Source organism: Cryptomeria japonica, chromosome 1 (assembly GCF_030272615.1).
Source record: "Cryptomeria japonica chromosome 1, Sugi_1.0, whole genome shotgun sequence".
Taxonomy (NCBI): domain Eukaryota; kingdom Viridiplantae; phylum Streptophyta; class Pinopsida; order Cupressales; family Cupressaceae; genus Cryptomeria; species Cryptomeria japonica.
Genome location: NC_081405.1, coordinates 18671854 through 18816032, shown reverse-complemented (window position 1 = coordinate 18816032; position 144179 = coordinate 18671854). Strand labels below are relative to the sequence as shown.

The 144179-nt window shown below is 36.7% G+C and overlaps 2 protein-coding genes across 4 annotated transcripts; one reads left to right on the top strand and one right to left on the bottom strand.

Moving 5' to 3' along the window:
• Positions 1-30499: 30499 nt before the first annotated feature.
• LOC131068218 (E3 ubiquitin-protein ligase RGLG3) lies at positions 30500-116399 on the bottom strand. Of its 3 annotated transcripts, none has more exons than XM_058003411.1 (12): positions 116058-116399; positions 105807-106008; positions 75944-76028; positions 75692-75832; positions 75421-75534; positions 32255-32352; positions 31941-32020; positions 31747-31852; positions 31496-31623; positions 31223-31385; positions 31028-31084; positions 30500-30912 (listed from the first exon to the last, which is right to left on the bottom strand). In XM_058003411.1, the coding sequence occupies exons 2-12, from the start codon at positions 105954-105956 to the stop codon at positions 30826-30828; spliced, it is 1209 nt and encodes a 402-aa protein (XP_057859394.1). In that variant the 5' UTR covers positions 105957-106008; positions 116058-116399; the 3' UTR covers positions 30500-30825. The 3 variants fall into 3 exon arrangements, with proteins under 3 accessions (XP_057859394.1, XP_057859395.1, XP_057859396.1); XM_058003412.2 differs by having other exon boundaries at positions 116049-116344; XM_058003413.2 differs by having other exon boundaries at positions 116173-116344.
• Positions 116400-118585: 2186 nt separating this feature from the next.
• Positions 118586-119308, top strand: LOC131068202 (uncharacterized). The gene has a single exon (XM_058003382.2). The coding sequence runs from the start codon at positions 118586-118588 to the stop codon at positions 119306-119308; it is 723 nt and encodes a 240-aa protein (XP_057859365.1).
• Positions 119309-144179: the final 24871 nt, after the last annotated feature.

The window sequence follows — 144179 nt, the reverse complement described above, 5'->3', positions numbered from 1 at the left end:
CAGGAGGTTCCAAGAATGAGTGTGATGAGTCAATGTAGGCCTAGTAGAGTCAGTTTCTTCCTAGGTTTGCATTTTGTAAATAAGTAGTGGTTTGAGTAGGTAGTTGACCATCTTGATGGTCAAAAGTGTCAAAACTTGATATAAGAATTAGGGAGGGTTAAATTAGTCTTATAAATTATTTAAAAGTCATGAGTGATGACTTAGAATAGGTCTCATAGGTTGAGAAGGCCAAAAATGCAAAAAGTGCAAAGTTGCAAAAAGTTGTCATGACAATTTTTGGGTCATGACAACTTTTGTCCTAAATTGATTAGTGATAGAGTTAGGGATTGTCCAACACTATAGAATGACTCCACACATGGGGAATACTATAAAAACCCTCTCTTGCATGGTTACCAAGGTTGGACTATTTTTTTTGTAAGATCAACATTCTAAAACTACCCATTTCCGGACTGTTTGTCATCATTTTGGCTTTATTTGCTCATTTTGTGAATACAAATGGATTGAGGTCATTGATCTAGTAATTGATTGAGTATCTTTGGAGTGTTTCAAAGAATTTGTTTTCATTTCAACCGTTGTAGATAAGTTGTATTAGTGTTTACTTGGTTTTGTTTGCAAACAACTAGTTTTGGCTTGTACATAGCATTTTTATGTAAAATGGTTGCCCCATGAATTCCATCTATGCTACCATCACGGCCTATTGGGACATGGAGGGAAACCACTTGTACATTGTACATATTCAAGGACAAGTGCTGGAGATGACATTTAATAGGACTGTCACCTTGTTCTAGGCAAGTCCAGGAGCAACCCGACTAGAGGAGACAGGGTGAATTTGGAGTGCAAAGTGTAGGGGTGGATGCAAGATCACAAATTAACCTTTTTGGAGCTGTCCAAGTTGTCCATAAAAAGTTTCCTATGCAAGGAGAATCCTTGACAAGGCCATTTGATGCCCAAACACCAACTTGACCAGTCACTGTCGGTTAGAAGGCCTAAAAACCCTTGAAAACCTTCATTTTTTGGGTTAGGGCATTGTACGGTGGGATAAGGAACCAAAACCACAAACATCACTTAAGGTTAGGTGATATTTGAAGAAAATCCAAACTTCTATGGGGTCTTTTGGACCATTTTCTCTCAATCCCTAGAAAACCGAATTTTGGAGGCCTAATAGGGCTAATTCCTTGTAGCCCTTTTCTAGGCAAAATGGTGAAATCAGTAAGAAGTGAAATGGTTGCCAACCTCAAATGGACCCAAAAAATATTCAAAGCATGTTAGAAACCACCTCCACACCTTTGCATCAACTCACAACAGTAGGAGGTCAATTTGACAAGTTGAAGCCAAGACAACCATAATGAGTACATGGGAAGCATTGTGAATCGGTAGGGTTCCTAGCTAAAACACTTGAAGAAAACACCTTGAAATGGATGAGAAGAAATTCCTAGAAGAGATTGGGAAGGACTTGGAGGTCTAGAGTGCAACTAGGCCTGGAGAGTTGGTGGAATTGAGCAACCCCAACTAGGTGAAGTGTTAGCAAACTAGGTAAACCCCATCAAATTGGTATCAGAGCCTATAAGATTTGGGATAGGTGAGTAGATGTCCTTAGTGGAACCTGTAGGAGAGAACAACATGGTGACCAATGCAGAGTTGGCAAAGAAAGTGGATGATCAGGAGGAAGAAAATAGACTCCTGAAGGAGAAGTTGCTAGAATTGGAGAGTAAGCTTGGTGAGATTGAAACCAAGGTAGATGAAGTGTTGGTAAAGGTTGAAGGAGCAGAAAGGAAGGGTAAAGAAGTGTCAAAGATTGACAAAGTACCTTAACCTGACCCTATCCTATAACAAGAACCTTTCCTGAAGGCATTGAAGGCCTTGAGTGGTAAATCACTAGAAGGATTGCCATTATTCACTGGTAAGATGAAGGCAAAAGTGGTCCTAGAATGGATAGAAGGCACGAAGAACCATTTTCAATGTGAAGGCATAACTGAAGCCCAAAGAGTCAAGGTAGCCAAGTCAAGGATGAGAGGAGTTGCTCTCACATGGTGGAAATTTGTGCAAGATGAGAGGAAGAAAATGGGCAAAGCACCCATCTCTTCCGGAAAGGGATGTTAGTCAAAATCAAAGAAGTCTATCTCCCTATTGACTATGAAGTGAAAATTAATAGGAAGAGACAAAACTTAAGACAAAAGGACCTTGATGTCAGTAGTTATACAGAGGAGTTTCACAAACTTATCCTTAGATCTCATGCGGTGGAAGAAGAGAGTCTCAAGGTTGCTAGGTACCTAAATGGTCTACCATGGAACATCCAAGAAGAAATAAGTCTAATGAGCCCAAAAATAGTCCATCAAACCTATCAACTTGCCCTTAAGGTGGAAGAAAAACTGAAAAGAAGACATGACTCAAGTAGCAATAGGGGTATAGGTAGAGGAAAAGACAATAGAGGCCATAGGAGAGGCTTTGGAGGAAGAAGTTTTGAACAAAGGACACAAGGTGAGTCTAAACTCAATGAGCAGCAAGAGAGTGGCACTAATAAAGGAGGATTCAATAGAGGAAGGGGATCAAACAACGGTTTTAGAGGAAGATCTAGTGGCCAAGGTAGAGGTTCCTCATATTTTGCAACAATGAAGTGTTACCATTGCAACCAAATTGGTCATCCAGCATATAGGTGTTCAGAGAAGGGATCATCATCACAAGGTGGTGAAAGGAGAGTGAGCTATCTTCAAGAAGAGTTTTCAAGCAGCAAGACTTTAGAGGTTGCCTTAGAATCAGAGGTAGGTGACAACTTGATGACAAGGATAACTTTGATCAAAGAACTAGTCAGAGAAGAGCCAAGCCAAAGAAGGTCCTTATTTAGATCAAATGCAAGATTATGGACAAAGTTTTCAAAGTGATCACTAATTCAGGGTCAACAGACAACATTGTGTTAGAAGAGGCAGTGAGTAAGCTCAAATTGCAAAGGATACCTCACAACAACCCTTATAGAGTCACTTGGTTGAACAAAGGCCAGCATGTCCTAGTCAATGAGCAAGCATGGGTGGATTTTACCATTGGGAGGTATAAGGACAAGGTGTTATATGATGTCCTACCCATGGATGATGTATAAGGAAAAGAGGGCAGCAGGTCCTAATTTTCTTTTGGTGAGTGAAAATAAATTATTGAAGACACTTGAGGAAGGTGAAGGCATAGGATTTGCACTGGTAATGAAGCCTAAAGAGGAAGACAAGAAAGAGCATCCAGTTTTGCCAATAGAGGTGCAAGATTTGTTGAAAAAATTCAAAGGCATAGTAAGTGATGGACAACCAGCCAATAGCCCTTGTGTTATCCCTACCGTGTTAGCCCCAAGGAAAGGTGGTACTTGGAGATTATGTATTGATTCTAGAGCTATAAATAGGATCACCATCAGATATAGGTTCCCAATTCCTAGAATAGAAGACCTAATGGATTGTTTAGGAGAAGCCAAGTACTTTACCAAGATTGACCTTAAAAGTGGATACCACCAAATTAGGATTAAGGAGGGTGATGAGTGGGAAACTGCATTCAAGACTATAGAAGGTCTTTATGAGTGGCTTGTAATGCCATTTGGTTTATCCAATGCTCCAAGAACCTTCATGAGACTTGTGAATGAGGTGATGAAGGGCTTCATAGGTAAATTTGTGGTGGTATACCTAGATGATATTCTCATTTTCAGTAAGGATAGGGCAGATCATATAAGTCATTTGCAAGATGTATTACAGAGATTGTATGATGAATTTGTTAAGAAGGAGTTGGTTTAACTTGGGTTTTTTTTATCTCAAGGAAACCTCAAGATGGATCCCAGCAAGGTTGAAGCCATTGTAAATTGGCCTCCTCCTAAGACAACAACAGAGGTGAGAAGCTTCCATGGACTAGCTCAATACTACAGGAAGTTCATTAGGCAATTCAGTGCTATATGTGCACCAATGTTAGACACCATTAGAGGTGGAATAAAGGAAAAGTTTCAGTGGGGTGAACAAGAAAACAAAGGTTTTGAAATCTTGAAGGAGAAGATAGCTACTCAATCGGTGCTAGTGTTGCCTAGTTTTGAGAAACTTTTCATAGTGGAATGTGATGCAAGCAAGTTGTAGTATATGTTGTCCAAAGCCAAGAAGAAAGACCAATAGCTTTCCATAGTGAGAAGCTAAGTGATTCCAAGAGGAAATACTCCTCTTATGATCTAGAGTTAAATGCTTTAGTGCAGGCTTTGAGGAAGTGGAGACACTATCTCCTTCCTAAGGAATTTGTAGTCTATACGGACAACCAAGCCTTGAGTTTTCTCAACTCACAAGACAAAATTAGTCACAAACACATGAAATGGGTGGAGTACATGAAAGCCTAGACATTCACAATCAAGCACAAGAAAGGACAGTTAAACTAGGTTGTTGATGCATTAAGCAGGAGACTTTTGACAGTCCAAGAAATCCAATTGAGGAGCATAGGTGTTGACATTTTTAGAGACTTGTACCCAGAGGATGAAGACTTCTCAAATGCCTACAAGGTGTGTAAGGAGTATCAAAATCACTTCCATAGTGAGTATTCTGATTTTACTTTGCAAAATGGACTATTGTTTAGAGGTGGGCAACTTTGTGTGCCTAGAGGTTCAATGAGAGAAAATATCATACAAGAAAAGCATAATGGCAGCCTTAGTGGACATTTTGGAGTCAATAAGACTCAAGAGTTGGTTCAGAGGTACTACTATTGGCCAAGGATGAATCAAGATGTGAAAAAGTATGTGGAGACTTGCATAGTTTGCCAAAAGGCCAAAGGTACTTCTTCAAATGTTAGTTTATACGAACCTCTTCCCATACCAAATAGACCTTGGGAGTGCATTAGTATAGACTTTGTAGTAGGTTTACCAAGGACAAAGAAGGGATTTGACAACATTTATGTCATTGTGGACAAATTTAGTAAGATGGCTTACTTTGTGCCTTGAAAGACTACTCATGATGCATGCCAAATAGATCATTTGTTCTTTAAGGAAGTAGTAAGGATACATGGTTTACCGATGAGCATTGTTTCAAATAGGGACTCAAAGTTCATGAGTCATTTTTGGAAGACACTTTGGCAAAATCTTGGCACCAACCTCTCTTTTGGATTAGCCTACCATCCACAAGAAGATGGGCAGACCGAAGTGGTAAATAGGAGCTTAGGGAACTTATTAAGGTGCCTTACCAAAGAATATGGGATGACATGGGATCAAGTACTCTCACAGGCTGAATATGCATACAATGACACCATAAATAGGACTACTGGCAAGAGCCCTTTTTAAGTGGTCTATGGTGTGCACCCAAGAGGTATTTTGGAGTTGAGAGACTTAGGTAGTGTAGCAAAATCAAATAAAAAGTTGATGAAAGAAGGAAGAACCTCCAATTTCAAGTGGGAGATCTTGTCATGGTGCACCTAAACAAAGAAAGGCTACAACAAGGAGTGCCTAACAAGTTGCGAATGAGAAGGTTGTGTCCATGTGCCATTCTAGCCAAGTACGGAGAAAACACATACAAGGTGGACCTACCTAGTGACATAGGATTGTCACCGATTTTCAACATAGCAGACTTAGTTGCCTACAAGGGATCAATTCAAGATTCAGATTGTAGTCACTCAAAGGTATCAAATGATGTGAACAACCTTCAATTACCAGCAAGACCAATTCCAAAGGCCGAGAAGGTGTTAAGTTCAAGGATCACCAAGAAGACAAGGCATCAAATATATTGGGAGCACCTAATCAAGTGGCAGGGTATGAATGATGTTGAAGCTACATGGGTGCTTGAGACAGAGTTTAAGAAGCTAGGCATTGATCAGAATTTGATTCCCAAGGAGGTGACATGATTTTCTTTTGTTTGGGACAATGGTGCAAGAGCACCTAGGACTTAGGCTTAGAGATTTTTCTCATTTTGTCTTGTACTGACCCTAGCCAAGAGGTAGTGAATAAGGACTCCAAGAGGGTCCAAGAGTGAGTGTGATGAGTCAATGTAGGCCTAGTAGAGTTAGTTTCTTCCTAGGTTTGCATTTTGTGCATAAGTAGTGGTTTGAGTAGGTAGTTGACCATCTTGATGGTCAAAAGTGTCAAAACTTGGTATAAGCATTAGGGAGGGTTAAATTAGTCTTAGAAATGCTTTAAAATTCATGAGTCATGACTTAGAATAGGTCTCATAGGTTGAGAAGGCCAAAAATGCAAAAAGTGCAAAGTTGCAAAAAGTTGTCATGACAACTTTTGTCCTAAATTGATTAGCGATGGAGTTAGGGATTGTAGAATGCCCTAGAAAGAATCCACATGTGGGGAATACTATAAAAACCCTCTCTTGCATGGTTACCAAGGTTGGAGTATTGTTTTTGTAAGATCAACATTCTGAAACTACCCATTTTCGGATTGTTTGTCATCATTTTGGCTTTATTTGCTCATTTTGTGAATACAAATGGATTGAATCCATTGATCTAGTAATGGACTGAGTATCTTTGGAGTGTTTCAAAGAATTTTTTTTATTTCAAGCTTTGTAGATAAGTTGTATTAGTGTTTGCTTGGTTTTGTTTGCAAACAACCAGTTTTGGCTTGTACATAGCAGTTTTATATAAAATGGTTGCCCCATGAATTCCATCTGTGCTGACATCACGACCTGTTAGAACATGGAGGGAAACCACTTGTACAATGTACATATGTAGGGACAAGTGCTAGAGATTATATTTAATATGACTATCACCTTGTTCTAGGTGAGTCCAGGAGCAACCCGACTTGAGGAGACAGGGTGAATTTGGAGTGCAAAGAGTAGGGGTGGATGCAAGATCATAAATTAACCTTTTGGAGGGGTCCAAGTTTTCCATATAGAGTTTCTTATGCAAGTAGAAGCCTTGAAAAGGCCATTTGATGCCCAAACACCAACTTGACCTGTCACTGTCAATTAGAAGGCCTAGAAACCCTTTAAAACCCTCATTTTTGGGGTTAGGGCATTGTACGATGGGATAAGGAACCAAAACCACAAAAATCACTTGAGGTTAGGTGATTATTTTAATAAAATCCAAACTTTATATGGGGTCTTTAACACCATTTTCTCTCAAGCCCTAGAAAACTGAATTTTGGAGGCCTAATAGGACTAATTCCTTGTAGCCCTTTTCTAGGCAAAATGGTGAAATCGGTAAGAAGGGAAATCATTGCAAACCTCAAATGGACCCAAAAACTATTCAAAGCATGGTATAAGACACCTCCACACCTCTGCATCAACTCACAATAGTAGGAGGTCAATTTGACAAGTTGAAGCCAAGACAACCATAATGAGCACATGGGAAGCATTGTGAATTGGTAGGGTTCCTAGCTAAAACACTTGAAGAAAACACCTTGAAATTAATGAGAATCAAGCCCTAGAAGAGATTGAGAAGGACTTGGAATTCTAGAGTACAACTAGGCCTGGAGAGTTGGTGGAATTGAGCAACCCCAACTAGGTGAAGTGTTAGCAAACTAGGTGAACCCCATCACCTAGAAATGGAGGGCTAGGATTAAGGGGTGGAGGGATAAATATTAGGGATTTGGTTAAAGGTAAATTAAGAGATGAATGGAAAGTGTCATGGAGGGAAAAAACTAATGAATTAATTAAATAAATAAAGATTTATTTAATTAATAGAAGAGGTGGGACCAGTTAAATAAATAAAATATTTATTTAATTAGGCTAGGACAATTTTAGGTGTCTACATACGCACACACATATATGTATGTATATGTATGCACACGTGCACACACACACACACACACACACACACACACACACACACACACACACACACACACACACACACACACACACACACACACACACACACACACGCATACATACATACCCACACACACACACACACACACACAAACACATGCACACATACACATATATATACATACACACATACCTCTCTACTTCTAAATCATACTTGCGCTGGAGTCTCCTTTGCATCTATCAAATGATGGTAAAAAAATCAATTTTACATTATCTTTTGGGGGGTCAAATGAATTCATTTAGAAGTTTTATTTTTTTAAGTATTTACCCCTTATTATAAGCTTTCCAAATAGTATATTATTAATATATTTAATTTTCATTAATATATTTTTATTTTATTTCTTATGAATGTAGAGTTTTCACCGAACACGAACTTCTTTGTTCAATGCTTATGGAAAAATAGTAAACGTCACCCAAAAAATTCTGAAAAATATTTACGCACTAGGTATTGAAGTCCTCTTTCCAACAACAAAAAATAAATTGATTTTCATTACATATACAACAAGTTATGTAATATCAAATGGACATATGTCAAAATTACAATTAACTCGACTTTAAATCTTAATAAAATATGAAATATTTAGATAATGTTACAAAACCAATTGAAAACACTAGATATGGATGTTACAAAACAGATTCGAAACAATCACGTTCGTATCTATTATAGAAAAAAAGTTATGCTATACAGAGTGAATATCACTCTTTAAAAATGTTATTTTTTGAAAAAAAACTAGTTTTCGAGGGAGATAAAAAAAAATGGAAGTAAAGCAATTCCAAAAATTATCAAAAAAATATTTTAAGAATCTACATACAAAATGACACAAATCACTAGTTCACATCATCTACAAATTCCTTACGGTTTAGAAGTAATAGGTGTCTGAATCATGCACATGCAATTCCACACTACATACGTGCCTTCACTTAAAGATTATTGGATAATTCCTTCACCTTCTTGTAATTTTGTCTGCTCGGCATGCCCTATCACCCTTTCTTTTGTGCTTTTCCCAACTCTGTTGACTGTTGACTCATTGACACCTGTGTGAATTGCTAGCATCCCATGAATATGCAGTTTGAAGGTGGTCATTGGAGCATTATGCCTACAATTGATAGAGTTCGTAATGCCTCATGTAATGTGCACCAATGTTGTTTTGGCTTCCATACTTGATATCTTTCTCTTCTAGCTTCATTTTACACTCTCTAGCACTCAAATGAATTTCTCTAACTTTCCAACAACTCTCTATGCTCTCTAATCACATTCTCCAACATTCTTTTGAAGCTCTCTTGGTTCTCTTAGTTTCTTTGTGCTTGAGACTTTGTTATTACAACTCTGTGCTCTGAGGAGATTTTAGACTTCCTTCTCTCCTACAGGCTCTTCGCTTGTGGGTGTGGAAGGGAATTTTAATTTCTCTTACATTTATCATTTTAGCATATCTATTATCTTCTTATTTTGTATCTTGTTTTATTATCTCTCTATCAATCTATTTGGTTGTTCATGGAGGTATAAACACAAAAATAGGGGTTTGACTATTGTAGACATCTAAAACAAAACCCCAACATTTTCCTTTCTCGCCTGTGTGCAGGTTACTAGAGGAGTCATTCTACTGGAGGCTTCAATCGTGGACCCATTGTGAGGATTATCATCCCCTTTATTGTCTTTTTTATTTCTTAGTTGTAGTTGGTTTAATTCATGTTCACCACATATTCCATCTAAAAAATACCCATCCAGTTGCATTGCATTTTTTGTACGAAAATTTATACTATGTTCATATGGGATGCCAGTGCATCAAGTTGTTGTCCACGACTCACATGTGCGTTCTTAGATAGAGAGTTAGTGAAGGTCATCAAAAAAACTTGTGACATATCTGGTGTTATCTATTGACAATTTACAACCCTTGTGCTTTGTGCTTATCTTGAGTGGAGAGGCTGATTAGTGAATCTCAGAGAGGTTGTTATCCACCTATCAGACTGGTTCATTTTTCATCCTCTTCGTATACATATGTATATGTATATGTATATGTATATGTATATGTATGTGTATATATATCTATACATATATGTATGTATGTATGTATGTATATATATATATATATATATATATGTATGTATGTATGTATATACATACATACATATATACATACATATACATACACATACACATACACATACACATACACATACATGTGTGTGTGTGCGCGCGTGTGTGTGTGCATGTATGTATGTATGTATACACACACACACACACACACACATATTGTATATATACATATGTGTGTGTGTGTGTACATATACATACATATATATGTATATATACATATACATGCATATATAAATATATATGTATACACACATACATACATACATGTACATATATATATAAATACACACACACATATACATATGTATTTAGATATATACATTTATGTATGTATATATACACATATATGTATAGTATGTGGAATAAATTTGAATATACTATTAAAAAATAAACCATCTTACAATTTATGATCCTCTATAGGTAGAGGAATTCCCACAATTTCATCTTTTAGAATCCTCACAACAACAAAATAGGATATTCAAATTAGAGTCATTGGATATTTTTACCCTCAATTTACAAGTCATCTCTGCCACAATGAGATGCAACTAGCAAATATTATCACTGTCCATAAACGTTGCTCAGTTGACCTTGGCAAAAACCATCTACTTCCATCTCCATTGTGGTGATAACTTTGTACAACAAAAGTTCTTACAACAATTGAAAGCATTGCAACATTACTAATGGGTTGTGCAACATCAAGGATTTTATACCTAGGGTCTAATAGGAGCTTGGATACTACCTCCTCCATACCAACATATGGAGACTTATCCACCACGTTCACCAATTGTCACATGTGTGTCACCCATAAATGAAGTTCTAGACTAGGGATCTCTCTCTGTAGTGATATTTCCTAAACATTTATTCTCCGCCCACATAAAATTTCATCAACATTTCTTCTTCTTCCTTCTTTGAACCCCACATTGATACCTCCATCACCATCCACCTCTCTCCACTTCCATATACCACTATCGGACAAGGAAACCATTTTTACTCTCCACATCCCCACACAATCAAATCTCTTTCCATAAAAACATGTTTCCCACTTTGACACATCATACTTTTCCCCCGCATCCTAATTGATTACATTGTTTGGGCAACAAGGAGAATGGAGTAGCAATAAATATGCAGTGCAAAATAGTAATCATTTCATCCTCCCATATCTCTCATGCTATCACACATACCTCCAATCTATGTCAAAAGTGTCTGACTCACCTGGGCCCTTATCAAGCCTAAATGGTTTATTTTAATTAATAGAATATAGTGTAAATATTAAAAATAGATTGTCAAACTATTTAGTCCACAAATCATCAATTAAGTTGATACTTGTGAAGTCTAGGCATAGTTTATTCATAGCTTCTACCTCTTAATTTTTCTCCATATTGATACTCTCTTAAATATGCATTTCCAAATCATTTAAAAGCATTTGTTTCCCATCTAATATTTTCCATCCCTATTTACAAAATCTGTACAAGAAATGTGAGTCATAAACTAGTTGAAATTGCCATGAAAACGATCAAAAACACAAAATAAAACAAAACTCAAGATTAGGCTTGAAAAGAGATCAAAATGTCATAAAAAATCATTACAAACCAAATATGATGATCTCCTCGTGTAGATTTGCCTAGTACAATTGGATTCAATGTGTGTTCACTCAAAACTTAGGTAGTGTAACGATGCTCTTAGGATTCAGATTCATGAGATGAGGACAATGCCTAAGTGTTGGTAGTGTGAATGAGGGGAGAATGCAATGGAGGGCTAGGATTGATTTTTAGAGGTCAAGGGTGGAGGATTATATGGTTCTCTCAAGGTATGAGAGGTTTCCAAGTGGAAACATGGTAGAGATTGAGAGGAGATGGTGGTTGGGAAGATTATCGTTGGGATATGGTCAAGAACTTGCCATGAAGGAATTTATTTTCTATACAATTCAAGTTTATGCAAGCACAAAGAGTAAATGGATTTTCAATTCCTTGATATGACCTTTTGGGACAAAACCCATGTGGGTTTCCTTCCAAAAAGGAGAAAGCCTTTAAGGTTGATTAGGCAAGTGGTGAGCCATTTATGGCAAAGAGTTGACACTAAGGGGTCAGGAATGTACAAATGACTAAGATAAATTAAGTGAGATTAAGAATATGATTAGAGGGTAAGTGGTAAATGTAGGAGGATGCAATGTTTGGAGAGAGAAAGAGGGGAGAAATTGAAAATTAATTTTACTTCCACTTGGAGGAAAATAAATTAAGGAATTTATTTAATTTAATAGATGGAAGGGGTTTAAATATATAGTGGACTAGGCAAATTAATTGGATTAATTACCTTAGGAGATAGGTAAGAAAATAGAGGAATAAGATAATTAATTAAATAATAATAAGTTATTTAATTAATAATGATAGTGAGAATAGACGAATAATAGGGATAAATCGATCAAATGACAATAGTCAATTTTTTAGGTATCTACAGAAACAAGGATATATTAGAATTTTAAACATTGCTCTCATGTACCAATCATCTCAAAGTCCCAAAGCATTTTAATATCTGATTTGCATTGTGCTTAGTATTGATTTTATTGATGTTTTGGTAGCTTTCTTTAATTTTAATTTACATAAGTTTTTCATGAAATTTTTTCTTGCATATTTTGTTATATTTGATTTTTCTCAATGTATTTTTTCATTTTCACTTAATGGTTTTACCACCTTCTATCACATTGTATAATTATCATTCTCATGTATATGCACAATCTTACAACATTTGACAACATTTGCATGATTATTTTGTTTGATATGTTAAGTCTAGATTTTCAAGCTTGGCTCTATTACATGTATTATCACAAACTGGTCCAAATCAATTGCCTTCTTAAATGACTTAATAAATCAATGACCATTATTGCATACTTCAATAGCTTTTATGAGTTCAAGAAACAGAGTATTTTTTTCAAATTTCCAAATCTTGTTGATTTCTTATTGCTCCAACCTACCTTCCCACATTCCCTCCTCATTTTAGTGTTGTTTAGGCCTCATTAATAGTTATTGAATGAAATGTCACCCTTTTTTTATTTCAATTTTTAAACACAATAGTCTCACCCATTAGCATTAGCAAGATGAAATATTGAGAGCAATACATGTTGGCGGTTAGACTAGCCACTTCCACTTTTTAGCGAGATAATCAAATACTGGAAATTAAACAGCTACTTGACAGTATAACCAGCCAATAACAAAGTGAAGAAGACTGAGATTAAGCAAATGACAATCACTCTACCACTTTTCAGTGGGAGGACTAGGAATACCGAAACTATCACTCAATCACTTTTTCATAGGAGGACTAGAGATAATAAAACTATCACTCAACCACTTATTCCACGAGAGGACAGGAGTACAATATGAAATAGAGATAAGAAGTGAAGCCAACCTCTTTCACTTATGCAGTGGGCAATACAAGAAATTATAATGCAGTGTGAAATGGACTGTTTTAGTACTATTGAATACATCCTTACAATGGACAACTCTGCAAGATATTGTTAGTACATTAAAGCTCCAATCTCAATAGATATAAGAAGGTACTCCAAGAAGCTACAAACAAGAAAATTGGAAAATACAAGACAAAATGAACACTTTACCAAATCTAATATAGCATATCAACATTACCAAAAATCAGACCAGTAGCATTGTGAAGTCCATATCTCCTTCAAAACACCTCCAAATGGCTCCAAATCAGTGGCGAATGAGAGCTAGGAAGGGGACGCCCAAGTTATAACCAACGGACTAAGCCAAAAAATGTTGAAACTTAAATGCACACTTCCTAATGTCGCTTCAGCAAGGTATGACCTGCCTGGAGCGGGGTGATATGCCTTAAAAATCATATTCTTCACTATAAATCATGAAGCTCAACAAGAAAGAACACCTAGCACAGAGGAATCCAATGAGCCATCACCCACAACGATCAACAATTAGACAGAGAGATGTGAATGAATAACCGCTACAACCATGACACAATCCAACAACATGAAAAAACACTCCAACACTTACAAAACTGAAAATACAACAATAAAATCCATCTCAATCTATCCCTCTGAATGAGAAATAGTCTCTCCAATCAAATAGGTTCTATCTCTCAAGCATGAAACTGGCACAAACTAGGAAGCTCTCAACTTTGAAGCACAAGTCTGACACAAATTTGGTAGCACTTCGTTACAAAATATTCATGGATCCAAAACAAGAGCCCAACACTCTTATTTATAACCTAGGAGCCTCCAAATTCAAATTCACATTCCCTCCAAATGGACGCCAACCCCAAATGCACGATCATTTGGTATTAATTTAAAATTTGCATTTCTTCCCCCTTACTTCCCAAGTCGACCTTCACAAGGTATCAAAATACTTCATAAAAATGTCAATTAAAATAAATTGGGGCATCCAAGATGAATAAGTGAAATATATTACAAAATTAATTTATTTCTCTCTAAGGTATCCAACATGCCTTAACTAACATTCTACTTAATAAAACATTTTTCCTTAACAACGAATCACTCAACATAAGCTCTAACTTGCCAAAAATAGCTCCAAGAATGCTGGAAAACCATATGCTCAAACTGACCTGCTAGAAATAGCCATCTAAATTGTCCTGCTGAAACCCTACTAAAAATAACACTTCCTAAAAATAATAAGTGTGTCCAAATGCATTTTAACCACATTTTGAGTAGTCGTCACAACTTACTAAAAATAGTAAATCCTGAAAAGTCTTCAAATCCAGTTGCATGTCACATCATCGTGAAACTCTCAGAAAACCCAAAAAAATGAGTTGTCCTCGCCCCTACTTGCTAAAAATAGTAAGTGTACCAAACTCCACTGATTTCTATGCATGCACCATCATTGTGAATCTTTCTAAAAACCCAGAAGGGATCCAGAATCAAAATTGTAAAACTTCAACATGCAAGCCACCAAAATTGTCAAAACATCCTCCTAGAAAATAGGAAACCCTAATTTTGCCTCTGACTAACCAACGTGTCTCGGAATTGGCCAACAGTCCCCAAAACAAACTAGAGTGGAAAATGGGACATTACATTGAATCCTTATACACTTTGTTCTTGTGTTTGACATTGGTTTTGATGATCTTTTGCTATAAGTTTGGAGTCTTTTTGCATATTTTTGTCAAGTCTCGCATCTCAAACATATTTAAGCTATATAGCTTTGATTTGTGGTTTGTTGTAGGCATGTTATTTGTCAATCTTATATTTTATAATTTTGTAACATATTTAGAATCATAATTTGTAAAAGCGTTTTTAATATTTCACATCAATTAGCACTTACAATCTCAGTGTTATTTTCTTAAGCTCTTGTAACCTATTTACTCTAATTATTGATAGCATTATTTGTAAGATTATACCAATAACCTTATTTTCAAACTTAATGTTGCTTAGAAAATTTTGAAGGTTTTTTAAGCCAAGATGCAATACTTTACATTTGGTTTTGATACAAAAACATAAAAAAAGTAAAATTAAATGTTTGGGAGCATTTTTCCATCATTCTAGGAATTTCAAAATTAGGTGTTTAGTATGTTATTTGAACAAGATTTTTATTGATACATTGCAATGAAATGTACACACATAACTTTCATTAGTTATAATAACATTTTTAATATAGTGTCTTTGATCCTACTTTTTGGGGATCTAAGCATATTACCTTCCACATCTCTTTTGCTATTTTTTCTAGATAATTGTTATACAATTAGAAACAAATATTTTCACACCAACCAAAAATTGAATTTCAAAGTTCCTAACACCTCTTCTTAATGTCTAACTTGTGACAATCGTCCACTATATTTAGCACCATTATTATTTATAGTTCTAATAGTGGGAGAGAAATAACTTCATGTGGGAATCGAAGTAATTCTTCAAAATCTTCTTTTTTCTTTCTAATAGAGAAATGAGGTTCCAACATCTTTGGTTATTCTATTAGTGTTGCTAGATTTTTCTAATATTCTACGGTCTTACAAAAGAGAAATGAAAGCACTATGTCCAAGCAAAAAATCATCAACATCTTCTTCTTTCTTTCCAATAGAGAAATGAGGTTCCAACATCTTTGGATTCTCTATCAGTGTTATTAGATTCTTCTAATATTCTAGGAAGACTTACAAAAAAATTTCCATGAGTTCCTAGTTAGTTTTCATCTTCCTATTGATTACTATCCGAAACTACTAAAATTTGCAATAGGCTCTTAACACCAAGCTGGTAGGGCCTGAGCTTTGATATTATTGGAAAGACTCTTGCCAATATGCTATGCAAAACTTTCATTTTTCCTCAATATTTTAGGGAAGGACATTATGCCAAATAGTTCACATACATTCTTATTTGAAGAGTTTCAATTGAAGTATTTTGTGAAAGTTTATGATTGTCTTTGAATCACAAATTTTTACATTAAACTCAATTTGGCATTCATGTATGGAATATTTGTTGATAATGTAAGCAAAATTTCTACTAAGAAATGTCTTATGACGGTCCATTTGATTCAACTGTAGTAAAGGGAAGACTACAAAGCAAACAAAAATGAACTATTGACCTAAAAAATAAGAAATGATTGCCCTTGATGAGAGTTGGGATATGCATCCAACATCAGTGATCTCTCTAGTTTGTCCAACAAAACTTGCAATAACCAATACCTTCGTGCAAGCTTCACAACTTAGACACCAAACCAAAAATCAAATTATTGACTTCCCCCAATAGTTTGGGATGTTTCACATGAAAACCAGTGACATGTTATCGCCAAGCTGAAGGTTCCACCATGTCATAGACAAACAATACAAACCCCCACGTTGACCAAAATTAATCTCTCAACAACACCAATGCTTTTTCCTAGCAGCATATTCATTTGCACCCAACATAATGAGCTTATTCACACAAAGTCTAGAAGGAAGATTCCATCACCCAACACAAGAAGGAATAAAGACAACCCTCCAATTATCAATTAAGGAGCTAAACTTTTATCTTCAAAAAATATTAAAGAAGGAATAGAGAAGCTTGCAATGGGTAAAGCTTGAGAGGTAGATGGTCTATAGGCAAAATACTTAACAATGGGGTTTGGAGGTCCTCACATTAAAATAATATTCAATGGGGTGATTCAAAATGGGTTTCCAACAAATTGGATGACCAGCGTTGTCATCCCCTTGCTCAAAAGTAGCAACATCAACAACCGTTCAAATTACTGCATTATAATTATCAATCCTCTTTTTGGTAATTTTTTTGGGAGCATGATAGAAACATTGATCAGTGTTTAGGTTGAAAAAGAGGGAAAGAGGGTGAAAGGGCAAGCGAGCTTCAAGCCAAAGCATTCTACCATCAACCATTGCATTACACTTAAACACTTGATCAAGAAGGTTTGGTATAAAGAGAGAGGGGAGGTTTGTTGCTGCTTTGTTGACTACAAGAAATCTTTTGATATAGTACATAGAAGCAAATTATGGAGTAGAATGAAAGAATTGGAAATACAGGGTTGCCATCCATAGGTTGTATGACCAAGTCTAGGCCAAAATTTGAACCAAACATAGATTTTCATAATGTTTTCGATGTAATATTGGGGTCAAGTAGGGATGTCCATTATCCCCTACTTTATTTGGGATATACATTGACAAATTAGAGGAGTGGATAGACAAGTTTGGTGGTGGGGGGTTTTACTTGACCGATTATGTTATAAAGTTACTTCTTTATGTTGATAATCTTATTTTAATGGGAAAAACAACACAAGATTTGAGGGAACACTTAAAATCTCTAGAGCTATTTTATCATGAGTTGGGGATGCAGGTGAACACTAGAAAAACTAAGGTCATGATTTTTCCCTTGAAGAGAAAGAAGGTTCATAGAGAATTTGTTTTTCAAGGCAATCCCTTAGAGGTGGTCAATGAATATAAGTACCTTGGCCTTGATTTCCACAACAAACTTAGTTGGGAAACATGTAGAGCAAAAAGGATACAAGGGCGATGGAAAGCTTTATATTGATTGCAAAATAGATGCAAAAGAGTTGAGCTATGGGGCTAGAAGACTAAGAAAACTCCTTTGGGGCTTCTAGTGGTTCCAGTGGTACTATATGGATGTGAAGTATGGGGTAATAGCACTTAAGCAAAAAAGTGGAGACAGATAGAGAGATTGTATTAACATTTACTCACAAATGGCCTCAAGATTAAATCAACTATTCCATATGAGATTGGCTTGGCAGAAGTCAAGGTTTTCCCTGTTGAAGCATCATCTATGTTCTGGTTGTTAAGCTATCTAAGAAGACTAGATAACATGGAGATTCATCATCTGTTGTCATAGTTTTTGAAATGACTTCTCCTGCTCCTATTTTTGCCTCTGCAATTCGATCGTTGCATGGGTGTGTTGTCTCTGCTCTGTTTGGGTGTGGCGACCCTCCTTCATCCTCATTGGCTATGATACCTCCTCCTTTGGGTGCTGGCTTCTCTGGGGACTCGGCTGTCACTACTTGTGTGTTGCCTCCTCCAGTGTGTGTTGATCTTTGTGACTCCCCTATTCCTTCAGTGGTCTTACCGCTTGTTGGGGGTGGTTCGGGTGCTCCCCATGTGGGTGCTTCCCTTTCGGAGGATGGTTTGTGTCCCCCTTTCTTGGATTCCCTTCCAAGGAGTGTTGTTGTTGCTGACTCTTTAGCTCACAGTGATGGTTCTCAACCGACTGCTACTAGTGCTAAGGTTCCACACAGGCCTTCATTAGCTGGCAAGCGTAGCTTTTCTCGTGTGGCCAAATCTACTACCCAACCCTCGAAGGGAGTTCGTCCTCTTCCCTATGCCAAATCATCCCCTGTGGTGGTTTGTGGGCAAGATGTTATGGACAACATTGGGTTCTACCAATGTTGTGCTTTAGTTTATAGATTCTCTGGGCTCTGGCCTTCACTTCCTGACCTCCATCGTTGTGTGAGTGACTCTTTGAGGCCTTTGGTAGCTCATAATATTGAGATTCTTCCTTGTGCTAAAGGCTTTTTTATTTCTTCTTTTACTTCTTCGTCTGTTAGATATTTGATTTTGGGCAAGTTGTGGGCTTGGGGAGTTCACTCCTTCTCTATTAAGCCTTGGACAACTTTTTTCAACCCTCTCACTGAACCGCTTAATGTGCGTACTATTGGGAAAATGGTGTTGTACACCTTGCATAATAATGTTTTATTGTTGTATTATTTTATTATTTTATGAGGTGGACATGGAATTATATTGTAATATCATATTGCATTGTTGCACCTAGGAGCACCTAGATGGACGTGCAACATGTAGAGATTCCCTTGAACTATTCTTGTAACCACTTGATAAGTTGTCTTGATACGTTGGTATTATTATATTGTATTTATTTAATATTGGGGAATGTAATTGTGATGAAGTACCCAATATTAAATGTGGGTCAAAAGTAGGTAGGAAAAATATTATATTTTATTGTCACATAGTTTTGGGCACATAGTTTTGATGTAATACCACTTGGTGGTTTTGTGGGAGCTTGTATTTATAAAAGCAACCACAAGGGTAGTTGTTTGGGTTGGTCAGTTAGCCAGGTTAGCATTTGTGAAGGAAGCATGGCATGGGATGTGTGGATTCAGGCTTGGTCACATGGAGTGATTGTTGATGGTTGAGTTTTCAAAAGTTTTCCATAGTTATATTGTAATGGACGCATTGTTGAATAATACATGGTGGATGATGCTTTTGGAGGCTAGGTTTTTCCCTCATGAGGGTTTTCTCAAGATATATCTTGTGTCACATTTTCATGGGTATGTTGTTTATTCTTTGCATGTGGACTCTATGTGTTGATTTGATTAAGATATATAATGGGTTGTGTGGAAATTGTCATAAAGAAGGCTGTAAGTTTCCTTTCAAGTGGTATCAAAGCTATTGGTTTAATGGTGTTTATAACCCTAGTTGGAATCCATGAATGCATAAAACAATGAAAAGACAAGGCAAGATATATGATTTTGCAGGTTGTGATTGCATATCTATGTTATTTGGGTTTGTTGTTATGATGGGTTGTTTGCAGATTTGGGGTTGGAAGAATTTTGGTTAATCTAGAGCATTATTGAAAAATACTTTGAATGAGGGTTTTGGGGGTGAGCTTTCACAAATGGCCCCGTGGAACAAAATGAACTTCATGGATAGATTTAAGTTGGTTGGGAGACCAAAAATGATATATAATTTGCCCTATTTCGGAGTCGAAGGCCCAGGTTTTTTAAAAAAAATTAGACGGTACGGTCGTACAACCGTACTGCCTGCAAAAATGGTCTCAGAAATTAAAATAAAAAATTTCTCGTCGATATAAATATATTATAACCTGTAAAATCAAAAATCAAAAAATAAAATAAAAAATATTTTTTATTAATTTATGTTGGGGGGTGAGGCGTACCCCATCCCGCACCTCGTGTGTTGTAGGTCAACACCGGACCTGTCGGCGCTGACAAGGTTGTAACCCTGACAGCATCGCTAGGGTCAAACTGCCCTACCACCGATGGCCAGGAGCCCCCACCAATGGTGGGTACCGGCAATGCCAACCCACCGCCAATGGCCCCACGCCCTTTGGGCGTTAAAAACAAAAAATTTAAACCGCCAATTTAAATAAATAAAAAAAACAATATAATAAAAAAACCCTCCATTGAATTTTTTTTTATGGGTGACAATAATATTATTAATTGCCACATTTCTGTGTTGGAAGATGTGTGTAGGGCCCGACCAGTGGGTCCCCCCCAGAATATATTTTTTATAAAATTTTGGAGATTTGATTTATTCAAATGTTTTTGGACTTTGGGAAATTGATTAATTTTTAAGTCCATGTATTCATCATATAGTGAAATTGGATGTTTTCTTCCAGCTGGCATAGATTTCGCCCGGGGAGTTCATTTTTTGACTTTTTATACTCATTGGAGAGGTGATTTTGAGCGCTACCGTTTGGTGTAGGTTTGGTTCAATGACTTTGTTGTTGTGACATTTTTTGGGATTCTGGAAGCTTGATATTCTCCTTGATGCGGTTTTGGTCATATCTTTTGCATATGAAATCAGTTTTTTGATTTCGAATAGGCGTTGGAGAGGGTGTTCAATGTACTTCAGTTTGGTGTTGTTATTGTATCAGTTTGATGGGTATGGACAGGTTTACAAGTGTGTTTCAGAGTTGGACTTTGATGGCTACAGGTGCACAAGTTGTTCTTGGTTCGAGGACATGATTGGACTCCGTTTGAGACATTGGAGTTTTATGTGGGTGATAGTTGGATGCAAGCAATGATTATGGTGTCATGGGTATGCAAGTACAAGTTTTGCATTAACATGACATAATCATGATTGTGGTGATTTGGTTTGATATTAGGAGGTTGTTCTTATCTCCTTGATGCTTGTTTAGTTCCTTTGACTATGGTACTAGTTTGTGGACATGTTTGGCAAATCATATCAGATGGTGATTTGGTGTTTGAGTCATGGTTGTCTACATGGATTGTTTTATTTGATATCTCAGTTTGTAGTTTACTAGTGTGATGATGATTTTGCATGTTCAATGATTGGATCTATGAGTTATGGGATTGGTAGGTTTGAGCTCACCTATTTAGTTGCAGTGGGATGGCTCGGTTGTGGACTGTCTATATCCACTAGGTTTGATTCATTATGGTGCATACTCCTTTGTTGACCTTGTTTGTGGTCATTTGTGTACTGGTATGGTTGTTTTGAGATGAGAGGATGGATGATGTTATAGTGCTTGGATAGTTGGTATGGGACTTGTAGTGTGTATTTGATCACAATGTTATGATAGATTTGTTATTTATTTGATTACACTTTCGGTGGGATCTTTTGACAGTGATGAGTTGGCGGTGTAGGATTTATTCCTGATTGGTGGTTTGTCGGTGGTGGTTGTATCTTCTTGATATGGAGTTCATGGTTTATTTGTTACTATTGACATTTCAGTTGATGTGTGTAGACTTGAATGTTCTTCATTTAGGAGATGGTTTATCACAATTCTATAGAGAGCTCGGTATCACGGTTCAATGGGAGCTTGTAGCAGTGATGTGTATTCACCATGTTGGTCGGTGGATGATCTTCTTTGTGTTCATATGTTGGAGGATGCCTTAGATCCTGTTGCTGCAAAAGGGTTCTCTTGCATTTTTTGGTACACTGTTAGGAGATTTTTGCATCTTGAGGACTCACAAAGTTCTTGGTATAGATGTGGTTTTATGCTTTCATTTGACATGTTTATCCTTGTTGTTTGGATGGATTATATTATGTCACGGTACACTCTTGATGCGCATTTAGAGTTTTGACATGATATGGTTATTTGATATGTTCATATGGAGTATGCTATATTTTTTAGATGGATTAGATCATGTTGTCATGTTTATGTCCCTGATTCAACTGTTGGAATTTTGACATTGATCTTAGTTATTCTCTTTGTATTGGGTACATGATCATTTGCTTGATACATCATGATATTGTTGTGTTGTGTTTGGAGTTTGGCATGGATTGATCGGTTACAGGTACTCATGGATACTTGGAGGATGTCGCTGATGTTAGTAGTTTCTTGTGATTAGAGACATTTGTTGAGGCAGTTTGTTGTTTCAGTTGGAAGGTCGAGGAGCATTCACCTGGTATGGATTTGAGAGGAGATTGTTCTTAAATGAGTCTTGATGACTTGGATATCTTGGATGAGCATTCTCATTCCCTACTCTTGGTCTACTCGACAGTTTACTACTTCAGAGGTATTGCCCATTGTTTCCTTTCAAGTGTATTATGTTATGCTTATCTTTCATAGATATGGATCTTGAGCTACATGAAGTTTGTTAGTTCTAGAGGGTTCATTTGAGAGATGTATGACGTTGATTATCTCCTTGTGCTTTTGAGTTATTATTATGATGGTGGCAGACATTGATATTAGTTTGGGAGAGGGTTTATTGGGTGTATTCCCTTGGGATTGGGAATGGGTATTAATTTGATCTTCTTGGTTATGAGAGGCTTACATCCATGTTGATTACATGTTATATATGTTGGTTTGGTCCAAGGGACTGGACGACGTTTGGGTGTTGTTATACTTTTCATGTAGGGTTTTATGGAGGAGATCATACTTGACACAATTAGCATTTAGAGGTGTGTGTAGGACATACTACAGGATTTGATTTGCAGTGTTTCTCTCTTTGTTTTGGTTATCTTCCTGGATGTTCGTATTCACATTACATTGGCTAGACGTTGTTTGGAGCTATGTGTTCACTGGTTTTGTGTTCATGTGTTGTCATGTGGGAGATGACATAGAGGTTCCTTTATCTCTTTCTTTTGTTGGTGTGGAGAACATGGGAGAATGTTGGAGACATGGTGTGAGAGTGGTACTTGTAGGTTATTGGTTTACATGGTGTTCATATTGATGTGGATGTTCTTGATACTACATGGTTACACTTCTATGATATGTTGTCAGTGGATTCATTTCTGATATTGACATTACCTATGCAATGGGAGTTTCATGGTGTACATACGTGGCAGGTATTGCACTTGGGGCTTATGGTTGCATGTTACAGGTTGCATATGTTGATGAGATGTTATTCACTTGGTTTGTATGCCTTGGAGGCATGTATAGTTGATGTGTTAGCACTTGTTGTGGGTGTTATTCAAGCTATGTAAACAATTACCTTTGCATTGGATATCTTTGGATTAGTGTTTGTGTTCGGATATCAGTTGGTGCAGGACTTATCATTTGTTGCGACAAATTGTGTATCTTTCTCTTGGATGGCCTTTTCATTTCCAGTGGCAACGACATGATGGAGGGTGGGAGCATTCATGTATGAAATGGTGGTCACTTTGTTTCTTTTTGCAGGCATCTTGATGGAGCACTTGGATTCCATGATGGTATATGTGCATGGAGAGATCAGTCTCTTGTTCATGTGACAAATTACTTCTTGGCCCTTATGCATTGTATACAACAAGTGGGAGAATGTTGAGAAAATGGTGTTGTTGTAACCTTGGAAATAATGTTTTATTGTTATATTATTTTATTGTTTTGTGAGGTGGACATGGAATTATATTGTAATATCATTGTATTGTTGCACCTAGGAGCACCTAGATGGACGTGCAACATGTAGAGACTCCCTTGGAATATTCTTATAACCACTTGATGAGTTGTATTTATGTGTTGGTATTATTATATTATATTTATTTAAAAGGGGAATGTAATTGTGATGAAGTACCCAATATTAAATGTGGGTCAAGGCTAGGTAGGAAAAATATTATATTTTATTGTCACATGGTTTTGATATAATACCACTTTGTGGTTTTGTGGGAACTTGTGTTTATAAAAGCAACCACAAAGGTAGTTGTTTGGGTTGGTCAGTTAGCTAGGTTAGCATTTGTGAAGGAAGCATGGCATGGGATGTGTGGATTCATGCTTGCTCACATGGAGTGCTTGTCGATGGCTTATTATGGCTGGGTTTTCAAAAGCTTTCCATAGTTGTATTGTAATGGACACATTGTTGAATAATACATGGTGGATGATGCTTTTGGAGGCTGGGTTTTTCCCTCATGAGGATTTTCCCAGGATATATCTTGTGTCACATTTTCATGTGTATGTTGTCTATTCTTTGCATGTGACTATGTGTGTTGATTTGATTAAGATCTATAATGGGTTATGTGGAAATTGTCATAAAAATGGCTACAAGTTTCCTTTCACGTCTAGTTTGGGTTCGCCTTCTGAATCTCCCTCTTCATTTTTGGGACCTTTCTTGCTATGAGGCTATTGGTAACTCTTTAGGCCATTTCTTAAAGGTGGATGATGCCACATCTTCTATGGGCCACACTACCTTTGCCCACATCCTAGTTGATATTGACATCTCTTTGCCTATCCTGGGAGATGTGGTTCTTATGGTTGGAGATCGACCTTGGACACAATTGTTAGATTTTGAGGGTCTTCCCTTCCACTGTCGAAAATGTTTCTCTACGGGCCATCTTGCTTTGGACTGCTCTATCTCACGCCACAAAGGTGTTACTACTTGGTGAAAGGATACTACTGTTGATCACTAGACCATCTATGCTACTGAATTTGATTTGGATGGTTCCTCTCAGGACAATGAGGTGCCTTCCACTACTAATGTTGATGTTGATTCCACCGTATTGGCTCCTCATGTCCTAACGGATCCAGTTGCCTTTGATTTGCAGCTTCGCTCTACACCTACTGGTCTTGCTTCGGATTCTCTACAATGGCCTTTTGTTCTGCGAATAACTCATGTTCTGCAGCAGTTAGTTGTTGTCTAGCAGTAGCCTATTGTTGGCTTTACTGATGCTTTACAAGCGAGATCCTTACCGCTTGGTCATTCTCTTGATGGCCCTAATAACAATATCACCTAGACTGTTGTTTGTTGTAGGTGGAAGGGGAAGTCCTCCCTACCCCCCAAAGGATAGGGTATCCACACCCCTCCTTGAGTTGGGGTTGTGTTGTTGAAGGTTGGAAAAGTTTCCTTTGTTCGACCTTGTTAGTCCCGAACTTGCTCCGATGTCTTGCTTTTTTTGCCTGTGGGCTTTTCTTTTTGATAGTCTATGACTATGTTAAGGGTCAGCACCCTAGTTAATGCTACTTTTTTAATTAAAAACATGGAGATCCATCGCTAGCCAAAAATGACTGTTGGAGAGAAATCAGATAGAAGGAAGAGAACATGGATGAAACAAAACATCAAATGGATGAACAAGTGGGATATTAGCATAAGTGAATGTCTAAATAACAATGGGAAAATGAAAAAGTATGTGCAAGGAAAATTCAAAGAAAGCATGTGGAAAGGGCCGCTTGGGAGGAAAAAGGAATGGAAATAAAATGGAAAGAAAAAATGTTAATCGTGTTAATCCTATGAGGATCCAGTTAATACTGAGAGGGGATGAATCAGTATTAACACCAACTGACACTAAAAACCCAAAAACAAACTTATATCATATCTGAAACCATTTAACAAATATCCCAACTTCTTTAATCAGATCTAACAACCTCTGATCAGATTTGGTCAACACAATAATCAAATCATTTATCACAACCATCAATACTTTCACCACTTAAGCAATCATATCAATTTGATCATATACCAACTTAACAACCCTATCAATCAGATCAAATACTTTTTCTAACCATTTCTTATCAGTATCGATAACCTCTGATAAACTTCTGACAAAATAACATAACCAATGTCTTAGAAATAATGCATGAAATGAAACATAAACAATATCATCACATGAAAAGCATTCCACACGTGAACACCATGATTTTTGATGTGGATACCCAAATGGGAAAAACCACGGTGGGAGTTGGTACCCACAATAATTTGTGCTCTTTTGAAGTACGCTCTATTAGGAGCTTACAATACGCTCGATTAGGAGCAGACCTTGTTAGGAGTCACCCGATTAAGGGATTTGCCTAGCAGCCCAGTTAGGAGCTTGATGACCTGCTAGGATCAACCTTGTGAGAGGATTTAACACTCTTTTGAGACCTACCCTGTTAGGGGACTTAAAAGTTTCAGGCCTGTTAGGACCTACCCAATTAAGGGATTTAACCTGTTGCAACTGTTGTAATGATCTGTTACTTGCACTTCTCTGCTTGCTTGATCAGATCTAGTTATGCACAACACTCTGCAACTCTTAAGCAGATCACACACTTCACTTGGACAACCCAACACATTCTCTATGACCACCGACACAATGAACATCAACTATGTCATCCTAAATAGCCATCTCAACTAGGTCGGTCACTAAACCCTAAATTACATCATGAATTACAATACAGATCATAAGAGATCAATATATTGATCATTACATCAAATTACAATGCAATATCAACAGTTGGTTGATCATAACTCATCACAAAAATCCGATTTGTACCAAAGTCAAACTCTTAGAACATTTTGCTAAGGACTTTGCATATTCCCAAGAAATTCCTCCATTATTCGCGCCAAAACACAATTCAAATCATTCACATGGGTTGTGTCGTGTTACCACCTTCATGTACACTCATCGTCGATCACCGACATAACAAAAATCATTATCAGTTTAATAATTTCTTCACCAGTCCTTAAACCCTACTAAAACCTTAGCAAAACTTCATCAGAAATTTGAAACATGCCTTTTAGTAATCATCACAAGATGCAGTTTCGGTCATATACTCCTTTCCATGATACAAGCTCACATTCTAAACCACAAATCACCAAACATCACCGATCACCCGATTCAATCAAAATATCTCTTCTTTATTGGTTAAAGTCCTATTTCACAAACTTTAGTTCACTGTCGGTAAACCAAATCACCTAGATGACAAACCAAAACAGCAGGAACAACAAACATTAGTTCAGATCAGTTGCCATCAACGGCAACACAAATAACTGATCATGTCATCTAACCACAAAATCTCAGTCTTTTATCCTCTACCGGTTCAGTCATCCACATTCAACTACATCACCTGCATCATCTCATCTGCATTAGTTATGCCAAATGCCAACAAATCGCTTAGAAAAGAACTAGTTCGCACCAACTTAGATGTGAAACCAGAAGATGGATGATACCTAAAGAGGAGTGGGCAAATAGAAGGTGTAGTTATTGCACTCAAGAAGTGGCAGACACAAAATGACATTACATCATGGAGTGTTTAGCTTACAAGGATATCTAAATCAATTATATTGAGACACTAAAAGTGAACAACTTGGCTAATTTGTTTGAAGAAGAGAAGATAATAAGAGTTGTAGATTTTTTGGTCAAGATACATAGTAGAAGATCCAAGATGTAGAAGGAAAGGGAGATTTAGGCATGGTGTTTTAGGTTGTGCAAGCATTTCTTTGCTAGCTACCTGTGGGTCTCATAGGCTACTTGGCCTCGTGGACGTGATTAAAAACATTCAATTGATTCATTCAAGAGTGCAAAGGTAACTTAGAAGAGACTCGCGTCAACCTTCACAAGTTACATATCACCAACCCTAGCTTGCAACCAAGGTAATTTTGGTACCTTGAATAATATTTCAACCTTGTGGACACGATTAAAAACATTCAATTCATTCATTCAAGAGTGCAAAGGTAACTTAGAAGAGACTCGCATCAACCTTCATAAGTTACATATCACCAACCCTAGCTTGCAACCCAAGGTATTTTTGGTACCTTGAAGAATATTTTAACATAATGTTGGAAATATGAAATAGTGATTGTCTAACGTGCAGTCTAAACCCCCTTGTATGGACAGCTAAGCTTACCAACAAGTGGTAAGATTAAATCATTTCTCTAATGAGGTAATGTTTAGCAATAGCATGGGGTTCCTTGAGATATATATGAGCTACCAACCCAAAATATTATATCTAGAAGATTCAATGTCAAAAGCTCCCTTTTTCTTTCAAATTGTAAATTTGTTCAAATTTCTTAGAAGAACGATTTCAAATACCTAAATTTATCTACAAATCTAGAAAGATAAATAGATTTAGTTCTATTTATTACTTCTTCAAACATTCAACCCGTAGTTAATCTCTGAATGAAATCACTCATAATGAAACAAGGGTTTTCATCCTCGCTCAAAATCTCCAACTCACCATTGATCCCTAGTTGAAATTGCATTGCCATCCGAATTTTCATTTGTTACAAAGTCCATTGGGTTTTTTGTCCCTCTGATGAGAAACCTAGCCACATACACAAATCTCCTAAAGTAAGCAATACCCAAAGTAAATTCCTTGCTCAACCTCCTTTTATAACTTTTCACTAATTTTTCTCACAAGTAATTATAAAATCACTTAAAAATATTAATTTTTTTTAACTCTTGAAAGTGACTTCTTTATTTTGTTTTACTCTAGAGATATCCTCGTGACCTAGCCTATCGCCTAACTTGTCTTACCTTGGACTTACTTATTGCCAAGTTAGGGCCAGGAAGGGGTGAGTTGAGGTGAGATTAGTCCTCTAAGAATACACGTAGTTGCTCGCAAGCCACGTGCATCGAGCGAACCCAAGACCAATGGGGAGCAAACCCACGACCCAAGCCAACTCTGCTAATTGTGTAGGTTCCTCTTGAAAGTGACTTTATAATATTTATTTTATTTTATTTTTGAGCCAAATAAATCACTTAATTAAATATAATTAATTAAATACAAGTTTGAAAACATTAATTTAGACAATTCAATTTAATCTAAAGCAGAGTAGGTGGTCTACTGCAAACACTACAAAAGGGAAAAACATTAAACAAAAAATTCTTTATGATGATTGGTGGTCCATTATGACAAGAAATTGCTGATTTTCAATAAATTAATTATTTATTAATAAATTTATAATTTGATTGCTGATTTTATTTTAAAAATCCGATTTTAATTAGTTTTTCTCTTTTTATTTCATTTTTTTGTCTGTAGGTATATGTGCACCTTCATTTCACTTCTTGTGAATGTCATTAGACATTTTTATACATACTCTCCTAATCTTGGAGAGATTTAAGAGACATTTGACAACATGCTTGAAAATATGAAGCAAGCAATTTGTAACAAGAATTCTGATTTGAGCAACACATTAAGCCCAAAATGATGTGGTGAAACACCCCACTCCATGTGGCAGTCTTCAATCTAAATCCCAAATGCTATGCACCAAAAACTAGTAGGTTGCCTCTTTGAGATGACAAAGAGGTGAAAGAAGATTTAATGAAGTCCCTTCAAAAGATATATTCGTTGAGTCAAGTTTACTTCACACATAATGGCTTGCATTTCCTGATCTCATGGTCCAACATTCAACAAACCATAGGGAAGATGGATAGAACTACATTAGCTCAAACTAATCCTATTGGATGGTGGACATGGCATGACAAAGATACACTAGAGTTGAGGGTGTTTGCTATTCACCTCCTTTCACAAGTTGCTAGTTCCTCCAATGCAAAGAGGAATTGATCCACATACAACTTCATTCATTGTATCAAGAGGAATAAGGTGACCTCTAGGTGTGCAAAGACATTGGTTATCTTGCATAATGCTTTGCGACTCCACAATTGTCTAACTTTAAAGTATCAACAAACTCCAACTTTATGATGAAATGTTGATCATGAGGGCACAACCCAAATTGATGAGGAGACACGGTGAGGACCAATTGGGGTTCCATGAGATGAGGCAAACCCTTGTCGTGGTAGTGACTCAAAGTAAACTCTAATTTTGATGCAATGTTGGGAGATGCCAACTAGAGGCAACCTCATAGTTCCTATCATCATGTTTTAGTGACTCATTTTTACATTTGTAGTGCAAACTTGTAGCCTTTGGGCATTTTGGTGTATTACTATTTTTTAATTTTATATCATATGCACATTGACAATAAATTATGGAAGTAATTAAATATTAGTTTTTTCCACTCATGTATATATCAATATATCAATATGATTAATGGCCTTATCATTGTTATCAATATTATCACATGACTATTTGAAATTTACCTATATTTTTAAATTTCCAGTATTTTTTAATGTACTCGTCCCCTTTGCTGTCCCTGCCATCCCCAAAAATGGCCTCAAAAAAATCTGTCCCCAAAACACATCCCCACACCATGACATCCCCCTAACACATTGGACCCCTTCAAAACACATTATAATAAAATAGACCCAACCCAACAAATTAAAAAAAAAAAAAAGCTACATGATGCATTAAATCTGATATATCTTTAAGTGCTTCAAACAAAAAATAATTTGTAGAATACGGCAAAACTAAATAGAAATGAATCAAGGAAAATAACTTGTAATGTACATGTTTTACACATACTCTACATGAAGATGAAAGTTTACGATTTATCACAATGTAAATACAAAACAGAACAATAAAGTCGTGCTATGATGACCTTGGGCATTCAAGGTGTCACACATGCTTAAGTTGTTTGAGGAAACAATCTCTTCACAAAAGTGAGTCTAATTGCCACAGAAATAATCATCTGACGTGGGATCCACATGTCTGTTGTCGTAGGATGCTGTCTCATCAATCTTACCACCAAATTCCCTGAGAAGTAATGTGGCACTTTCCCAAAGTTCACCATCACTTTAAACCGAATACAGCCTCAAACGTGTGCTTATTGGTGTCCGACATATAGGACATGTGGACAGATTCTCACTACAACTTCTACATGTCTGTCAAAAAAGCAGATGCCACATGAATCAAATACGAAGTGAAGGATATCTGTTATAAATTCCTAATTCCATGTCATGTATCAACTAAAAAAGTGGTTTTGAATTCAAGGAATACCGTATGTCCACAACCAAAAGCCATGTCTCTGGGATTTGTCAAGCAAACTGGGCAAGCCTGAAGTATACATATATTAGATTTTTCAACCAAAACTAAAACATAAGAATATTTTTCAAGTAGGAATGTTTTTAATACATAAAACTTCGCATCCCAATACAGAAATCATGGAGTGTGCCCAACAAACAAATCCCCTACCTGCTCCTGGCTTTCTAAGTTAGATGGTCCATGTGGAGTGCCTTGAGGAGTGTGAAACTGAATACCAGTGGAGTGCGGATATGTTTGCATAGCAGTGTCATGTTGAATTACTGGGAGTGGAGGCGGCAATGGAAATACTTCTGGAGCCTTACCCACAGGACGACTGTACAAAGAGACATCAAATAATTTTGAGAAGTGATCCATTCAACCATTAAGAAAAAAATGTCTATTCCTAAAACAAGCAGATCTATAACATACAGAACTAATACATACCCCAAAAGCTGAAGCTCTTGTGTTGCCTTGTATTGAAATGGAATCTCCATAAGTGCAGCTAGTGCAAATGATGCCTCTTTCTCAGATGTAGACATATTTTTAAACATGATACTTGTGAAGTTCACAAACTGTGAAATGAAAGCTATTACAAAATTAAAGCCTGATATAAAGGGGAACTAAATGATTATCAACTCTTTCTTTATGTTATGTGCTCATCAGGAAAAGAAAAGTATTTTTTATATGAATATTACCTGAAAATTGTCAAATACTCGACTAGGGATATTATCATCAAATTGCTGCATTGCTTCCCATGGTCCATCTCCAACTCCAACTAACACTATTGATAAAGGAAATTTACTGCAAAAATGGGAAGTGGAACCTCATATTGAAATGCTAACATGAATGCACTTGTCATTGAAAGTTTTGCGTAATTTTCTTGTTATACCTCGCAGCAACTATAGCATCAATTGTTTTTTGTTCTTGTGGACTGAAGGACCCACTTTGTGTATCACTACTCCTTGTCACCTGTAAAAACAGAAGGGGAAAAGTATTGTAGAAGGATGCTCTTTTCAAAATGAACATGGGTTAGACAATAAACTCAAGGTTAGGCGATATTTAAATACATAGAAACAAATAACAGATATAATAACTTTGACAATTAAGTTAAGACTAGCACAATTCTTCAGTGTTTTATCAAATATATCATTTCTACCCAAACCGAAGAAAAGTTTGAAATTCCAAACCGCATAAGCTTATAACCTGCCCATCAGCAATGATGACAAGAACATGATATTGTCCACCACTCTTCTCCACAATCCCCATCGCAATATCAATAATTGGCGCAAAGGATGTTGGTCCTGCAAAAAGGAAGATCATGGAGGTATGCAAAGAATTAGATCAAAACTCTTTACAAAACCATACACAAATATATATTATTCTTCAGTTTCTTATATACAAGGCACACCTTAAGCCAAAACCCATTAGTCCATACAAAAATAAAAAAGAATTTCCATAGTGCACATGTGCCAAATAGATGAACATATATTGTAACACTTATCCATTACATCAGTGACTGATATTCATGGATCTCTATTTCCCTTGCAGTTGGTCAAATAGGACTATTTAAATATAGTCCCAGTCGAGACATTGAAACCATACTTCCTGTTGGATATTGTTGGTCATTGCTGCTACTAGGATATGTTGTTGTCATTGATGTCAACATGTTCCTGTATGTTGCTCCGATGATTGCAGATGGGGAAGATCTTATGATCAGGTAGGTTGTTTTGTTTTGCTGATCACTGTTTTGCAGAGCTCGGTATATCCTCCGATATATTCCGATGTGATTAGATCTTGTGCTAAGTTTTTGGGATATTGTTTGAGATGGTCTTGTGTATCTTCATTTCAAATGGATCGTGATTTGGTGCTCTGCAAGTTATCTTTCTTCATGACAGGTGTCGATTGGTTGTGTTCTTGAGCTTTCAAATGTTGACGGATGAAGATTTGATAAGTGGTGTTGGTGCAACTGTTCCAGACGATTCTAACGTGTTTGCTGGTGTTTCCTAGTCGTGTCTTATTTGTTTTGGTGATCCGCATTGATCGTTGTGCGATTTTTTGATGGTTTCTATGAACTGGTGATGATTTTCGTGTTATGCAGTTTTCCTGGTGGTGTAGCATGTTGTGGTTGATCTTGACGTGATTTCCGATGGAGTTGAGTGTTTGGGAATTTGTTTTAGGACCATGTTATGCTATGTAAATCATCATATTGGTCCGATGATCGATGTTTGTATCGTGTGATGTAATTTTGTTATTGAGGGTTAAGGGTTTAGCCGACCTTATTATCAAGGTTGATGATTTGTATATATAGGTGATATTGTCATGCGTCGATGTTGTATTTGCATTATCAGAGAGAGGTTTATGTGCGAACAAATGATTCATCCTTTGGTGTTGTGATTGAAGAGAGTTTGGTATTGCAAGGCAAACATCTGTGTTTAACTAGAACTATAATCACGCATTTGGAGATGTTATTCTTTCAGTTCATTTCTTCCAGATTGTAGTCTGAATCTTGTTGTAAGTCAGTGAGACTTCATTGGGGGTTGTAGCCTTCCGGGCCATTATCTTTTGAGCAGTGAGCTCTAGGCAGTGTGTCTAAATGCATGTGCATTACCCATTGTAAAAATTTCACATACTGCTGCAGATTATCATCTTACTGTGGGTAGGTTCCTACCATGGTTTTTCCCTTAACCGGGTTTTCCACGTCAAAATCCTAGTGTTGTGAGTTGTGCTTTCAATTTGCTTATCTATCTTATATTGCAGTTTATCGGATCTATGTTTTGTGATTAAGTTCTATATTCCGGTGAAGACTGATTCACCCCCTCACCTGCCCCCTCTCAGTCTTCCTTCTTGGCTGTTGCTAATACTTCCATGCCAACTTTGTGACTATTTTTATTGCCTCTTTCAAAAACTAGATCATTTGCATTCTCGCTTGCACCGCATCTCCCCTAATTGTTATCATATTTCTGCTGTGAAGCATCCAACCATAGTTTGAAAACTCAGACTTGGCAAAAAACTCAGCAGACCAATAAATTTTGACTAGGAATCTAGAGTTAGCAAAACCTTGGCATATTAAAAAATACATAATGATAAATTCATAAGATAAACTTAGATGACAGGCAAAATGCCCTAGTACCAGATTGTGGGAAAAACTCGCAATATATTGAGAGATCTCAGTTCTCACTATCCCACTTGATATTTTGGCAAAAATAATGGTGACTGATATTTTACCAAAATTTCAGCCAATATATCACAACATTTTCCCATTTTCAAAATATTCCACTTTAATCCAAGTTTATCCACTCCATTCCAATTTTATCTGATTTTTCCAACATAAAAGGCAGGAAACTGCAATTGTTTCTCATTTAAACTGCAACCGGTCTAATATTTTCTACAACAGGTGAATATCTGCATTTAGGTTTTCCTGAGTCGGTTTTTGCCATTTAGAGCTTAATACTTTTGGTAACAAGTTATCATTAAAGGAGTCCACGAGGATCCAAAGGTATTTGTCAACAACTATTCACTCAAGACAAAAGATATCCGGGTATATCTTTTAAATTTTTAACGACTAATTTTTTATTTTGATAAAAAAAAATATTGGTTAAAACCCTAACCCTAAATCCTGAAACTTTTTCAGGATTAGATATTTTTAAATGGTATGCATTATGCTGTATTTTTTTTAAATTATTATATAAATTATAAAAACTTAAAGCTTTTAAGGAGAAACCATAACCTTAAACACTGGTTGAATTTCAATAGTATGCTATATATTTATTTTAATAATAAATCAAAGTTTAAATATTGGAATTATTAAATAAAACTTAAAATGTTTTTTTATATTTTTTATGGCCAAAGCTTGAACCTAAACCATTAATTTTTGTAGGATTTGGGTTTTTTCTTTTTTTGATATTAATAATAAGCTTACATAAAACGTTTACAAAAAATGGCAAAGCCACATTGCTACCAAACAATCCAAACATTCGAGACCTTAAATAGTAGTAAACCATAATAATTCAAACAACTATTTATGATTCTCCACCCCTGTGCCTACATAAAGCATACTACCCTATTTCTGCTATGAGTAATAGCCATACATACAAAAAAAGACAACCTCAACACCCAGCTCACAATCGACACTTCTATTGATTTGAAGATTCACCCGGTAGCCTTCCTCTGCTTAACTAGTAGTCTTCTTTCCTAAAAACCTGTTTCTTTTTGCTCTTCTTCTTTTCCACAACCTCCTAATCCTGGAGTGCAAATTCCATGTTCCTTAGATACTCTTTGATATGGCTCCAGCCTTCCTGAGCTTCAACTCTTCAAACCTCAGGATCATCATCTGCTCCCCATACCAAAAATGGCCTAAGAGGGGGTTCGAACTCAACAACATGTATCCATTCACCACTCTTGGTGATGAATCCTTCACCCGGACGAGCCATGGCAAGGAAAGTGTTCAACCCCTCTTTCCATTCCTCTCTCACACACTCCCTCATAACCCACTTCACATCTTCCTTCGATCCCAACTCCAAACACCGAGCCAAAAAGAAAGAAGCCACATCCCTATTTGTGCGAAATCTGAAAGTGGACTTCATGTAGGCCTCACCAAGAAACATATCCACCATCCTCAAGAACTAAGGGTCTTCTATCTTGAAAATATTTCCCATTCTTTCCTCTGTGATGATTCCTTTGAATGCCCCTTGCTGCTTCGACATGCTCGATGAAGATTTGCCTCCATCATGGCCCGGATCTACAATTTGTTATCTCTCAAACACCCTGTTTAAACTAGTGCACAAAACAAGAAAACTCTGCTCAGAGAGAGGAAATTAACAAATGAAAGAGGCCTCGGATTTTTAAAACCAGTCCCTCAACACCTCTATCACAACTTTGTCAAACGATTTGAAAGTTTTGACAACCTTAGCAGTGACGACATCCTTGACTACTAAAAAAGCTTCGTTCGCACCACTCTGTTTTGGGTGAAGAAAACTGCCCACACAACTTACTGACAAGTCTCGTGGGTTGTGAGACATTGCATACTCTCTCTGTGCAAAACGTCATATCTCACCTGTCCCAACATATTGTCTTATCGGTCATAAACCCTATCTTTGGGGGTGGTCTAAAATTTGAAAATTTGAATCCAACTCAACATCGCCACATTAGAAAGAGCCTCATCTCACTCAGCACGGAGAGTAGCCGCCTTATCTAAATCTTGGATATTTGCCCCCCAGAAACACAAGCCCTTCTCTCTCTCCACCCCCCAATTTGACAATTCATCTACCTCCACATTCCCTTCCCTCCTAATATGTGAGATTTTAAAATTTTGAAAAAGGTTTAATTTGGAAAAGATAAGGCGAATGAACTTATTCAATTTCCAATTTTGTGCCTCCCCTTTGGCAATTGCATTTACAATAATTTGTGAGTCACCTTCAAGGTGCACATTCTGAGTTGATAGTCGTAACGCCAAATTAACAGCCAAAACCATTGCCTACGCTTCAGCTTCATTATTTGTTCCATCATCCAATCTTTGAGCTCCTACCACTAAAATCTTACCCGACTCATCTCTAGCAATGCAACTAGCACTTGAAAGCCTCGGATTACCCCTTGACACCCCATCAAAATTAATTTTAGTCCAACCATGCTTTGGTTTCTGCCATTTGGATTCCTCTGCTTTGTTAGAAATAGGATCAGCCCTATAAGGCCCAAGGGTTTGGGGGTTTTAATAGTATGCTATATTTGAATTTTATTTCAATAATAAACAAAATTTGAAATGTCATTTTATTATGTTTTTATGGCCAAACAAAACTTTAGGGTACAGGGTTAAGTTTTTGTTTTTACTCGCTTATTTTGTATTATGTTATGTAGCTTAGGGACAGGAATTTAAAATATTTTAATTTTGTAAGCCCTATTCCTAATTGTTAACTCAAACTCTGAATTTTTGCAAGTTTACAATTAGGTTTAGGGCTTTTTGTAAGTCTGAGTCTGCAAACTATGCTTACAAGTTTTCCTGTAAGTTTTTGTCTACAATATCAACATTAGTTTCGAAAGTCTTCCCTAATGTTACTTGATGCTTACTTGTTTTCCTTGTCATCTAGACAATCACTTTTATTTTGGGGGGTATGATGCAGTTAATGTACAATACCTATTAATGTTTCAATAATACAGTTTATCTGACTACATATTAATTTTTTATTGCTTCAGGTGGTTATAAGAGTTAGTTGATCGTTCTATTCCTCCTAACAAATATCAGGTCCTTTAAATAGATTTTGTATCATCAAGGAAAGTAATATGATCTAAATATATCAACTCTAAACCTTGGCTAACCATCTCAGGTCTACTTCTGTAATAACTTCATGTGCAAATAAACATGTACTTTTACTCCTTTGTGTGGTATGCATGTAATGTCCCTTTATAGGACATTTCTTATTTTCTCCTTAAAACAATATTACAAGTTCTAAATTGATAATTGAATTTATATTTATAAGTATAACTTAAATAAAAATCATGAATTTTATTATAATATTCAAATAATTTTGAAAATAATCTTGATTTTCTGCTACGTTTCTTCCAATTTGCAGTTATTTCCTTAGATGTTTAACTCTGATCTCTGGTCAAGTTATGGGCTTCCATCCAATAACTTGATAGGAGAAGTTAAGGGTTTTTTCATCCTTAATCTCTTGATTTCCCTTGGTTTTCGTACTCATTGGCTGCAGAATTTATTTGCAAAGTCACTTCATATTTCTTTCCATTGATTCATGTCTTCTTCTAATGGAATGATCTCCCATATATATCCAATACTCACCACTCTTTGAATGCCTCTTGATATTTATTAAAATTAAACTTTAATAATAATTTTACTTTCCTATTTCTTAACCCACCCTTGAGGAAATCGCACCATGTTGACCCATTTGTGGGTTTTAAGAAATTGCCGCCCCTTCTATTAAGTTCACTTAGGACTGAAAACATTCATTTCTGGTAGAACATTTATAAAATCCATTCCCTATTTGGCAACAATTGTATTGCAAAGATCCAATTTTGGTTGGCCCAACATTTGCACAATGTCATGGCTATCTCTTTGAGTCAAAGGAAAGGGATGAGCTTCCCATATATTAAGCTGAGGATTAGAAGCATGACACACATCTATGACCTTAAATGCAATGTCATTTTCTGAAATAATATTATATTCTTTTGGTCTTCTCTTGAGGTCCTCACAAGCTGTAACTAATCCAATTAGAGAGTTCCCGAAATTTCAAAAAGTTCTTTCATTTCATTTTCACCATGGATACAAGGTAATGAATACAAACTCTTGATTGTCATTGTTGACATCCAAAATGATAGCAAAATGTTGCACCTCCGTTACCATGAATTATGGGAGTATTGTGAATAGCAGGACCCCACTTCTTTGTGCCAAGCCAATTTTGTATCTAAGTAAAGGGATCTAGGTGTCCTTCACTGCAGGTTATATGTTTCACTTCAATTAGCATCAAGCTCCCTGAGGTGACTATATCCATTTTAACTTCAAGTGTTGTGGGATGACAACAAGGTTAATGCATCCATTGTTTTTCAATGTACATGTTGGTCTTTCCAAGAGGAAAACCAAAAGTCTCATTCTTGTGACTACAAACTAACCCATCAACAAGCTCATTGGTCTTGTAACAAGGGAGTTCAAATGTCCCCGGGTCAACTTCCATGTTGTCGGTATGCATCATCATGGAGTTTTCTTGTTAAACTTGCAATTCCTCCTCATGGGGGTCAATCTTAGATGAATCATTCCTCATAACAACATAACTAATATCTTGCACATCATCATCATGTGGTCCAATCATTTCCATACCTTGCAAATCATTTTTACAGGAATCAATTACTTCCATACCTAAAAAATTGGACGGATGTTTCTTGGACATTGTTTGCAATTATTGACACATCTTCGACATATAATATTGGCTCTTCTTCTTTGGTTTTAGCAACTTCTTGTGATTCTGATTCTAAATTTTCTTCTGCTGTAATTAATCTTGGATCTTGCTCCTTGATCTCCTCCTTGGCCATTTTTTTATGTATTCATATAAATCTCTTTTGTTGGAATAATGGTTCCCAAGTGCCTCCAAGTACTCATCAAGGGGAATACTAGCTTTGAAATTTTCTGACAACTTCAGTGCTTGTCAATAATTTTGGGGGCCTTGAGCTTGTACAATAATTCTTGAATAGGATCCATGTCCTCTATCTTTCGTAGCCCTTCAAATCTCTTTGATTAAAATGCATCCATTATTTTAGCTTTACCACGCAGGCTAGCAGGATTGCTGCTCTAATACCATTTGTAATGTCCCTTTCTAGGGTAATTTCTTAGTTTTTCCTTAAAACAATATTACAAGTTCTAAATTGATAATTGAATTTATATCTATAAATATGACTTATGTAAAAATCATGAATCTTATTATGATATTCATATAATTCTTAAAATAATCTTATCTTGATTTTTCTGCTATGTTTCTTCTTCCAATTTGTAGCTATTTCCTTAAATATTCAACTCTAATTTCTAGTCAAGTTATTCATCCAATAACTTGATATCAGAAATTAAGGGGTTTTGTCCTTAAATCTCTTAATTTCCTTGGAGGGTTTTCGTCCTCTTCGGCTGTGGTATTCATTTGTAAAGTCACTTTATATTTTCTTCCCATTGATTCACGTCTTCTTCTCATGGAATGATCTCTTATATATATCTTATTTGTCCAAGAGTCACCACTCTTTCAATGTCTCTTGATATTTATTAAAATTAAACTTTGATTATAAATTTACTTTACTATTTCTTAACCCTTCCTTGATGAAATCACACCATGTTGGCCCAATTGTGGGTTTTTAATAAAATTCCACATTAAGTGCCCAATGAATAAGGACAATTCCTTGGTTTTATTATTGGTTTACTATCATTTCTAGGCAGGGGCATTGCAATGTGTTATTAATTATGTTCATTATTTCTAGTGTTCATTTTATTAGACAAGACAGTAAATAATTGACAACTTTCTTCACTCATTTACTTTCCAACTTTGACTCTTGCCTCAACCAGCCTTTGCTTCTTTGTTAATGGGTCCAAGTAATCTACCCTTCTTGTTTGAGACCTCACGATTGCCATTACTTCATCCTCATCAGCTACATCAATCATATTGATGTCTGGCTTGCTTCAAACAGTTGCCATCTCCATGATCATCAAGTCTACACAATTGGTAGGGAAGTTTGGAAGTGCTGTGATTGGTAGAGCAATCTATTGCGAAATAGCCCCACTTATTGCACTTCTAACACTATATAATTAGTTGAACTTGACCATTGTACTATATTCATCTTCTAGCTCTAATAACATTCTCACATCTATTGTCTCTTTGGTTTAGATATCCATCAGGTGATGTATTTGTAGATGTGTTCTAGGAGTTGTTTAGAGCTGATAGCTCTCCTTGAGCAAATAATACTTGGGCACTTTTATATTTTGGATTGTATGGGGAATCCTTAATTGAATGACCTAGGACTTTACATATCCCATACAAGATTTGCTTGGGACTATTAGATTTAACGAGACCTATTCTATCGTCAGAGCACCAAAAATCACTCCCTTTTTGTATGTCCTTTAGAGCTTCATCATTCTCATCATATCTCTGCAAAAATCTTGCAAAGATCCCACTTCAATAATCACTTGAATTAGAACCATCTTCACTTTTCCTCAAGTATGAGGATTTCTTGATTTCACTCTGTATTTCCATCACACAATTCTATGCATCCTTGTATGATACGGGAAGTACTATTTTCATCTTGTTTCACCAAAAAATGTACCAACCCTTGTGATGAACCATCATCTCTTTAACCCATTGGCTAGTTCCTTGTCCAATCTACTCAATAATTGTTTGAGGCTAGTGTCATACACTCATACATTTTCATACTTACCATATGTCAATTGTTATACATTTTGGCAACAATCTTATCATAATCCCTCAATACTTTCAACTCTTGTTTAAATGCCTTCTTAGTCTACCCCAAGTAGCTTTCTCAACATCTAGAATATCGATAGACCAATCAATCATCACTATTTGTGGTGTCGCTAGAAAATATCTCACAATAGCATTGGTCTATCTACACATTTTGGTCCATATGGTAATACAAATCCTATGTGCCTTAGAGGGTCTTCAAAATCATCTCCATTGAACTTCATCAATTCTTCCTTTCAACATTCAAACTGATCAAAGGAATCATCATTGCTTGATGTGACTACAATATCTAGAACTTTCTGAAGGAGTTTTGGTAGAGACATTCCTTTGCTCTTTAAGAACTCTTGAACACATTCAAACCCTTGACCCTTCCAAGGACTTCAATGATCTAGACACTACTAATACTAATACCACCTTCAAGTTCTCTTTTTCCCACTCTAACCTGTCTTGGTGTTTTAGGCTTGAGTTCATCAATCAGCAAATCTTCAATGCCTAAGAGATTTCTTTCATGCACTGACTGCCCTTCATTTGCTGAAAAACCCTTGGACTCAGTTTCACCACAAAGGCTTCCCTCATCTACAAGAGGCTTAGTAAGTTCCGAAGATTTGGTTGTTTCTTCCTCCAACTGAACTTGATCAACGAAAGATCAATGCACCTATCTTCAAGAAGAGGGAGTTACCTAATGTTTGCCCCATTTTTAACTTTGTGATGTCCCCTTGTTGAAATAGGATTTATTAATAAATAATAATAAATTTAAAATATAAAAGAATAAAAATAAAATTTAATATAATTAAAATCAAGTTTAATGAATGGTCAAAAGGCATGAAATGAAAAATTGTGACTTCCTCAAACATGAGATATAAAAGGGAGAGAAGAGAACTTCATTTGGGGGAAAAGGGATGAAGGAAGAAAGAAACAAAGGAATCATGGAAGCAATTTATAGGAAGAAGATAAGGAAGTGACTCTTTCGAAGTGGCAGAAATGATGAAGGGTTGTGACTCTTTTGAAGGGTGGTAATTGTGAAAGGTAGTGATCATTATGAAGAGGTGTGACTCTCCCTCACATTGGAGGATATGAAGGGGAGAAGTTTTCATTTGAGAAGGAAGGATCCATGAAATAGAACAAAATATCTTAAGCAGTAAAAGCAGAATTAGAAGCAGACCAAAATCAGAATTATAAGAAAATCTGGAAGAATGATATGAACATTTATCAAAGAGAAGAGAACACAAATACAAATCTGCAAACACTAATCAAGCAGGCATCAAAGGAAAAGAAGAGGAAACATTAAATCAATAACCAGAGAATCAGACCTGATGGAATAGAAAGGATTCACACACACACACACATATATCTGAGTATTAGGCAGCAGATCAGATTGATATAAACAGCAGACCTGTGCATTTACAAGATGCTTGGGCAAAAATATAGGAATACCCCAACCGAGGACATTACAAACTTCACCGAATTTTAAAACTTTCCTTGATGGTCAAACTGGCAGGCATCACTAGGTCATTTATATTCTCAAAATGTCGATGTCTCATGTTTTCCACATTAGTGACCATAGCCATTCACCTCAGAAAATGTCACAAATTGATCAAGTTGTTTGTGTGCCATTTTTAATGTAGCCCATGCATTCTTTAAATTGTTATCAAGAAGACACAATTGTATGGTGTGGTAATTCGCAGAAATAATTAAATTTGAAGATCCATTTGACCTGGAACAAAATTGTTTTACAGGCATAATCATATCTCCACGACACACAGTGTGGCAAATTTTGAAATTCCTCTCCGTTTGGGAGATAATAAAACAACCATTTTTCTGCAAACGGTTTGCAAAAATGATTAAATTTGAAGTTCCATTGAAGCTAAAACAAAATAAACTCAGAGAGGAGTTTGTGGGACCATTCTGTGCAGCATGGTAAGTTTCAAGCAAACTATGATTCTAGTTAAAAGAGAATAAATTAACTAAATGAGTTGAAGTGCCCCTTTGTTTCCCACTGAATATGTGGAGGATTTGTATTCACTCACCACTGAATAAGTGGAAGAGTTTATTTTCATTTCCAAAATTGCACATGCACTCCACTGAATAAGTGGTATTGGCTGGCTTGCCGCATAGTGCTTTACTTTCAATTGCTGCAATTTAATTTGATATGTAGATCCTTTCACCATACATTCTCACCTTGCTCATCATGATAACTGGTTGATTAGAAAGTGAAAAGGATATTGCATGGTAATCTCACTTTCCGTTGATGTGATTTTTAAAAAAAATCTACGTAGTTAAAAAGTTACTAGACGAAGGGTTTTCATCCACTAATCAGCTGCGGAAATAAGGGGGCTTTCATCAGCCAGTCTACAATGAAAGATGAACAAAATATCCAACATGTTTGAAGGAATGACTTGTGAAAATAGGCATGCATCCCTTGGCAAAAGGCCTTGTTTGTATAGCCTCTTGAATGCCTGAACTTCCCTCCAAAAAGGTGACTTTTCAAATTCATAAATGGCTCCCTTAGCACCCAGCTTTCCCTCCAAAAGAAACCTTTTCAGTTTCCTTTTCACAATGCCATTTTAGAAACTAAAACTTTATTGCATATCACAAGGGCCCCATATCCTAGGCACCCACTTTAATAACACTCAAGTGCTCACTTTATGACAACTTGCAAATAAACACACTTAAATATTATATAGTCATTTCCCTATGTTACTTCCCTAAGCCCACAAGAAATGGAAAATGGGCTTACAAAACATCCTAAAAGCTTGTTGGAGAAGGGGATATGACAATCGATGAAAGGACTTTATAAAATTGGACAATTCATTTTCAGATGTAATACAAACCGCACAAAAGTCAAGTTATAATTCCAGAAAAGACACCTGACTACAAAAGATTTCAAAATTAATGAAGATACATCTCAAAATAATATCAAAAAAATATTTCATTTGCAGTCTATGAATACTTCTTGTGCTACTAAATGTTACAAAGGACCATCCTCGTGTTTCATATGAGGTTAAAGAAGACTATGAAAAAATCAAAAACACTAATGAAGGGTTAGAAAAAGAGAACAAAATGTGGACCCCACAAAACAACAAGAAAAGAAAAACATTAGACAATGCAAAAAAGGAAAAAAATAAATCAAATAATAAAGTCCAAAAATTATATATCTTTATTGTATGGCCTAACATTTCACTTCCTACCATAGAATATACCACCATTGTCGACCAGTCCACTATCGTTGTACAATCTACCACTATCGTCGTCAAGTCCACCATCATCATACGATCTACCACTATTGGGTCCAACATCACCATACAATCTACCACCATCAAGCCCACTATCACCATATGGTCTACCACTGTTGGGTCCACCATCATCATACGGTCTGCCATCAACACCATTAGGTTCATCATCACCATACAATTTATCATCATCGTACATCCAACATTAACTTGTCCTCACTATATGGTCCATCCAACAAAGGGTTTTCTTCATCATATGGTCCCTCCAACCAACTTTCTTCATCGTACAACTTCTTCAAACAATTATTACCATACAGATACTCCAATTTTCTCATGATCCCTTGTCATGCCCTGTTGAAATAAGAGAATATGTTCTTTCACCTTCTATTGTACAATCTAGTGTCATGGATACTAACCAATCCATGTCTATGTATCATGTGGAAATAATCAATTACTCTTCTGCTACATTTTTTCACCCTTCTGCAATTGGCTCTTCCTCACAATATGACTTTGGTAACAACAAACCCTTCCAATAGGTTGGAAAATTGAAAGTACATTAATGGCATGTGGGGATATTGGAAAAAGAATCTTTGATTTGGATAATATTGCAATGCCTACAATCCCATTTGGGTTAAGTGATGGACTTAGTGAAGCATTTCCTACTTCATAGTGCAGTCAAATTGGGGTCCTTGTCTATTTTGCCCCAACTACATTTCCTTATATTGTATGGTCATTGATAATGCATTCTCCTTATATTGGCATGTGTTTTGAATATGTTGGTTGTACTTATGCTCCATGTGTAATAATTTTCCTACTTGATTCTCAGCTATTGGCAAGCATTAGCATAAAGGTTTTCTTTCTATTAGAATTTAAAAAGATGAATGACCCAGAATAACTGGTGCAAACGAATAGAAATAAAATTGCGAATGTAGATGATACAAGATCAAAATAACAACACAAAGTTAGTCTCCAAAAGAGAAATGCAAATGCAGCAAAAGCAAAATATCATTAGGAGAATGCAAGAGCAAAAAGATGCAGAATGCAATTACAATGCAATAAAATGGAATACAAAGACTAGCTAGGAGTGAGTATATATAGGAAATGAGAGAGGGGAGAGGTAGCAAATATGACCGATGGGAAGAGGCCACCACAATAGCCTAAAAAAGGCAAGTGTAACTCCCATGGAAAAAGGTTGACACCTTGCACCCACTCACACTAATACTCACTGAATTAATCCTAAGCAAGCTTAATTAAAAGTATAGGAAAAACCTAGGAATAGGAAAATAAATAACCAACTAGGAAATAAAAACCTACACTAACACTTTCATCTACAATGTAGTCATAAGTTTAGAAAATCATCACAAGTTTGGAAAGTCTTACCTAATGTTACTCGACATTTGTTTTCTTTGTTGTCTAGAAGACTACATATTATTTTTTATTGCAATATTTAGTTATAATGGTCAATTAAGTCATTAGAATAGTGTTTAGGAACTTTCCTTATTCTCTTCAGTTGTCTTTTGCTTTTCTTAGTTGTCAATCTTATCCTTATCGGATAAATCTTTGTAAACACTTATTTAAGGAGTCTTTCACTCCTTTGATTAAGCATGAATATATTGAATATCTTGATCATTACTTTTCGTAATATGATATCAAAGCTTGAGTTTTGACAACCTCGAGATCGGTGAATACAAGTTTGTGTTTACTTTTCTTTTGTTGCAGAAAAATTACCAAAAGGGTGCATACAGATTTGTATGGTATCGTACAGATTACACAAGAAAAGAAATTTGCAGATTCCCTTCTTGAAGATTTTGATGAATTTTTTACAAATTTGTGGGTCATTTCTGCTCCCTATCATGCAAGGATTTCTGAAAAATCAAGGGCATATTTTCAATCAAAATCATGTGCCTTTTTTAATCTGCAACTAGCGAATTTTTTTGTGTCAAAATCACACAATGAGATTTGACTGGGTTTTTTTCATGCCGCAACAAATTTTCGGTGCCTGTTTACACAAATTTTTCATTAAACATTGTGAGCTTTTGTCTAGAAAATCATGGCTGTTTTTGTGGAGAGTCCCAACTGGAAGAAATAGCATGGCTAGTGTTCAATTTTTTGCAGCGCAATGAGTTTTTTTCTCCATTTTTTAAATGTGCAGACACTCTAAGCTCTTTGAAATGAATCACACCTTACACCTTTGAAAATATTTACAGTAAAACAAATAAAAAAAAAGAAAGTAAACTTAAACAGTTTCTCCCACGTGCCTTATGAGTATTGCACAATTCGCATGCATGTTTAGTGTGACAGAAGCTAGCGAGTGTCATGAAATTTGGCCTTACACCTAATAGATGCTTTTTTGTAAAAGGTTCTAAGGACTCCAAAAAAAGGAGATATCTGGAATATAGGCTATTTTTTCATTTCCTCTGTGTTTGCTGTGTTGAATGGAAATGGGCATTTTATCGAAGTCACATGTGACAATTATACAACAATTACGATCTTGGGGCAATTAATGATAAACAAAAACTGAACCAAGGTTACAAAAAAAATTCTGTCTATCATATGGACCATTCAGAATGGTGAGAAGCTTGGTTGATGCGCAATTGGTATATCTGTATTTACTTCAACAAACCCACTTCATGCATCACAACTTGTGGGCACATGGAAAAAACTAGGAATCTTGTTGCAAAGTTCAAAAATGAATCTGTGAGTTCCATCAAGGATCAAGCCCAATGCATAAATTTTGCTTGGTCTATTTTGAATGCCTTCATTTTGTTGATTCTACTACTGCAGTTATTTGAGATGGGAAAGAAAGGACTTTATTTGCTTAAGGGTGAACATCCATTTAATTTTAAACTTTAATTCTAAATGCTCAATTTTATGGATATAATCTGATTTGTTTGTCTCTAGACAATTTCATTCTTTCCTCTTAATATTTTGATAATTGATACTATAATGTAATAAATTACAACTTTACACAACCGCTGGTTGCTATTGCCATTGCTAACCCAACAAGCTGTTATGTCAGAATGACATGCCATGCCTTCATACATACACAATCTTACATAATCTTATTGCCATTGCATTATGTTGAAGGAGTTGATTCACATTGTACTTATATGCACGAAATTCAACCATATATTCATTTGCTAAGTTCAAAACAAAAAAGACTTGAACTAGGCATCCACCAAACTGCAGCCCTTGACACACATCTAAACACATTTACTATAAAAGGGTATGCATGCAGCAAATGAAAATTGCCTGTGAGTAATAAAAGAGCAAGCTTTTCCTCTTATGAAAGCACATTATTGAGAATAAAAAATGCAATAATTGAAGACATTTTTTTGCCTTCTCTATTTATACAGCTACTTAATTGGCATCTGTGTGAGAGGGCATTACTGGCTAATGCAGGAGCATCCAAGGTGTCAAAGCAATCTTGCATCACCCAAAAAAAAAATTGTTCTTATTTCAATAAGGGCTAAAATGGCGAGGTTGCTATTTTTAGCAAGTTTCCATTTGTGCACATATGAACCTGAAAACTTACCCCAAGGAGTGAAAATGAAATATGAAGTGAATTGAGAAAGAATCATCTCAATATCCTATGGCATTCAAGAGATATTAAAGATTTTGTTCTAGGAAATTTCTCCAATATAGTTTCAAATTCAAATTTGAGGCCCTTATAAGCCTCGTACAGGTCCAAAGGTTGGACAAGTTGGCGTCATATATCTCTTCATGAACTTTCCAACAATATATAATGATTGAAGATCCAATGGTTGGATCGAAAGTTATGGCTCCTGGAAGTTTTTCTACTGAAATCCAAATTTCCAATTTCCAATAAAATATCTTCTTGAGCAAGAAGATAGACGGTTAGACTTTTGGCACCCAAAATGCAAGTTACACTTTTCGAAACATTCTAGGGCAGATATACTTTCCAGGATAAAGAAGGCAAACAAGGGTTACAAAAGATAGTTCAGTAGTGCAGATTGTGGCTCCAGCATGCAGATTTTTCTTGATAGAATTAGATTTCTTGTAATAAGAAAGCCCGTGTGACGGAAGCCTATAATTTCTAAGTATTGTAATTCATTTTCATGAAAGTAATAGAAATTGGTTGTTTCTCTCTTGTATGTCTAGTTATCTCTGTTATTGTTCCATGCGTTTGTGTTGGGTGGAGTAGCCCTTCATCACTGGCATTCATACATAACTGATTTGTTCTTGTATGATGGAAATTATTTCAATTTATCTAATAGCTTTCTCATCTTACTTCCTTGGGTTCAATAAAATATACTAGTATAACTACAACCTTGGTCATAATATCCTTACAATGTCCCATAATATTTCAATTTTTCCCATTGGTCAACTCTGGCCAACAATACTTATTTAGAACAGGAGTGCATGTGCTATTAGTAGTGGAGGTTGCCACTCCATGGGTGCAATAATGTTTCTTTGCAATAAGAGTACCTAAGTGGTATCTGGGGATTGGCAGGCTTGTACAGTTTTATTTGCCCATGTGGTGCTTCCTATTTAGTGCCAACACTTGCATACCTTATTCTACTCTGCTCTAATAGCATCATTAGATGGAGGGGACAGTTTTAGGTGTAGTCATCTGTCTATTTGGAACCTACCTTGTTTAATTAGCCTAGAGACACCAATATTTTTGTTTAAAAAAGGGATCATGGCGGTAGTTTAAACCAGTGTCAACATTAGCTGACTTTCTAGGATCCACATTAAATTGTATATGTCAACATAGTTCAAGTCTGTGATTCTGTCCACTTGTTGTTTTGGATAGAAAACTAGTGAGCTGTATTGCAGACAAAACTGCTCGTATATAGTTGTGATTTTTGCAAAATGATTTCCAACTTTTGTTCTTTTCTCTTCCACCTTTCCAAAACATGTTGAAGTTTGAAATTTGGCCAAGTAATGAATAAGTTATAATTGTTTAAAGGATGTGATGTTTCATTAAGACCTGCAAACTGGAGATTATTAATTCAATTAAATGTTGTATTATTTGAATTAATGTCAGTTATGACTTTGTCTTTGAGATATATCATAGTGAGATGATGAGGTCATTTTGTGCTATAAGCATTGATTATCATTGGTTTACATTCATAAGTGCATTTCTTGGATTGACTTACATTCTCTTCCATAATATATGAAGTTCGATGGACATGTGCATTAGACATAAGTTGCATGAGCATATAGGAATGCTAGCTTGTCAGTAATTCGCATAGTGCACTAGATTCCATCATGTAAGTTGCTACCTATTGATAGATCCATGGTGATGGGTCAAGCTTCTCTAGTGGACTACCACAAGGAAGCTTAATGCTTCATTATAGGGTGGATATAGCTTTGAGCTTTGATGATGCTCTCTCTCTCTCTCTCTCTCTCTCTCTCTCTCTCTCTCTTGATGTCTATTACTATTAAGGTTTCTTTGTCTACAATAGCCACCAAGAGATGCACTTTTATCATTCTAGAACTTCAAAGGTATAGTAGATGGGGTTGATTGCTCTCTAGGTGAAAGGCACTTACGTAGTCTTATTAGACAAAATCTCACAAAACATCCCTTTTGGGAATTCTATCTTGGTGGCCTTACAGCTTGCAATCTGTATGCCATGGCTGCCTTGCCTCTTTGTTGGTATCACCTTTATATTCTTTCATCTTTCAAAGTATATCTCTTCTCAAAGCTTGAACTAATCCTAATAGACTATCATTGCTTGTAACTAAATCATTGTCCTCATCACATCTTCATCTAGAGTGTGAGGACATGGCTTTCACTTTCAATGTCCATCTCCTTAATGTATGCATCATCGTACAATGAAGGTGGCACCACCTTCACCTTCTTTCACAATGAGAGTATCAATCCCAATGAAACATCATTTCTTTAGCCCATACACTTTCATGTTTTGTTTGTTGAGTGTTATATATTTCAGTAGCAACTTGATTATCATCTCAAAGAAGTCTAAAGCTTTTCACTAAGGCCTTTCACAACTTCTCCCACGAACATCTTTCTATGAATGGTGCATCTACAAACCAATCATCATTGCCCTAAGTGTGGTTGGGAATGATTGCAACAAATGGCATTCATCAGTTCAGATACCAGACATCCAAATAGTAATGGATGTCTTGCAATGGCACGCTAGATCCTTAGATCTATTGCCAGTGAATCTCAACAACTTTTGTTTTTCTGACAGTTGTATTTGAGCCAAGTTATCTTGTCAACCAGTTGGAAAGTTAACATCTTGCTCCAAAAAATTCAGTTGCATTACAAATTATCAGCAATTGTTTGTTAGACTTTTGTGGCTTCATAACAATTTTAGTAGATTGTAGGTCACGGTTCAATGACCTACAATCCATGAATAAACTATTATAGGTATTTGGAAAATATCATGAGGAACTAACAACATTGATAAGGGAAATTGAAAAAGGGAATTATGATTGTAAGGACACCAAAATTCTTGATTGGTATCAAAAATTACTTAATGAGTTCAAAGATCAGGTTTCATTTGAAGAATCCTTGAGGTTACTTGAAATAGAGCATCCTAACAAAAAAGACCTTTATGACTACATAAGCAAAACAAGAACAAATGATAGTGTTGATCTTTCAGGTGTGACAACAAAGGAAGATAAGCATTCCAGCAATTTCAGACCTGAATATGAAAGACGTGCCTCAATGCAAAGTATATATGAAGTGAAATTTCAGAATGCAGAACAGGATGGTGTCATAGCTGAAAATGCTAATGAAGTTGAATTTTCCGGTGCATCCACAAAAGAAGAAGAGTACAGGAGTATATTTGAAAGCGATGACTTAGAAACAGTTAAGTGCACAAACTTCTTTAATGATTTAGAGCTTGATGAATTATTTAAGTCAGCATTTGATGTTGTGCAACTTGACAATAACCACAATTCCAAAATTGAAGGTATGAAGTTTCTTGATGATTCTTTGCTTGGTCATAGTTCTTTCATGCCATATGTTCAAGAAGTTTGTATTAAAGTGATATTGTAATATTTCTATGATGGTCATTTAGTTCGTTAGTTTAGGTAATTTCCTTTTCGTAGTTAATTCATATTCAGAATGTTTCTTTTGTCTTTCATTTCTATTTTAGAAACTTTGCATGTAATCTCTATATATGGAGCTTTCGTCTCCTTCGTAATTATTCAATATCAAACAATCAATTACAATTTCATGGTATCAAAAGCAGAGGTAATTGTTTGGTGAAGTTTTTAATAAAATTCTTTCCAAAAGTTTTTTTACGATAATTTATGAAAAATCATGGTGTTCTTACCTAAAATATTTTTAGAAGTTTTTAGTTCAGGTTTTTAATAAAAATCAGTGTTCCACGGGGACGCCCCCCCCCCCCCCAAAAAACCCACATCCCCTGTAGGGGGACGTTTTCGAGACTAAGGGACTGGGGGGAAACGTCCCTCCACAACACCACCACTTCCACCACCTCCATCACTTCTGATAGGGACACCACTAGGTCGCTTGCTATGTGTCGCATGCCATTACATACTGATTGCAACCTTTAACTTCATGAAAACTAGTTGGCCTTTCATGGGGGCTCGCATAGATGTTATATTGCAGGCTGTGCCTTGAAGATTTCAATTCACCTCTATTTTTATATCAGCACCGCCTCCCCACCTCCGCTCTACCGCCGTCCCCTTGCCATCCCCAAATTTAGGCCCTTGGTCCCCCCATCCCGAAACCTATCCCCTTGTCCACTAGCCAAGAAACTCCATGGAACACTGAAAAAAATTGAAGGATATTTTTTAATAAAAATCGAAGAATATTTATGGAGGAATCGCAAAAGGTTTTTTCAAGGGTTTCTCCAAAAAAAAAAAAATTGTGGAGGGTTTGCACCATTTTTTTCCATAAAAACCAAGGGTTTAGCATGATTTTTTCCTATAAATAGTGGTCATAGGGTTTTACCATTTTCAACAAAACGAAATTTTTTGTCGATTTTTTCACAAATTTTGTGTGTGATCTCAACATTGCATTGAGGGTTTGCCAATTTTTCCACAAAATCATGGTGTTGTCTTGCAGCAGCTTTTTTTACGATTTTTGTACAAAATCATATATTCAGTTTTTTTGCCAATTTTTTATCAACAAAAATTGAAGTTTTTTGAGAAGTTGATCTTTGCTTCTATGTCTCTGGGCAAAGTGAGGGATGGCTTCATTACCCAACATCATGTTGGAAGACACTCAGAGGTAAACAGATTTTGGTAAACTTGGTCAAATGATGTTCTACAGGAAGTGGTTGGCTGCTCAAAAAATCCAACTAGGGAGGGTCTCACCAGCAAGCTCATGTTGTAGAGCATTCAGAGAAGGGTGCAGCCTTCTATGCATTCATGGCCAAATGACTTGCAAATTATGTCAAGTCTTTTGTAGGGTAGTGTTGGTGTCTTTTTTATCATCTACCAAACATTAGAATAAGATATCCAAAGGTATTCTATCCTCTCTTGAAAAATCACTACTAATTCCAAGGTCTATAGGTGCGAACAAGCGACTTTAGTGGGATAGCTACTTGGGTAGTGTATGCTAAATATCTTTCAAGCTTCTGAACTTAGATGAATTTGTCAATTTCAGGTTCCCTCTTTTTCGGATTTTTTGAGATTTAGACTTTCAAAAAGGGGAAACGGGAATAGGGTTAAGAAAGCTGATCTAAACCTATGAAATCAGGAGACGCTATTAACTAGGTGTTCTCGAGAAACCACACTTTGCTTCGCCACACTAAGGACAACTACACAAAGCAGGTGCAATCTTCAATGGGTTGTGCTTATGATCAAAGTTTTGGCATGCACAAGGGATAGGCTCAGACTAACTTTGCACAGTGAAATGGACATCATCCATTCACCAAAAGTATGAGCAGAGAAACACCGTTAATTAATACTTATCAAATCCTTCATTCAACTCTAACAACTTGAAGGAAAATCTAAACTAATTTCTAACTAATGTGTTGAGGAAATTGAAACCATGCTAATCACTCAAATAACAAAGATTACAAAGCCTGAAGAGAAAGTGCACATGCAATGTATTATTTGAAAAATGACCTTCACGCAACAATATATCAAAAAACCTCACACTCTCCAAATGAGAGGAGGTAGCCTTATATAATTTTCCAGAAAATAATGCACGACCGAGATCAAATAGTGATCAAGGGCCCAGATTGAAAGTTATAAACCCTAATTAGGGTTTCTCAAAACTCTATCAGTTCAGACAAACAAAAGAGTGACATGTGGCACAGTTGTTGCTATCACTGAGGTGAGTGTCCAGTTTCCCTTTTTGCAGACTCAATGTATCTGGACACAATGAGTCGAACCTCTTCCATAGTGACACTTGGCAAGTTACTAATCTGGAAGTCGATGACGTCCACATCATCAGTACACGTGGCGAGGATGCACTCCTACTCAACAGCCTAGGCAAGAAAGTTTTCGCCAATGAGGAGAAAACTCGCAATTCTTGAGAAATCCCCTTTATCAATCATTCCCAAGGCTTTGAAAAAGCTTGACTGAAATCTAGCTCTCAGGTTCTTTGCCTGCAGGTGTTTTTCTCGTATGCCCTACCTTTGCCAAATTTATTATGCCACACGAAACACTTAAAATTTTTCTACATTTTTCTCAATTTCAAAACACTCAGTCTCAGATTTCTTCAGGACCTCAATCCTGGTGACCAAAGCACAATACCAAGTGTTAAAATCATGTTTTTCCCCAGCCTGGATGACACCTGCACCTATCAAGTCTTGTCGTGACAGACCTCAGATAATCCTCAATTGCGGACATATTTTGTCTTGGATTTCCTCAATATCCTCCCAATTTGCAGCCAAGTCCTGAATTCTGCTGACCAATGAAGAAGCCGACTCATGTGCCGATACCAAATTTTCCACAAGTATGTTAGCACGTGCTGAAGCATCTTAAGTCCGTTCCTTAACTTGCTTGAATGTGCCCTTCATGTCCTCATAATCTTTCATCGACTCCTATGGAAGAGGTTGCAAAGAGGTAACTGGTATCTCATGATTAAGTGGCTTAGTTAGATGGAGAACATATTTTCTCCATTGCTGATTCTCTTCGTCAACCTTAATTCTTTTCTCCTTTTCTTTGGCTAGTCTTGCCTTGAGGGCATTACAAGAATCATCAAAATATTGGATCTCTTGAGCCTGAGTAGGCTTACCCAAATCTATTGTAGTGATCTTATAATCTTCTCGAGCAACATCACTCTGAGTCTTTCCTTCCTTCGGTACAGCTATCTGAACCGTTCTGAACCCTACACTATCCCTCTGAATCAAAGAGGAATTTCTGGCTGGCTTAGGTGGTTTAATCACAACTAGTTCTTTCACCTTCGCCAAAAATGTTGCAATATTCTCTTCTAAGTGGGTCTCATCAAGAACCTTAACCCTTATCCTTTCTCTCAACCAATCAAGAATGGTTGATTGCTCCATAGTATTTTTATCAAATCCACCATCTATTTCTCCAGATCCAGTAACTATACCATCAAGAAAAACCGTTGGAGGCTCAGATTCTTCAACCTCTATAGCTCTAGTAAAAACTTGTTCCTTGGCTGGATTTTGGACAGCCTCTCTCATTATCTCTTCAACCAAAGGAGAAAGCACTCTTACTTCATTATCCCCTATATCTATGTCCATCTCCTATTCTTCAATTGTATTATGGTCAGGCACAGCAAATGCGGCACCAAAATGGAATGACCTTCATTTGATTCACGTCTTTCCCCAACAATTTTCTTTCCTTTGGCCTTTCCAGAACTTCCAGCAGGTTCTTTTCTCTTCTGAGACCCAACATTTTCTGGATTCTAAGCATTGCCTGAAGAAATACCATGGTTGGAAGACATAGTCATCCATTCCCATCAAATCATAGGTCAAGGCAACACCTTTAGACTTTAGCTACTTTGTCTTCTCAGATGTCCACCACTTGGAGTATTTGACCACTATCTTCATAAGGTCTGCCAAATCTGATCTTTCCTCGTCTACCCAATCAATCAAGGCAAGTGGCTCATTTCTTATCTTTTTGAAACCCGGTTGTTCAAGTTCGGGACTGTCTTCTACTTGATCAACGACCCTGAATACTTTCGTTGTTCTTACCATACTTAGGGGAATTCTTGACCAAAATCTTCTTCTGATTTCGAAACTATCGGCTGCATTAGCCCAATAATCCTCCAAATCAGTTCCGTGTTCAAATATAATTCCTTCTACCTTTTTCATCTTACAGAATGGATCGCGGTTCCTTCTTGCCTTGTATCGGTAGAAGGGGTACCATGCCGGCTCTTTCTCCACAGTGGCAGCAGCTTGTGCTCATGGACATATCTCCAATCCATTTCCAATAGTGAGAGAAGATGTTCCTGCCTTCTTTTGCTTCTCTCTCTAAACCGTCATGAAGTTCTCCGGTTGCCTCACAACTTCCAGCAACACAACTCGGTTGGTGGGATAAATTGGGAGCTTGTAGGGAGATCCAGAAAATCCCTGAATTCGGATATAGGTGAATCTTGGGTATTCGATATACCAATACCCGAATTATCCAATACCCGAATTTGCTTATGAAGTCCTTAGACTCTTGAGAGAGTCTGTGATGTAATCCACCTTGCAGTGTTCGTGTGATATGCATCAAAAATGCATCATTCACCCTCTTGAAATGTATTTTTTCTTCCATATGCAACTGGGGGTAGCAATTGTAAACAGGAAACCGATTCTCCTTGTTTCCCACCTCTCCTCTGCAAGTGAGGCCTCTGTATCTATAAGTTCTAGCAAGGGAATAGAACAAATATGAACTCATGTAGAAGATTCTATCTCCCTCCAAATTTCTCAGCTGCTTGTCCAAGTTGTTGCTTATCATCTGAGCACAGTCAATCATCTTGACTCCATTCATTATCTCATTTATGAAGTAATACATCCAAGGCTCAAATGGAGCTCCTTGGGGATTACCCATTATTCGGTTCAATAAGACAATCGTGTCTCCAATATCCTCTTTGAAATATGCCCTCGCCAAGTTCTTCTTTGACAGCTTAGAGGCGCCCTTTCTTGGTTTGTCCAACCATGAATGATTGATGATGGCCTCGTACTCCTCCATGTGGTTTTGATACATTTGAGTGGCCTCATCCTTGGTCACATATACGGCAATGTGATATTCCGAGATTCTAAATGCTTCCCTTATGGCTACATCACTGATATTAGCCAACACTCTTCCGTTTGGTGCTATAACATCTCTACTGTCAGGGTTATAGTGCCTAGCACACTCAACTACCAACTCTGTGCACTACATAGTAGGGGGAAAGCCAGCAGCATGCACGATGCCACTCTTCATCATCTTATGTGCGGTCACAGTAGGCACAAGGTTGTCCAAGCCGAACATCCTTTTCTTAAACTCCCTCAGATTGATATGTTTGAGGTTAGTATCACTGAAATTCTTCCATTTCAAGTTCATCCTTGATTCAGGAGGAGCATCCTTGTCTACTTGAAACTTCATCGTGACTGAAATCTGAGAAAACACATGAAGCCTAAGTTAGAAATCAGAAATTCAACTTAAAATTTGAGGTTTTGAGTGACTAAGTGGTTAATTTTTACTTCATTTTTCATACTTAGTCGCGAAAATGGAGTTTTCACATGTAGGAATTTCGAAAATAATACTAAAACTCCATACTCTAAATTCTGATTTTAATCCAGAAACCAGGTCCTTCAATCAAATCAATCTTATCCAAACTTGCTTTGAAAGGCGAGAAATAAGAAAGAAGGTATGAATATCTAATCTTAATATGATCCTTCTTGAATAAATCTGCTAAAATCATTCCCAACGAACTCAGAAAATTAACGAATTTGCCCACAAAATGAAATTTCACCTCCAACCAACTGAGAAGAATGAGAGAAAGAACTCAGAATCAGATTGAAAAAAACTCAGAAATTTAGATGAATTCGCTTCCTATCAATCCGATTCCTTCGAAATCTGCGTGTGATGTTAAAGGGGAAGGTTGGAACTACGTGCCAACACTCAGAACTTTATCAGAATTATGTCCAACCTGCAAAAAGCTTCTGAAAATGTCTTCAAATCTGCAAGATAACTCCCTCAACCTGCTCTCAACACTTAGAAGTTCGAACTCTTGTGTGTGTTTGTTAACGTGTATTTTGTACACAATCATACACAGAATAAAATACCCAAGGGTACCTTATCCTCTCTTGAATAAAGTCTCTGATTGCTGAAGATATCGCAAAAAAGGATCAATCAAGGTGACTCCAATGTTCTTTTATGTAGGGTCTCTACGTGTGGATAAGCTCTTTGTGGTATGATGTGATTTGCTGGAATCACAAGGGGACTTACATTTGATGCCTGAACTTCTGATTTGCTTTGAATATTGCTGGAACACAGGATTTCACTAGCTTTGATTTGAAAAAAAGAAAAAAGATGAGGGCGAGGAAAGGATCTAATCCTAACACTAAGAATGTAAGAGCAATGAATGATCTTTGATGAAATTCTAACTAAGTCTTGTTTTGACATCATAGGAACATCTCCACAAGGTTAGTGCGATCTTCGAAGGAAAGCTTTATGATGTTCAAATCATCACTGCAGGCATAGACACCATCAGGTTGATGCATATCGATGAAGAAGCGACAATTGAAGTTAAGCTTAAGCTGAATGATTCCAGTTGACTACGCAAGGCAAGTCTGCAATCAACAAACTGCTAGTAGTATGGATATACGAATTTCACCATCAATCAAGCACATTTCTTCCACTCATCTAATCATAAAATCAAACATGAGAAGTATAAAGACCATGCAAATTGTCAAATCGACCCATAAATTTCACCATTTCTTCAATGAAGTTACAAGTCTTTTACAACAACATCTTGGCAACAATCTTTGCCTTCTCTCTCTACTCTACTCTAATTGCTATTCTCTCTCTATCTTCTAACTGCTCCCAACTATTCCTAACTATTCTAACTATTTCCTCCCTATTGCTAATTGCCTTTACAAAATGAAATGCCAGGGCTTATATAGTGCCCACAATACAATTCGATGGCTAAGATCAATTCGAGATCGATGGCGAAGATTTTACAATGAAAACCCTAATTAGGGTTTGTTACAACCATTACATAACATTTAATGCTCGACCAATGAAATAATTGTATTGCTTGGACACATGTCCTCTCTAGAAAATTCGACCAATGAATAGCCGGGGTAGGTACATCGGAGTTTGTGCCACCTTCCATGAGTTAGGTACATTGAATCTGGACATGCTGAGGTGGACCACACTGACTGGAGAAGTGATGACTGGGATGCCACCTTGTCCGACACTTGTAACTTGGTAGATATTCAACTTAATGTTGTTGAGAAGCTAGCTTTAATTAATTCATCTGGAACTATTTGCTTCCTCAACGAACCCTTGTTCTAACTTCTTGTGTCCTTGATTTGCACGATGATGATGTACCTCGCCTTGGAATGCTGGATTGGAAGAGGTCGCCCTTGATGACGTTAGTCCAAAGAAGGCCGTCCTTGTCGATGCTAGACTGGATCGAAGAAGGTCATCCTTGTCCTTGCTTGATCGTCCTTGATCTGGCTTGATTTTCCTTGAGGAGAGTCTTCCAACTTGTAGATCTTTCGAGCTTGGAGTCGCCATCTTGATACCTACACAACATTTCAAAATTAGTAAGATATCTTGAAATCTAAAAATTAAACTTTAAAAGGAAGATTCAAGATTTTAATTAGAAAACTTCATGATAAATCTTGAGTTATCATTTCCTAATTTAGGATTTTCAAAGCAAAATTTAAATCTTCAAAAATGGTGCTAAGGTGATTACGCCATACCTCCACTTGAGAATTAATTCTAGAAAAAGATGCAAAAATAAGGTGAATTCGCTAGGCAAAGTGTAGATCAAAGCTCTCTTTAGCAAAATGCGCCTCCTTTAGCTTGGAAAAGAACTCCATCTTCCACTAGCCTCTTCAAGATCTGGAAATTCGCCTTCAAATGTCTTCAAAAATCTGGAAATTATCCTCCCATCTAGCAAGAAATACGCCTCTCCAATGGCCTTCAAGATGAATCTCGCCTTCCTTAGTCTCCACATTTGGTAGAAATTCGCTCCACACAAGCTAGATTTCGCCCCTCCTTCCTTGCTCCTCCAAATCGCATTTGAAATGATGAGTGAATGATGGATTAAAATCGCTCAACACACCTCTCTTATATAGGCGCTCACCATTTCATTATCCATAGGCCGACTTGGTAAAATAGAACCAAAAATAAACAAGAATTAAATAAAAGGAGAGGCCGACTTGAAAAATAACATTAAATAATACCCCAAGCGCTCCCATTTTATTTTATTTTTTTAAAATAATAATAATTAATTTTAAATGCCTTTATAATTAAAAAATTCGATTTTTTAGGCTCAAATTTAATTATTAAATACCAACGCACATTTATTAAATGCAAATTTAATTAAAATATTTCAAGGATTTGGCGAATTTGGCATTTAATACAATTTGAAGGATATTGGCGCCTAAGCATGATGAAAATATCACTTTGTTAAGAATCTCGCCTTGGTCCCTGGGAGAGGGACAGGAGCGAATTTTGCATTTGTGCCCAAAATTGTCGATTCTTGGAGTCAATTCCTTGTTCATCGTCCTTCGAAAGACATTTTTGACTTTGCATATCCTTGCCTTGACGTGGTTTTGGAAGGGAATGGTTGATTCCATGAAAATCGCCTTGGTCCTTGAGTGAAGGACAAGAGCGCCTTAGCCATTTTTGTCAAGTCTTGTGGTCTTTGCAACTTCGTCCTTCCTTGTAGCGCTTTAAACATCATCGCCATCTTGTGCCTTGGCCTGGGTTCATCCAAATTTGGAGGAAAAGACTTGATGATGTGTTTTTCGCCCTGGTCCCTGGGTGAGGGACAGGAGCGATTTTGCATTTATAAGCTCACTTGTGTTTTGCTAGCTTCGAAAATTATCTTCAACGGATCGATTGCGTCTTCCTTCATGCCTTTGATGTCTCAATTTGTCCAAACAAGGTCAGGAATGACTCCACTAAGCTTTTTCGCTCTGGACCCTTGGTGAGGGACATGAGCGATTCGCCTTGGACCCTTGGAGAGGGACAGGAGCACTTTTCGCTCTGGATCCTCAGTGAAGGACACGAGCGAAATTTGACTTTTTGAACTCTCTATCAGGATAATTTTCATGGAATATAACATTTAAGTATAAGTTTCTTATACTTTAAGTTATATTCCATATATACTTTCAGGATGTTTGAGAGTGGTTTCAGACCTCCAGGAGTTATATTGCAAAATCTAGTTTTTGGAGGTTTTTTCAGTTTCCAGACTTAGTCAGGATCAGGACATTCCAGACTTAGCCAAAATTCAGGATCAGGACTTTCAGACTTAGCCAAATTTCAGGATCAGGACATCACTCAAGCCGGACTTGCTTATCCAATTGATCTCCCCGACAACACTCAAAATGCAAAGGCTAACTAACAAAACCCTAAAAGACCAAAAAAACAAACCCTAAAAAGCAAAAAAACATGGGTCCCCATTTGCAATGGGGCGATGTGTGAAAACGTCACAACAGTGTTGAAATGAAAATGAGAATGGCCTATTTATATTTAGAGTTGGAATTTGTAATTAGAAACACACGATTGCGTTCTAAAATATGTTTCCATTCTCATTTCAGCCTTACCCGCTTTCTAAAGATGTTTCTATTTTCATTTATAGTTGCATAGTCATCATCCTTGAGTTCAAATTCTTCCAAATGCAAGTTTCTATTTTGAATTCTAGTCTCAAAATCGACTCACTCTACAAGATTCATCTCACAAGAAACTTTCTATTTTCAATTCTAACTTCAAATTGTCTAAGATCTTGCTGACATCACTCAGAATATTCTATTTTTTAAACTTGGTCAGCAATCTTTGACTTGTCTTGACCTCCATTATGAGCAGGGCGGACTTTGTGAAGGTTATGCACTTCATACCTTGATCAAGGGCAGACTTCCTTGATACCATGTTATTCTCATTCACTTGAGCGGACTTCATGAAGTTTGATTCTGTTTGCACTTGAGGTAGGGCGGACTTCAAAACCTTTCCTAACAGCTCCAAGGTGGACTTTGCCACATTCATGACCCTTCTCTTTGGGCGGGGTTGAGGAGATTCGTGCACCATTCTTGTTATTGCTTCACACCACAAGGCAGACTTTGTTGGACTTATTTCAACCTTTATCAAAGATAAGGCGGACTTTTGAGTGTTGGGAACCATCATTTATCACCTTGGGCAGACTTTACTTGATGTTCACACACCACTTTACTTGGGCAGACTTTCTGGAGTTTATGACCTTCTCCATCATCCACAACGCGGACTTTGTAGATGTATGGTCCTTTGGAGGGCAGACTTTCTCCATCTTAGGTGCTGCTGATTGCAAAGTAGGGCGGACTTTTGTGAGTCTCCCTCATGGGGCGGACTTTTGTGAAACCATGGAGGGCGGACTTTGAGACTTCCTTGCACCTTCTCCATCATCCATAGGGCGGACTTTGCAGATGTATGGTCCTTTGGAGGACGGACTTTCTCCATCTTAGGTGCTGCTGATTGCAAAGTAGGGCGGAATTTTTAAGATCTTGAGATACCATTGCACTTGTACCTTGGGCGGACTTTTGGAGTTCATAATACTTATACTTCACCTTGGAGATTGGGCGGACTTTGAGAAGGTTTTGGAAACCTTGGAGGGCGGAGTTTGAGAAGGTCATGACCATGCTTCCCTTCCATTAGGGCGGACTTTTGGAGTTCCTGTCATAACATTCACCACCAAACATGATTAGCCAGACTTAGGGAAATACTTGGAAAACTTCAAAATTTGATAACTTCATCAATTTTAGCCAGATTAACATGATATTTGAAATCCATACTCAGGTAACCCATCTGAAGCGCCATGACCCCTAAAATGTAGGAACTTAGCTTTTTGGGTCAAAACTTGAAAATTTTCAATCGCAATTGATGCAGGGCAGTGGTACCAATGCAAACCCTAGATCCCCACTCCGAAAAAGAAAAAAGCAGACATCCATAAAAAATAGGGAAAACTTTCTAAAAATAGTCATCCCAGGGATCAAGCTAAAAATGCCAAAAACGAAACTTCCTAAAAAATAGGAAAAAGCAAACTTTCCAAACATTGAAAGTTGTCCAAATTCGTTCAAATCAATTGCGTTCTTCGTCCTTTGGCGTTTCTGGGCACTTTGACAATGTCTACACTCTATTATCACTTGGTTTGCAAAAACTATCTTTCAACCCTTAGGACTCAAACCATTCAAAACTTGACAAAACTGAGCAAAATTGAAGCGGAAGGTCACGAGACACTAACAAAAACCCTAGAAAGCAAGAAAGGAGAGGGTCCCCATTCTCAATGGGGTGATGTGTGAAAAAGGTCACAACAGGTAGTTAGTAGAATGACCATTAAGAGAGAGTATTAAAGTAATATTGTAATATTTCTATAATGGTCATTTAGTTCATTAGTTTTGGTAATTTCCTTTCCATAGTTAATTCATATTTAGAATGTTTCTTTTATGTCTTTCGTTTCTGTTTTAGAAACTCTGCTTGTAATCTCTATATAAGGAGCTTTCATCTCCTTTGTAATTATTCAATATCAAACAATCAATTATCATTTCAGTTTGAAAGGAAACACAAAAAGAGGAATCCGATCTTGAAAGTCAAGTTACTCCTACAAAAGAGGATATTTTGGAATCTTGGTTATGTGATGTGCAAAGTTACCTTGCAAGATGGGAACAAAGAGTTGCACAAACAAAAAATCAACTTTGGTCGCAAATGCAAAAGAGATACAAGTCCTCACAAAACTTGACATCACACATAAAATCAGAGAAATCCAAAAAACATAGAGGATGAAATTTCTTTTACAGACTTACAGATTGTCAAAGATACATTGGAAAGACCTGTTATCACAAAAGCTTGCACCCTTGCTGAGCTATGAACTCAGCAACCTTGTGAAACATGGAAACAACCCCGAAGTGTGGGACCTTGCACAAGGGGTTGAATCTCCGGAGAAGGCCGGCTTCCTTCTCTATCTAGGTGCAGGTGTTGAACCAACTCAACACTTCAAAGCTAATTCCTAAGCCTACCCTAACAACTTGCAAAGGAAAAGAGAAGAGAGAAATTGCTTGAAAACAAAGGGAGGTGATGCACCAAGAAGAGATAGTTCCTCTTCCTACTGAAATGACACAAGTAATTAACTGAAACACCCTCAAGATGCACTACTTTCAGTTATATGAGTAACCCCAATGCATAGATGAAGGTTAGAATCCACTAAATGCCAAGAGGGGAGAAGGATTCCCACAAGTCACACTCAGAAAACCAGTTAACACAGCATATATGAAGGGAAAGAGCCACAACATGCACCTATGATGAAGGTAAGAAAGCATACACAACATACATAGGTTGAAAGAAGGCAAGAATAGCGTTCCTCAATTAATCATAAGGCCAAACGCCAATCTTACAGTTGCAGAAATGCAAAGATTACAAGTCTTCAAGAGAAGAGGAGAGCATAAGAAAACTCAAGGCAACAAGGAGAGGACCCCTTACAATGAGGCTTAACAGCCTTATATAGAAAAAATGGGTTACAATGGTGATCATGACCCCTGCATGTCAGTCTGGAGGTGTAGGGAAGTGCATGCACTTGAATTGTACATGCAAGCAACCTAACCATACCCACAAAGAGCAATCCTGAGAAGGTGGATTGACTAACCTTTCAAGGTCAGGCATGACATAAGTCACCCAGCATGGCCCCGTACCTCCCTTGATGGAAATTTTGCCAAAAACATTAAATGCACCCCTGTGGCTCCACAAAAAGTGCATATGTCACCAAAACTGTCGGAGCATTTAAAGCCTTGAGTGTCGATCACGCCATCCGAAAGTGTTGCAAGTCAGAAGTAGTTTGAAAAATTTCGGAGACCGGGGTCTCCATAGTTGGGCAAAGAACTTCGGAACCTAGGGGTTCCGGAGTTCCGAGGTAGAAGACTTAGGAACTTCAGAGACCGGGGTCTCCGTAGTTGGGGAACTTCGGAGACCGGGGTCTCCATAGTTGGGCAAGGAACTTCGGAACCTGGGGGTTCTGGAGTTCCAGGGTAGAAGACTTAGGAACTTCGGAGACCGGGGTCTCCGTAGTTGGGCTAGGAACTTCGGAACCTGGGGGTTCCGGAGTTCCAAGGTAGAAGACTCAGGAACTTCGGAGACCAGGGTCTCCGTAGTTGGGGAACTTCAGAGACCGGGGTCTCCGTAGTTGGGCAAGGAACTTCGGAACCTAGGGGTTTCGGAGTTCCGGGGTAGAAGACTTAGGAACTTCGGAGACCGGGGTCTCCGTAGTTGGGCAAGGAACTTCGGAACCTAGGGGTTCCGGAGTTCCGAGGTAGAAGACTTAGGAACTTCGGAGACCGGGGTCTCCGTAGTTGGGCAAGGAACTTCGGAACCTGGGGATTCCGGAGTTCCGTGGTAGGAAAGAAAGAGGCTAAGGCAAAGAAACTCGGAACCTCGGGTTCCGGAGTTTCAGGAAGAGAAAGAGAGGGCCAAGGAACTTCCGACAAGGCAACACTTCCAACCATGATTTCACTGCTTTTCTCCTTGATCAACTGGGCAGCGCTGGTCCATGGAACATATCTCTGATCGGTTCTCACTGATGGACCAAGGGTGTCATAAAATGACAAGAAGACCAAAGACGGAATATTTGCATTTAATCAAAGATAAGAGAGAATGCCATCAACTTTGCAGAAGAATCCTTCAATGCGTATAAAGGAAAAGAAGATGAGATCGATCAACTCAACCTAGACTATGTCTAGCTCATTTTTCTCTCTACAAAGCTGAAAATCAGTCCATTGCTGCAGCTGTGTCGAAGCAACAAAAATATGAAGCAAGAACTAAAACGATCAAGTTGATGATTGAGTGAGTTGCTAAGCTTCAAGAAGAAGAAAATTTTGACTCAAACTTCTCTTGGAAGCATGAACAAGAATGCAGAAGTGATGGAATACTACAAAATGATTTCAGCATTCATCTTACCACAAAAATACATCATGTTGATGGCATTCAGGAAAATCATCAAGGATGTGAACTCACAAATCTATAGGTGCAATTTACTCATGATGAGTTATCTTTTGATAATTCACCTTTTGTGTTGACTGTTGAGACACTTCATGATTCAAGAAACACAATTGGTGACAATAGTAGGATATGGCACCCAAGTGATTGTTTGGGATACCCAAGACTTAAATCAAAGTGGAAGAGAAAATAGAGTAAAATGATATATTCCAAATTAGCTGCTTCTCTTCCAATTTCCCTTCTATAAGCACTTTTGGAACTTTCTAAAAATTATAATTTAAAATCACCTTTTAATAATAATCCTTTAGCTCTATAAAAGTGACTTTATTTTATTATTTATTTTTTCGAGCACTTAAGTCACTTAGAATTCAACTTTATAAATAATTAATACAAGTTATCTTTCATTTCACCCTTTGACAACTTAAATATTAATTATTTTCTGCACATCTGCCCAAAGCTGTGAAAAAAAATTAAAAATAGCCTGAAAGCTAATTCTAATTTCGCCAAAAAATTCTAAAACTCACTGAAAATCCAACTTAACGATAATTGATACTTTCCAAAAATAGAATACTTCTCAAATAGGTGTGAAAAGATCCCAGAATGTCGAAACTACTCCCGAAAAAGAACCAACAAATTCAACTTCATCACCTGAACATGCAATGCCACCATCTGAAATCCATTCTGAAAAGGCTGGCACTCTCCAAGAAAGTTGGAGCTTCAAAATATTTTGGAAAGGCTATGACATGCAGACACTACATCCTTGTCCTAGCATTTTGGCTTAATCACTTTCAATAGATTTTCTTCAATGCCTCGAATATTGCTCTTGTATGCCTCTCTCTTCTTCCATAAAGAAATCTTTGCACCCAATCTCAAAATTGAAAACCTAGACTTCCCTCATATGGAAGGGGATTTGTTGAAACAACCTACTAGTCAGACTCTTCTGTGAGAGCTTTCAACATAACTTAATCACTAAGGTCAACACTTCCTTGTTCAAGAAGCAAAAATTGCCTAGCAACTTAAACCCCCGCACTTCTATCATGAGTGGTAGACTATCCCTCAAATTTGATTGGATTCTTTGATTTCTTTGATCAGAATTGAGATTATGGCTCAAGTGTGTTCTACAGAATTTTTGGAATAGGTTGCTTCCCCCAGCCTTCTTTGCTCTTGTAGTTCCACCAATCCAACATATTGTCTGGTTTCACAGTCTAACCCTTGACCACACTACTGTCTTCTCCCACCTTTTTCAAGCCTACCAGCATTAATCTCGTGGGGTACAATGTCAGACTTCACTTCAGTTCTCTTTCTTTTGACAGTGACTTTCTTCATTCTTGTGTAATATCTGTTGTTTATGTGCTTTGTGGTCTCTTTCCGCACAAATATTTTGTAAGATTATATAATGTACTCCAAGTAGTCTAGGTAGATTATCCAACAATCAATCAACTTCATTGGTTGGAGCCCATTTAACTCAAACAAATTTTGCAAGTACTTGATTTCTATTTGATTCTTCCCAGGCATGCTCTTGAACCAAAAGTTTCCACAAGTGCCTAAGGTCTTGGGTGAATTGATCTTCTCTTTGTCAGTGTGTGTCAGGTTATCAAATTGCTAGCCCATTTATAATTATTGCCAGCTATGGTTCTCTTGAACTTGCCTTCACAAAGGCAATGGCGTCAGATCACAACTACTTAAATTCTACACATCAATGCAACAGTACAAAAATAAGAATAGCAGTTCATACCAGAATCGATTAAAATATTTCAATTGGTGTTTTATTCAAGGTAGCGTTCAGTTACAAAGAAACTAGTTTAGGAAGTACAGTACATAAACAAGCATGCCTCCCTGACCATGGGGGTTCTCTTTAATGAGCCATTGATTGTCAGTCAGAAAATGACTTACTGGTTAATTGTTTATAACCATTTGCTAAATAACTATCTTTAGCTGACAATTAAATTACAAAACAAGTCAACCCCACAAGTATTAACATCATATAATAATATACTGTTTACAATGTATCTAGCTGAGGTATGTTTTCTACAGAAATAAAAAGTAGAAGTCAATCGTCAAAGAGTTAGTAGAAGGAGGGCAACGTCAAGGAAACAAAGACCTGACAAGTGTCTCATGCAACAGGTGCAAAGAACATATTGATCCAAAAACATAAAATAGAAACAGTGGATCACACCTATGGTTATACTAAGTTATATCCAGACAAATTTTTACTTATATATTGTGTCTAATGATAAGAAGAATGTGCATCAGATGTCAGTTAGGTGGATTTAATATAAATGAATAGGTTTGAAGGCAGCTTCACATTCATCTTATCAAAAACTAACTAGCATAATAAAATTGCAAGACCTTACTATTGACGTGTATTTTGTACACAATCATACACAGAATAAAATACCCAAGGGTACCTTATCCTCTCTTGAATAAAGTCTCTGATTGCTGAAGATGTCCCAAAAGGATCAATCAGGGGGACTCCAATGTTCTTTTATGTAGGGTCTCTACGTGTGGATAAGCACCAGTGGTCGTTGTGATTGCTGTTTCATCAAGGGGACTTGCGTATCCGAATTGCAGGAACAAGATTTCCTAATACTAATGAATTCCAAAAAAGATCAAAAGGGTAAGGCTTGCAAGAGATAAACTCTAATCTAATCCTAAGAATGACTCAATGTAGGCTAGACTTGGCAAGATTCTACCAACTTCAGTATTGCCAAGGAATTACAACTTTACTGAAACTGATGCGATCTTCTAAGGTGAATAATGATTTTCAAATCATCAAGAATCATAGACACTACCATGAAGGTACATATCAATGACTCAATAATGAATGAAGGTTTATGCAATCCAAATATTTCCAGTCGACCACACAAGGCGTCCTTACAATCAGTAAGAAGCTAGTGGTTTGGAGTATGAATCTCACCAAAGATCAAGCCCAACACTTAGTCCTTCAAATTTAAACACTACTTTGACTGAGAATGATTCAAGAGAATAAACAACCATGAAGATAACCACGAGAATTGCAATAAAACACCATAACTTCAATATTTTATTGATCTCAAAGCCATCATAAACAACAATTGTTTGAAATTCCTTCTTCAAAGCTCAATCTTGCTACAAAATAACTTGCTTCTCAAAAACTCTAACTATTTCTTATTGCTCTCTCTTAATTCTAATTTTTCCTATCTCTATCTATCTATATCTATGAAAATGAATGAGGGTATAAATAGCATCCTCAATTACAATGAACGGTCCAGATCAAAAGAAGATCAATGGCCAAGATTATGACACCTAAACCCTAATTAGGGTTTTATTACAAAAGTTCCCTTTTTATTGCACAACATTAAATGCATAGCCAAATATTAAATTTGGCACGAAAATCTAGGAAACATAGACCAATGACAATTAAGGTGCCACATCATCTATAACAACCTTTCTTCTAGAATCTTATTCCCTTTCCAATGCTCCTTCTTAGCATATGCAATGAATCTAGACACGATTCCTTCGATCTCAGCAATTGGAATCTCGGGAAGATTCTTCATTCGTTCCTCCAAGTGTATGACTTGATCGAAAGCCTTGAGCAGAGCAGTGTCCCATCCAGGTTCAAGTTCTTTGATCTTCTCAATCAGGAGCATGGTGGCAAACATCTGATCCCGCTGCTCATTTGTAATAACATTCTCATCTTTGCAAAAGATGACCTTGACTCTATCTTCTAATTCTTGCAAATCCACATCTGTCTCAACTGCAATCCTCCTGCCAAGAATAGTACATAATACTTCAAACACTTTGTCCTGGATCGGATGGATAATCTCTTCAACTTGATTGCATTTGTTACTGATGTCCTCAAAAAGAACTTCCTTCATCTGGAGTAAAGTTGACCATTGGAGTAAACTATGAGGTCCTCCATCTATTATCTTTTCTTGTGCTAAGACCTTCCTTGATGTTTGTCTGATTACTTGCAGGACAGGAATGATAACATCCTTAGTATGAGCAAAAGCAGCTACAGTTATCATTAGGTTGTGGATGACCTCAAGACCCTGAATAGCTCGGTGAATGGTCTGCATCATCCTTGTTGCAAATTCAATAGCAACTGTATCGGATTTGTCAATCCAAGAGCTCATAAGCTGAACCAAACTCCTGACTCTCTCTGCCTCGCCAACTGATTCAAGGGGAAGTGCCTGTGTAGGAGATACCGCTGGATCCTGACGCCTCAAAGGCTAATTGAGATGGCTAAAGTAGCCTCTCCAAGCACTGACCTCTCGCTCAAGCTTCCTATTCTTTTCCATTTCTTCTCTAAGCTTGTCCTTAAGTGCCTCAAATGAATCAGTGGCATCATCCAACGTTTGTTCGGCTGTGAGTGGACCAAGCTCAAATGTCTCTACATCATATTCCTCTGCGAGGATCTCACCTTCATACTTGTCCACTGCTAGTGTAGCTATCTGCAATTTCCTGGATCCTGTCTCATCTCTGATCATCTTGGACATCTTAGTAGCCTTCCTCCTTTCTGTCACTTCCTGAGAATTTCCAACAAGGCTCTCTAAATCAATCACATTATCCTCATCCTCGATCACAATCACCCTTGTTAGTCTCTCTTTTAACCAATCTGGAATGGCAGATCTTGTTTCCCTAACCTGTATCTCGTTAGGCAATGTTTCTTCTTCTCTGAGAGGAGATGTCACTTCGTCATCGTTCTTGTCTTCATGTAACTCATTGACTTGACTTGACGAACGTTGAGGTGCCTGTCCTTCTTCCTGTTTATCGTTCTGTACCATTGATTCCATAGATTCCTCTATTTCAAGTGTCCTCTTCTCCTGTCGAGAAGATGTGTCGGATGAACGATCTCTGTTGGCTTCTTGCTTCTTCTTGGAGGATTCTCTTTTCTCGGGTCTCTCTTTTCTCTTTGAGCCTCTAGGATGAGGGTTGCCTTCACTTACGCTTCAAAGGTTGCCTTCACTTGTGTTTCTGGGATTAGGATTACCTTCACTCACACTTGCTCCTCCTTCGGATGGCCTTTCCTCCAAAGTAAAAGTCATAGATATGCCTTGCTCTCTCAACTTTTGATGTTGCACATCAACCCATCTGCGAGTACATGACAAAACTGGAGCCATCAAGGTATCTAGATCCAAAATTTCAGGTTCATTCCAATCTAACCTCACTGCTTTGCTTTCTCGGTCATAAGATGATTGGAGATGTCTGCCACTGTCCTGAGCTTGGTCGGCCACTCTGTAAATTTTGCATTTCCTGATAAAGTCTAAAGGCAATCTGGAATGCATCTTTCTTTTCACTTCAAGATCATCTGAGAGATTCATCACAAAGTCCTCTACCTGAGGTTCATGTCTGTATTTCCTTCCGACTATCTCTTCTATATACCCATAAGGATCAAAACTCTCTCTCATGGCAAAGAATGAAAATGAATATAAAGCTAACTCCTTTTCTGCATCATCCATGGATAGAACATTAGGACATACCTCAACTGAATTTCCTAGTATGATAAGAACAGGAACTCCATTTCCATGCATGTGTCTGAATGCCTTCGCATAAGCTGCCAACTGTCTAGTTACCTCAAGTAACACAATTCTGTCTGTCGGATATCTCGGCAACATATAGGTAGGTGAAGGACATCCATGAACTCTAATATATGTAAACTTCTGAAATTGGATGAACCAAGCACCGTACCTTTTTACAAGCTCTTGTGCATCTTGAGATAGCCGATTGTGAATCCCGCCTTGCAATGTCCTGGTGATGTTCATCGTGAAGGTATCATTGACCAACTTGTAGTCACTTCCTGGAGGATGATGCAAATGAACATAGGAATCAAAAACTCTGAATTCCCCGGGCCCTCTCCCGATCACTCCTCTGTGAGGTAGTTCTGCATATTCAAAACTCCTTATCAAGGCATATACGATGTATGAACTCATGTGGAAAGACTTGGTAGCCTTCAGTCTTCTTAACTGCACGTCCAAGCAATGGCTAATCATTCTAGCCCAATGAATTGTTCCTTTTCCTTGAACTATCACTTGGATGAAGTAGAACATCCACTTCTCAAAATAGAAGGCTTGAGGAGCCCCTGTAACTCGGTTGAGTAATGTTATCAAATCTCTGTACTCCTCCTGGAAGTCGATCCTATGTGGTGTGTTCGGAATCTTGCTCAGGCGAGGACGACTCTTGAGTAACCAATTCTTGTTGATGATGCTCAAGCAAGTGTCTGGATCATCTTCATACATGGACCTGGCTCCTTCTAAGCTTTTATAAATCATATCTTTATGTTCTGGCAGGTGAAGAGCTTCACTGATAGCCTCCTCTGAAAGATAAGCAAAAGTGTCTCCCTCCTTGGACACTATCGATCTGGACTGTGGATCATAATGGCGAGCACACTCGATCATCAACTCATTGCACTGGACAGCTGGAGGGAAGCCGGCCGCCTTGATAATGCCACTTTCAATTATTCTCCTTGCGACAGGTGATGGCTTGCCAATGTAAGGGACCTCTCGAAACTTCCTCACACTGAAGTTTCCCAAGTTAGTATCTCCAATGTTGCTCCATTTAGACACGATCTTGGTCTCCAATTCTTCGTTCTTCTGATCTTCCTTCATGAGGGCTGGACGACTGGTAGATGATCCTACCTTTGGGGTCGCCATCGTGACACCTACACAACATTTCATAATGAGTAATAGATTTTGCAATATAGAAATATAGACTAGATTAAAGATAGAATTTAGGAAACTTCATGATAAGTCTTTGAGTTATCATTTCCTAAATACGATTGAGCTACTGGAAATTCAAAATTTCAAAATTCAAAATTCAAGACTGAGACTAGGACGATTAAAATTCAAAATTTGAACAAGGGAACTCTTGCCATACCTTTCTTTGAGAGCTAACTCTAAAAAGATGCAAAATTAGGAAATTTGCCTAGGCAAAATGAAGATTGAAGTCTTCAACGTGAGCTTCCTCTAGCAAATGCGTCTCCTTTATTAACTTCACCACCTTGAGGGCAAATTCGCTCCACCATAAACAAAGTTCGCACTCCTCTTGATGAGATCTCGCACTTCCTTATTCGCCTCTCCAAATCGCATGCAACAATGATTGAATGATGGTTTAAAATGCTTGAAAGTACCTTCATTATATAGGCGCTCACCTCTTTGCAATCCCTATAGGCCGACTTGGAAATAAGGCAAATAATAACAAAATTTAAATAAAAAGAGGAGGCCGACTTTTGTAAAAACATTAAAATAAAACCCAAGCGCTCTCTTTTTATTTAATAATTAATTAATTTTAATGCCTTTGTATTTAATAATTTCGATTTTTTAAAAAGGCTAAATTAAATCATTAAATGCCTCATGCGCTATTTTTAAATGCTAATTCAATTAAATATTTCAAGTTTTATCGATTGTTAGCATTTAATGCATTTCGAAAATATTGGCGCCTAATCATGGGAGGATTTTGGAATATTAACAATATCGCTCTGGTCCCTGGGAGAGGGACAGGAGCGAACTTTGTGTTTGAGCCCAAAATTGTTGACTTTCGACGTTAACCCCTTGTTCATCATCTTCCTAAAGACATTTTCGATCTTGCATGTCCTTGCCTTGACGTGGTCTTAGGAAGGAAATGATTGTTTCAATGAATATCGCCCTGGTCCTCCAGTGAAGGACAGGAGCGAACTTTTGTTCCTTGTGCTAATCCTTGATCATATCAACTTTCAATTGCTTTCAAAATGTAAAATAGTGTCTCTTACTCCTTCTTGAACGTTTGAAACGGAAGTGACACCTCAAAATTGGACACACTTGCATATTTCGCTCTAGTCCCTTGGAGAGGGACAGGAGCGCCTTAGTCATTTCTCATCACTTTTCCTGGTCTCTGTAACCTTGCTTTCCTTCGAAGCACCTCCAACATCTTCGCCACCTTGTGCCTTGGCTTGGATCCGACCAAACTTGGAAGGGACGACTTGATAATCTATATTTCGCCCTGGTCCCTGGCAGAGGGACAGGAGCGATCTTACCTCTATAGGCTAAGTCATTCATTGCCAACGTTTAAAACTATCTTCAATGGATTCATTATGCTCCCCTTCACTCATCTCCAACATGAAACCTGTTCTAACTTTGTGGGAAATTTGCTTCATGAGGAAATCGCTCTGGTCCCTTGGAGACGGACAGGAGCACCTTGGGCAATTTCATCAAGTTCTCGAGTTATTTACAACTTCGTTCTTTTTTGAGGCATTCCAAACATCTTTACCACCCTGCCCTTTGGCCTAGACTTAACCAAATTCGGAAGGAAATGCTAGATAATGTATATTTCGCCCTGGTCCTTGACTGAAGGAGAGGAGCGATTTTGTATTTATTAGCTCAATTGTGTTTCGCCAACCTTCAAGATTATCTTCAACGGATTGGTTGGGTCGCCTTTCCTTCATCTCAAACTTGAAATTCGCTTTTCCTTGGTCCAAAACTTGTCCTTTGAGAAAATCGCTCTGGTCCCTTGGAGAGGGACAGGAGCTATCTTTAAAATTCGCCTTGGTCCCTAACAGAGGGACAGGAGCGAACTTGACTTTTTGGGTAAATTTTCTCTTTCGGGATCCATTCAAGTTATATTCAATAGGCAAAACGCACCTTCCTTGATCTCTTCCACATTGCGAAATCATTTAATCCTGCAAGAATAAGGCAAACTTGGTGTTCGAGCTCCGGTCCTTCAATGAGGGACAGGAGCGTTTTTGTTATTTTAGCACATTTCCTTGTTTGCAAATTACTTCAAATTATCTTCAATGGATGAAACATGTCCTCCTTGATCTCTTCCAATCCAAAAATCGTCTTGGTCCTGCAAAGACATTGCAATTTTGAGAAACAAGCTCCGGTCCTTCAGTGAGGGACAGGAGCGATTTTTGTCCTTAAGGCCAAATGTTCAACTTTCATTGCAAATGACTACGTCTGGATGCTCCATTAGGTTGATTTCATCTCTTATTGCGTCCTCGATGCCTTAATTTTGATCAACTAAGACCAAAAATGGTCTAAGTAGGCCATTTCGCCCTGGTCCCTGGGAGAGGGACAGGAGCGATTTAACCTTAAAATCTAAAAAACTTGCCATTTTGAGTCTCAAAAAATCTTCAAAACCTTCAATTTATGCTCGACTGCATCTCCTGGCGACCCTGCACAAGACAAATGAAACAAGTCAATAACCAAGAGGTATAAAATACCAATTTCGCTCTGGTCCCTGGGTGAGGGACAGGAGCGATTTTGCCTCTATAGGCCAAAATATCAAGAATTTAGGCTTTCAGTCACTTCACAAGGCACAATTAGGTCATCTCCAAGGCCAGGGGTCACTTATCGAACTTTCTAAAATTTGGTCAAAATTCACCCGGACAAAATTGCACAATTCCATCATCAACACTTAGGTAAAATTTGAACTGGTTTTCAAAATTCCTACTGGACCTAGACAGACTTATCTGACATCCCGACAGACTCATCCTATTTCAAAATTGCAACCTACGCAAGGACGCTCAAAAATCCTTCAAAATTTGACTGGACTTCGGCTTGAAAATATCAACAGGAAACCCTAAGGCCTAGCCCTGGTCCAGACGACTCACTCACTTACCCAAAACCCTAAAAGCAGAGAGAAGAACAGGCAAACCAAGCAAAAAAAGAGGGGGTCCCCATTTAAATGGGGCGATGTGTGAAATGGTCACAACACTTACTTATACATAGACAAAACCAGAATATAACCAATGACTCCACATCACTTCTTCGTGAGTATAACACTTGCAAAGAGTATGTACTATGAGTGCTTTTACTTCAATGAATATTTTTGACACTTAAAGATAAAAATTACATAACAGGTAAGCTTTTTAGTTCCCTAGATATATATGTACAAGACTGAATAGGAACATCTGTAGAGTGAGGACTCTTATAGGAACAAATTTGTCAGCTCAGTCGCTAACACTACTATGCACTAGCATTTATTGTCCAAATGCATGCGAATTCTAATGTCAGAGCACTTAGTATGACCAAATTCATGCAATTTTCCTTGGACTGTGATTCAAAGAATGTAATTGGTAATTTTTCCAGATGAGATGATCAAACTTTTACTAACATTGTAAAACTGGTGAACAACTTACATAAACCTACAGTGAAGAAGAAAGGAAAAACGGAAGGGTATTTAAGATTCAAACCAGCCAGTCTCAAATGTGGAACAATCTCCCTATACCGTGTAAGAGCCTCTTCAAACCCATGGCAAGGTCGAAAGTCCGGAAAGAAACTGAACACTGAATGGTCATGCGTAGATGCTGCAAAATCCACAAAATAGTATTTCAAATTGATAGCATCAATAATTCCAAACAAGATAATAGCATGGGCATATATCGGATGATGGTCTATATCTATGTGTAATGAATTTTTGCAAAGCTATATCATCTAATGTAAAAAGTTTTTATAACTACAAACCATCACCAAAGCCGAAACAAGGGATCATATTATCTTCGTCAAATGGAGAAAGAGTTCGTCCAATGATTGAAATTGCTTGCTCATATGGGTTTGGTATGTTCCCAATCTCATGCAAACTTCGCCTATTAAAAGAGTGTTTCCCTGCATTTATCAAAAAAGTAAATCTATTGATTTTCAATGCCCAGTTTGGTTAAACTAAATCTTCGAGATCTACACAAATCTGAAACTTTTTCACAGAGAGAATTTCATTACCAGTCCACTCATTACTCTTGGTGAAGTCAATTCCAAGAATCAAGTTCGACGACTCAAGCCCAAATTCTCTCAGGGCAGCTATTACCTAATAACCATATTCAACAATAACAAGTTTAGTTGGATCCAAAAGTCAAAATTGCTAGATTACAATGAGTTTCCAAAATCTACCATGAGAACATATATATATAAAGGAAAAAAATGATCAAATATCTAACATTGTAGTAGCCACACAAATCACAGATCACATTTGCATTCAGTAGTTAAACTCACTCCACCCCTCCCCATCGTGAAAACATTAAAAATGAAACAATTGGCTGACTTCAGAAAACTGCTCTAACTGCAACTGTGACAAGATTTATTGCCTTGTAAATTTGAGTACAAATGCATTTGACATAACATCCCACAAAAGCTAGGAGATAGTCCACACTTGATGTGCTTCCAAATTCCAACTGGTCCTCTTATGATACTTCACAAAAAACAATCAGGTGGCTAGCTTGATAACTACCCACCTACTCTTTTGCTCATGATTGTCGGAACAAAAAAGTGCATATAATAATAATAATATTCGAAAAAGCCCCTTTCAAGGGAAAAGGAAGAATAAGACTACATGGATGAAGAATAAGAGCAAAAAGCAGCAACAAAAGCTAGCAGAGAGTAATGCTTGCCTCCTGCAGGTACCTATGTCAAACTTAATTATGATGGTGCTTCAAGAAGGAAACCAGGTTTAGAAGGGGTAGGTTTCCTGTTGTGAGTTTCTAAGGGAGGTTTGATTTATGGAGGGTTGCTATTCTTAGGTATAAGGACAAACAATGAAGTAGAATAGGAAACATTGCTTGCAGGACTTGGCACAATACTATCTGAATCTCTAAACCAGAAAAATCTAATAGTTGAAGGTGACTCAAAGGTGGTGATAAATGCAATCAATAAAGGGAACAGTCTAAATTGGATGCTTAGTAGATATGCAGATATGGAGAAATTTGATTCTATCAGCTTTCCACATTGCAAGTGACATTTCAATTATGAGGCAGATTATCTCGCTAATAAAGGATTGTTCAAAAACCTATAATGGCCATCTATAGTCAGTTCAAAGCTCTTGTATGGATCCTTAAAGGCACCTATGTTTTCAGCCACCATGAGTATGTTGGATATGATTATGTTGGCAGCCTGTGTTAAGCCATTCTCTTTTTTTAAGAACCTGAATTGTTGCCATCTTATACTGTCTCCAAGTGAAGATATATAAAGCCTACACTAGGTGTGAGGCATGTGTGAAACATCAATTAAGGAGGATTGGCAGGAACATAGGTGCTAAATCCATTGGAAAGGATGGTGAGCAAGTGTAGTTTAAGAAAGGGAAAGCAAATAAAGGCATGTGGTAATGTCTCCGACAAGAGGCTTAAGATCAACTTTTCTTTTTAGTCATTAGGTTTTGTCAAAGGCATGCTAGTAATAAAGGGGATGGAAGTAAGTCACAGGTCTAAAGCAGCAATAAAAAAAGACTTCATTACCAATCTAGCTTTTTATATTGCAGATGCAGAATCAAGGCTCTGGCTATTTAAATTGTCTATTCTTGATCAATTTGGGGGAGATTGTAATGGCAAAGGTAGAAAGTGCAAAGGATTAGTGAAGTACGAAAATGTATATATGCAAGGTGTGGCTTCAATATCCTTGCCAGTAACAAAGTATGATAGGTGGAAGGGGTAGAGGATCTTCACTGAAAAGAGTGAGTGCTTTGTGCTTATTGTGGAGATGTACGATACATAGGAAACAATCATAGTCAATAAATTTACCATGAAGTTCTCTTCCCCTTGCTGGCAGGGGCACGGTAGGGGGAATGGCGTCTGGAGCGGAAAACTAAGTTGAGGAAGTGATAGAAAAGGTGCCAGCTGAAGCAACGTTATCTATGGGTGGCTCCATTAAGGGTTTAGGCCACACTGTTCAGCAGGTTGGTTAAAGCAATTTTGTTTTCTTAGTTCTACCTGTATAGCAGAACACTGGCTGTGTTTTGGTGTGCTAGCATTGTGCTTTTTGTTTTCTAGTGCTTGACCATTGCTGCCATTTTGTAAGAATGATTTTCTTCTGTTATGTGAGGCAGTATGTTTGTTGTATGAAAATTATGTTTTTTAAGGGCAGGGGCCCCAATAGAACCCCCATTACAATATTAAAAAAATAGTATTCAAAATGTAAATGTTAATAACATAATCAACTCTTTGGCTAGGACAGACCAGAATTTACAAAGAGAATGGGCAGAATTTTTACATTTTTCTAAGCCTACTAAGAGAAAGCAAGTGACGAGATGCTAAACTAAAAGGCACAACATGCACTTAGAGAAAATTATAAATACTTATGAAATGAAATTTTATTTTTGCCTACGTTGCTAGTTCGGCTTTGGGTTCAGATTGGGGTTTGAGAGCCCGGTTTGTCAGTTCGACAAAATTTTCAAAATGGGTTTTTGGTTTGTTAGTACAAAAACAATGTAAAAATATATATTATATATAATATTATACTAATATATAATTATAATATATTTATTATATTATATAATAGTATATATTATAATATAAATATAAATATTCCAACATATGAAATAGGTGAAATGGAGCAAAGCTAAAATAGTGCAAAAGAGCAAAATCAATATGGCAAAAATTGCGAGGGGGAAGATACACAAATAGGGTTTCATGATCTCCCTACCATCAATGTCGGGGGTATTGCAAAAAAAGATGTAGACGCACTCAAACATACCGCAATAATCTGCAGACCCCTAGGGGCTGTTTGCACACAGGCTGAAATGAGGCTATGGATAAAAACAAACTGACATAACAAACCAATCGAAGTTTTCTTCCTACCTATGCACTTCATACTGGTTGATTTCAATAATGAAAGCGATCGAGATGCTGTGCTCAAAGAAAGATTTTGGAAAATTGATAACCAATATATCTTCGTGCAAAATGGGAGGCAAATTTTAAACCGCACAAGATGTGCCCAATGGACAATCCAAAGTGGATCAGACTATACAATCTGATTTTCAAATATCGGTCGGAAGAGGTACTAAAATGCATTGGCAATTCCTTAGGGCAAACAATTGAAGTTGATATGGGAGAATGCGATTTAGCCTTGCATGCGCGAATAAAAATAATTTCAATAAAGCCGATACCTGCGATGGTGAATTTGCAAACAGAAAATGGAATTTGGCCATAGGATATCGAAATTGAGCAAGCCAAATTCTTTTGCCTACATTGCCGAAGTAGGAAGCATTCTGAATCCTCATGCCCGAGGCCCTTGCGGCAAAGATGGACACCGAAGAAGAAGGTGGAACCCAATCATGAGCAACTTGCCAAAACTGAGATCCTGAAGGAGCCTCACCCAGAGCCACCAATCCACAATGAAGTTAACAATATGAGCATTGTTCCCTTTGTTTAAGAGGAGATAGACTATTTTGGTGATCCATGCAATCCTAATGGAGACAGTTTTGAGACAGAAGTTACAGAAGAGCAAAGGGAGGAGCCCGAACATGTAGAAGAGGAAGACGAACTGGACATCATTGAACCAAGGACAATATCACAATTGACAGCAAAACTCTTACAAACCGCCCGGGTTAGGAAGAAAACTGGCAAGAAGACTAATCAACAAAAAAGACAAGAGTGTGCAATGCTAAAAGAACAGACCTCTATCCGAGCCTATATGACACGATCCAAGGGAGCCAGTGCCTCCCTTGGAGGGAGATGAAGATCCTCACTTGGAATGTTAGGGGCTTAAACACCCCTAACAGATGGTGTATAATAAAGAGCCAATTGGAAAGCCTACAAGTTGATGTTGTTCTTATTCAAGTGTCAAAACCGAAAGCTATTGATGCAGATAAGTTTGTAAAACATTGCTAAGGCTGGACAGGTCTTTTTAACGATGTGCAAGGTGCCTCTGGTGGCATCGGAATAATGTGGAAGGCAGGTAATGTGACAACCATAGAACCAGAATTGGACAATCATTGGATGAAGGTATGTGTCTCAAGCCTAAAATCAAATTGTACTTTTACTCTTTTCAATGCGTATGGGCCGATCAAGACAAAGGACAAGGAAGCACTTTGGGATTCTCTATCAATGAATTTTGAAAGGGTGCAAGGAAAAATCATTGTCGTTGGTGACTTTAATGCCATTCTAAACCATGAGGATAAACGTGGTGGTTTGGGTAGAATCTCCCCAACACAAAAAGATTTTAAAGGATTTTTGACATTGAATGGTCTATCAAATGTAGTGCCAAACAATGGGACATACACCTAGAATAATCGCAAAGATGGATTCACAAACATCGTTGAACGCTTGGATTGGTTTTTACTGTCTAATGAGTGGATGACTTGCAATACTGTTTCGGAGGCCCAAATCTTGAGCTATCTTGCATCATATCATTACCCGGTGGAATTGATGATCGTGGAGGAATGCCTGCCTCCGAGATGCCAATTTTGATTTTAAAAAATGTGGACGCGTTATCCGGATCAGATGAAGCTAATGGAGGAATGGTGGGCGGAATCCAAAATCTATGAGGGAACAAAGATTTATGTTTTTAAAAAGCGGTTGCAATTCTTTAAGGCTAAACTCAAAATATGGAATAAGGAGATTTTTAAGAACATCTTCATGGAAAAAGAAAGAGTTGAGGAAGATATGAATGAATTAAGTGAAAAAGTGATGAGGAATGGCATGAGCAAGAAGCATACAAGAAAGAAAAAGAGTTATTAGCTGAGTACGAAGAGCTCTTAGCACGAGAGGACTGCTACTGGAAAGAAAAGTCAAGAGAAACATGGCTAGATGAGGGCGATAAGAACACAAGTTTCTTTCACAACACCACTAAAATGAAGTGTACCGGGAACAAAATATCCCAAATCAAATTTCAAAGTGAAGAAACGGTTACAGACCCTGAGAAGATCCAAAAGATGGGACTGGAATTCTAGCAAAATCTGTTGGGCGGAACATATTCAGCTAAACAAAACAATATGGATGCTATAAATTGCCTTCCAAGGAAAATTTCAGATGAGGACAAGAAGTATATATGCATGGCTGTATCAAAGGAGGAAGTTCGATTAGCAGCATTTCAGTTAAATCCGGATAAGGCCCCTGGCCTAGACAGCTTTACTACCCTGGTCTTTCAAAAATGTTGGGGTTTCATGCGGGATGACATCACCGATGTTGTTGAGGAATCCAAAAAGAAAAAGAAAATTCTCAAGGACCTCAACAATACAAACATTGCTTTGATTCCGAAAGGAAATGACTGTTGCTCCTTTGCAGATTTCAGACCGACCTCACTTTGTAACACAATATACAAGATTATCTCAAAAGTAATTGCAAACAGGTTGAAAGTTATCATACTAAAAATTATATCCCCAGAATAGAGCAACTTCATACCGGACAGGAATATAACGGATGGCATCATTATCACCCACGAGATCCTTCATTCCATTAGGAAACAAAATCTCAAAAGTATGCTTCTAAAATTGGACATCAGCAAGGCCTATGATAAGGTGCGTTGGTATTTTTAATGAAAGTTCTCAAGCATTTAGCTTCTTCAAATGATTGGACAAAATGGATTTTTGCATGTATATCTTATGTGAGATACTCAGTTCTTATAAATGGCACCCCATGTGGTTTTTTCAATGGAGCATCGGGGATACAACAAGGCAATCCTTTATCCCCGTCTCTTTTTGTTATAATGGCAGATATGTTAAGCCATATGATCAAATGAGTTGCAATCAATAGAGATTGGAAAGGAATAAAATTTGTTAATGTGATGGATCCTTTTACTCATCAACTTTTTGTTAATGATACACTTCTATTTGAGGACGCTGCCACTCTAGGAGATAAGTTCATCCACAAGGTAGACAGAAGATTATTGGGCCAACCTGATGGACGAGCAAGTAGTGAAAAGAAGAATATGGTCTAGAATGTCAGTGGATTTCATGAGGAAATGTGGACTTTTCCTCATTCTTGATCAGATATTAGATGACAAAGATCATACGCATCCACAGTATGAAAATGAAATGAAGAAGGCAATTCTATTGCGGATGGGTAGACAATCAAATGAACAAATTAGTTGACATGGGTGTTACCTTCACTTATGAAAAGATGAAACAGGAGGAATCCTCTTCCGAAGATGATCAAAGGACTATCAGTGATATCGAGATTCATGCGGATGAGGAAAGTCAAGCTCCCAAGAGAGGGAAGAACACACTAGGAGAAGTCAAGGCTAGAGGGAAGAAGATTGAGGAGGTTAAGAAAAAGCAAAAGGTTGTTATTCCTTCACCTCACCTCAGTGTCTCATCAATCAAGGAAGTTGAAGTGCCAGAACAGAACAAAGAGTTTGAGCAATGTTCCAACACAGTAATATTACCAGAGTGTGTTCAGGATTTACATGCCACAGCTACATCTACTCCACCTAATGAAGATGATGATCAGTCGGGATCTCCTACTATCCTCTTGGAGGTTAGTTTGGGGAAGAATATATACGATTTGACCAGAGATCATCAGGATGATGATGATGATGATGTTATCTTGGTGTTAAGATCGAGAGATATGTTTCGATGATGGTATGGAGATGACCACTATTCCCGATTGGCTGATGAAGAGTATGGAGAAAAGTAAGAAGATGGTAGAGGCACAGCCTATTGATGACATTGATGACTACTTAGCTAGGAGCAACAAGGAGAAAGAACCTAAGAAAGCTGAAATTTTGTCACATATAGTTAGAGATGAGACAGGAATGCGGATTGTGTAGGTAGTTGTTCCTATTGGAGATGTGATGACGGACATTGCTACTCCCATGGATTTCCAGATTATTTCAGTTGCACTTGGTCGTACTACAAAAGAGCAAGAATTTCAGGAGGTTGGTGATACCCTCAAGGTAATCAGTGTGAGATTGGACCGGGAGATTGAAAAAAGAGAGAAGTATGAAGAAGAGAATATCAAACTTGGAGAGTATATTGCACGGATAAGGTGTGAGAATCCCACCCTTATTTCCCCTATTGCAATTGATCGTGGACTACATACACATTATGAGGTAGTGAGAGATACACTCTCCAAAGTGCAGAAATGGATTGAAGATACAAAGAGACAGGCGGATGATTTCCTTACTCATTTTGTCCAGGCTTTTGATAGGACAACAGGGCTCATATTCAGGATACAGTATTTAGAGGGAGTTTGGGAGGAATTCCGACCTATTCAGGAGAAGACTATTCCACGCCTCAAAGCTTTGAAGAAAATTCCTACATCCACATTGATCAGGGAGAATATTGTGCATAATGGAGATAGATACGATTTCCATGGCTAGTATTGTTCATTAGCCATGGAGAAATCAACTTATGAGAGATCACAAAAGAGTTGTGCAAAGATGGAAGGATCAATTCATAATAATCAGTCGAAGATCCTTGCCTCAATTGAGGAATTATTAGGAGTTGATGTCAATGAAACTGTAATGTCCCCACTTCCTTGGGTGCTATCTAGATGCATAGATTTGCTTGTAAACCATCTCCGCAAACAAATTCACAATATAGGGGATGATTGGTTAGCCAAAGGGGACCAATACTTAGTTATATTTTGCTTTGGTGAACTATTCATAATAAAACTTTATAATATTATGTGATAAAGTAACCTTTTCTAAATTTGGAGAAAGTTAAAACAAAAAAGTAACTTTTTTATTTTGGAATAAGTAAATTTATTTTAAAAGTTACCTTGCTCTCTTCCCTAGGCGATTTTTATAACTTCAAAGGTGGTGGTTTTTGTCATGATGAATCCACCCTCAAGGCTGGGCGCTTTATGGGAGAGGAAGATTCCAAGGAGTCTTCAAAAGATGGCCTCTAGGAAGTTCGATTTGGGCTTAAAGAGTTAAAAGACTTAGTACGTTCATTATGGGGATCATTGATTTGTGTTTAATTTTGAAGAAGAAGATAATTTTCAGGTCTGCAACGATTTTGCAGAGAGCTGGAGCCAGATTGTGGATGGAATCCTCCAATCTCTTGATGATAGGACATAAACCCTCTCATCAATCATCAATCGATCTGCGTAAAAGACTATATTTGGTCCTCATGGGGTTCGAATCAGGCATTTGATTGGTAGCAGCAACATCATAGGAGTCTGATTGACAGATCTGGGTGGATAGGAGACTGAATTTAATGAAATTTGTGCATTTTTGGGCCAGCCATACTTCCTAGCCTTAGCCGTACCATTCCAATTTACCTATGGATGCCAAAGAAATAATTGGAAGGGTTTCAATTCAGATTTATTGCTCAGAATTCATTGTCAGCAGATTGTAAGAGGAAATCAAGTGTTCGGTGTGGAGCCTGATCAGTCTCCAAGTGGGAGATTGTTGAAATGTGGCGATTGATAGCAAAGTACTGTACACTCAGCACGTATCCTCGCCGGGCCCCCCCCGAGAAATTTTTTTTTGCCGTTTTTGTTGATGAAAATCGACATTGTAATAAAACCCTAAAAAAGGCCGACTTTGTTTGTTGCCCTAAAAACGCATGTTATAAGCAGCTGGGATGCTTAAGGCATGGGAAGGTTGATGTACTGTTTTTGCTAGATAATAAGAAAGATTGGACGGCTGTGTATGGTGGACGTAACCCATTCTGGGTGAACCACGTTAAATCTCTGTGTTATCTGTGTCCTGTTTTATTTCTTTATCTTTTGTATTTAAATCTGCATATAATTGTTAGTTCATATTTGCTTCGGATCTGCTTGAAACCCTAACATCAAGGGTTTGTTTGGAAGGATTGCATCATACAGGAGCTACATCATCGAATCAGAGGGGAAAATTGGGTCAATTTGGTGATCTCTCCTAGCAAGATTTCAGAATAAGCTTCAGGATTGTCAGTTATTCATTCAATTATTTTTGATAATTATTGTTTAGAAGAATAAAACATGTTGGAGCACTTGGTGCACATTGGAAGCTCCTGTAGCAGCATTTTCATTCAATAAAGTCAATAAAGAAGCCCTCCAAGCAAGGCGTTGGACTCCTGGTAGGCCAAATTGGCATGTTAGTGTTGAAATTCTTCAATTCCTTGCATTTAATTAGTAGCTGATAATAAATCATATATTCTGAAATTTAGTTTCATGTAGTTGTAATTTGTTCTTATCTGGAATTCCATATTACATTATTCATTTTATCATTCAAAAACCCCAAAACGCATTATAACTCAAAACCTCCTCAAAACCCCAAGCTACAATATGTTGGTCAAAGATTGAATTTGAAACAAAGCAAATCAGAATTGAGTCATCTCCTAATCGGTGTTAAGGTTCAGTGATCAGATTTAGGTGAATCTAATTTCAAAATTCTTGAATTATATTGATCTTAGTAAATGGATCAGTCCTTTATGCTTTTGACAACTAATAAATTTAATAGACTGTCAAATAATCATATGAATGTGTTTCTAGATATGATGATATCGTACCCCTGCTGTAAATTTGTTGAATATAATTGATGATGAACCGAAACTCAGATTGATACCGAACTGTGCTGAAGGAATGTATTTTTTTTTGTATGTATCGAATGCCTTACAAATGCCATTGTAAGGCATATGTATATTGAGATCAAAGGTCGCATTCATGAGGAACACATCCCTTCAAGATCGTGTCCCTTTATGATTCAATATACACCGATTTGTTATCATAATCCAATACACATTGATTGGTTAATCAAATCATAATTGCAATCTATCATTTGTTAGTTATTATTATTTACGATTTGTAGTTTAATTTTCCTCAATCGATATGCAGTGAACATAAGACAAATATCGAAATGCTTACGAGGTGACAGAGATTTATAGTTGATCGATTTGCAATGACAACTGGATCTGTAACGTATATTACTGATATATAGTTATTACTAACAAATTTCCTACCAAAGCTATATATATTTAACAGTCGGCATCTTTCGGATGTTTCACTGTAGCCTACAAAAATTCCCTTCTTGCTTGAAGGTTCTAGTTTTGACCTTTTATCTTTGAGTATATGAAAGTATACTGGGCAACCAAAGATCCTTAAGTGGCTTATGTCAGGTTTTACCCCTGTAAATACTTCTTCAGGAGTCTTGTTTCCCAAAATGTTGTGTGGACATCTATTTTGAATATAAACAACAATTTTAGAAGCTTTACCTCAAAAAGAAGTATTAAGATTTTGGTCATGTATCATGGCTTTGGCAGATTCTATGATGGTCTTTTTTCCTTTCAGGCACACCATTTTGTTGAGGATTATGAGGAACACTAAATTCCCTCTTAATCCCAGCATCACTGCAGAACTTTTTAAAGTTATTAGAGGTATATTCTCCTCCACTATCTGATCTTAAAGTTTTGATTCTTTTCCCTAACATGTTTTCTACTAGGGCCTTGAATTCCTTAAATCTTACCAGTACTTCCTCCTCAAATTCTTTACTTTTCAAAAACTATATCCAAGTTTTCCTAAAATAGTCATCAATGAAAATAACATAGTACAAGAATCCACCTGCGGAAGCTACTGACATAGGACCACATAAGTCTAAATGGATAAGTTCTAAAACACATTAAGATCTACTTTCACTATTATGAAAAGTAACTTTAGTGTTCTTCCCCAAGGTGTAAATGATGTTCAATTCTCAATTCAATATGCAAGTTATATTCTAGTTTATCTTTACTTTTATCTAAGTATTATCTATTTTATATGATAAGTCTGATTATCTTCTTTTATGTTGCAGGTGAGAGGAGTATTTATTGATTTCGATATCCTTCTCACAAATGTCGATTTGGTATGTATGTGCAAGTGGGGAAGATCAAGCAATGCCTTGACCGGTCATGTCTTTGACCGATCAAGACATTACTTGATCGCACCCTTTGACTCATCGTTACAATTACCAATCGGTGTATACCTTAATTAACAGCCCGATATTAATCGGTGTATACTTAACTTGCTACCCGATACCAATCGGTGTATACCTTAATTAACAGCCCGATATTAATCAATGTATACTTAACTTGCTACCCGATACCAATCGGGGTATACTTAACATGCTACCCGATACCAATCGGTGTTTGCTTAATTAATCATCCGATACAATCCGGTGTATGCTTAAGTTGCCACCCGATAACAATCGGTTAATCCCGATAACCATTGTTGTTCATTGTTTAATATATCAACTGATGTAAATCGGAATACAAAGGTTAGCCCGATAATAATCGGTGATCTTAGTTATAATGTAAACCGATTTAATCGGTATTCTATGCTATGATATGATTATCGATAGTTTAAGCATTGATCGAACTAAGTAGATTGAATATATACAAAGAAGAATGATCATCAAATGAAGGAACAATAGCTTGAAGTTTTTCCTTATAGTTTAACGATAGGATAAATGATTGAAAGCGAGACTTCATTTATCTCTCATTCAATCATTTATCTTACCGAAGCTATAATGTATTAACACTCCGTCTTAGCTAGATAAGATAAATGAAAAAACAATATATCAAGCATCACAATTCAAATGATGGTTAGTATTCTTTACACAATCTGTCTCTTTTAGAAAATCATATCACCTAATCACATGATATGAAGTATCACCTAAACACGTGATACAAATGTTCATCACGTCAATCTTGTGATGGCAGGATATCACCTAAGCATGTAATATCAATATTGCCTAAACATGCAATACTTAAGGATAAACATATAAGAATGATTAAATTCTCATCTTATCCAAGTTGTGGTATGTGCACTAACATCTTATACAAATGTTTTACACAACACAATCATGGCACATCCATGACATACCAGAGATCCAACATGATAACTGGTTTGGACATTAGAAGATCGTCACCTTATAATGTCTACATACAAGTGTTCATTATCTTGAGAGATCGTCGCCTCTTAGATATGAACCCAGGGGATAAAATCCAAAATGTCCTATCATGACAAAGAAGTTTACACATTAAACATCTTATTGATATGTAAATACAGATTACAAAGCAAATTACCTTTCTATCATACCTAAACCTTTTCTAAAGTGATCAACCTTCACTCTGGAAAGAGGTTTGGTCAGAATATCTGCAGTCTAATCTCCTGTACAAACATATTCCAATTGAATCACATTCCTGTCAACCATATCTCGCACATAGTGATATGGAACCTCAATATGCTTGGACCTGTCATGGAACACAGGATTGCTGAAAGTTTTATGCAGCTTTAATTGTCACAATGTATAACAGTGGGTTTCATAGGCTCTCCAAACAACCCCACAAGCAACTTCCTCAGCCATATTGCCTCTCGGGCTGCCATAGAAGCTGCAATGTATTCGGCCTCAGTGGAACTTTGAGCTACAGAAGACTGCTTTTTGCTGATCCAAGATATCATGGCTGAACCTAGACTGAAGCAACACCCTGAAGTGCTTTTCCTGTCAGTCACACTTCCAGCCCAATCTGAATTTGTAAATCCATGTAGGTCTATATCAACTTTCTCATATTTGAGAGCAAGGTTTAGGGTACCTTGTAAGTATCTCATAATGTGTTTTACTGCAACCAGGTGTATCTCCTTAGGTTCACAGATAAACTGACTTAGAGAATTAACTGCATAACAGATATCTGGCCTTGTATTTACCAGGTACATCAGGGACCCAATCATCTGTCTGTATTGAGTAGGGTCAGTGGGTTGTGACTCTGCTGCTGCTTCTTTAAGTTTATGTAAATTGGTTTCCATAGGAGAAGTCATGGGCCTACAGTTTAGCATTCTGAATCTCTTCAAAATGTCCAAGGTATACTTTCCTTGGTTTAGTATAATGTTATCAGAATTCTGCCATACTTCCAATCCTAGGAAGTAATGAAGGAGTCCCAAGTCCTTCATATCAAATTCTTTGGATAGATCTTTCTTGCATTGATCTATAAGGTGATCATCTCATGTGATTAATAAGTCATCAACATATAAAATCAATATTAGCATATCACCTTTATTTCTTTTGTAGTAGAGATTAGGATCTGCATCATTCTTAGAGAAGCCTAGTTCTAAGAGATAGGTGTCAATTCTTTCATACCAGGCCCTGGGAGCCTGTTTAAGCCCGTAGAGAGCCTTTTTGAGTCTACACACATGAGACTTTGCATCATGAATTTCAAACCCTTCAGGTTGCTCTAGGTAGACTTCTTCTGAGATCTCACCATTTAGAAATGTTGTCTTAACATCCATCTGGTGTACCTTCCACCCCTTTGCTGCTGCAATGGCTAGTACAGCTCTTATTGATGTATACCTGGCAACAGGTGCAAATGTTTCTTCATAATCTATTCCTTCCCTTTGAGAGAACCCTCTAGCTACAAATATGGCCTTGTGTTTTTCAATACTGCCATCTCCAACATGTTTGATCTTGAAAAGCCATTTAGATGAAACAACACATTTCTTAGTTGGCCTAGGAACAATCTCCCAAACATTATTCTTCATAATGGACTAATACTCTTCAGACATGGCATCCTTCCATACTTGATATTCAAGTGCATCTGATACATTGTTTGGTTCGACTTTAGAGAGATCATTCATAAGGGCAACATAGCTAGTGAATTTATTAGGCCTTTTGCTTTCCCTGTAGGTTCCTGAAGGAGCAACAAACTTCTGAGCTTCTGCTACAGTCTTGGTGGCCCATAGTGGTCTTTTCTTAAGGTTTTCTCTAGGTGGGTTTTGAGTTTCACCTATAGTTTCCTCAAGATTCTCCCTCTGAAGCTCAGGAGTAGGATCTTCATCTATGCTAGGGGTATGGATATAGACTTCAAGTTCTAGTGAGCTTTGGGCTCTTTTGAAGGCTAAGTCTTCTTCAAAAATCACATCCCTACTTAGTTCAATATTATTTTGACCAGGTATATAAATCTTGTAGGCCTTGGAGGTTTCACTATATCCTACAAGGATTCCCCTTTTTTCAGAAGGCTCTAATTTTAATCTTTTCTACCTAAGTACATGAATATAGACAGGGCATCCAAATATCCTAAGGTGGCTGATAGTAAAGACTTCCTCAAGAGTCTTATCTTCAAGATGGGAGTGAGGACATATGTTTTGAATATATACAGCAGTGTTGGTTGCTTGTGCCCAAAGATTGACATTTAGATTCTGATCGAGAATCATAGCTTTGGCAGCTTCAATGATTGTCCTATTTTTCCTCTCAGCTACCCCATTTTGTTGAGGATTATAAGGTATTGTTAACTCCCTCTTAATCCCTGAATTTTTACAAAAATCTTTAAATAATTCTGATGTGTATTCCCCCCCATCATCAGTTCTTAGGGTTTTAATTTTATTTCCCGAGTAGTTCTCTGTTAGTGATTTGAATTCTTTAAACCTATTGAGGATCTCTTCTGATTCTTTACATTTCAGAAAGTAGATCCAAGTTTTCCTAGAGTAGTCATCAACAAATATTACATAATACAAAAATCCTCCTAAAGAAGGTACGGACATGGGTCCACATACATCAGAATGAACTAACTCTAAAATTTTACTTGTTTTCCTAGTACTATTTTGAAAAGCACCCTTAGTATTTTTACCTAGGGCACATCCTTTGCATGCCCCTGAATGATATTGCTTTAACTTAGGTAGGTCTGTGACAAGGTTTCCCATTGATGATAAAGCTCTAAAATTCAGGTGGCCTAGTCTTATATGCCAGACTTCATTAGCATCTGTAGTTTCATGGATTAGGACTAAGTTGGGCTCTATGCACAGCTCATACAAGTAGCCTTGTCTTTGACCAATAGTTTTAGCTTTCTTGATGGATGAATTCTTTGGCCAAGCCAACACTCTGTTGTCCATGAAAGTCACTCTGTATCCATTATCCTCCAGTGCTGATATGGAGACTAGGTTTCTCTTGATGCCTGGGACATATAGCACTCCTTTAAGTTGTAATGATACACCTGACTTTAGTTTGATGGTGCAGGTTCCAACTCCTATGACTGGATGTGTGGAGTCATCTCCGATAGTTACTTCCTCATCATTCTCCTCTATCATGGAGTCTAGCACTTCTCTGAATCCTGTAATGTGTCTGGATGACCCACTATCGATCACGCAGGAGTTAACTTTGTTTGATGCTTGGTTTGTGAGTGCTGAATAGAGTACATACTTCTCCGGGTCTTCTTCCCTTTCACATTTTCCTGTTTTGGCAAATGTGGCTTGTTGTTTGGCTCTTTCTGGACATTTGGCAACATAGTGCCCAAATTTGTCACATCTGTAACATTGAATTTGTGAAAGGTCCTTCTTGAAGGTGTTCCTGCCATGACGACCTTTCCTCTTCCTAAATTGTTTCTGCTTGCTTTTCTTGTTTGAGTTTGTATTTAGAACTTGGAGATCTTCATCTATATTCTTTTGCTTGATCCCTTTCTTATTTTGCCTTGATTCTTCTTGGAGACAGTCAGCCTTTAGCCTATCGAATTTTGGAAATTCATCCTTTGCACTGATGCCTTGGACGAATGTTTCCCATATACTAGGCAACCCATCTAGAGCAATGAGTGTTAATTCTTTGCTTTGGATCTCATATCCAAGAGTTGCTAGTTCGTCCCTTAGGGCTGATATTCGCATGAAGTAGGCATTGACTGATTCTCCTTTGATCATGGCTATGTGATTTATTTCTCTTTTTAAAGCCAAGGTTCTACTAGCATTGGATATCTCAAATGCATCTTCAAGTGCTTTGAATATGTTGTAGGTTGTTTCATGTTTCCTTATAATGGGCATAATATTATTTCTCACCCCATCAACTATGATTTTGATGGCCTTTTCATTTCCCTCTCTCCAAGTTGTTTTGTTAGGTTCAGTCTCAGGTTCTGCAGTTTCAATTTTTACAAATGATTGGACTTTATTTTCCTTTAGAATCATCTGAATTTTGAACTTCCATGCTGAGAAGTCATCACCTCCTCCGAGTCTATCTTGAATATATGCTTGTTTTGAATTTTCCACAGAATTGAACAGCCTCTGGTTCGATTTAACTATAGCTCTAATACCATGTTGAGACATGGACCAGCTAGGACTCGAACCTAGGAACTTCCATACGCTGCTAGAGTGCTCTACTACTGAGCTACTGGCCCCTCTTGGACCAGTCCATCATCGGTCCGAGTGTGGCTTATTTCCAACCCCAACACCCCCCTTAAGCCACACCTCTCGTGTGCATGGGGCTCCTAGCCTGGACCTGGCTCTGATACCATGTAAATGATGTTCAATTCTCAATTCAATATGCAAGTTATACTCTAGTTTATCTTTACTTTTATCTAAGTATTATCTATTTTATATGATAAGTCTGATTATCTTCTTTTATGTTGCAGGTGAGAGGAGTATTTATTGATTTCGATATCCTTCTCACAAATGTCGATTTGGTATGTATATGCAAGTGGGGAGTATCAAGCAATGCTTTGACCAGTCATGTCTTTTAGACATGACCGATCAAGACATTACTTGATCACACCCTTTGACTCATTGTTAAAATTAACAATCGGTGTATACCTTAATTAACAGCCCGATATTAATCAGTGTATACTTAACTTGCTACCCGATACTAATCGGGGTATACTTAACATGCTACCTGATACCAATCGGTGTTTGCTTAATTAATCATCCGATATCATCTGGTGTATGCTTAAGTTGCCACCAAATAACAATCGGTTAATCCCGATAACCATTGTTGTTCATTGTTTAATATATCAACCGATATAAATCGGAATACATAGGTTAGCCCGATAATAATCGATGATCTCAGTTATAATGTAAACCGATTTAATTGGTATTCTATGCTATGATATGATTATCGATAGTTTAAGCATTGATCGAACTAAGTAGATTGAACATATACAAAGAAGAATGATCATCAAATGAAGGAACAATAGCTTGAAGTTTTTCATTATAGTTTAACGATAGGATAAATGATTGAATGAGAGACTTCATTTATCTCTCATTCAATCATTTATCTTACCGAAGCTATAATGTATTAACACAAGGCACATCCATTATAGGTTCCTTCACGTTCTTGGTTAATCTTGGGAAGTCTTGTCACCATCCTTTCCATCGAAGATAGAGCACGAAAATGAAGATGCCGCACTCTTCTCTACCAAATCTCACATGTATTTGAAGTAGCATGAATTAGAGCTTGAGGAGGAGAAACACAAAGTTGATAGAGAGATCCATGGTGAACTCCTATGATTCGAGCCTTCTTGATATTTGTCTTCTTGGGCCATGCTCGAACCTTGCCATCCATAAAAGCAATTCGGTAGCCTTTGTCTTCCAAGGCTGAAATGGAGACCAAGTTTTGTTTAATCCCTGGTACGAATAGTACATCAGTCAATTGTATGGAGATGCCAGAATTTAGTTGTAGAGTAGCAGTCCCAACTCCTTTCACTGAATGGCTAGAGTCATCTCCAATAGTAACTTTCTCATTTGAAGTTTTCTCCACCAAGTTATCTAGATGTTCTCTAAATCCTGTGGTGTGACGAGATGCCCCACTATCAATTATCCAAGTGTTGTTACCAACAACCACATGACTTGACAGAGCCGAAAAGAAGACGAATTTATCTAAATCTCCTTGAGGAAGGGTTTCATCAACAACAACAATGGAAGCTTGAGGCTCGGTCCTAGTAGGACATTTCATGGCATAGTGACCATATTCGTCACATCTGAAACATTGGACTTTTGACATATCTCTCCTTCTCTTGGATGTAGAAACACTATTTGAATCTTTGACTTTCTTTCTTTTGAAGTAGCCTTTCTTTCCTTTCTTCTTGTTGGAGTGTGCGGCTAGGACATGAATGTCATCGTTCGAGGAGCTTTGTCCAATCCCTCTTGTGATTAATCTCAATTCTTCTTGAATGCAATCGGTTTTAGACGATCAAACTTAGGAAGTTTAGATCGTGCACTTATCCCTTGAATGAATGATTCCCAAGAAGAAGGGAGACCATTGAGAGCCAACATGGTTAACTCTTTACTTTCAATTGTATGACCAATAGTGGAGAGCTGGTCTCCCAGTTCTGTTATCCTCATGAAGTATGAAGTGATAGATTCTCCCTTTATCATTTTTACATGATGGAGTTGTTGCTTTAATGCAAGAGCTCTACTAGTGTTATTTATCTCATACATGCTTTCTAATGATTTGAACATTTCATAGGCCATTTCCAATTTAGAGATAATTGGTACAATATGATCTTTCACTACATCCACCAACATTTTCATGGCCTTATTATTCTTTTTCATCCATTGGAGTTTCTCACTTTCTTCATTAGGTACCGATATATCTTCCTTTTATGAATTCATCTAATTCGTTTTCTCTCAAGGCCAGCATGATCCTAAACTTCCAAGATACAAAGTTGGAAGCCCCTTCAAGTTGATCCTCAAATCTAACACAATTCACCATTTTGAAGTATAAAAGAAAGTTGAAGAATTCGAGGATAAATTGAGGATGCATTTGCCTATATCAATCTGATCTGATCTTTTCTTATGCTGGTTCTGATACCATGTTAAGGTTCAGTGATCAGATTTAGGTGAATCTAATTTCAAAATTCTTGAATTATATTGATAACAGTAAATGGATCAGTCCTTTATGCTTTTGACAACTAATAAATTTAATAGACTGTCAAATAATCATATGAATGTATTTATGGATATGATGATATCGTACCCATTGTAAATTTGTTGAATATAATTGATGATGGACCGAAACTCAGATTGATACCGAACTGTGTTGAAGGAATGTATTTTTTTTTTGTATGTATTGAATGCCTTACAAATGCCATTGCAAGGCATATGTATATCGAGATCAAAGGTCGCATTCATGAGGAACACATCCCTTCAAGATCGTGTCCCTTTATGATTCAATATACACCGATTTGTTATCATAATCCAATACATATCGATTGGTTAATCAAATCATAATTGCAATCTATCATTTGTTAGTTATTATTATTTACGATTTGTAGTTCAATTTTCCTCAATAGATATGCAGTGAACATAGGACAAATATCGAAATGCTTACGAGGTGACACAAAGATTTATAGTTGATTAATTTGCAATGACAACTAGATCTGAAACGTATATTACTAATATATAGTTATTACTAACAAATTTCCTACCGAAGCTATATATATTTAATAGTCGGCATCTTTCGGAAACCAGTGGTTTACACTTAGCAGAATTGAGAGACAAGATGAAGTTCATGTACTTCAATCAATTAGACTCTTTGAAGAAGAGTCAGATGGATGACTTGGTCTCTTTGTTGATTCATGTTCACATTTCGCAGAAGTTCATGCCAAATTGGGAGAACACCTCGAATGCGTTGGACATGATTGATTTACAGCAGGATACCTTACTCAGCATTTCTATGGAGGAATTAGATTTTGTATTAGCTAGATTCTTGGATTATGCTGTGAGAGAAAGCGATGTAGGACAGAATCTTCTAAAAGATTCCCTAATTGATGACTAGGTGTCTTTCTATTGGACTATATGCTGGTGGCTCCATTTTTTTATGTAAACCCTAATTAAGGCAACTCTAGGGCTTTGTTGGCATGGCCCTTGATTTTGGTTTAATCTTGGCCATCCATTTTGTATGAGACTCTATATATACCTCATTGCCTCTCATTTGTAAGGGAGAGATTTTCGAGAATTCTTGGTAGATGCTAAAAATTTGGAATATAAATCATTGTTCAACTTGATGGTGATTTTTGGTTAAGTGTTTTCTTGCATTCAAGGTTCTCAATTCCTCCAAGTTAGATTAGAATTTTAGATTAGAATTTGCTTTCAATGTTTGCTAGATTGAATGAGAGAATTTGTTGAATGAATTTGTGTGGAATCCATTAATCCATACCACTAGCCTCTTGTTGATTGTAAATGTGTTGTGCGTGGTCAACTGAAAATTTATGCAAACTTAACTTCGATTATTATACGTCCATTGTTATGCATCAACTTGGATGGTATCAATGTTTCATGGTAGAAATTTGAATATCTTTGAGATATACCTTAGATGATTGCACTAAGCTTGTGTCAAAATCTATTTGACTTCATGGTGAGATCTTGCCTAGTTTGATTCCACTAAATTCATTCATTACTTCTTGTATTCTAGGCTTAAAATAGATTTCCTATCCCTATTTCTTTTTCCCCTTTTTTTTAGAAAGCCTTGCTAGAATTAAGTCCAGATCTACATTGCCAAATCCTAAGTTGTCAACACACCCATTCTCCATTCATGATCAATGAAGTTGATTCGAACAATTGTGTAAGTCCCCAAATGAAGATAGCAATTCACATCAACCATTGAGTTACCCACTCGTCAAAACCTGACTGTGGAAACCTTGGAATCATTTTAGTTGGTCTTACCCTTAGCATTTGAGGTGATTTTGTTCAAGAGAGGGTAAAGTACTTTGGTATTTTATTTTGATGCTTGCATGTGCATAAAACACACATCAACATCCCACAAAGTGATTTTTGAGCTAAATGACGAAATTCAGGTTAGAATTTTCACTCCAGACTGAAATCGATTTTCCCCTAGAGACCTTTTTTGCAAAGTTTGATGAATTTTCATTGGTATTTTTATTCCAATATGGGCAATATTCCGGCCAATGGATATTTAATGATTTTTAATAAGTTTTTATTGGGATTTTTATCCCAATAGGGGGCAACCCTAAGGGTCAAAGTTAGTTAAATTTTGAAATATTTTTTAATAAATGACCCCAAATTTAATTATTTTAGTGATCATTAACGATTATTTAAAAAACAAAAATAATTAATAAATGATTTGCAATAAACATTAAATGATTTTTACCTTCTAGAAGCAAACCGATTTTCCACAAGCAAGTATAAGTATCAAAGTTTTATCCCACATTGCTTGTGTGGTCAAAACTTGAGGCAAAAAAATGTTTAAAAGAGGAGGCCAATGTTATAATAATATTATATTCGCTAAGTGTGATTGCTAAGTTGCGGACTTGAGTGATTTTCTCCAGCTGGGCGATTTTGGTGAAGTGTCTTCTTCTCACCATTGGAGCTGGGAATTGTTTTGTTATTCATTTTCTGCCTATTCAGCCTTGGGTGATTTTATTTGGCAGCCATTGGAACTGATTTGGGAAACAATTTTCAGACTTGGACGATTTGTTAGGGGTGGCACCATTTGTGGAGGAGGGCGATTTTGTTTGGGAGGTCAAACTTCCCCATTTTTTGTGATTTCCCTTCATGTTGGTGGTCTGCCATTGTCGTTCCTTGTGTTAATTCTTGTAGCGTCAGTCGTACAATTTCATAATTCCAATGCATGATAAATTGAATACATGTTAACATATATAATAATAGATAAACTATTAGTATATACGTTAATAATAAATGATAAATAAAATCAAATTCGAATTATGGTATTTGCCACCGATCACACCATTTCATGTTAACGAAGGTTGTGATTAAGTGATTCATGGTAAATCGCATTCCTTACAATCAGTCAAGCAAGTGATGATCTTAGTGTTTGTTAAAGTTGTGTGTTATCGTGAGTGGTACGTAGGGAAGAGATGTGTCTTCCCATGTCTTCACTACATACCCTCTCATTCACATATATATAACATTCATACGATGAGGAGGAAAACAATACAGCAATCGATAAGTGTTGTGCATCCTTCCATTCACACTACAGCAGTATAAATTTAATTTCAGATTATATCTTCATCTCTTCTATCCTCTTGATCACAAAATTTGAATAAACTTAACATGGTATCAGAGCTAAGTTGAGGAAGATCAAATTAAATTCTGTAATGATCATATAGACTTTCACCCGGCTCTTAGTAGATCACATTCCTATAATCCTAATGGCAACCGGAGTTAGGTTTGAAGATTGACTAGATGGAGCATCCAATTTTGTATCTTGGAAATTCGGGATCATGCTTGTTTTGAAAGAAAATAAAATTGACTCCCATGTCAAAAGTGAAATTCTTGAACCCTCCGATGATACGGAGAAAATTCAATGGAGCAAGGACAATGAGAAGGCTCTTAAGATAATTGTGGATTCAATAAGAGATCACATTTTGCCAGTTATTTCTAAATACGAGACGGCTTTTCAGATGTACAAAGCCCTAGCTGACATTTATGAAATCAACAACACTAGCAGGGCTCTCACCTTGAAGAATCAACTACACCATATAAAGATGAATAAAGGAGAGACAGTTACATCCTATTTCTTCAAGATCACTGAGCTTAGGGATCAACTATCCACTATTGGACATCTAGTAGACAACAAAGAACTTGCTATGATGGCCCTAAATGGACTTCCTACCTCATGGGAATCGTTTATTCATGGAATCAGTGCTCGTTCTAAATTTCCTAAGTTTGATAGATTGAAAACAGATTGCATTCAAGAGGAATCTCGACTTGTCACAAGAGGAGTAAAACAAAACAATGGTAATGAGGACATTCAAGTTCTAAACTCTAATTCCCACAAGAAAGGAAAGAAGAGGAACTTTGAGAGAAAGGGGGACAACTGCTCAAATGGAAAGGGGTCTTCAAAGAAGAAGAGAGACATTTCTGAAGTACAATGTTTCAGATGTGACCAATATGGGCACTATGCAATGAAGTGTCCAGATAGAATCAAGCAATAGGCTTCAATGGTAGAAGTTAAGAAAGTGAATGATTCCAAGAAACTAGTCTTCTACTTACCCTCTCTAGTCAAGTCGCCTCCAGTTCCAACACATAGGTGATTGACAGTGGAACATCTCGACACATCACTGGATTTCGTGAGCACCTAGATACACTTGTGGAAAATTCAAATGAAGAAGTGACAATTGGTGATGACTCAAATTATCCAGTTATGGGAATAGGAACCTGCAATATCAACCTAAAGTCAAGCATATCCCTACAGCTGACTAGAGTTCTATTTGTACCTGGTATAAAGAGAAACCTTGTCTCAGTTTCTGCACTTGAAGATAAGGGTTATAGATTAACCTTTATGGAAGGAAAGGTACTTGCTTGGCCAAAGAACTCCACCATCAAGAAAGCCCACACCATTGGAGTAAGACAAAGGAGCCTCTACAGACTTTGCACCACTCCACCTCAAGCCTTGATTCATGAGACTCCAGATTCGAATGAACTTTGGCACAGAAGATTAGGGCACCTTCATTTCCATGCCCTACCTAGGATAGAGAAGATGGTGATTGGCTTACCCAAGCTAAGTCACAATTCTAAAGGAGCCTGCAAGGGGTGTGCCTTGGGAAAGAATACTAAAGCGTCTTTTAATTCTAGCAACAATAAATCCAAAAATGTATTAGAATTAGTTCATTCTAATTTATGTGGACCCATGTTTGTACCCTCCTTAGGGGGATTTTTATATTATGTAATATTTGTAGATGATTATTCTAGGAAGACCTGGATATATTTTCTGAGGTACAATGAGTCTGAAGAAATCCTTTCTAAATTTAAGGAATTCAAAGCTCTTGCAGAATACATGACAGGTAAGAAAATCATAACCTTAAGAACAAACAATGGGGGGAATACACTTCTGATATGTTTAAAGAGTATTGTATAAATGTTGGGATTAAGATGGAGTTAACTGTACCTTATAACCCACAACAAAATGGGGTAGCTGAAAGAAAGAATAGGACTATAGTAGAAGCTGCTAGGGCTATGTTGTTTGACCAAAATATAGAAACCTCATTTTGGGCTGAAGCATCTAGGACAGTTGTGTACATTCAAAATAGATGTCCTCATTCTCTTCTTGATAATAAAACCCCTGAAGAAGCCTTTACTGGTAACAAACCTAACATAAGTCATCTCCGGATCTTTGGGTGTCCAGTCTATATTCATGTTCCCAAAGAAAAGATATCAAAGTTAGAACCTTCTGGAAAGAAAGGGATATTTGTTGGGTACAGTAAAAACCTCTAAGGCTTACAGAGTATACATACCTGGACAAAGGCAAATTGAACTAAGCAGAGATGTCATCTTTGAAGAAGACATAGCATTCAGGAGGTCCAAAAGCTCTAATGAATTAGAACACCAAGATCCTCCTACAAGCATGGATGAGGATCCCAACCCTGAGATTCAAATGGAGACCCCTCAAAACGCTGAGCATGAAGTTCAAGACTTACCTTCAAAAGAACCTTATCCCAAAACTAGGAAGAGACCACTTTGAGCTAAAAAGATGCTTCAAGAAGCTGAAAATTATGCTGCTCCAAAGGGGACCTTCAGAGAAAGTAAGAGACCTAACCCATTTTCCAGTTATGCTGCCTTGATGAGTGAGACCATTGATGCAGAACCTTCCTGTATTGGAGATGCTCTCAAGCATCAAGTTTGGAAAGATGCTATGTAAGAAGAGTATCAGTCAATTCTGAAAAAATGATGTCTGGGATATTGTGCCTAGGCCTAAAGGCAAATCTGTGGTATCTTCTAAATGGCTCTTCAAAATCAAACATGCAGCAAATGGCAGCATTGAGAAGCACAAAGCAAGGTTTGTTGCCAGAGGTTTCTCACAGAAAGAAGGTATTGACTTTGAAGAGACATTTGCTCCTGTTGCCAGATACACTTCTGTCCGAGCAATTTTGGCTATTGCAGCATCTAAAGGATGGAAAGTCCATCAAATGGATGTTAAGACTGCTTTTCTAAATGGTAAGATTGAAGAAGAAGTTTATTTGGAGCAACCTGAAGGTTTTGTGATTCATAAGGCTGAATCACATGTCTGCATATTAAAGAAAGCCCTATATGGACTGAAACAAGCCCCCAGAGCATGGTATGAAAAAATTGATCGCTATCTCTTGGTATTAGGGTTTTCCAAAAATGAAGCAGATCCAAATCTCTACTACAAGGTAATCAATGGTGAATTATTAATTCTTATTCTTTATGTTGATGATCTACTAATCTCAGGAGAGGATAATCGTATTTCTCGGTGTAAGAAAGAATTAGCCTCTGAGTTTGATATGAAGGATTTAGGAATTCTTCACTACTTCCTTGGATTGGAAGTTTGGCAGCAGGCAGATGGTATAATCCTTAATCAAGGAAAATACACTATTGATATACTCAAGAGATTTGGAATGATGGATTGTAGATCCATGACCACACCTATGGAGACAAATCTGCACAAGCTAAAGGAAGCAGCTGTAGAATCGGAGTTTGTAGATCCTACCCTCTACAGACAGATTATTGGATCTCTGATGTATTTGGTAAACACAAGACCTAATATACATTATGTTGTTAATACACTAAGTCAGTTCATGTGTGAACCTAGGGAAATACATCTTGTTGCTAAAAAGCATATTCTGAGATATCTCCAAGGAACTATCGGTTTTGGTCTGAAATATAAACATATAGACCTTGACCTACATGGATTCACTGATTCTGATTGGGCTGGAAGCGTAGTTGACAGGAAAAGCACATCAGGATGTTGCTTCAGTTTAGGATTCAGGAATGATCTCATGGATATGTAGAAAACAGTCTTTAGTTGCTCAGAGTTCTACAGAAGCTGAAAACATTGCAGCCTCCATGGGAGCAAGAGAAGCAGTATGGCTCCAAAAATTGCTTGTAGGACTGTTTGGTCAGCGCTTAATTCCTACTATCATCTATTGTGATAATCAGAGTTGCATCAAGCTTTCAATGAATCCAGTATTTCATGACAGGTATAAAACACATTGAGATTCCTTATCACTATGTTCGAGATATGGTGGAAAGGAATGTGATCCGACTGAATTATATTAGTACAGATGATCAGATTGCAGACATTCTTACCAAGCCTCTCTCCAGGATCAAGATTGAACACTTTAAAGATAAACTTGGCATGGTTGAAAATGTTATTTAATTTTGAGATAGAGTCTCATTTATTCTGATATACTAACATATTTAAGATGTTTAATGCGTAAACTCTTTTATTTGTCATGTGTATGACTCCATGACTTCATGGGCCCCCTGTGAACATTATTGACGGGTGACGACTTTTCAATAATGAGCACTTGTTTCAAATTGATATTGTAAGGTGATGATTTTACAATTATCAATTTATCTATCTTGATGGATATCATGTAACTTGATATCTGTGAACGTTTCATGATAGTATATATCTCTGAGACATTATGGTAGATATCAGTTGGTTGATATCATTAAATAAACCATAATTATGATAGAGATCTTCATGGTGAATATTATGGACATAATATTCGTGGACATGCCATGAATTGTTATCAGTATGGTAGGCATCATGTGACTTGATGCCAGTGCACATACCTTACTTGATAACTATGAGTTATGGTGAGTATCATGAGACTTGATATTCATTGTTGAACCATATCTTTGAATATCACTATGGTGTGATATCTCTTCCCTTCACAATCAATGGATGAATTGTGATGTTTTCTCTAACATGAAATATGTCCTCCCTAGCTAAGAGGGAGTGTTAATTCTTGTAGCGTCGGTCGTACAATTTCATAATTCCGATGCATGATAAATTGATTACATGTTAACATATATAATAATAGATAAACTATTAGCATATACGTTAACAATAAATGATAAATAAAATCAAATTCGAATTATGGTATTTGCCACAAATCACACCATTTCATGTTAACAAAGGTTGTGACTAAGCGATTCATGGTAAATCGCATTCCTTACGATCAGTCAAGCAAGTGATGATCTTAGTGTTTGTTAAAGTGTTGTGTTATCATGAGTGGTACGTAGGGAAGAGATGTGTCTTCCCACGTGGGAAGACATATCTCTTCCCTACGTACCCTCTCATTCACATATATATAACATTCATACGATGAGGAGGAAAACAATACAGCAATCGATAAGTGTTGTGCATCCTTCCATTCACACTACAGCAGTATAAATTTAATTTCAGATTAGATCTTCATCTCTTCTACCCTCTTGATCACAGAATTTGAATAAACTTAACACCTTGCTGTCATAACCTTCAGATCTGAGTTTTTCCTCCATTGCTAGGACTTATTTTACCTCCATTGTTGGCTGTAAGTTCAATTTTCAGACTTGGTTTTCATTTCCCAGCAACTTCCACCTTGGGGGATTTCAATTGGAGGTGATTTTGGGGGCATTTGAGTGCATTTTCAGAGCTTGTTATCGCTGTTACAGATCTGAGACACCATTGCTAGGAGCTGTCCTCAGAAAATTTTCTTTTCCAGCCCTCTCCCAACTTTAGCGATTTTGCTTGGAGGGCATTTATATGTCATTTTGTAATCATTTCGAGGGTTTCTTATCACTTTGCAAGGTGCTGGTAAGTTTGAAACACACATTTTCAGACTTGTCTTCAGTAAACTTTCTTTTACCAGCCATACATACATACCCGGAATTGATTTTTTTCACCATGGGGAGATTATTTTCATCAAATTTGTGCATTTTAGATGGTTGCACCATGTTTCAAGGGACTGATTTGTAGTGTTGCGGGTTGTCTTCAAGCTTGCTGGCAGCCATTGTTGACCTAGGAAAGGTATCTTCACACAATTTTTGAGTGAAAGTCCTACTTCTCACACTTTTCCTAAATCATTTCCCAATCCAGTATACTCCTTTGCACTCTAATTTTGATAAAATTTCGTAGTCTAAGGAGGTGTCTTCAGACTTTGTTAAGTCTGAAAATTGATGATTTTAATGAATTTCAAGACGGTTTCATACCCTTATCTTGTCATATTTTTGTTCTATTTTCAGAATTCGTATTAAATATGGATAAGATTCCTGATTTTCATCCCTAAAATTGTCTAAATCATTAAGAAATAAGAACTTATTCGATTCTGAAAATAGTTATCAAGATGATTTTCCAAAGTTTCTAACTTCCAGCTTTGTACAGGTGCAATATCGAAGTCCGGAATTAGCATTCGGAAGGAACAACAAAAGATAATTGAGAGTGGATTCTATCCAGAATCCAAGATGTCATCCAGATGGAAGGAGATTACAGACACAAACATGCATTTCCTAAACATGGACCGGATGCGGCAACAGATGTTCGGAATTGGAAACCAGATTCCTTCTCCTACTTATGCAAACATCATGAAGAGTGGTATTTATCAGGCCACCAGATTTCCACAGTCCATTCAGTGCAGCGAACTAATCCTAGAATGTGCAAAATGTTATGATCCCCGCTCCCCAATGATCAAGACTCCTAAGGGTGTCATAATTGATGCGATTGCTGAGGTATTCGGAATTCCATGTGGTGCAGAAATGAAAGATAGGCCAAAAGATAAATATGAAGAAAAATAAGAGAAGAGGATGGATGCGTGCAAAACTATAGTGAACAAGGAATGGATGATCAAATCTAGGGCTCATCATTCCAAGGTTCCCAAGACACTCATGTGCATTTTGGTATAGCTGCAGCAGTTTTGTATGGATGGTCTATGATCTTTTGGATCCATGAAACTCTTTTGTAACTCGTCTTTACTATATGTAATACAAAAAAAAACATTTAATTTTATTGAAGGGCAACTTATGTATTATCGTCGAATTATAAAATGCCTATAAGTGATATAGTGTACTTAAAAGAAACCTTATGATGATGTCAAAAAGTGTTGCTAGGACAAGGTCACTAATTGACATATTAAATTAAATAAAAAAAGAATGAGGGAGGACTAAAAAATAACAAATAAATGCTTATAAAAGGAGCTACGCTTGAGGAAAATCTTTCATTGTTTGTTGCCAAAAACCTCTTTCTTGAAGATTGAGCACAGAATGTTCATCTTTTGGCCAGAGGAAGAAAACCCTCTTAGTTTCCAGATTGGATTTGGGAATAAAAACCCTCTTGGTTTCCAGATTGGATTTAGGGGCAAAAACCCTCCCATCCAACAGAGGCAATTCCATCCAAGGATTAAATTTGTACAGAAAGATTGTTTCAGAAGCATATTAAGATTGAAGAACTTCTGGGTACAGTTGATTCTTGTTTGGTTATTTTTCATTTGTTGTGCAAAAAGATTGTTTCAGAAGCATATTGAAGATTGAAGAGGTTCCAGGTACAGTTGATTCTAGTTTGGTTATTTTCTATTTGTCTCTGAGTGTATTTCATAATCACAATCTTGTGCAATTTTAGAGTATTTTATTGTATTCATGAAGACAATATTTATTTGGCTGAAGTTCAGAAACCACTTATTTATTTTGCAAGCCATAGCAGGCCATACCATCATATGGTAATATTCTTTAACCATTTCATTATCCAGGGACTTGGAGGCAGCCACTAACATATGAATATTGCTCAAGCAAATCTTAGACTTGAAACATGCATATAGAAAGGGGGATTGGCTGGATGATGAAATGGTATAAAGAATATTACCATACGATGGTATGGCCTGCTATGGCTTGTAAAGTAAATAATTGGTTTCTGAACTTCAGCCAAATAAAAGAGAACCATCGTATGAATCAGGAGGAAGGCTGTGTGGGGTCCACATCCTTAAGAAAGCTGCGATGCATTTCTGGAAGCAGTGGCTAGTCTTAGGCTGCAAATGGGAGCCTCCATTGTTAAATTTGCTTTTCAGACTGCTGTATCCCTTTGGGCAAACATTTTCTGACAACAACCAGCCAGTTCTTGGAATTGATAAAGCTCTGTCACATTTTTTGGTAGATTGAAGTTAATAAATGCTGAAAGAAAATCGCAGCTAACCAGATGCTTCTTGGGCTGCTGAGCCAATATATTATAGAGCCACATCTTTTGGCAAAAGGTAGCTGTTCATCTCTATGTGCTGGACATATTAACACTGCTTTGTCATCTACTAAAAAGGATTCTGTAAGTTATAGTTTCAGTAGTTTTAGTTACTGTTTCTGCATACAAAGTGACTTTTTACTTCACATTCCAAAGAACTAGCTTTTTAATCTGGAAATTCTCATATGACTCTAGTTATTTCCATCTACTCATTAATATATTGCTCATAACCTTATTTCTGATATTATAACAAAAACACATCATCTAATGGCCACACCATGACATTATAATTGAATCACAGTACCTGATCAAGGGTTCTGTACTGATCTGTTATATGCAGGAAATTTTGTGGGCGCTTATGATGAGGACCTATATTCAGAGTGTTAATTCTGGACTCCGATGATCCTGGAATTTCACGCCTAGAATTTAAATCCCTCGAATCCTTATTACCCATTCTGAATAAAACTCCAGTGCAACATCAACTTGATGAATTTTGACATGCAAATCTGTCGTAAGAAACCATAAAGAACAATCACATTCAACGCAACAGAAATTTGTTAAGCCAAAGAGTCACAACTTCGACATAGAATATTGCAAATATACTTCATGGAGAAGAAAAACAGTGTGTGGTTGAGAAATCAATCAATAAAAAGATTTCCCACGAGATGAACTCTGTATAAAAGTTGAAAACAGTATGCTATCAATCCTTTTAAATATCAAAATCAATGTTACTGATTTGATTTTCCTAAAAAAAAATGTTACATATGATTATTATCAAAAGCATGTTTCAGAACAAATTGGAAACCATAAGAAATAGGATTGCACGTGATAACACATGAATCAATATAGCTGACGGTAAAGTCATATAGACATGACAAAATGTTTCCAAAGAATGCATTCTAAAACTGCTGAATAAATAACTAATGGTAGTAAATATAAAATAATCATGCACAGCACACATCAATAAGTAATTTGACATGTGTACCTATCTCAGTTAAGAAATCTATATGGTAAAAAGAATTAAAATAAAATCCCTGACAAAGAGGTTAGCCGTGGCAAGGTCTGTACTCCACTAATTAGATGGCCCCTAAAATGATGGGGATTGAATTGAGTTTCAATGGAACCACAAACACTGATCCTGGTCAACCAGGCAATGAAGGGATTTTTGGAGCCAGTAATGATACTCTTCAACATAAGTATGGTGTGGACTTTGCTCATACTCCAACAAGAAGGATTTGCTTGAACAAAGAGAGTGCAGAAAGACAAAGTTGCAAAACATTTTAGCCAACAGCTGGGATTATATTTGAGATTGGGTAGCACCATTAGAACTTCACTAAGGCACCCCTTTGATCAAAATTTTACATCATTAATTAGACAAAATTTTAAGGGTGATGGACATTTTATTCAGATTTCTAAATATTTATTTGATGAAATGGACAGTTGGCATGAGCTCAATTGTGTTCCTATTTTTCTCATTATTCTACAACAGTAGCACAGGGCAGTGTTTTTTCAGTTTTGCAAGCCATCTTACAGTTCCTCCTCTTCAGATATTCATGGTGATCCCTGTCTGAAAATCTGCAAAGTTGAAGAAAAGTTCCAAACCCAGGCCACCAAGCAAATCTCAATATGTAATTTTTGGAATTCATTTTTGTAATGTTGTTAATCTTTTAGTGAAAAAAAGGAAATGCTAGTCAAAAAGAGCTCAATCACATTATGAGAAGCATACGAGTCATTAACTTTTCAATTTAAAGCATTTGTTTGAGCCACATATGGACTACTATAGTTACAATTGTCACGGATCAATATCAACAATGGATGGCATGGTCTAGTATTTCCATTGTATAAATTTGAGGATGGTGATCAATATATAAAAGGTCTTAGTACTAGCAAATTGACAGACTTTGTCATATCAATAATATCATCTTTCATTTCATATTTTGGGATGCCCAAATGGCAAATGTGAACAGTAAGAAGAAACTGATGCAGATTCAAATCCTTTAACTGCAATAAGGTGGCCCATAAAACCCTCGGACATGTGGCAAGGTTGTGACATACTGAACATGTGTTACATTCAAGAGTCATCCATGCATAAAACATTAAGAACACGATCCCATATTAGCCCACTCCACAATATAGCCAGCCCATTTGCTCTCCAAAGGTTCACCAAACAATAATAAAGGAATCCCCTAATCTATGTGTCCTATGTTGACAGGGATTCCTTTCTATGTCCAACTAAATTTCTCCCTTTGACACTCTAGTCCCTAGGTGGCAAATTATTGTTTTAATGAGAAGAACATGGGGATCTCTGACATTTTCTTTTTTATTAATCATTTCCTTCTGTAATTCATAGAAATCACAGACAGTCGTGTTGAAGTACTCGCAAGGCTCAAGTCTTTGGAAGAAATGGTGGCACCTCTTATTGGTTTTCTAAGATACTTTAAAAATATTATCATTAAAATTTAATATTGTTGTATTTATTATAATTTTAATTTAACAAGCATAGACATATATATATTTCTATATTTAAATTTTTTTTATTTATTTACTTATACTATATATATATTTCAAATCTATTGGGAGACTTTGTGTGTGTGTATATATATGTGATTTTTTACATTTTTTCGTACTAACAAACCCAACACCCCAAAAAAAATTTGGCCGAACCGGACCCCCAAACCCGAACCCAAACCACCAACTTAGTTTAATAAACATGGACCATTTTCTTTGGCTTTTACTCATCTAGAGTATTTATCTCTAATGACATTCATACAGGCTTATAGCTGAGTGAAATTAAATGCTCATAGGCCATTTTCTTTGTCCTTTATTCATCTTGAATATTCATCTCTAATGACATTTATATATGATTATACCTATAACCTCTTGCAATCTCTTGTGGTTGATTGGTCATTTTGTGGCTATCATAGATTGTGTACAGCGTATCACAGCTTATGTTGTGATGTTTCATTTAGTGCATCATGTTTTTACTTTTATTTGTCATTGCTCTAATGATAGAAATGGTAGTTAGATTTTCATCCATGTGACTATGGCTCCTAATGCAAGAGCATCCCAAGGTGCAAGAGCAATCTTGCATCACCCAAAAAAATTTACTGCGTTTATTTGTTTGCAAGTTTTTCATTTGGTATTCCAGTCCATACCGCATTTTGCCACGAACATCTCAGATCATTCAACACTAATCCTAGAATGCAGCATTCGGTCCACAAAGGATTTGGGTCACCACAAATATATAATTAGGTGTCTAACCTATAAGCAAGCGATACCAATTAACACTCAATTCTCTTTCTTGGCTTGCAGCAACAAAGGAACACATTGCCAAGTACATTAGTCCCAAGAGAGCTTACAATGTGAACCGCATCAAAATCCTTCATCACTACATTCATTCCAAGAGATTCATTGCACATTTGATCAATTACACATTTCATAAGACATTAAGCTTTGTGCCTCCTTGCGGGACTAAGATTACTCTCATGGTTAGGAGTTGATATATAAACATTCTAGAAGATCATTAGGAGTCAATGAATAAAGTTGAAGATAGCTCGCCACGGTATTGTATTGAAATATCTTTTTGAAGTTTTGTAACTGTTCATTTGTAATCAAACAACCGAGACCCAACATGTCGGAAGCCCATTGCAGCAGATTGTAATTCTATTGTGACTATGAATGAATAATAAAATTGTTCTTCTTTATTTGTTCCACTAAGTTTGGTTGTGTGTAAATTCAATGTGTTTATTCGTTCCACTAAGTTTGGATAATCCTTCATTAGACCCCAGCTATGACTACATCAAGTACCAAAACAGGTTGATACAGTTTTTCAAAATGAGTTTGATAAAAAATGAAGACTAGAAGGTGGAGTATTTACGTAGCATGAGATTCATGAATCATGGTATTGGTAAATTAAAAGAAGAAGTGTTGTATAAAATTGTCAACAAGAAAGCATTGGGCAGAAGATTACTATTGTTGGAGGTAAAGCTGTGATAGAGATCCACAATGCAATGTCCCTTATTTATCTCATCTTGCATCAGTTCATTAGCTTCCGTTTTCTTTTCATGATTGCTTTGGTGGCTGTCGGTGACTCTTCATGATTATGTGGCTATCGGTGAAGATGCTGTGGCTGTCAATGAAGATGCTTTGGCTGTCGGTAACTTTTCCCCTTCCTTCGTGGAGCCTCTTCACTTGCCTTGCAATTATTTATATATATCACTCTTCTACTTTCGTGGGACTGCTTCTTCTTCTTTGGCAGATAGATAGATATATTGCTGGCTCATAGCAAGTTGAGAATAGTGTGTATGAAGTCTGTCAGATCGGTAATATCATATGATTTTTGTGTTCAGAGTTTTCAGACTTATGAAGCTTTATAGAATGTATATGAGATGTATCATTTGACTTTATTGTCATGATTGTTTGTAGAGAATCAAGCTTATCTTATTGTGATTGATAGTAATCTGAAACTTTCAACAGTGTATTCATTTTCAGAGATAAAATAAAGGTCATTTTTGAGTGGGCTGGGTTTTTCACCCTCAGGTGGAGGGTTTTCCTAGGATAAGTTCTTGTGTTTGTGTTGTTCATAAGTTTAGTTTTCTGCTATCTATTTATTCTGATTCTAAATTTAACATGGTATCAGAGCTAGGTTTAGAAGATTGATCGAGAACCAGAATCTTTAAGTTCTTTATTTCTTTCTTTTGTTTGTCTATGTCATTCATTATGGTGAATGGGTTGAAAGTAGAAGACAGACTAGATGGTTCTTCAAATTTCTCTTCCTGGAAATTTAGAATTCTGATTACTCTTGAAAAGAATGATCTTCTTGACTATGTCAATTCAGATGTAGCAGAACCTTCTGCTGATGCCGAGAAAGTTCAATGGAGAAAGAACAGAACCATGGTAAAGAAAATTTTGATTGATTATGTTATGGATCATCTGGTTCCTATTATTTCTAAGTTGGGTTCATCCAAAGAAATGTTTCAGACTCTGAAGGACCTATACGAATTCAACAACACCAGCAGAGCTCTAGCCGTGAGATGTCAACTGCTGTGCATGTTAAAATGGATAAAGAAGAATCAGTTGTTTCATACTTCATGAAAATTACAGAGTTAAAGGATCAACTCAGTGCAATTGGAGAATCTTTTGCTGATAAAGACTTGCTGATGTTAGCCATGAATGGACTTCCCAACTCTTGGGAATCTTTCATTCAAGGTATTAGTTGAAGAAATGATCTACCCAAGTTGGATCGGTTGAGAGCTGATTGCATTCAAGAGGAATGCAAATTGGAGGTGAGAGGTATTGGGCGTAATCATCATGATATGGAAAATCAAGTCTTTGTTACTCATTCTTCTATGGAAAAAGGCAAAAGAAGAAAGAGGGATAGAGACAGAGAATCAGATCCTGTTTCAGAACCAAAAAAGGACTTATCCCACATTCCATGTTATAGGTGTGGCAAACATAGTCACATTGCTCGAGATTGCAAATTCAGGTCTTCTCATCTAGCTTCTTCTGCAAAAATCAACATAGGCACACGTTAGGAGGAGCCAAGATCTAATGTAAATTTAGAAGGTTTCTTATTTTAAAATGAGAATTTAACTTTTCAGCTTCAGAGGGAGCCTGACATTCCAGCTTCAGAGGGAGTCTGACATTTCAGGAGCCTCATTGTCTTGAAGATTTTGTTAATGAGTTCTTCTCTGCGAGAGAAGTTCGAGGTGAAATCCCTTGTTAATGAGTTCTTCTATGCGAGAGAAGTTTGAGGTGAAATCCCTTGTTAATGAGTTCTTCTCTGCGAGAGAACTTTGAGGTGAAATCCCTTGTTCCACCCTCTAGGAGTAGCTATGGTGGGTGCATCCTCTGGGAGTAGCCATGGTGGAAGTCATGCGTGTGACTATATGCCTTTATTTTCTGTTTTCTGATTCACCCTCTAGAAGTAGCTAGGGTGAATATTGTTATGCTAAGATAACATTTTTTATTTGAGAAAATCTGTGATGAGTTTTTGTTGACATCAGAACAGGGGCAGCTAGGAGAAGGCTACAGCTGGGGCTTAAGGAGGTCTCTTTTAATTGGTTGTTGTTGTCATGTCCCCTCCCTGATTGTCATATATACATATCAATTATTATTAGTAATTAATATAATAATTAATAACAAATGATTATTTTAAATTTATTTACTTATTAATATTAATATTAATATATATATATATATATTCATTACCAATAATATATTTAAAATAATTAAATAAATTAATCAAAATATATATATATAAACTTTATTAAAAGTAATTATTCAACTAATATTTTTTATTAATTAATTAAGAATAATTATTATCCTACCGATAAGCAAAGAATCAATTTTGCTTCAATATAAGTGTTGTGTCAAGGATCTTTCAAGAAAGGGGGGAGGTCGATAGTCAATGACATGGCCAACGTTATAAGTATCTTTCAGACGGACCTCATGAACAAGGTTATCGATAATATCAAGCATAAGACACAATGGATTGGCAGGCCCGCTAAAGCATGTATAAGGGGGACATTACACAGACAACACCGATTAAAACATCACTGTGTGACCCCGATCCTTTAAAACAGAAGACCATCAATTTGGTCATCAACAATTATCGCAGGGAGAAGACTTATCGTATCTAAAGATAAGAAATATTATCCTCATGTGGAAAGGAAGAAATTAGATGGTTAAGGAACATGCTCTTCTTTAACCAATCCAACCGCACTAACTAATCAATGGGTTGATTAAGTAGTGACTAATCCTCAAGTTCGATCAGTCATCTAACTAGTAGCTAGACAGCAAATTAATCTAAGAGGTACGATTTGTCTAAAGGGAGAGGTGCAATCAAGGGAAGGTTGTATCCATCACTAAACGAAGTGGTGCAACCATGCAACCATTCAAAGATATATTTAATGAGGATCACATACTCATTTTAGGGAGGAGATTGGTATTTTATTCCTTCGTTGTATCCATATTGGATAGGCTATATCGAGCATTTTTGCATATTTTAAAGTTTATTCAGAAACGACAATCTTTCTCTTCATTGTTACTGATTGAGACCATTATTGTGTACATATGGTCTTAAACTTTGAGGATATAAGACTTACAGAGCCAATATTGTTTGATCAAAGATAATCCCCATTATATAGGAAGTATATTACCATCAATTTGAGAATCAGGTCCGAACTGTTATTAGCTACAGGCAGAACATCCCTGTTCCTGGTGGTATGCATGTGTGCTTAATATTTATGCTTAGTATATGAATCTCAATAATGTCTTTATGCAGAATAATACTAACATATTCTGAAATATGTATTATAGTAATACACAATTTCATGACAGTGGCAGACCAGATCTTACCAGCCACTAAATAATTCCATAACTAATAATATTTTTAGCAGTGGTAGTAATAATAATAGATTATTAGCAAATATATGAATTATATATATACTCAAATCACAATAAGGAGTAATATAAGGGTTATAAATATGGATACTGATATAATAATAGATATTAATACAATAAATATAATTAATGTATTATCTTTTAGTAACTGCTCTGCAGTAATATATATAATAATTCATTAAACTAGTAATTAATAAATATGTAAATGATTTATAAATGAATCCAAATAAGATTAAATTATCTAGTATGGTAAATTAGCAAGTACTTGATAGACTAAAGAAAGAATATCCCAGATTTGTTTCCATGTTAAGATAGTCTTGACTCTTAATCAAGTTAGTTTAAGCCATAATTACTTTGAAATAGATTAATTATGGTTAAAATAGACCAAATCCTAGTAGGGGACATTACAGTTGCTTGCTTTTTCATCTTCAGCATTGGGCGAACTTATAACCAGGTTCATACCATGATTTGTAATTGATTACAATACCAAACTAGTTCTGAGTAATGCTGCTATAGGAGGTTATATATATATTTCTATGTATAGGAGGGAGTGCACATATTTGCAAGCCTAGAAGCTTGGTAGTTGTATTTGGGAATTGCATTCAATAAAGGAAACAGTTTTGAGTCCTTTATCTGATGTAATAAGTTCTTATTTCCAGCTTGGGGATGCATGTCATTTGTTTGATGAAATGTCAACTAGCTGTAGATGATAAATTGTATTGTCTTCTTTAACCAATCTATTTTCAGTTCAATACATTTTGCATTCGCATGCTCAAATATTCAAACAAACAAAATAAAGACTTCATTGGCATCAAAAAAATCACACAAGAAAAGCAATCAGAATTAATAACAGCAGAGTTGAGGGTTAAAGGACAACTATCCGACAATATTCCTTGTGTCACATTTAACCTTTTCAGTCATACAACAGCAAGGGATACTACGAGTGAGCTACACCTCTCGCTTCCTAACAGCTCCTAAAGCTGATCACTGGTTTGCAGCAAAGCATGTGTTGAGATATGTGAAGGGCACTTCTAACTTTGGCATTCTATATGGCAGAAGCAAAGATCCTAGACTCATTGGTTTCACAAACTTAGATTGGGCAGGTTCTGCTGATGACAGGAAGCCTAGATCTAGGTATGTCCTTAGTTTGGGAACAGGTGCAGTCACATGGACCAACAAAAAGCAGCAAGCAGTAGCTCTTTCCTCGACCGAAGTAGAATATCAGGGAACTGTTAAAGCAGCTTATGAGGCAGTTTGGCTTTGAAGGATGCTTTCTGACATGCAAATGTCTCAAGCAGGGCCTTCACCCCTATATTGTGACAATCAAGGGGTGCTCAACTTGCCAAAAATCCAGTCTTCCATGAAAGAACCAAGCATGTTGAGCTTCATTGTCATTTCATCAGACAGCTTATTGAAGACGGATCGGTTCAGTTACAATATGTTCCAACTAAGGATCAAACTGCAGACATCCTCACCAAGTCTCTAAGCTCGAACAAGTTTGTAAAATTTAGGGGGCAACTTGGTGTAGTTGACAGATTGACCTTTAAGGGAGGGTATTAGAATATTTTAGCATATCTATTTATTTAATGGTAAATATTGTAATTTTAGTGTAATTAGATTCTTTCTAATTTCATCCTCAGTGAACAATTGTTTCTTTAGGAAACATCGCATTTGTAATTGCTATATATACATTTCATTTGTTTAATAAATTCATGAAATTACCTGAACAACAGTGTGAACTACATCAAGATTCTTCATTAACACATTCATTCTAAAGGATTCATTATTTGGCCAACTAAAAGTTTCAAAAGGCATTGAGCTTTGCACCACCGTGTGGCCGACTAAGAGCACTCCTATGGTTAGAAGTTAAAAAATAAACACTTTGGAAGATTATTAGAAGTTAATGAAGAAAGTAGAAGATAGCTTGGCACGGCACTATATTGTATATCCTTCAAAGTTGTATCAATGTTCATTTGCAATGAAACAGCTATAACATAGCATGTTGGAAGCCCAGCAGAAAATTGTATTTCTGTTGTGACTGTGAATGGATAAAGAACGTGTTGTTGTTTAGTTGTTCCACTAAGTTGGGTTTTGTATTTAATTTTATTCAATTGGCTGTATGGTTGAATGACTCTTCATGGGGACCCTCTGGCCATCACTACAACAGCTCCCAATATGTTTTGTAGCATAAACCTCAACACATGAAGCAGCTAAAGGGATTATAATCGCACAAAGTTCTTTGTGGCTGAAGTTGATGAAGAGGAACTTATCAAGTAAAAAGGGTGGAGCTATTCTCTCGACTATATGAAGCTTCTGCAGTAGCACGCAATGGGCTAGGTTGCTATGGAGTTTGAAATTTGTGAAAGTATAAAGTATCTTTTGTACGGTAATAGAATGTCTCCTTTTGACTCTATCACACATAATGAATTGGATGCAATTATTCATTGTCTTCGGTAGGATTGTAGGAAACAGCGTGTCAGCCTCATCGTCTCAATATCGGTGTACTTGTTTGGTTCTACATAAGGGCTTCCCAAGTCTTTGCTTGTGTAATAAACTTTCATGTTTATCTGTTCAGTAAATTGCCTCAATAAGCCAGGGTGGGAGATCGTGCCTTCATCTTAGATGCAACAACTGAGAAGGATCTATTCCCTTGAGTTCGCCCAAGACTTGGGCGTACCCTCGTTAGTTGAGCTTCGCAGCGCCCAGAATTAAATGCAGTACATTACTTGAACTTCACTAATAAAAACCTATTGATTTACCGCGAGCTCGTCCCAATTCACAATACCAAAAAAAAAAATTCCTTCTTAGAAGGCAAAAAATTAATTTCAAGGAACCAAAAAAAATTCAGCTCGTGGAATATAATTGTGCACCATATAATTATGCATCATACAATAATATATTTTACGGCAAATAGTTCTCAAATTTCCAATAATTGATGCTTTGAAAAAAAAAAAGAGCAATACCCTTTAATTTATTCTGCTGGTAAAGACGTTCAGATTTAGTACTTCAATGTCAATTTTATTGAATTTTATTGAAACCCTAAATAACAAAATTAATACAAAATTACGCAAATAAAAGCCTATATCTATGACAAATAAATTTTGGCCAACATACAGTAAAAATAGCACAAGAAAAAAGTTACCATTCTCACCTATTTGAGCTGTTGCTGAGAAGAAGTATTATGAAACCTGAAACACCTAGCAATATACACATCTGAAAAAAAACCTTTAAGCTTCTGCGCGCTTTCCAGAAAGATAGAGATTTACTTATCCTGGCGTGTTTTGCGTGACACTTCGTAATTCAACATTTAAAAAAGGAATCGTCGTGGCTTGTGGTACCTTCGCCTAATTAAGTAACACGTTTTGACAGAAATTCAATCATTGACATCATGTTGACTGTGCATTTCTCTTACATTTTCATTTTCACTGGTTTTTGGTTTTTTTTATTTATTTAACAACTACCGGGGCGTAGTAGGACCCTTGGAATGGATTTTCTCGTGGAAAGCTATCTTTACGCCTACTTTGATTCTAATATTTAGGTAAATTTTAATTTTTTAAAAATTGGAATCTTTGTGAATATATTGGAAAATTGTCATAATGAATTAGTTTGTGTATTAAAATATAAATTTAATTTAAATGATATGAACGATAATGTATAGTTCTATTTTTTCAATTATATGGTAATATATGAAAGATGCTTGATAATATATGAAAGAATTAGCAAAAGAAAATAGAGGCAAAGAGGTGATAAACTGTAAAGCCTTGCAATTTGAAGGGAAATTACATCATCAAGTGAACTATCAAACAATGAACGAAGAGACAAAGGGAAGTCTCCCAAAGGCACCCAAAACACAGACCCAAATGAACTGCAGGTCAGCTAATGGAGAGAAAGAAGCAAACACACAGGTTGTTAGAATGCAAGAGAAAGAGTTTAAAGAAAAACAAGATAGAGAAGTCAACTTAATTATTAAAGGTGTGAAAGAGTATGGGGAAAAGGAACGCACTCTTGATCTTGCAAGTGATTTCCTTAGAAACATGGTGAGGTGGCAAGGTAAAATTTGCTAAGCATGGAGGGTGGGCAAGATTTGTGGTGATAGAGTTAGGCCAATAAAAGTTGTCTTTTCAGATGTGTGTGACAAGCATAATCTTTTAAACAAAAAACAACTTTTGAGGGGTTCTCGTTTCTTCCTTGATGAAGATTTAACGGTTAGGCAACAAGAGGATAGAAGAGAAGAATTGGCAAAAGTTAGAGCAGCAAGAGATGAAGGAAAAAGTGTGTGGTTATACAAGGGCAAAGCTATTATTGCATGTTTTGGTCCTCATTCTAAAACAAGATAGCAAGCTGACAACAAAGTTATAGCAACAAATTCCTTAGTAGAGAGTAGAGGTGCAAAGTCATCATGGGCAAATGTGGTTGAAGACCCAATTTCGGGTCTTACATGTCAATATGAATAGCAATCAGTGCCTACCCAGGATTCCTTGAGTTTGGTTTGTTGGAACTGCATAGGTTATCCTTCGGGACGTGGACCTGGGTTAGGGCCTATTGCGGAGGGGAGAGACATTATTTGTCTCACTAAGACACATAAGCACGAAGGGTGTATGACCCATTTGTTTAAGGGTTATTCAAAGAGGGTGGTTTGGAACAAGGCAGTAAGAAATGGCAAATGTCTCATTCAACTACAAAGAGAAGACACAAACAAACAATTTTTATAGTTCAAAATTTTTGAAAATGGAAACCTCATTAGGATTGCAGCATGTTATTTTGCCCCACAAGTCTCAAAAACATACAAAAACTATGGTTTGGACCACAAAGATCCCTTGCTGCCTTGAAAAAATATATTGCAATTTATGCTCAGCAAGGCGAGATCCTCCTTGTAGGAGATTTTAATGCTAGGGCAGCAAGTGAGCAAGCTTGCATGCTTTATAGTAAAGAAGATTGCAATCCTTTATGGCTCACGAAAGTCAAAGACCATCAATGGACAAGAGTTTATGAACACAAAAGCTACAATCACTTTGGGGAAAAATTACTCACTATTTGTGGTGTTTTTTATTTAATCATCTACAACAGTGTAATTAGATGGGCAAAATCTGGTAATTTCACTTGTAATACCTACAATGGGGCAAGTGTTGTGGATTATACAATTTGTTCTCATAGCCTATGTGAGAAAATGGAGGAAATGATAGTCAATAAACAACTTTGAGGCTTAAAATCATACCATAGGCCAATCTATTTAAGCTTCTCATGAGCAAATCAAAAGCGTCAAGAGTTGAAAACTCAGTGTACTCAACATTCTTCAAATAAAGGCAGAATTCTTTTGACCCAAAACAACTACAATATTTTCAAGGTTGTGCTTGAGAGACTTGTCGGGAAGGTGAGAATCTCATTTCATGACCTCCATAGCCATGAACTCACAAATCTAATTCATAGTACACTGGCGGAGTGCAAAAGGGCCAAGAATAAGAAATCTGAAATAAATTGTTTTCTCGTAAATGCTTGGTTTGACGAAGAATGTAAAATTGCAAGGAGGAATTTGAGAGATCCACACAAGGAAGAGGTCAACATAAAGGTTTACAAGCAGAAAAAGCTGATTTTGTGCTCACAAGGCAAGAAGAATTAATTTTCCTTAGTAAAAATAACCCCAAGTCATTTTGGAAGGAGCTATAATCCAAGAAAAAGCAAATGGAAAACAATATTACAGCTAAACAATGGTTTGATTATGCTAAACAACTTTATGAAAAGGACTTTGGGGTGGAATCGCCTCTAATTTTTAACATTAATACAAATCTTTGTACAAAGCAGGAAATTGAAATGGGTATAAAAAAGTTAGGTGTTGGAAAAGTAAAAGACTTGGTTGATCTTCAAGCGGAATATTTGAAGTGGGCTTTGAAATCTTTGGCGCCACACACTATGAAAAATTTTAACAACATCATACAACAGGGATTTCCCAAAGATTGGACTACTAGTCTTGTCATTCCTCTTTTTAAGAGCAGGGATGTCAATAATCCCTCTAATTACAGAACCATTATGATTAACCCTTTATTTGCAAAGTTTTTTGGCAGCATGACAGAGAATAGAATTAGCAAGTGGTTGGAAGAGATTGGTAAGCGTGTAAAAGGGCAAGCTTGTTTTAGACCTAAGCATTCCATAGTTGATCATGGTATCACTTTGAGACATTTAATTGAAAAGGGATGGGAAGAGAAAGAAGAGATCTTTTGTTGTTTTGTTGATTTCAGAAAGGCTTTTGACATGGTTCCTAGCATTCAAACTTTGGAACAGAATGGAAGAACTTTGGAATCCCATCTTATAATGGTTGTCCATGGGCTTTATGAGGAGGTTAAAGTCAAAATCGGAACCTCAGATGGTCTCTCTGAAAGCTTCATAAGCAATATTGGGGTCAAATAAGGGTGTTTGCTATCTCCTACGTTGTTTGGTTTTTACATTGACAAGCTGGAAGAGTGGTTAAACTCTCATGATGGTAATGGTGTTCGTTTGGGTGAGTTTGTGATAAAACTTCTACTTTATGTGAATGATCTCATTCTTATCACTAAAACAACTCTTAGTTTGCAAGAACATTTGTATGCTTCGGAGCATTTTTGTAGAATGGTCAGGATGTAAATCAATATCAGCAAGACAAAATTCATGGTTTTTTCTAATAAGAGGAAACAAAACCAACATAATTTTTACTTCGAAGGCAGTATTCTTGAAGAAGTTTCAGACTATCAATATCTTGGTATTGACTTCAACATAAATTGGGAAGGTTTCAGGACAAAGAGAATCCTAGGGGGTTGGAAGTCTTGGTATGTTCTTCAAAACAGATGTAGAGAAGTAGAGCTTTAGGATTGGAAGACCTCCCAAACTCTTTTTGGGCTTTTAGTTCTTCTGGTTATTCTCTATGGTTGTTAATTGTGGGCTAGCAACACTTCTGGTTCATAGTGGAAGCAGATCGAGCAAATCCAAAAGTGCTTGATAACAAGCAAGTTCAAGATTAAAAATATAGTTCCTTATGATATCATGTTAAGTGAAACTAGGGCTATTCCTTGTTGATCCTCACAATTTGAATAGCAATTGGGTTCTAAAAACTCAGCTCAGGGATTGGACATCCTTACTGAGGACCTACCTCTCTTGTAGCAAAGGTTCATTTACTTTATCGACCAAGGACGTAAACCTGAAATGGGTCGACACTGTATTTGCACTAAGCTCACATTGCAGCCATTTTATCCTACTGCTGGAAAAGGAAATTCTTTGAAACAAATATGCAGAACACATGATGACCTAATACTCTATCAAAACTCACAATTGAAAGTAACTTAAGCAACTGCTACTAAATGACAACTTTCTGGTCAGCAGACAGGAACTACTCTGCTTGCTTTGGCTGCAGGAATAGACACAGGAACTCTTTCCAATGGTTGTAGGTGTGAGATTTTGCCAAGATCAAGAGGCAATGGAAAGCACAAACAAGAGAGACAAAATATATGATAGAAATAAACTGTACTCTATCAAGATGAAAATACTGATCAACTGGATCATCAATCGTTACATACAATAAATATGAGCCTGCTTATATAGGAAAGGCTATATGGATATGTGAGCACATAAACATGACATGTCGCTCAATAAGAAACAAGGGTAGGTAGGAAATAGGTGTGGGTAGGTAGGAGAAACAATATAATATTCCACATGAGGTGGATCACCCACTGAAGATGGAGTGGAACAACAAGATCACACCATAAAAGGTGGAAATTCTCCTACACACATTATCCCAATGTGGCACAAACACCCAAGTGTCTCATACCCAAACTACTATGAAATGAATTTCCTAAGTAAACTTAAGTAAAGTGTAATAATATCCGAGATGAATAATTATTTACACCAACACCCCCCCTTAAGTGCAACTTAGGGGAATGCACTTAAGTCTACAATGCAACTAAGCAATGCAAGATGGGTCTCGACTACGAGGCCATGTTAGGTACCCATGTACAAATGCAAATGCATGAAAACCAATGCAAGGAAATCTCTCACAAAACGGGGAAAGAGAGAAAAACCCAATGGGAAAAAACCCTCCCCCAAAAGAGAGATGAAAACTAGATACAAAGAACTCTCATAGAAGTATGTGAAGGACAAAACCCCATGTGAGGAAAAAGTCCCGCCCCATATGAGGAAGCCCCCCCTCAATGTGGAATCTACACCCATGATAGAAGCTCGAAGATGAATGAAGAAACTGCTCCATGAACATCGAACCACATTCCTCCCCTTAGGAAGAAATAAAACCAAAGGTGTATCCATGAAGTCTCCCCAACCATGAAGGGAAGATGAAGCAAAAATACTCATGATGAAAGGAATCTCTAAAAACTGCTCAAGTGTCCCCATGTCGATGCTAAAAGATACCCCCCCAAAGGTAGTAAACTATGCCACACTGCTGAAAAAGGCACTCCAAGATCTAGTGGAGAAGAATTTAGAACAATATCCAAAGACTCATATGTCTCCTCAAAAGATAAAGAGACCTCCTCCAAGTGTTGTACAAAAGTATCCACAATCATGTCAACCTCTAAAGATTGATCATGTAGAGAACGCACAAGAGGGTCAGAGTGATCCCTCGCAACAATCAAAGAAGGATCATCTTCATCAAAGAGAAGATGAATGTCATCAATGGTGTCTCCCAAATCTGCAATGTAGGAGTCCACAAACAACCCTGCAATGTCTGTCAAGTAGGCATCCCAGTCAACTGAAGCTGGAAGACATGAAATATCCTGCTGCACTGAATCATAAGAAGGCAAAACTGTTGCACTAGCTGCATCAGGTGCAATAGGTGGTGTGATATCAATAGAAGGAGATGAAATGCAAGGCTCAAGAATGAGGTCACATATGAGAATCCCCAAGTTCAAATGCCCAAAGTTCTCCTCAAAATCAGAATCATCAACATAGGAAGAACCAACCTTATCAATAGGACCAAAATCTGAAAAAGAGTACAACTGAGATGCATGATCAACCACTCCAGTCGCAATGATAGCTCCACTCTCCAAGTCTCTAATGATAATTGAATCGGGCGTGAACTCCACAGTTTTCCTAGTTGCCCCATGTGTGATTTGATAGATGGAAAGAAGATTATTTGTCAAGTGGGGTACACACAACACATCTTTGAAGGAGTTATCCCCAATGGCAATAGATCCTTTCCCAATCACATCCATGTATGTATGATTGCCCATCAAAATCTGTGGCATGTGGCAAGGCTCAAATGTAGAAAACATAGACTAGGAAGATGCCATATGATGAGAAGCCCCTCAATCTAGAAGCCATCTCCCTGAATCATGACTTGTAGTAGCACAAAGAGCTTGTCCCTTTCCTTTATCTGTCCCAAAAGAGTGATCCTTTCCTTTATCTGTCCCAAAAGAGTGATCCTTTCCTTCCTGTGTATCTTAAATTGTTCTCCCCTAGTAATTTTGTTTTTAGTCCATGATATGAGAGCCCTTAGTTGAATATCTTCAATGTAGAGCAGAGGATTCCAATCGACATCATCAGGGACAGCATAATTATGTAAATAGAACTCACAAAGCAATTTTTTGATGGTTGTAGGAGATGTCTAATAGACATGATACAACTCCTGAGGTGTTTCTAAAGAAGGGCTTAGGTCCCTAACAATTCTCATCAATTTTTCAAATACAGGGAGTAGACTCGAGGTGGCACTCTGCATTGCATTAGTTGTGGTATCATGGTGGCTACCGTCTCCATCTTATTTTTGAGATGAGTGATTTCCTCATCTTTTGTTCAATCACTTTCTTCTGTTGACCGATAATTCTTTGAATCTCTTCTTTTTCTAACTCCCATTCTCTGTAGAGGGAAAGAGCAGCAACATGGCTAGTAAGAAAAGAGGGTGGTGTGTGAACTGGTGCTCTAGGTTTCGACTTCCCAACTCTGCCTTTTGTTTCAACAATCTGTTCTACGATGGAAGCCAAGCTATTAAGCCCATCCAAGCCCACTCCTTCCTTTAGTTATTCACAAGGGCTTCCTTCCCCTGCTTTTCACCCTTATCTCCTTCTTTACTAAGTTCTTCAGGTTTTTGAGCCTCCTTCGGCTTCACAAGTGAGGACGAAGGAACAATATCTCAGAAAGGATTGCTCGGTTCTTGCTTTGAGAAATCAACAGAAATGCTGGCACTCGGCTTCTTTGACTGCTTTTATTTTAGGGTTTTTTCAGAGCCTACCGCTTCTTCTCTGAAGCATTTCTTCGATGGCTGCAGGACGACTTTCTGTATCTAATTTTTCAGTTGCTCCCGCAGCTCCTACGGTGGATGCAAGAGAATCTTCTTTTGCAATTCTTCTTTTCTTTAAGACACGAGGGGCTGAGTCCACACTTTTTTCCTTCTCTTTCTTCTTCTCTATGTCAATTTGCTTCTTTTTACCTTTCTCCCTTCATGCAACAACCCTAGTTCTCATTAGGGTTTGTAATGGAACACCTACCAAGGCTTATGCTACTTCCGACAAGGTTTCTCCCTGCAAGGGTTCCTCTGTTGCAGGATCATTTTGAACTGGCGACATCCTGGAAGATGAGGGCTCAATGGTAGGACTAGGTCTTTCTAAATTTTCCCCTTCCTAAGACGGGGGATGTTCTGCTGGACCCACATAATTCACCCTAAACCTTATAATTTTTACAAATTCATCCCAGGTCATCTAGGAAACATCTCTCAAAGACATTTTAACCAATAATTTAATCAAACAATGGCGAGTAACAAAGTGAGGCCTACCTTTTTGTGTCTTTGTTGCACTGATGGAAAGAAGATTATACAGCACATTCAGAACATTCATTCTCCTCCCATGGCGCAGATGACTCGGGAGCTTAAAATGGTGGGAATGCAAGCATGAGAATCTCCCTTCACAAGTCAAATATTTCATGATATACAATGGTATTGTTCTCCATTTGGGAGGAAGGGATTCTCGTGTGGTCCCTTGCTTATTTGTTACCAAAGGTGGGTCATCTTGTCGCGTGAATTCTTCCCTTGCACTTCGTGCATCCTTTGTTTCGAGGTATTTTTCCCCGTCTGTTAGCAACCCTGCTACCTCTACAATCTACTCTTTTGTCGCAATAACTCAGCCCTTTCACCCGATATTCCCCATAAAAAAAATTATAAGTGAATTCTCTCGCAATATCCTCATTGAACTCAGTTAGCTTAGGAAAATAGTCTAACTAGCCACTATTGCAGAATTCAGGTTCACAAACCTGGTCTTGCTAAAGGACATCATGTGTTGCAGGTTCATGGCGAACTAGCGGACCACGCATTGCAACACTGGTACTCACAACTCACCACTTGTAGAAATATACCCAATTTTATCTAAAACCTGCAAATTCTCAAAAGAAAATATGCTCTGCTTGCAAATAACCCAACTACAATTTCAAAATAACTCAAGGCAAGCAACAAAAAAAATGGCGGCCGAAGAAGGTATAGCAATAGGAACAGAATACAACATGTCACATCAAACTGAAATGATTTAAATTTAAACTTTATTTGAGATGACATAAGAATTATCCATGAGAATAATTCACAATCGTACTTTCTCCCCCAACCTAAGGTTGAACAGGTGTCCACACATGTGGAGGATGACTTAAAAGTACACTATGCAAATATCATTATGATACGAAATATGGTTTAATAAATGTATCTAACAAAAAACAAATACACACAAGCATACCTAATATCATGTCATAATGACGACAGTTGGAGAAATCCATCATGCATGAAGTCTATATGTAATGCACAGCAAGTGAGGTGGAGAAATGAATGGCGAAATTGGAATGACATGGAAGAGTGATGGGTGAGTACGAAGATGGAATATTTATTGGCGAAGAATGGTACTTCCATGGGATATGGAAGTATTTATTATGAGCATGTTGCAAGAATTTAGGAGGAAGGAGAGACGACAAGTCCTCCTTCTTCGGCTACAAGAATTTTGGCACCTTCCAGAGCAGTGAATTGTTGCAGGATTTCCTCTTTGGAAAGAGGCTTATGATAGAGGAGTAATTGATGACCATTTACTAAAAATTTAAATTTTACGAGATCAATAGTGGCCAACCGTACTGCACCGTTTGGAAATATTTCAATCACCTCATAAGGCCCTAACCAACGCATCTCCAGTTTGCCCAAATTATCCTTATACCTAGAGTCATACATAAGGGTCCAATCTCATAGTTTAAATGCTCTGTCTTTGATATATTTATCATGCCATTTCATGCGTTGATTCTGAATTGTTTATGTGTGTTGTAGGGTGGATTTCCTAATTTCATCTAAGGCATTAAGTTGTAGGAGCCTTCTTGTTGTGCTGCAGAGAGAGTCATATCCAAGGCTATGCTTGTTCTAAGTGTTTTATGTTCAAACTCCACAAGCATCATAGCCTTTTCCCCATACACCATCTCAAAGGGTGTAAAACCTATGGTTGTTTTCCATGTGGTCCTATATGCCCAAACTGCTTCAAACAACCTACTAGACCAATCCTTACGATGAAGAGCTACTGTTTTGGTCAGTATAGATTCAATCTCCCTATTGGTGATTTCATCTTGTCCATTTGCTTGAGGATGGCAGGGGGTTGACTTCGCATGCCTTATATTATATTCATTGACCAAGGCGGTAATCAAAGTGGAAGTAAATTGTGCCCCTTGATCAGTCACAATATCTCGCAGAACTCCATGTCTTGTAAAGATCTCCTCATACAAAAATTATGCTACCTTGTTATCTCTGGCATGCTTGAATGCTTTCACCTTGTTACCCTCCCTTAATTTTCAATTGTTAGGATTGAATAATTCTCAACAATGTTCTTTAAAGTCGAGCCTTGTGTAAAGTTTAGTTATTATGTCGAGTCATAATTCTTTGAACTTGAACCTTTCAGTTGAACTTGTCCAAGGTACAAAGTTCAGGTTCAAGCGGTCTTGTCGCTTTGTGGTCATGTATTTATTAAATCTTTGTTGAGCACGTTTTTTAACTTGAACCTTTGAACCTCGTTTTTCGCAAGTTCAAGGTTCAATATGTATAGGAGTCAATTTTGGTCCGAATTCATGTTGGTTTGTCAATTGATTTTGTTTTGTTTTGTTGAACTTGAACCCGTGAACCACTGTTGAAGGGGTTCGCAGTTCAAGGTTCGATGTTAGATGAATGCAGCTTCAAGTGAAAAAGGAAGGCATCATGTTGGTGGATGTTAAAAAAAAAAAGAATATTACAAATTTAAAAAGAACCCGAGATAATAATTCATTAGGTGTACATTATTGCATGGTAATCATAAAGAGGAAGGAATAAGCCGGATAATGATGAGATGTCAAGAAAGGGTCTTTTCAGAGTAAAAAGACACAGATAAGTAGTCAATTAATCCCGAATGAATTGTGTGAGCAATTATTTTGCCCTTGAGTTTTCTTGTTTGTTTAAAAATCATTCCTCGTAGTTGCCCATTTCACAATTAAGCAAGTGTTGGATGCTACGCATGGTGACTTGACCTTTGTTTTGCAACCAACAATCCTCTCTCAAGTTGAGTATTTTTTTATTTTTTTTCCTTCATCCTTGTTATTCCATGCATTCAAGGAGCTCTGTTAATTTGTTTTCTTGCAAAGTTTCTTGTTTACCTTCGAGTCCCATGTAGAAACCCAAGATGAGACCAACATTGCCTAAAATTGACCAAAACTCAGGGCTAGTTTGTTCACACCCAGATTTAGGTGATACCTTCCTCCCATCAGTAGATTTAAAAGAATTTCATGAGAGAGTACAAAATTCTGCAAATTCCCATCTCATGCTGGAAAAATAATTGATAGTGGGTTAATAGAAGTGGCAGCCTTTCCACCAGTCGTTCTCTGCCCAAAATTAGTCCAAGAATGTATGAACCACTATGACCCTGTTCAAAGGAGCATCCAAACCACAAATGGTGAAGTTTTGTTGAAAGTGAATCGGGAAACCATTGTTGTAGGCATGAAGATTCCTGAGAAGGAATGGTATGAGGACTGGACAGTGTCTAAGTCGTAGGAGTTGTTTTTTGAAAAGAAGACAATACATCGAAGTGTTATTGCCCGAAACTAGTTATTGAATCTTCAAAAGGGTGACTCTCATTTACCTAGACCGTTAACCAAAGAGCATTTGATTAGGGAGGTATGGGGTATTGTCATTTTGCTTCGTAGGATTAGAGGGAATCAAATGGCCTTCTTTGGGAAGATTGGATGTACTTCTTTGTTCAGGTTATTTTAGATGATGGGAGATACATAGATGGGGCGGAGTTGATTGCTGAAAGGATGCATGAGGGTTTAAGTTGTTTTGGTAACAATTTTTTTTATGTCATCTTACCTCATATACTGTTTAGCTTGCACTCGCCAATGGGTTGGCTTATACCATGAAAATTGGCAAAATGATATGAAGATATATGATTATCAGCCGCATTTGCAACAGAACAGAGCCACTGAGAACTATCACAGGCTCCATGATGTTTTCCTTCGGAGATTGGTGTTTGAGTTGAAAGGGGATATTCATAAAAGATTGACTGAGGAAGCCATGTAGTTTGTAAGCACATACGGGAGCTTTTATATTCAATTTTTCAGGTTTACTTATTTGAAGGTTGGTGGTTTTGAAGGTGAACCATGTAAGTTGTTGAGATATACCTTTGACAGGCAAGTTTTAATTCAAGTATGCAAGCAAATTGCTCATATTGACAAAGAATACAGTGCGAAGCACCAGACAGGAGTTTCTTTTCCCATTGAGTTGACCTATTACACCTGTAATAGTGTCTCAGATGCCCTAAATTTAGAGTTAGAGTTCAAGAAGCTCAACTTTTAGTTGTATACTCCCAGAGTTTATTTTGATGCCAAGGGGTTTGTAGCGGCCCACCTTACACTCAGAAAATATTTTTAACATATACCGAGCCTAGAAGATTTCTGGGTAGATTGCATGGATGAATAGGAGGTTCAGAGAAGAGCTCACTTAAGGCTTTAAGTGCAACATATAAGGAATTATGGTCTGAAGATGAACACTGCAAACATTGTTGATGATGAAAGTGAACTACTTGATTCCCAATTTGTTGACAATAGACACAAGGGAGTAATTCCAAAAATAGATTGGGAGAAGAATGAAGAAGAACATATTCAAACTAGGACATTCTCGGTTATCTGAAGGGAAGAAAAGTGGCTCAGAGAGCGAAAGCTGAGCAAAAGTTCAAGGAAAATTTCAACCGCAACCACTAAAACCTTGGTTTCTAATTCCCTTGCTCCATCTTATGCGGGTCCTTCCAGGAAAAAGGAGAAGAGTGAGTAGTTAATACAAAGGGTATAGAGCAAAGAAGATTTACCAATAGAAGAATCACTCATTCTAGAACTAAGAGCAGAAGAAAATTTTCCCCTACTGATATAGTAATTGACCTTGAGACTGTACATGAGATTAATATTTCTTTTCCAAATCCAAATTTGGAAGTGCAAGATTTAGATGATGAGAGTGGCAGCCAACAAGTAGATGAAGCCCTAAACGTGGACACTACTTTAGTAGTGAGAGGTCAAAAGTAGGTAGAAATTGGTTCAGACAAATCTCTAGCAACCCTAGGGCCAACATGGTTGGAAAACACATTAACCAGTAAGAAGAGGAACATTGTTCCAGTATCTATCCCCATCGAGGATATGGTCAGTAAATGTCTGGGTAAGGTTTCTAAAGCCAAAAGGTTAAAGACTGTATCCAAAATTGATTTTGATGAAGGTACATGTAACTGGATTGTGGAGATTGCCCGCCCAAACATTGATGAAATTATAGTTGACCCGACAAGTAAAGATTTCATGGTGGAAAAAGTGAATTTAGGGGCAGGAAATCGCGCAATAGATGCATTACATTTGGAAGTTTCAACCAAGAAGATGCTAAAAAGATCCAAGAAAGATGAAAAGGATAAGTTTGAAATGAAAGAGATAATGAAGAGCATGGCAGAATACATTGAGGCAATCAATAGTCGTAATTTGCAGCCCATTTCTCATAAATCTACATCTTTTGACCCAAGTCTCCTGTCAATTAGAAAACAATCGAGCAAATCCAAAAATGCAGATTAATGACAAACGTTGTTATGGATTGGTTAGGCAAAATTCTGAAAGCAGGAGGGAAATATTTTGTGGATTTGAGTAAGGCTCATTATAATGCAAACACGATGACAAAGGAATTGGAGAATGAAATTGTCAAGTGGAAGAAGGAAGAAGTTGAAGGGGTGAAAAGAGAAGCTTAGATGAGAGAAGTACAAAAATATGGTGTAATGAAATTATTGTCAGAGAAGCCAGTTTCAGCCTTGGATGATGATTTTCCAGTATGTGTGCCAATGAAATATAGAATGGAGATATGCGTTGGTGAGACAGGCGTATGAAGAGTCTGCCAAATTGGTGAAGCAACTTGCAGAATTGATATCTTCCATGGACACTGAGCTTCGTTGCGCTGGTTTGAAGTGCTTAGAAGATGATGGAAAAACTCTAGAAACAGTTGAGGTCGTAATAGGGTCATTAGAAGAGAAAATCAATCACATCAAGGAAGCCAAGGGCTTGATCCCAAATGACTTGAGCATCATGTCTAAAACAGAGTCACTTCTTTTCTTGTGCATTCAAAACCTAGGTGAACATTCAGATAAAGTAGCACAAATACGACGTGAAAAGGAAGTATGGAAGCAAAGAATGACACACGCGGGGCTATCGCATAGCACAATCATATAACACTTTGTCATCTCTTACGCGGATTGGATGAAGAAAGTAGTTACCAAAACTGCTTAGGAATGTTCTATGCTAAGATGTCTCTTTTCAGTTGTTAGTTGTGAAAACTATTTTATTTTCCTGTTTTGAACTCTGATTTCTCTGAATTTGTTGGGCGGAAATGGTTTGTTTTCTGTGTTTCTCATGTAAACTGATAGCCAGGTTGTGGCTATATAAACTGATTTGCTTGACTTTGATATGGTCTGAGAAATTTTGGTGATAATATAGATTAACAGACCTAGTTTTCGGATGAAATGTGTTGAATTTTAAAGGAAGGCATTTTATCTATGAATAGAATGATACTATTTTGCAACTTTCAAATCTATGCGTTTGAATGTGAATTGAAAATCTCTGTTGAGATATATATTCATTTATGCAGCATTTGTTGCTTCTTTGATTATTTCACTTTTATAAGTTTGTGAATTAATTTAACGAGTAAGTCTTTTGTTGATTTTGCACGGATGTTCTGATCCCCCTTGTCATGTGAGATACGAGAGAGAAAAGTGAAGCTAATTTAGTTGTAATCCTGTGAGTTTGCATACATAATTTTGATCTTTATAGCATTCATGTGGTGTTGACTTATGAATGTGAATGCCTTTACTCTCTTTCTGGTTAAAAGTGAAGTTAGAATTTTAAATAAGATTCATTGAATATTATATGGGAAGCTCCACCCTTAAGCAGAGGGTAAATTCTTCATAAATTTACCCAATTGTTGGTCCAATTTGTCTTTCAAGAAATAAGGGTGACACGAGTCAATCAACATAAAATTAGGACAAGACAAATATGTTCACCAACACACCTCAACCCATTTTGTAACATAGTCAGTACACACAAGAATGTATGATCTGCCATTTGAGGGTGGATCAATTGGCCTAACAAAATCTAACCCCCATTTGTCAAATGGTGTAACTACAACCTGTGGATACAAAGGCATCTCATCAGAGCGAGTGGATCTGCCCATCCTCTGACATCCATCACACTTTTTGGTATACTTGACTGCATCTTTCTGCAAAGTCGACCAATAATAACGTGTATTCAGGATCTTGATAGTTGTTCTCTTGGCAGCAAAGTGTCCTCCACAAGGCTCATCATGATAGACATGATGAATATCATAAGTTTCATCTTCTCGAACACACCGTCTCATAACTTGACATGGCCCTATACAGAATAAGCAATCTGTTATCCATGAAAAATTGAAACTCTTTTCTACAAGTAACCTTCTTTCTTTGGGTGAAAAATGAGGGGGAATTTTGCTAGCTGCTAAGTAATTAGCTATGTCAGTATATCATGGAGTGTGCACATTAATTGAGAACAAATACTCATCTGGAAAGGAATCATCAATGGTTGTAGGATCATCCTTTATCTAAAGTCTGGACAGAAAGTCTGCCGCTACATTTGCCTTACCTGGCTTGTCTACGATAGTGATGTCAAATTCCTGCATCAACAATAACCACTGTGCCAATTTGCCAGAAATGGAACTTTTATTCATAAGGTACGTGATGGTCGCATGATCAATATGCACAAATATTTGATAGTCAGTGATGTAGTGTCTGAACTTGTTGAGGGCATAGATAACAACTAACATTTCATTTTCTGTAATAGTATAATTTAGCTCAGGTCCCTACAAATTTTGCTGATATAATAAATTGTACTCTCTAAAACTTCTTGTTTTTGTCCCAAGACTGCTCCAATTGCAAAATCTGATGCATCTGTGTGAATGTGAAAAAGGAGAGACCAATCAGGTCCTTTGAGTACAGGAGCTTGGGTTAAAGCTCCCTTGAGTTTAGAAAATGTCGCTTCACATGTTGGTGTCCATTCAAACTCAACATCCTTTGTCAAGAGAGAATATAGAGGTCCTGCCATCTTACTAAAGTCCTTTATAAATCTTCTATAGTACCCTGCATGGCCTAAGAAACTCCATACATCCTTTTGTTTTGCAGGGGCAAGGAGGTTAAGTATTACCTCAATTTTGGCAAGTTCAACTTGAATGCCTACTTGAGAAATACAATGCCCCAATACTATCCCTTCTTTCATAATCATGAAGCGCTTTTCACTATTTAGGGACAAATTATGATCCTCACACCGTTGCAACACTTTGCCAAGATTTTTCAATGCTTCCTCAAAAGTAACCCCATAAGCAGTGAAGTCGTCCATGTAGATTTCCATGCAATATGGGAAATATCTGAGAATATATTAAGGACAACCCTCTGAAAGGTTGTAGGAGCATTGCACAGACCAAATCGAAGAACTGAATAGACATACGTTCCCTAGGGACAGGTGAAGGTCGTATTTTTCTGGTCTTCTAGAGCTATTCTAATTTGATTGTAACCACTAAACCCATCAAAAAATGAAAAGTATTGTTTTCTTGCTAAAGAATCCAATACCCGATCAATGAAAGGATGTGGGAAATGATCTTTCTTAGTAGCAGTCTTGAGCTCCCTATAGTCCACACAAACTCTCCATTTACCTCCTTTCTTAGGGACTATGACCAAAGGAGATACCCATAAACTGTTTGAAATAGGGTAAATGAGCCCTGCATTAAATAACTTTTGTAATTATTTCTTGACTATTTCCATTAATACGAGATTAATCCTACATTGAGTTTGTCTAACTAGCTTACAATCTTCTCTTATATGAATCCAATGAGTACACAATTTAGGATCCAATCCCTTCATATCATCATAATCCCATGCAAAGGCTTGTTTATGGGTCTTGAGTAGTTCTGTCAAGGACAATCTTTGGTTTGTTGTAAGATGACTATTGATATTTAGGTATCTTCCTCGAGCAACCTCTACTTAGGTAGTTGACTCAATATTAGATAATTCGGGTAAACAAGAGGTTTGGATTTCCTGCGGCAATAAGGTATGGAATATATTTGTGGCTGTAGGAGAATCCAAAGAACTGGTAGATGGAAGGAGAGTGTTCAAAGGACATGTTGTCAAACCAGGTAACTGTTGAGCTGCACAATAATAATTTTCTATGATATTAGAGAGTACCTTATCATCTTCCCGGAGTTCTATGAACAATTCCCTTGTCAACATCATAAGTTATTGAACAAAATTAAGTTCCTCTACTTCCTCTCCTACATCTGGTCATACTACTTTCTCTTGATCAAGTTGTGGTTGTGAAGGAGAATAAAGTGCAAGAGTTTTAGTGGTGATACCATCTGAAATAGTCATATCCTCTGATCTACACCCTATATATGCATCAATTGTAGCAAGCTAAGGTCTTCCAAAAATAATTAGATATCCCCCCAATGTTGCTTTAGGAGAGAGTATCATAAAATAAGCTGGATATTCCCAAGAATCTAATGTGACAACAATATCCTCAACCATCCCATCAGGTCGGACAATAAAACTATCTGCAAGCTGCATGACTATTGGGGTAGACCTAATACTAGTAATATTGAGTTGTTGCATGACATCCTTGGTCATGACATCTATAGTTGTTCCTAAATCTATCAGGGCATTCTTAATTTGAGTTCCATTGATAACTACTTTCACAACAGGACTGCCTCGGTCAGAATACTTAGGGACAATAATTTTACCTAACATAATATCAGCTAGTTGTCCCATTACATGGATTGTTTATGGGTCCTTTTTCTTCCATCTAGGTTTCTTTAAACATGCCTCCTTAATAGATTTACCATATATGGGAATATCTTTAATAGCTTGGAACAGTGGAATTTTTACTCATATATGTTTTAATTGATCAATAAGATCAAAAGCTATGTCATCTTGTTGCCTAGTCACTTCTACCTGCAATCTTTGAGGAAATGGAGGTGTTCTGACAGGTGTGCCTGTAGTTTCAAATTGAGGTACCTATTTAGGATCTACAGGTTGGTCTGGTGTAGTATCTTGTGTAATCTCCTCAGATGGTAATTCGGTTATAAATGGAGGAGATGGGGTAGGCAAAGTTGTTCCTGACCATAATTGAATATCACTTATATTGAGAGAGTATGCAGGATATTGATTAGGATTATTTGAATAAACTTGTTGTTGTTGTTGAGGTTTATTATTAGGATTTTGGCACATGATGTGTTGGCAATTGAGTTGACTTGGGTGGAGTAGCATTAGAAGCTAGTGGCATTAAAGCTGGTTGTTGGGACTGTTGTGGTGGCTGCAGGAAACCAGAGGATTGGTTTGACCATTGCTGACCTCCCCTCCATTGAGGTGACTGCTACCAGTTACCTTGAGGTTGTAACCAATTCCCTTGTGGTTGCTGCCACTGAAAGGAAGGGTTTTGATAATTGGGCCAAGGATTTTGGGAGTTATTCCAAGACCGAGGAGTATAATTCCCAAAGTTTTAGGAATATGGAGGTTTCCATTGATTGTTTTGTGCATAAGAATTCATATAAGGACCAAAAAAAGACAATGGATCTTGTGGCATACCTTGTATTGGAGGCCATGGCCTTTGTTGTGTAATATAGAAGAGCTGCTCATCATCTCCATAAACAAGTTTGAAATCTGGAGGAGCCGGTTGACTGTCAATTTTAGTAAGGAGCTTACATTTGCAGTCCTTATTTTGCCTACAATGAGGACAAAATTTAGCAAGCATTGCCTCTACTTATCCACGCTTCTTCTTTTCTTGAAGTGTATTTAACTGAGTAGCCATGTTATTAATAATATCATGCTTAAAATCTTTTAGCAAATGAATTATCTCCATCCTTGAAACTGTTGTAGATGCTTTTGTTGCTGACGATCCAGGCCTATAGTATCTACCTTTCTTGGCAGAAGCCTTGGAGTATTTTTGACAGATCTTCCCAATGTCATCCCATGGAACTTGAGTAATATCTCCTCCTCCCATGAGATTTAATGATTCAATACAGTTCTCATTGATTCCTCGTAGAAAAATTGATTTAAAGGATTCTTCACTCAAGGTGCTATGCTTGGACTTCTTGACACTGAATAAAAACCACTCAAGATAATCTTCCAGACTTTCATCTTCTTTTTGTGTCATTCGGAAGATATCATCACCATGTCGATCAATTCCTCTGTAGTAATCTTTATACTTCTCCAATAATATTTCCTTCATTTTATCCCAGGTAGTTATTACATCTCTACCTAAACTCATAAACCATCTAAGAGCAGCTTCTTTTAGAGTAGCAGGGAATAGCTTAAGTTTATGGGCATCAGTGGTATAATCATAACTTCTGCAGAGAATATCAAATTCAAATAGAAAGGTATCTAGATCTTTTGTGACCAAGCCATAGAACTTTGGAAGAGAGGAGGCTGGTATGTTCTTCAAATTTGCATTATCATGCAGGTTCAAAATAGGGAATTCAAATGTTGGGTTCACAGGTGGAGGTGGAGGCCCACCTCCAGCTCCTCAAGGATTTCTTGCCATTGGTCCTTGATAAAGAACCAAAAGTAAAATATTTTATTCAGGGAGTTCATTTAGGAAATCAAGGTCTCCTTCTAATAAATCAAAAACACCTTGGTTTCTAGCTTCCACAAAGACTTCAGCAAAAGGATTTATATCTGGGGCTTGATTTGAGCTTATTTGTAGACCAGGATGCGAGGGAAGAAACCTTCCTAATGCATCTCTTCTTCTTCTTCTTCTTCTATGCATGCATATTTTGTGAGTGAATTATAAGAAACAATTCTAAAGCAAACTGAAAGATTTAAAACTAACGGCTACAATAGGTTCTTGGTTTGGCACCATCCCCGACAACGATGCCAAAAATGTTTATCCTCGCAATTGGAATAGCAACTGGGTTCTAAAAACGCAGCTCAGGGATTGGACATTCTTACTGAGGACCTACCTCTCCTATAGCAAAGGTTCATTTACTTTATCGACCAAGGACATAAACTTGAAATGGGTCGGCACTGTATGTGCACTAAGCTCAAATTGCAACCATTCTATCCTACTGCTAGAAAAGGAAATTCTTTGAAACAAACATGTAGAAACATGATGACCTAATACTCTATCAAAACTCACAATTGAAAGTAACTTAAGTAACTGCTAGTAAATGACAATGTTTTGGTTAGTGGACAAGAACTACTCTATCTGCTTTGGCTGCAGGAACTGTTTCCAGTGGTTGCAGGAACAGTCTAATAGAAAAACAACAACTATAACAAAACAAAAATTAACTGAAAAACACAGAGGGACTACTCACCAAGTGGGTCCCCTTGAGTGAGTCTATCCAGAACTTAGATAACAATTGATAAGCTCATAATACCATTATTTTATTTTATTTTATTTCAAATGGATTGCACATACATAAGTCTGAAAACTGAATATTATTAACTCTATGGTCGTTTTGTCTAACCCCATGAGGAGATAGAGACCTTTATTTATAAGAAAACTTCTAACAAACTCTTAACTGATCAACCCATGTCCCGGAGGAATAGGTGAGCAGGATTTATTACATAAGAAGAAGAAGTCAACGCATGAATACAAAACAACAACTATCTTGCTCCTGAGAAAATATAGTGCAGTCTCCTTCCTATATTTATGTTCCATGAATGCTCCACAAATCTCTCTGTTGAGGAAGCAGTCAATTGGTTATGACCTTCTTCAATGCCACTCTACTTTGACTGGGTCTGCATCAAGCGTCACGTTGATGTGTCTTTTAATTGCAAGCTTAGTTGTCCTTTCATCTTGGCTGACCCTGCATCATGTGTATCCATTGATGTTAACATAACATAAATTAAACCATATTTTAAGATTAATTCAGATAATTTGCATAGATTAATTGTATAAAGATCATTGGACAACAACCTTAGGTCTAGGATAAATCATGTCCAAAAATACTAAAAAGACATCAACCAGGAAAGTCCAATGACCCATACATTACCCAAACATATGACCAAAGCAAGAGTTCTTATGACAACATTTTGACAAAATGGAGCCATTATTTTGGCTCATCACCCCTATTGAATCTGTTGCTATGGTTCGTCTCATTAGTTATCTTAAAATAATTCGGCAAATGGAGGAAGGAAGATGGCCTAAAGCTATTTTCAATGACACCTTGTGCAAAAGAAAGAAGACTTTGATGCAACAAAACATCAAATGATTGAATAAATGAAATATCTACCTAAATTTGTGCCCCACAAATAGTAAAGAGATAAAGGCTTTTGTTATGGATAAGTTTCACAAGTGGGCTTGGGGTAAAGAGTTAGCAAGAAGGAAAAAATATTATATCACGGATTTCAATCCTACTTATGATCATCATCAAAAAACTTATATAAGGGCTAATATTTCGTGTAAAGCTAAGTGTATTATTGCTCAGTTCAACTCCCATCAGCTCCGTAGTGAAACTGGTAGTTAGAAAAGACCAAAAGAAACTTGGGAGGAAAGAGTGTGTATTTTTCGCACATCTGGGAAAGTCGAAACTGAAAAACACTTCATTTTTAGAGTGCAACGCCTTAAAAGATGTTAGTGACAAGTATAATGAACTTTTGACTACAGGATCTTGGTATGATATTTTCAGCGAGGATTTTGTCGAGAGGTTGGGGCCACTTGTTAGCATTTTACACAGAAAGCGGGCAGATTTGCAGAAATCGGTTAAATTTAATGTGTTGTCCCATAGACTTTGTTAAGTCTCGTGGACATTAAAATTATTTATTCTTCTTCTTCTTCTTCTATGTTTAAGCATTGTAGCCATTGAAGTTTAAAACTTCTATCAATAAAAACAAAAAGCAAATTAAGTTTATTTTTGTCATTATTATTTTTATTATAATATTTAATAAAAGTAATGTTTTTTTGTTTTCAAAACAAAACACAAAAACACAAAAAATCTATTATATATTATAAAAGCAATGTTTTTTGTTTTAAAAATAAGAAAACATAAAATGTAAACACAATGTTTTTTTTTTTGTTTTAAAAACAAAAATCTTTAAATGTTATATAAAAAAAAAAACACGTAAATTTATACTTAAACTAATAGGAAAAGAAACCATAGTCATATCATCTATTCTCAATTCAAAAAGAGTCTGACCAATGCAAGGAGGCATTAACAATTTGAAGAAATTCATTGGATGTGTTATGAATAGAATCTTAGAAAATTTAATACTATTGAGTTTTTTTTAAATAACTTTTGTTCTAAGTGGGTGACACTATGTTGGGTATTACAAGTAGAGGCATATATTATGTATTTTGATTTGATCATGTTCAATTCTCCTAATCATGGCTATTGTGTATATTTTATAACATTGAAATTGTATAAATTGGTCAGGGCTAGAGTTGTATCATTTTGCTTTGCATTTATAAAATAGATAGTTTTACAACATGTCTGTGATTGAAGTTTGAAGTTTGATAGAATTTTTTTCGAGTTTATTCTTAGATTTCTTTTGTATTGGAAAGGAAGATCATGACAGTTCCATATCCATGCAAATTCTACAAATCCATTTCTTATTAAAAAAAGTTCATATCCAATGTAATCAGAAATATTCATTCTATTTTAAGTGCACAATTATATCAGATTTTAGATTTTAGGTGGACTAATTGTTGCATATACGATAAGGGTTGAGTATGACAAGTGCATATATATAAATAAATCATAATAAAGTTTGTATTAAATTTTAACAACTACAATTGCTTGAACAGATTGATTCTTTTGGGCACCTTTCTCATTCATGTCCTTGTGTTGAGCCATTTATTTTAAATGTTTTAATTAATTATAAGAATTTAATACCTCATCAAGGGCACTTGATAGGAAATTATTTATGTATCTTTTTCAGGGCTTTTGATTAATCTATCTTCTACTAATGTTGTTTTATTTTCGCCATTCGTCCTTTTCCTAGTTTATAAAATAATCACAATTATTACTACACATGAATATACTGTCAAAAAATAATTGACTTTGCCCATGTTAATGGGGTGAGGAAGGTTGCTCTTCCTGGTAGTCCTCATGACAGTGTCAGTTGGTGCACCCCTAAGGTAAGATGGATTAATATAAATTTTGATGGTGCCTCCAAAGGCAACTTTGACCCAAACGGTGTTGGATGCATTGCAAGAGACCATAATGGAAATATCTTGGTTGAGAGAGTGGTTTTCTTAGGAAAGACCACAAACAATGTAGCTAAGTTCAAAGCAGCACTACTAGAGCTGGAAATGGGTAGCGAGCTACAAGTAGATCATATCCATTCAGAAGGAGATTTTCTCATAACAGGTAATGCCATTAGACAAAACTCTGCCCCAAATTGAAAGTTGGACAAATGGTTAAAAAGTGAATAGATAATGTGCTAATTCCTTTCTAAATTTCAAGATATCACATATATATGAAGAAGGGAATGGGTCAGCAGATGACTTGGTCAACTTGGCCTTAGAAAGGGTAAACTTAGATCTAAAGCCACGTTGGATGGCAAACAATAGTTAATGGCCTTGCTAACAAGCTTGCCAAGTTGGCCTCAAAGAGTGGGGTGGAGATTAATATGTCCTATCTATCATGTCGAGAAACCTTTCCTTGATTATAATGGAATAATGAATGTGACTGGGCATTAAATGGCTTTGGGGATGATAAGCACAAAGAACATATGACTTGTGGAAATTTGCTTAAATCGATTAGCTTTATGATGAATTTATTAATGAGAACTATTAAATGTGGCCTCCTAACATGCTTTAGGCATACAGTATCCGGTTTCAACTAATAGATTGTGATATGGCTCTTGGATATATTTTTGAGAGGAGAAATAGCAATTCTTAAGTTATCCTCTTTGCTGCCTTCTATGACTCATATTTCCCATCTTAGAGTATTACACCTACAAACTTCTACAGATACCTTAATACATTTATAAACGACACATGTATTTTTGTGGGGGAGGTCTCTAAGAAAAGGTTCAAAGCCGTTCTCAATTACTCGAACAACCTAGTTATGCATATGGTCAAAATGATTTTGGAAGAGGAATTTATGCTCATGGATCATAGGCACAGAGTTTATATAGATATAACTGCTATGTTTTTTGTGGTTTCTCTGATGGCCAGGGAGACTAAAGACTGTTGCAAGATTCTATGTTGGAAGCTTTTTTAGGACTCCTTCTTGGGTGATATGGATTTAGTGCTTGCAAACATAGATAGAGAATTGAAGGTCAAGCCTTCGACCTAGTGGCCTTTTAAGACAAAAAGCCCCCCATAATAAAAAACATTACCTGTCTGAAAAAATTGATGGGAATTTCGATGAACAAGGGCGATAAATGGATCAAAGCATGCATGCAAGCAAAAGGGGTTGAGAGTGATGGAGAAGATGAAGAATTTGGAGTGACAATGAAATATGTGCAGTTGAAGAAGAGTATACAGGAGGACGCAAGCATAGGGGCTATAGCTATGGAACCTGTATGTGTTGTCATCTGGGACAATTAATAGTTTTTTGTTTGGAAATGTATACTTTTTTGTATTTGAATTATATTTCAGTTAGTCTATTTTATTAGTTGGGTCTGCGAGGGCAACATTTTGGATATAGATGCCACTCATGATGTATGTAAAATCAAAAGGGAATTGGGACTGTCTATTTGGCTTCACCATTTTGGGGGGTTGGCGAACCATTTTGAGTTACCCAAAAATAAATTAAAAAATAGACTTTGTAAAGCTCCAAATAATTATTAGGATAAAAATGTATTCATTTGCTTGGTCACTCAATGTTTTAACCAAGTATATAATAGTATTTTATGGTCGCTTATCATAAGAATGGTGCTTGCAAACTACTAACCAATAATGTTTATTAATGCATACAATAGTGAATGTTATGTTTATATGTGCACACAATGACTATGGCAATGCCTCATATGTAGTGGCTACTCACCTGACACTACTTTTCTCTCAACTCCTTGCCTCTTCACCACTTCATTTGTATGATTAACCTTTTTCTACCTTCACTATTTCTACACCCCACTAAACAAGCTCATTCACAGGTTAGTGGTTTAGAGAATATTCAATATCCATATTATTTTTATTATTAAACTTTTTATTACTTTTCTTTTATGCACTTGTTTCATCTAACATCTTCCCATCTATTCATTCTTCTTATTTTGTTTTTAACAATGATTCTCAAAGGAGTTGGTGACAACTTTCTCTTTTCAATCTAGTGGGAAATGACACCTTTGAAAGCTAATTGTGAAAAAAATGAATCTATCTGTATTTGTGTTTCCTATTTTCAGTTATTGGATAATCTTGTTTTGTATTACAATGGTAGCACATAGATTGAAAGTGTATGTGCATAAAGTCCACTTTTTTCTCAAGGATAAGGATAAAACCAAATATAAAAAATATATATAATGATATGATAATATAATAATAATTTAATCTTAATAGTTTTTACTTTTATAAAGAATTTAATTGGAATATAAAAAATATAATAACTTAGTCTTAATAGATTTTTTTGCTCTTATAAATAGTATAATATAAATATAATAATATAATAATATAATAATATTAATTTAGTTTAAAAAGCATTTTTGCCTTTTTAACGAGTTCAATAGAAATATATATATATATATATATATAAGAATGTATTAAAATATAATAATATAATCATATATAATAATAATTTAATATTAATTGCAATGATAATAATTTTCTAAGTGTAACAAGTGCCATGTAGTGGTCGTAGTATTGTAATACAAATAATAGTTTAGTGTTTACTTATTACAATTTTGAATTATTGTTATTTTTTAATTGTAGTATTCTAATTACGCCGAGAGGCGTAACCTACAATGGCATCAATAGGAAGTCATCACGAGTAACAGTGTAAGAAAAAAGAAATGTTTCATATTCTGGCAGTTACAAATGCATATCTCGTAGTATGCATGCTCTTCTGTAACATCTTCTGACCGTTACAAATGCACATTCAATATTGCATGCTCTTGCAGTTACAAATCTGCCATTACTTCGTCGGACGGTGGTAGAAGAGTGGTCTTCGCTGTTACAAAAGCTGAGACGTTTATTCTTCTATAACATGCTACTTGTTGTCTCTATAAAAGAAATAAATCCATGACATTTGTTTAGTACCGGCACCATTTGTTTTTGGTGTGCACTCATTGAAGAACGAGGCACTACAATTTAAGTACCAGAGGTAAGATGATAAGAAACGTTTCTTCCATGCAAAATAAACAACATCTCTTTCCTGTCTTCCAGGTGAGGTTTTCATCTTCATGTCTTCACTCTGTGCTGTAATCATACAGAAATCTGAGTCTCTACAACTCTCCGTTTAACAGATCCTTGTTAAGGGATTTATGAAAGAACCATTTATGGATGCATTTGATTCTATTTAAAAAAAATAGAAGATACTGTATTTTATTAAATATTTTCATCATCTTTATGAAGGCTATCATAATTTCTGTGGGCTTTCTGTTTTTCAATTTTTTTTTAAAATGATATATTTGATTTTCAATATTTAAAATATTCTTCCATTCTTTGAAATTTGGTGTTTCTTTATTGATCAAATCTATGAGAGATGTTCAATACAGGATGCAACCATACATGGATGCTGCAGGTCATCATAACTCTATTTTTTTAGCACTTTAACTAATTTATTAACTGCACATTTTGATTTCAGATCTTCTATTTAGCCGTTGCATGATAACAATTACTCCCCCCAAAAAATAGTTTAATGTGACATTTGGGAAGGCAGACAATGCTATGGATGCAGTAATCCAAGAAGAATAAAGATCACGTCTGGTTTTATAATTTAAGCATGAGTACTGCCTTGTGAAGAGCAAGCTACAGGAACTCTTCCTTGTACAAACTCTATTTCGTGCTATAATACTCTTTCATGGCAGACTAGGGTTACAAATATGAAGTATTATCATTATATGATGAATCTTTGTTTGATTTGCAGCTTGTCTGCTGGGGAGCTTTGTTTGATTTGCAGCTTGTCTGCTGGTGGAATGCTCCCTCTCATAGAGTAATTGGGAAGATAGTATCAATGGCGAATTGATCTTGAGAACATTCAGTCAATTTCAATTCAACATCATATGCAGCCCTGATTTTAAATTGATTGATGATTCATTTAATTATTTTTTAAAAATTAGTTTAATTTGTAAACTTAAATGATTTGAATGTAAAAAAGGAAAAATAGAATATAAATATTGATTATATATCAAGAATTTTATGAAAAAAGTTTTATTTATATGTGAAGTTTTAAATTTATCATTTAAAATTGCGAAAGTACAAGATTTATTTTAATTTTACAATTTCAATTGATTTGCATGCAAAAGAAAAAGAAAATTACAATAGAAATATTAGTATCAATTTGATATCAACAATTTTCATTTGCACATAGTGATGAAATAGACTTTAGTCTTTTTTCCTAAGATATTGATGGGTACATTGAATGTTGTTATGGTCAATTATTTTTCACTATAAAAGATAAGATTAGGAGTAATAAAATTAGAAGCAATATTTTGAGAATAAAAAGTAAGGAAAGAATCTTAATTTTCAATTCAAAAAGATAAAAAATAATATCTATGTTTCTAAATCTTAAACATAAAAAATATGATGTTTCTAAATTTGAAAAATAAAAAATACAATTACATGCCTAAGCAAATATTTTTAAAATAATATATGATTTATTATTTTCAATTGATGAAAAAGAATTTTAATGTTTCTAAATTACAACCATAAAAGTATAATGTTTCTAAATTCAAAAAAATAAATTACATATCTACAAAAATATTTAAAAATACTATATAATATATTTATTATTAAATGTTTCTAATTTATCATATAGATGTGATTTTTTATTTTAAATTTAGAAAGATGAAAAAATAAATTAATGTTTCTAAATTTCAACCATAAAAATATAATGTTTCTAAATTCAAAAAAATAAGTTACATATCTACAAAATATTTTAAAAATACTATATAATATATTTATTATTAAAAGTTTCTAATTTATCATATAGATGTGAGTTTTCTATTTATATTCTATTTATTTTTAGTTGAGTTGCACAAATATTTCAAAAATAATATATAATTTTTATTTTTTTAATTTAGAAAGATCAATAAGAATTTCTATACTAATAATTTCAATCAAAAACTCAATTTGAACTTACAATTTTATTATAATCTTACCAGTATCATAGCTTTGGCTACATTGATCATTCAAGTTAGATTCTATTATAATGTATCCATTTTAAATTAATGTGTTGGATGTCAACATTTTGGGTTTCATGGTAAATTAGGCAATAAGTTATTTTTTGTTGGCTTGTGTTTGACTCCTACATGGGAAGTATACTTTTTTTCTAAATTCTCTTTTCTAAATATATTTTTTATTAAACATTAACCCTAACCTTAACTAATTAAAATTTAATTGAATTGTAATACTAAATCAAATACTTATTAAACCCTAACCCAAATAAGATTCCTAGAATGGTAGCCCTCATTATGACCTAGCATCAACCCTAACCTAATATAATTGTAATTGAACCCTGACAAAAACCTCACCCTAAAATTAATTATAATCATAATTAAATCCTATCTTGAACTTAAACCCTACCCCTAGCATAACCTTAACCTTAAACCTAACCTAATCTAACCTTGATTGTATTCTTCACCCAAACCTAATTGAACCCTAACCCTAATTAAACCTTTACACTAACGTAAACCATGCTAACCCT

Excerpts from the sequence above, each read along its gene's own strand:
- LOC131068218 (XM_058003411.1), bottom strand. The coding sequence starts at position 105,956 with ATGGGTAATAAGGATTCGAGGGATTTAAATTCTAGGCGTGAAATTCCA. Across the intron at positions 75,535-75,691 it reads TTGTTTCGGCTTTGGTGATG|CATCTACGCATGACCATTCA; the intron begins GTTTGTAGTTAT and ends TGGATTTTGCAG. Across the intron at positions 31,386-31,495 it reads CAAGAGCTTCAGCTTTTGGG|TCGTCCTGTGGGTAAGGCTC; the intron begins GTATGTATTAGT and ends CTCTTTGTACAG.
- LOC131068202 (XM_058003382.2), top strand. The coding sequence starts at position 118,586 with ATGGAAAACAATATTACAGCTAAACAATGGTTTGATTATGCTAAACAA.